Source organism: Myotis myotis, unplaced genomic scaffold (assembly GCF_014108235.1).
Source record: "Myotis myotis isolate mMyoMyo1 unplaced genomic scaffold, mMyoMyo1.p scaffold_m19_p_2, whole genome shotgun sequence".
Lineage (NCBI taxonomy): Eukaryota > Metazoa > Chordata > Mammalia > Chiroptera > Vespertilionidae > Myotis > Myotis myotis.
This window is the reverse complement of record NW_023416324.1, coordinates 159,835,420-159,952,011: the sequence shown is the minus strand read 5'-3', so window position 1 is coordinate 159,952,011 and position 116,592 is coordinate 159,835,420. Positions and strand designations below refer to the sequence as shown.

Sequence of the window (116,592 nt, the reverse complement as noted above, 5' to 3'; positions counted from 1 at the left end):
AACTCTATGTTTAACTTTTTTAGGAATTTCCAAACTGTTTTCCAAAGCAGATTCACCATGTTACATTTCCACCACAATGAATGAGGGTCTGGGTGCTCCACATCCTCACCAACACTAGCTGTTGTCTGTCTTTGATGATAGCCAACCTGTAATCAAAGGTGGTATTGCACTGTGGTTTTGAATTGCATTTCCCTAATGACTAGTGATGTTGAGCATCTTTTCTTGTGCTTGTTTGCCATTTGCGTATCTGGTTTTGGAGAAATGTCTATCTAAATCCTTTGTCCATTTTAAAAATCAGATTGTCTTTTTACTGTTGAGTTATGTGTTGCTTATATGTTCAGGAAACAAATCACTTAGATATCTGATGTGCATTTATTTCCCCTCATTCTGTGGGTTGTTCTTTTACTTTCTTGATGGTGTCTCTTGAAGAACAAAAGATTTTCATTTTGATGAAGTCCCATTTATTTCTTTTTCTCTTGTTACTTGTGCTTTTGATGTCATATGTATGAAGGTCAAGCCTTATTTTTAATAAAAATATGTTTAAAAACAGAATTATATTAGATAAAACATGTTTTATCCTGATTTTTTTTCACATCATATTTTATCAGGAGCATTTTCACCTGTAATTTATTTAAACATTTTCCCCAACATTTTACTTTAAGGTTTGTGCTATCTGGTTATCAAACCTTCAGAGAAAAATGAGATTCCAGAAGCTGCTGGGAAAGAAAAAAATCTAAACTAGCAAATCTCCTATCCAAAAATTTAATACATGTTCATTTTTAAAGTTTTATAATCACATTACAAAAATGTAGAAAGTAGAAAAAGAATCAAAAGCACTCATACTCTCATCACCCTAATAGCCCATTACTATTATTTTAATGTATTTTCTTCTGGTACAATTTTTAGCACATTTTTAAGAGTTGCAATCATACAGAGCATATAAATTTGCATTCAGCTGTTAAAAGTTAGCCCACCATAAGATTTCTTCCATGTTTCTCCCTATTTTTCATAACTATCATTTTACCAGCTACAGAATATATCAATGGGTGTACTATAATTTACAAAACTATTTTTATTAGATATTTGGCATTTTTTTAGGGACCTCTCTCACCTTCTTTTTTTTCCTGTTGTGAGTAATGCATAAATGAATATTTTCTTGCTTGTAGCTATTTCCACGCTTGCTGTTATTTCCTTAGGACACATTCCTAGTATTGGAATTAAATTTAAAGTTATAATTTTTTGTGTGCCTCTCAATAATATATTGTCAGATTTGAATGCTATTTCAAATTAAATTAAAATTCCGCTTTAAAATGCTGATTGATGATGATGCTTTGAGTACCATCATTTTTAAAAAAATACTTTGTTAATTTAAGTGAAAAAAATAAAAGGCTTCTTGTTTTAGTCTGCATTTCAAATTTATTACCCTGAAGTTAAACATCTCTTCATAGGTGGGACTTCCTAGTTTTATTTCCTTTTAAATTAATTATTAATATGAGAAATATAGTCATACCTGTCATATATTAAGTATGTAGCTATCTCTATTTATAGACATATGAATATAAATTTATATTTCAGGAGATTCGTGACCTTCAAATTTTATTTCAATGATACATTTATGTTTATAACTTGGTCATAGAGAAACAACTCCAGTAAATTTCTTCTGTACCTGCTAAACCAGGGTCTGTATATTCATAAGGTTCCCCCCACCCTGGGCAGAAGGGCAAGTGGGGTGAAAAGATAGTTTTAAAATATTCATTTAAATAAGGTATTATTATGTCTTGCTATCGCTCATGTTAAAATTTTATAGTTAAGTTCCCTTCATTTTGTATAATTTAAAATAATTAGAATGTAATTTATTTTAAATATAGTAGCCTATTATGTTAATTATCTCTAATTAAAAGAATTTTTACATATCGATGTGTGTTGAAGCACAATGGAACTTTGAATACCTTCCATTATATAATGCAGTGTCTCTTTCTCTCTTCAAAGTAATTTTATATGTAGGCAGTAAGTCCCAGGGAGCTCCTTTAGATAAGCTATGAATTTTAAACTAGCCCACATTTTTATTTTATTGTGCCACAAAAGTAAGTGTTAAAGGACTTGTCACTGTTTTTGTGTCTTTACTAAGTACTTTTCTTTTACCTGATTTCTCACATGCTGCTTCGATGAATTCTAACTACTTCTGTTCGGCATTCCCTTTCACAGCGAGAAGGTGGTTTCATGCGTCCTAATTATCATTATTATTCCATTATCCAGGTAGTCCTCAGGGTACGCAAGAATGTGTCCTGCTATTTGCAGTTATGGTCAATCATCACCACCTGGAATTAATGCACAATTAAGACAAGTCATGAATATCCCGATTCAGATGCCTCTCTTAAAAAACTGGAGATATAAGGGCATTTGGGGCATTTCAGAATATATTTTTCCTTTACTGATTTTAAAAAGAGCTCACCAGAGGTTTATAAAATGATATCCATTAACTTACTACTGAACTTTGGATGTCCCCCCCGCCCTCCCCCCCCAGTCACAGTCTTGTTAATGCATTATTATTATAGGACTGATTTAGGAAGCTCTGAAGGTGGGCACTTATTTGAATCAAAATGAGGGAAAAGTTCAACTTATTGAATTTGCAGGCCTTTCTCTTTCCACTTCTCTGTTACTATCTTCATCTCTCCCTGTGGTTGGTTTTCTTCTTTCTTATCTTATTAACAGTTTTATCTTAATCTCATCAAGGTCCCCATTCCCACCATATTCCCTCCTTCTGGACGCCCTGTGTTTTGCCTTCTCTTGCCCTTTTTCTGAGCACCACCAAATATCTAGCCACATCTCTAGTGAAGGGGATCTCATTTTTTATAATTTCTGTTCTTTTTTATAATGATACTTATTGTCTTGTTTTTCATGTACTGTGAAAGCAATTCATGCCCATTTAAAAACTGCAATAATGTAATAAAGTAGGAAGAAATGAAAACCACCTGTTATTCCAACATCCAGAGGAAACCACTATTAATTTATTGTTGTATTTCTTTCGTCTTTTTTTAAAATATAAAACTAATTGATACATTTTGTATGTAGCTTTTCTCACTTCACATTTTATCATGAGCATTGTGCCTCTAACTTATCTAAAATTTTAAATACATCATTAAAAGAAATTGGAATATCTAGAAAAGCAAGATGAAGAAAATTAAAATCACCCATAATTTTATCATCCGGAGATAATCACTTATAATATTTTGATCTATTTGTTTCTGTTGTTTTTTTTCCTATGCATATTATTATAATGCATATTATTATAAAAACTGGATCGGACTCTACAAAACTGTTGGTAAATATTGAAGTCTGTGTGAAAAGTTTCAACACTACACACAAACGTTCATTGAGCACTCACCATGATGTGGGTGTTAGGCATTACGGAGAAGTAAACAGAAAATGTCTTTGCCCTTGTAGCTTACATTCCACTGAAGAGGAGAGACAATAAGCAAACAAATAAGAACAGATGTGACACCCTCAAAGATTAAGAGCTATGAAATAAAAGAAAGCAGAGCAAGCCCTGGCCAACTGCTCAGTGGTTAGAGCATTGGCCCTCAGACCAGGTCCTGGATTCCATTCTGGTCAAGGGCACATACCTCAGTTGCAGGCTCCATCCCCAGTAGGGGGCATGCAGGAGGCATGTGCAGGAGGCAACCAATCGATGTGCTTCTCTCTCTGTCTCTCTCTGGCCCTTCCACTTTCTCTAAAAATCAATGGAAAAAATATCCTCAGGTGAGGATTAACAACAATGACAACAAAAGAAAGCAGAGCAAAGGGATGAAGATAGAGGAAAAGGGCACTGACTCGCAGTGTATGGTGCTCATCTCCTTGAGGAGATGCCATTTGTACAGACTCCTAAAGAAAAATAAACATAGCCCAGCCGGCCTGGCTCAGTGATTGAGCATCAAACTGAACCAGGAGGCCACGGTTCGATTCCAGGTCAGGGCACATGCCTAGGTTGCAGGCTTGATTCCCAGTGTGGGGGGTAGGGAGTGGGGGGGGAGGTGCAGGAGGCAGCCCACCAATGATGTTTCTCTCTCATTGATATTTCTATTTCTCTCCCCCTCTCCCTTCTTTTTTGAAAGCAATAAAAAATATATTTAAAAAAGAAAAAGAAATATTAAAAAACCTATTGTTTTTCTGGATTTTGTGTTATTTGTGGTAATTTCAGCTTTTAAAAAATATATATTTTTATTTATTTCAGATAGCAAGGGAGAGGGAGAGAGAAATAGAAACATCAATGATGAGAGGGAATCATTGATCTGCTGCCTCTTGCACGCCCACTACTGGGGACTGAGCCCGGAACCTGAACAGGTGCCCTTGACCGGAATTGAACCTGGGACCCTTCAGTCTGCAGGCTGACACTCTATCCACTGAGCCAAACCAGCTAGGGCAATTTCAGCTTTTTAAGTGTTTAAATAAATATTTGCCTCTGTCCCTAATTTCATATTATTTTTCTAAAAGGGGGCCCTAAATTGCATGAGCTTCAGTCCTCACAGGTTGCAGCTTATGGCTAGCAGCAGTCTCTGTGAGGGAGGCTAGGAGGTATCACCCTTAAGGGAAGAATGGTTGGGAGGCAGTCCTCAGACTCTGTCATGCTGGTGGGTGGTCGGTGGCTCAGCAGATCAGAAGCCCCACGTGGCCGTGGAAAAGCCCAGAAGCAGATTCACATTACAGAACTCTGTGTAGGTGAGGATTTGGAGGCCTCGTGTACATCTGAAAGTGAGGCTGAAAACAAGAGGACAGATTGAATACATGCATGACAACAAGTCATATCCCCGGATTTCATTGCCAGCCCCCACATTCATCACTCAGCTGAAGACCTCCCTCCCACCCTGGCTGATGGAGCCTGGATCACTCCAATCTGTTCTCTGAGTTATCGCTATCAGCCATTTACTTTCTTCAGACATCTCTTTTATTTTTCAACTTCTGAAAACCCAGTTGTCTGCCTGCATTCAGATAAGCCCCTCTATGCTGTCACATGTTAGTTTATTTCATGATAGGAGAATTTTGAAACCCAGACCAACTTTTTTTCCCATGCTGCAGAAAGCAGAAGGCTTGAAAGCAGCCGGATGATGACAGGAATGAATGTCTGAGAGCGCTGAGGCCTCACCATCCTGCTAGAGGAGACTTCTGCTTGGCAGCCTCCCAGCCTAGATGCCGGGCTGGCACCCAGTGATGTGGCAGCATTTGAACGTCATGCTTTGTGAGTACTGCTCACTCTGCGGTCTGGACAAATATAGGGGTTTGTTACTGTGACTTACTTTGCTGTCTTTGAGTCTTAGAGCCAAAATATTTTTACTGCGTGGATCCTGGATGGCAATGATAACGTGGCAGATTTACATATATAACTTCCTATCGAATGTTTTTTAGAAACAATTTTCAGGAGAGTAAAAGGTAGTAAGAGATCACATGCAATTTATTTACTTAATCCTAACAAAATAGCTCAAGGTTTTGAAGAATAATGTTGTTGGAAAAACTTCTTTCCCTTGATTTTTCCCAAGGTTTTCTAGCCTTGCTTCCATATATACAAGTAAGCTCAGCATGGCACGCCAGTGAATCTGCAGTGCTCGGCCCGCTGTCCTCAGTCCACTGCCCATTAGAATAACCTGGAGATCGGTTATTCTGGGATGGGGCTCTGGCCCTGGTTGTTTTTAAAGCTCCTCGGGCGATTAATCATGCAACCAGGACTGAGAACCATCAGACCCGGGAAAAGATGGGCAAGGATGTTGATCTATCCTTTTCCCAGAGAGTGAAATAGCAGACAATCCCGGTGGTGGTAGGGAATTCAGCCTTTGGGTTTTCCAATGATGAGAGCCCGAGGGCAGCCTTCCTTCCCCTTCCTCATCGCGTGGGACTTGGAGCTTGAGACAGGAGGGCAGCTGGGATCTGTGGGCCATAGCTCTCAGCTCAGGCTGTGAAGGTGACTGTCATAGAAAGAATGCCCTCCCTCTAAGCTAAAATGCTCAGTGCAGGAGATGTGGCCCAAGAGGATGAGGCAGTCCTCGAGAATGAGTTTTTTGACTTTGCGATCGGAAGTGGTCCCGGTGAAAAGGAAAGGAGGACATACATAAAAGAATCTGTGGGGGCTGCCCTGGGGGGAGGAGGGGAGCTCAGACCATAAAGCACAGGAACAAGGAGGGGATGTGTAAATGACCTAGAAGGAGAGCAGCTCGGCTGGCTGAGCCTTGCAGCAAAAAAGCCACAGACAACAAAAAGGGCTGCTTTAATTAAGTCCAGAATGAGCGGTTCCAGGAGGGAGATTTGGGCTCACTGCTCGGAGCCAAGTACATAATGCTGATGGATGAGAAAAGAAAGTGAAAACTCCACAACTTTCATTTCTGTTTACTCTGTCAAAGGGAACGACCGCTGTACTGAAACGAGTAGGATGACCTTTGGTTGGGAGGACCTGAAATCTAAGACAAAAAGTTTAACTGGGGAGGAAAAATGCAAAAAACCCCTAAAAAACTAGTAAAATTATAAAAATTTTAAAAAGTAATTAAAATCGGAATGAAAAAATAAAGTGAGAATACATAGATTAGTAGAACCAGGCAGAAAGTATGACACCCAAACACATTTTGAAATTCACTCTCCGGTAAAGTGACATGCAGTGGAGAAAAGACGAATAGTGCTGGCTAGCCATTTTGATAGACAAAAAGCTGGACTTCTTTGTCATTCCTTACATCAAATAAGTTTAAGGTGCATTTTAAAACACCAGGAAAAAAATAAATTTATATGTGATCTTGGAGTGGAAAAGAGTTTTCTGAATCTGTCTATCTACATATAGATGTATACACATACACACACACATAAATGGCCCCGCTATATATTTGTTTATGAACAACAACAACAAAAAACCAAAGTGCTTGGAAGGATACACACCAAACTTGACAGGAGTTATCTGTGGGGTGTGAAAATGAAGGGCAGAAAGTGAGATAGTTGCTTTCTCTCTCTACTCACCTGTGTGTGTCTGTGTATGTACACATTTATATATATATATATATATATATATATATATATATATATATATATTAACTAACACTAAGTTAATAACTAAGATTATAAATATATAATCTATTTTACGTATATTTAGACATTGGTATGTATTTGTTGGTATTTTTTTTACAGAGAAGGTACATATAGCCTGGCTGGCATGGCTCAGTGGTTGAGCAATGACCTATGAACCAGGAGGTCATGGTTTGATTCCTGGTCTGGGCACATGCCCAGGTTGTGGTCTCGGTCCCCAGTGGGGGGCATGCAGGAAGTAGCTGATAAATGATTCTCTCTCATCATTGATGTTTCTCTCTCTCTCTTCCTCTCCTTTCCTCTCTGAAACCATTTTTTTTAAAAAAAGGTACGTATAACAAAAATAAATTTTAAAAAATCAATATTGGTTAAGAATTTGAAGAACAAACTTGCTTTAAAATAATTTCAGATTTTTTTTTTGTCCAGACAAATCTCTCCCCAGGGTCCTGAAAGAATGTGAGAACTGGCTAAGTCATAGTCCAGGAAAGGGAAGACTCATTAAGCAGGCATTGTGCTGTTTAGTACAATAATGATTAGCGGAGGCTTGGAAAGGAAGCAACAATCACTAGAGGGAAGCAGAGCCAACTCCGAGTTCTGTCACTTGGACAACCTCTGTGACCTTGGACAAGGCACCTAATCTCCCAGAGCCTCAGCCTCTTCATTACAACACCATGGGGTTGTGTGAGCATCGAATGAAATGAGGCTAAAAATGCTTTCGAAGTGTAAAGGGCCATGCACAAATAAAGGTTTGCTATTCTTTTACAGGGTTATTACATTGATTCATCAGAGGATTGTGGCAGACCCAGTATATCTGTATGCAAACAAAATATTTGACACATTTCATTGCATATTTTAAGAAAGGTTGGAAAATGTGAGTCAGATGCTGGGATAATTGAGTGGGCTAGGAATTGCTGAATGATCATTCATTGGGATGCTGAATGAATGGCTTGATGGGAAATTTCTATTGGCCTAATATAGGATTCACTACACTCTGTATTTTACAAAGCTTTAATTTTTATCAAATTTGCAAGTGACATGAAGTTTAAGACAGAAAACTTATGAGAGACAGAAACATAATCTAAAATATCCCAGCAGGCCAAAACAAAGATTATTTTTCAAGATAAAATGTAAATAGGATAATTGTATCTAAATGATATAAAAATTTTGCAAACATTTAAATATTATAATTCCTAGAGTTAGCAGGAGTTTAGAAAACCAGGTAATTTCATATTGTCTTGATAAGAGTATAAATAGGCACACCACCAAAGGAAAATAGACAATGTATAAAATGGGCCTTAAAAATAAGCATATTCTTTGACACAAAAAACATTCTGGAAATGCACAAATTGTGTAAAATAACCTAACCAGAGATATCTATACAAAAGTATTATTAATGACTGGGAATAATTATCAGTAACATATACATCTAATAGTACAGATTTTATAAGTAAACTAGAGGCCTGGTGCATGAAAATTCATGCACTGGAGTGGGGTCCCTCAGCCCGGCCTGCACCCTCTCCAATCTGGGACCCCTCAGGGGATGTCCAACTGCTGGTTTAGGCCCGATCCCTGTGCCTAAACCGGCAGTCGGACATCCCTCTCGCAATCCAGGACCGCTGGCTCCTAACCGCTCACTTGCCTGCCTACCTGCCTGATCACCCCTAACCACTCTGCCTGATGGCCTGCTCACCCCCAACTGCGCCCCCTTGCTGGCCTGATTGCCCCCAACTTCCTCCCGCTGGCCTGATCACCCCCAACTGCCCCCCACTGCCAGCCTGCTTCCCCCAACTTCCCCTCTGCTAGTCTGATCACCCCCAACTGCCCTCTCTCCTGGCCTGATCGCCCCTAACCACCTCTGCATTGGCCCCACCACCATAGCTTAGTCTGGAAGGACGTTCAGAAGGTCTCCCAGTCTAATTAGCATATCACCCTTTTATTAGTATAGATCCGTGGTCGGTAAACCATGGCTTGCGAGCCACATGTGGCTCTTTGGCCCCTTGAGTGTGGCTCTTCCACAAAATACCATGTAGGGGTGTGCACGTACAGTGCGATTGAAACTTTGAGGCCCATGCTCAGAAGTTGGTATCTTGTGGAAGAGCCACACTCAAGGGGCCAAAGAGCTGCATGTGGCTCGCGAGCCACAGTTTGCCGAGCCGCAGTTTGCCAACCACTGGTATAGATGATGGTACTTACATAGCATGAAATACTATTTTGCAATGGTTCTCAGTGGGGGGTGATTTTGCCACCCCTCCCTCCCAAGGGACAATTGGCAAAGTCTGGAGACATTTTTGGTTATCATAACCTGCAGGGGGAGGGAGGTACTCCTGGCATCTTAAGGGGGAAGTCCAGAGGTACTGCCAAAAACCCTACAATATACAGGAAAGCCCCTCCACCACCGCCAAAAAAGAATCATCTGCCCTCAAATGTCAATAGTGCCAAGAAAGTCTTGAGAGAAACTCTACTATATAGTCTTTAAAAGTTACGTTGAGGCAGAATAGTTAACGATATAGGGAAATGTTAAAATATTTTGTAAAAAAGTTTAAAGTTATGAAATGCTGAGCAATTTCATGTGTGTGTGTGATAAGAATGGACTGCATTCAATGGTAATTGATGATAGCAGTGTTACGAGTGATTTTTCTTCTGCATTCTTTTCTGCATTTTTCAAAGTGTCTTATAACATGTATTACCTTGAACTTCAGTGAAGGAAAATATTTGATGAAGATTAATTTTCAAGGGTTGGTCTTTTCCATGAGCTGTGTGAAAAAGTTTTGATGGGTTTTGTTCATAATGAGTCTGCGGTCTTGGGCTAGATTAACCAAGATGCGTCTTATAAAATGTGGAATGAGGGACCCGTGGTCCTCTCCAGCCTGTGCTGGCCAGATCTCGCCTGGACTCTTGTGTTAAAGACTGGGCACCACATTTTATCAGTGTGTAGGAGTTGTATGTTTACACTGCACCTATTTATGCAGAGAAAAATGTGTTTTCTCTTGATTTAATAGAAGTGGTGATCTCAGTCTGACCCAATAAACTGAAAGTTCTCTTTGGGTAACTCTAGGATGACTCCCCAGGTAAATGTCCAGTCTTTCAGAGCTCCCCTCCTCCCTTCCACACAAGGTGTGGACAATGGTTCACTTGGGACAGTAAGGGAGAGAGGACCTAGTCCTAGACCTAGACCCACACCAGCTCCTGCAGATCCTCGCTCCCCCTGCTGGTCAATGCTGCACCCGGAGTGGTGGCAGCTGAGGGGCAGTCTGTCACTGTCTGCTGCTGAAGCCGGGAGCTCAGCCACCTTACTTCCTTCTCTAGTCCTGGTTGGGCACTACCTCATTCCTGCTGCTGGTGGATCTCTGGGGTCGGCCGGTGATCTCACAGGTCTGTTAAGCTCATCAGCCAGACTCTCAGCCAACTTTGGATTCGCTCTGTGGGGACACAGGAAAGTAGTCCTGGCCACGCAGGAAGCAGCTCTGCCTAGAGTTGAACTCAGCCCTCCCTGCTAAACTGGGTCACTCAGTTATTTACTTAGGACATGCTCTTTTTCATGTGCAATATTTTTTTTGGGAGGCACTGCTAAGGAAATGGGTGTTAGGGGGGAAAAGAAAGGCTGAACAGATGTGGGGATTGGAGATTAGGAAGTTGGGACATCGCACAAGAGCTCTCAAAACCTTCCATTTCACTGAACAGAGCCCCAAGCAGTGACACCCCCAGGAACTCCGTGGCTCCAATCCTCCCTCTCCATGAACCTGTCAGTGGGAAGGATGGAGACTATGAGGGAGGGGCCAGTGCAGGAAACAGGGCTGCACATTCCTGCAGGCAACTCCTCCACAGGCCACAGGACTGCACTGGCTGCTCAATACCAGGACCACTGCTGACAACCAAAGTCAGGGTAGCGGCGAAACACTGAGTGGACACATGTGGTGCTCAGGCTCTGGTGCATCGCTGGGCACAGGGCTGGTGTTAGCCACACAGGGATGCAGAAAGCAGGACTGGGGATGGTTAGGGAGATGTCACAGAAGCAGGAGGCAGTGAGGCACTGGAACAGAGTGCGGGCCTGGGGTGGAACTGTCCGCGGAGAATGGTGTGAAGGTGGGATGTGATTGTGGTTTGGGGCGAGCCGGTTAACAGATCCAACATCTGCACCCTGAGAATACCACCATGTCCCCCACTCCACCCCTTCCAGGCAGGGTGCAGAGCAAACAGCTTCCAAGTCCCCTCCTCCACTCCACTGAGGGGCTGGAAAAAGGGAGAGAAGACAGAAATAGCTGGAGAAAGAGAAATATGTAAACATTTCCAGGAAAACACACCAAGATTGAAACCACACTGACCCAGAAAAAGCTAATGCTTGCCCATCGTTGGCTTCAGCACCCCATTTTCCCTGCTCATGCTAAGGTATTTCCTTTCAATACTAGTTATTGTCCAACAGGACATTTTGTGGTCCGACTTCCTTATTCTGCTCTTCAATGATTGAATGGGGCCAGCACCCATGCCACCCACTTACCCTGGGTTGTGGCTCTCACCTCCTGGAGGACGTGGAACGGGGGAACACGAGCATCCATTCTTTGTTAGCACAAGCTCCGAGGAAATAACCCACAGCACCAAACAACTGGTTTAATTTTATTTCAAAATTGTACAAAATGGCCATACGTGGCTCTAAAAAACTTTGTCTTCAGACACATGGAAATTCAGAAAGAACAATAAAACAGATATCATTCACAGTGCAATGGAAAGGCTTTCTCTGAGGCAGAAATTACAACTCTTCTTTCTTCTTCCCTAGTCTCTCGTGATCTCCCTCCCGGAGGGTTCGAATAAAATTGGTAAATCCCAATTCCTGTGGGGAAGGGGAGCAGAGGAGGAAAAGAGGAATTTTAACCCCTGATGCAGATGTCATTCTCCCTCTCACTGCCCTTCTCTGACGCTCTGTGTACTCACTCTTCTGGGCAGAGAGACTGGCAGAACCCGAAGGGGCAGCTGGTGATGCAGGGTGGGTCTGCTTGTCTACGGAGAAGCCCTGAGAAGCGGGCAAGGAAACTCTCCCACCCCTTGGCAGCCCCCCAGGCTCTGGAGACAGGATTTCTATGACAACCCCCTGAGACCCTCTTCCAGCCAGGCCCAGACCCTTGCCTCTCAGCTCTGATGGGCCAGCTGAGCCTTGAGGCCTCCCTTTGCTGCCCCGCAGTGGCTGTTTCCCTGCCCATCAGCACAAAGAGCTCTGGGCAGGTTTCTCTCCCCAACTCACCGTCCGATCGCTGTCATATTTTTCTACAAACTTCCCATAGTGGTAGTAGTGGAAAGTGGGGTAGCCCTTGATGGCCTCCTGCTGACACAGGTCCTGGTTCTTCTCTTTGATGCAGTCAACAGCAGCGCAGCAGATCTACAGGGGAGAGAGGGAGGGTCAGCCCAGGGTCTCCAGTCCTGGAGCTGAGGCCTGGGCCTCCGCACACTGTGGCCCTTCCCCAACCGCAGGGAGGAGCTGCACCAGAGCACCCCCAGCCCGGAGCTCCCCGGAGCCTGGCGGTGCCTGTTTCCTATTTCCCACAGCCGGGTAAAGTTTGAGGGCCCGGCTTGGAGTGCCCTCAGACTGCCTTTTAAAATCAAGAGTACCGCAGCCCATTTGTACCCGCAGGTTTTGCATCTGTGGGGTCAACCAACTACAAATCAAAAATATTTGAACAAAGAAAAATCCCAGGAAGTTTCAAAAAGTGCAACTTGAATTTGCCACGTGCTAAGCTCTACGCTGAACCCACTGGAATGAAGTGATGTGTGGTGATCCCAAGGATACCGAGGGAGACGTCTGTATAATGACCACAAAGGAAACCTTGACGTGAAAGCAGTTGTAAACACAACAGGTTTTATGATACTTTCTAGGAGGCACTGTGGGATTCATTCATTTACCAACTAATATTCCTGAACATCTGCTTGGGAGGCAGTGTAGTTCCAAGGTTAAGAACAAGAGCTTTTTTTGTTTATTTTTAAAAAAGATTTTATTGATTTTTTACAGAGAGGAAGGGAGAGGGGTAGAGAGTTAGAAACATCGATGAGAGAGAAACATTAATCAGCTGCTTCCTGCACACCCCCCACTGGGGATGTACCTGCAACCAAGGTACATGCCCTTGATCGGAATCGAACCTGGGACCCCTTAGTCTGCAGGCAGACACTCGCTCTATCCACTGAGCCAAACCAGTTAGGGCAAGAACAAGAGCTTTGCAGTCCAGTTTCTCAAGTGTAAACCCTGGGTTGGCTGTATATTAATACTTTAGGAAAATGACCTCACCTCCTGTGTCTCAATTCCCATCAGCACAGGGCCCTGGCACATAGTTAGTGGTCAGTGAATGCCGGCTGTTGTTATATTCACTCCTATCGGCCCCATACACAAGCCCTGTTCCCGCTAGAAGCTCAGTGTCTGTTCAGATAAAGGGAGTCAGAGAGAGACACTCCCAAAGCTAGTTAGGGGGTAGGGTGGAGGTGGTCCCGGGCGCCAAGAGAGCGCCAGCGTGTGGAGCAAAGGCACTGTGCATGGTTGCCATCCGAGCCAGGCCTGAAGGAGGAGGAAAGAAGGTTGGTTCCAGCCAGGAGGGCACAGTCCAGAAACTAGAAAAAAGTTCAGCAGGACCAAAGCAAGCAGAGTTCTGGGTCAGAAAGAGGTTCCCAAATTCCACAAGCTGGGTAGTGTTTCCTTATTATTTATTGTTCTTTCAAAACAAGAGAGTCTAAGGCAGACACACAGAACGTTTTCCCTGTTCAGGGTCACAAAGCAGGGCAGGAGGGGAGAGGGCCCAGTGACGGCAACACGAGATACAAAAGCATCGCAGGGGAGCGGGGACGGATTCTGAGGCCAGGCGGCCTTGATCGAAGTCCCGCCATGTGTTCTAGATGCCAGGTCCAGGCTGACCTTGACAAAGTTCAGTCACTGAGCGACTGCTGCTCTCACTGCCAAGAGACACATAATAAGTGAGATCATTTTAGAGCCCAGTGCCTGCTCTGGAGGAATTAAAAGAGGGCGATTCGATAGGACAATAGCCAGAAGGGCTGCTTTTGCCAGATGGCCAAGGAGGCCTTCGTGAGGAGAGAGCATCTGACCTGAGCCCTGAGTGACGAGTGGGCAACCAGCTGCGTGATGAGCACCCAGATAGAGGCCAGCCCACACCAGAACCTGAGAAAGGAATGACCACGGGGTCTCTGAGAACCGAGCCCATTAAGGAATCCAGACTGAACTATCACCACAGCTTGAAGTGTTGAAGAACCACCACTCACACAGTTCTTCGGCTGCTGGCCACTGACATTTGAACGGAGGCTCCCTTTCCAGGTTGGAGAGCCCAGCAGGCCACCGACAGTCACATTTACTGGGTGAAGAGGGAGGTATGGCCTGCACTCTGGTCACCAGTGCGCCACACCTGTCCTCCCTCACCTGCCCTCACCCTGCTCTGCTTGCTACCTCTGTGGCTACACAACCTTCTCTACAGTACAACTTAATGGAGCAGAGTTTGCAAACTCACTGCACACAACCCCTATCTGGCTCTCATTCCTGTTCTATTTGGCCCACAGAGAATTAAAAAAAAAAATCTGAATTAGCTGCCAACCTAGAAAAAGAGCCAAAAGATTTTTATATCAAAGTTTGGCTCGCCAACTTCTCCTTAAAAGCCAGATTTGATGGCACTTGCCCTGCATTCTCACAGGCAACGCCTGGCTGGAGCAGAGGGCGGCTGTCTCCTTCAGGCGGGTCCAACCTGCCATTCCTGGCATCCACATGGAGCCCGATCCACCGGACCTGCAGGCCGGCCCCGGCAGGCTCCCGAACCCAGCTCACCCTCTCGAGTGCTTTCTGGGTTATTTAGAAACATGAAACAGATGCTCCTCTGGCCGGCTCTGGGTTCTGTTTCTCAGGGCAGGCAGGGAAGGGCCCCGCCCAAGGGAGACCCTACACCAGGGCTGGGCAGCTGTCCAGCCCCCCAGCCAGGGACCAGTGCTCCTCGCTATGCTGTGAAAGTGTTTGATGAGCGTTGCTCTGGGCTGCTGCTCTCCCTGCATCCACTTTAAATTATAAATTTAATTTGTATACATGCCCTGGAGCTGTGGGAAATGTAGTGTCTGATTTTATAAATCTGCTAAATTAAAAATGTGTTCTCATTCGAAATCACCTAAACTCACTGCCAGCCGCACACACAGAGGGCGGCATCCAGCTGCAAAGGCTCCTCCACACTCAGTTTCCACGGGAGATGAGGGCGGCCCCCTCGGAAGGAAGTGGCATGGACTCTTGGAGGAAGGCAGCAAGCAAGCCTTTCTCATCCCTCCCAACCTCACCTGCCTAACGCCTGCCCCTTCACGCCCACTCAGGATGTGCACCGAACTCACCCGCAGCACTGAACGTACACCTCTAACTTCCAGATCTGCTCCCTGGTAGTTAGTTGGCTGTCAGTGCCCGGCCGTGTTCCCTTGGCCCAGCCCTTGCCACTGTCAGAGAGCAGGAAGTATGGGCAGGGCTGAAGGACATATCCTCCTGGCAAGGTCTCTCCAGGAACAGCCTAGTTACCCATGAGGTAATCTGTTCATTAATGGCCCTGCTCTGGTTCCTTCCGTCTGCTCTCCCTTCCTCTATCCCCTCCCTCAGCAGCTTCCTGAGACCACCTCCCAAATACAAGCCCTGCAGTCAAGTCCAGGCCCCCACTGGCTTCTGGGAGAACTCTGACAATTCCTGTTTATTGGATTCTGACTCTGCTTCTATCCAGCTGGGTAACTCTGGGCTAATCACTTAAACTCTCTAAGAGTTGATCTTTGAATGGGAGGGTAATAATACCTAGTTGATTAAGCTACTGTGAGGATTACATGACATACGCTTTTAAAGTATTAATGGGAGGCCCAGCTGGCATGACTCAGTGGTTGAGTGTCAACCTATGAACCAGGAGGTCACGGTTCAATTCCTGGTTGGGGCACATGCCCGGGTTATGGGCTCGATCCCCAGTAGAGGGCATGTAGGAAGCAGCCTATCAATGATTCTCTGCCATCATTGATGTTTCTATCTCTCTCCTTCTCCCTCTTTGAAATCAATAAAAACATATTTAAAAAAATAAAGCATTAATGGGTGAGGTACTCCCAAGAAATGTCAAATACGTTATAGTTCCTTGATTCAATCAACACTTACAGAGGTCTCAGGAGTAAAGACTGCAGGGAATTCAAGGACAAATGAGGTCCCTGTCCTCAAAGAGCTTTTCCTTCTGATGGGCAGACAGTTTTGCAAACATGGGGTGAGGGGAACTATATACAACAGAGTCACAGCAGCCTCTGAGCCCATCACAGAGGAAGGGATGCCTCCTGGGATGACCCTCATACCTGGCCAAGAGCTGCACTGCGAGCCCTGCTCCACCACCAGGCTGGGCACACCTTGATGCACAGTGAGACGAGGCCCACCTTGCAGCCCAGTGGTCCCCTGACCTCTGCCTGTGTCCACCAACCTTGCACCTCGGATCCCTGTCCTCCATGGCCCCTGCCATAATGCCATCCATCCCAACACTAACAGTGTGCAGCCCTTTCTCCCCTCAGCCTGCCCACTGCTAAAGTCCCCCAGTAAGCTCCTGGGAAGGGGTGGAGGCTCCCCAGCTAAAATATGAGCTGCCTCACATGGCTTTATTGATTCAGTAAAATAAATCTCTGCAGGAGCTAATATTGACTTTGGCTATGAAAATGGAAGTGAGCGACCAGCTGCATATTGATTGGGGAAGAAACAGGGTCCAGCTTCTGGGTGGAAAAAAAATACAATTCCGGCTAAGAGGTGGATGTCAGAAGACCCAGTTCTGGCTGCAATAACCCACTGGGCACTCCACGGCTCCTCTCTGGGCCTTGGCCCCTCATGAGTAGAAGGAGAGAGCTGGACAGACCCGTGGTCATCAAATGCCAGCCTGTGGTCAGCACGAGAGCCAGCGGTTATGAATCACAAGTCCTGGAACCATCCCTAAGAGTCTGATTTGATAGCTCTAGGATGGCGCCCAGCAATGGGGCACTAGTAACATCGGTCCCCCAAGCCAGAGAGACAGATGCTTCCCTGAGGTTACTGAGAGCCACCTCCAGGAGCCCCATGCCTGGAGCGGCCTGGCACAGAGAGGTTACGTGTGCTTCTGAAACGAGGGGATTTCTGGCTTGGAATAAAGGAAGTTGGAAGGAGAGACAGAGGGAATGAGCCCAGAAAAAGGCCAGCAACATCACTGGCCCGCGTGAAGACAACTAAGCAAAAGGTGTATCAGTGTCTCAGAGAAGGAGGGGTCACCATGAAAATGGGGCTCCTGTGCATCAGTAGAGGGGAAAGGGGAAGAGGAGGGCTGGCCCTTGGCTGGCTGTGGGCACAGTCAGCCTGGCCTTGTCACAGACCTGGAGCCATGGAGACCCAAGCAGCCACCCGGGGGTAGGGCAGTGGGGGAGACCTCATACCCCCACCACGCTCCGGTGTCCAGAGCACAGATTGCTCTCCGGAGAGCAAAGGCTTCCCCATACAACCCAAAGCCCAGAGTGAGGGTGCCCTGCAGGGATGGGCCCTCCAGAGCGGGAGCAGCCGTCCTGACGAATGCACAGGCCTCAGTGCAGAAACGGGATAGGTGGTGCGGGCGACGGGAGATGGGAAGCCCTTCCTGCCATGTCCCTCTCAATGCAGGCCAAGTGGCAAGAGCAGGAGAAAATGGTTCTGGTCCTATACCCCCTACGGGAGGGGTGAGGTGTACCTTCAAAGGCACAGCCAGGACTTGTGGGTGACGATGGGACTCCCTAAGTCTAGGGCAGGGTGCTGGGGTCTGAGTCCCCAGTGTGTCCCCACTCTCCACACATGTGCCTGTGCCCCAGCCTGGCTTCCTCTCACTTGCTGTCCCTCTAAGCCAGTGGTCCTCAACCTTCTGGCCCTTTAAATATAGTTCCTCAGGTTGTGACCCAACCATAAAATTATTTTTGTTGCTACTTCGTAACTGTAATGTTGCTACTGTTATGAATTGTAATGTAAATATCTGATATGCAGGATGGTCTTAGGCGACCCCTGTGAAAGGGTCGTTCGACCGCCAAAGGGGTCGTGACCCACCGGTTGAGAACCGCTGCTCTAAGCTCTCCCCATCCTGTTACTGCCCCTCTCGCAGGGCTGACTCAAGGTGATCCAGGCAGGCATCAGTGTCCAGCAGCCCCCACTTAGCCTGAGGCTTCTACAAGGAAGATGAGGCCCCACGGCAGAGATGCATGACCTTGGATTGGGTGTGTGGGGGTGCGTTTCTGGGACCCACCAGGGGACAGGTTCCTATGACGTTGTCCCACGCTGGGAATGGTCATGTTCATCTAGACCAGCATGCCAACTTTACAGAGGAGGGAACTCACAGCCTGGAGAGCTGATGGACTTCTCCCAGGTCACACAGGTTAGCAGCAGCTAAGCCGCACCATCCTGAGTTCCAGGGTCTTCTCCTGGCCACACAACCCCTCGGCCCAGGGCCACACACCACCCTCACCAGGCAGCAGGTGGTAGCTTGTCCTGCCCTGCCTGCTGGAGCTGCTGGGGGGATATGCCTGGGGGGCCCCCACTCCCCGAACACTAATCCAATCTGCAGGTCTAGCTTGTTAATTTTATGCTTCATCAGTCAGCCGCTGCAGGAGCCTTCCACTGACGAGGCTCCGTAGGCAGAGCCTGCTCTCCTCCGCCCTGGCTGCCTGTAGTCAACTTTTGTTGAATTTTTTTATTTGTATTTTTGATTATATAAGTAATGCACGACTACAGATCCTACTATAAAAAGGTTCAAGCTCTAAAAAAATAAACAGATAACCCTCTTCTATCCTCTCCTCCAAGGAAGGGCTGCAATGGCTCAGTGTATCCCTTTTGGTTGATTTTGTAGCATAAATTCAGCAGCTCTATCCTGCCTTATGAAAAGAGAATGTCCCGGTTCCCAGGATCCCCAGGTCTCAGCAGATCCTATCTGGGAAGGGGACTGAATGGAAAGGAGGAAGGTGTGGGAATTGGAGACCGGGCAAAGTTGGAGGCAGGACAAGAGATGAAGAGGAGCACCCATACCTTTCGGTCATCTTTGAAGACGTTCGCAGTGGAGGTGAAGTATGGAATGACCTTCTTACAGTGCGGGCACCCTGTTGAGAGGGAGAGAGAGTGTTACACATGGGGGGAGGCTGCAGAGCCAAAGCCCTTCCCAGGACCCCCAGAGAGGCCTTTCAGGGAGTGTCTCTCACTTAATAGACTGTGGGGCTCCTCTGACTCCCACCACCTGCACACCCGACCGTCAGGGCCCATGTATCAACCCTGCCCCTCAAACCACCATCCTGTGTGTCTGCTGTTGGCATGAGGGCTTTGTCGGTGCCCTGTGCAAGCGGCAGGCCCACGCCTGCCTAGGACCTCCCATCCCACAGTTACCTTAGAGCAGTGGTTCTCAACCTTCCTAATGCAGTTCCTCATGTTGTGTTGACCCCCAATTTCATTGTTACAAATTGAACATAATTAAAGCATAGTGATTCATCACTAAAACAATATGTAATTATATATGTGTTTTCCGATGGTCTTAGGCGACCCCTGTGAAAGGGTCGTTCGACCCCCAAAGGGGTCGCGACCCACAGGTTGAGAACCCCTGCTTTAGAAGGTGATGTGTGCTCAGGATTCTCTGAGCCTGTTACAAAGCCCCCTTCTCTTGCAAACCTCTCCAATTCATGACTGAGAAAGTAGGACTAGGAAAGGAAGGGGTGGAGGTGGAGGTGGCACAGGAGTAACCACGCTGCCTGAGCCCCTGCTATTTCCGCTTTGGGGCTCACTTCCACATTCTCAGTAACCTCTACCCTCACCCCAGACCGAGCTGCCAAACCAGCTCCTGGTCCTCATGCTGTCCTTCTACCCTTCGCTCTACAATCCATCTGAACCTGGGATCCAGGAACGGGAAAGCCAAGGTCAGGCTAAGAGGACAAGCTGCACGGGGTCCTTAGGTTCCCAATCCCAGGAAGAGGCCCACCAGTGTAGACAAGGACCTGTGACTCCAGCGGCCCTGTAGGGGACAGGGGCGTGCACACAGCCCCTCAGGCTCTGACGACAGCATCTCAGACATAGACTGCACCTGTGTAGGGCCACTTTGTCCTTCTAGCCCAGTGAATCCAGGGCAGCATCCACTGAGGGGAGAGTCCGGGAAGATGCAGGCACTCTTGCCCAGACTCACTTTCTTGGCCCTTCCCTCAGCACCAGCAGATCAAAACCCAAGCCCACCTCCTCTTTCCACCATTGTCCAGACACTGAACACATGCCGAGAGCGAAATGCTTTCAGCGGAAGATCTCCCTGATGGTGGTAATTAATTCTCATCAAAACACAGGTGGGAGAGGCAAGATGCCCTGGCTCCAGCCAACTTCCTGACAGACAGCTGGGCCAGCCCTCCAGCCCGCACTAGGCCTGGGGGGAGCCAAGGTGGCGAACAGAATGGCTCTGCTCATCTGCTTTCCCTCTTTTAAAAATAAGATAATAATGATTGGCATTTCAAAGGGTTTTGTGAAACCAAATTAAGCCTAAGCTACACTTTAGTCTGCAGTCAGCACTTGAAGGGCTCCCGAGATGGGCAGGACCACCCCTGTGGCCTGGCTGGTGGACTGGCCAGCTGGCCCCAGCACAGTGTGGTCCGTGATAGGGAGGAGGCTTAAAGGGATCTTCCATCCTCTGGCCCAGGAGTAGAGAGGAAAGCTAGGCTGGTTATGGGTTACATCAGAACTAAATGAGACGAAGTGCCTAGCACGGCCTAACTCATGGCAGATACTAATAGATGTTTTTTAAATTGCCTCAATGGCAAATACAGGAATACTTCACTAATGTGACTCAACAGAGGTAAGAATAGCTCAAATTCATGAAAATTTCAGATTATGAAGACATGACAGTATACAGTTTTTAAAACATTTATAGAGCTGAATGTATGTGCTGGTGGACAAGGCTTATCCAAGTTCACCCTAGGTCACCTAGAGGTCCCTCATGAGTGGCCTGGATGCCTGCTAATAGCATCAGGCTGGCCAGGAATAAGCTACCCTCTTCCCCCAAATCTGGTATCACTAATTGTTCCTTTCTAACTTCTCTGCTTATGGAAAGTATAAAGGTAACTGGCGGCCTAGTGCAAACTCCTATTACCATCAATTTAAAGTCTCTAAGTCTCAGATTAATGGCCTCCTGTTGCATCTAATCTTTTCATTATCCAAGAGAAAGAGCATAGCAATTGAATGGCTGTAAGGGAGGCGGGTTTAGAAAGGGCATAAAGATGGGCGAGAGAAGCACAATTTTTTTGATCTGGATTCTTTTAAAAAAGGCACCACCGCTGTACAGCAGGAAATCAGAGAAGTCTCCCAGAGAGAGGAGAGAGAAACAAAGACTGAGGACAGAACAGAATTCCAATTCTGGAGACTCAGCCACACCGGCCTAAGAAGGGCAGTCACTGTGGCCAGACCATTCAGAGCAAATGGGGCTTGGCCTAGGGGAGAACAGTGAAACAACAGGAGGAGGATCTGTGTGGAAGTTGGGGAGGTGAGGGTAGTGAGGGGGATGTGCAGGGAGGAGATGGGGGAGGGATATGGAGGTCAGATTTTTTTTTTTTTAAATATATACTTCTTTATTGGTTTCAGAGAGGAAAGGAGAAGGAGAGAGAGATAGAAACATCAATGATGAGAGAGAACCATTGATTGGCTGCCTCCTGCACACCCCCACTGGGGATTGAGCCCGCAACCCAGGCACGTGCCCCTGGCCAGAATTGAACCCGGGACCCTTCAGTCCGCAGGCCGACGCTCTATCCACTGAACCAAGACGGCTAGGGCTGGAGGTCAGATTTTGCTTTTTATTTTATATCTACCTCTATCAGGAGTTTGACCTTTTTGTAGAATTTAGTCTTTGTATATGAATGGGTATATACTATAGACCAGGGGTGGGCAAACTTTTTGACTCGAGGGCCACAATGGGTTCTTAAACTGGACCGGAGGGCCGGAACAAAAGCATGGATGGAGTGTTTGTGTGAACTAATATAAATTCAAAGTAAACATCATTACGTAAAAGGGTATGGTCTTTTTTTTTTTTTTAGTTTTATTCATATCAAACGGGCCGGATCCGGCCAGCGGGCCGTAGTTTGCCCACGGCTGCTATAGACTATATCTATTATAAATAAATATATAATATAATTATTATTGTTTATCCTCACCTGAGGATATTTTTCCATTGATTTTTAAAGAGAGTGGAAAGGGGAGAGCCACAGAGAGAAAAACATTAATGTGAGAGAGATACATCCATTGATTGCCTCCCACATGCCCCCGACCTGCAACCGAGGTACATGCCCTTGACTGGAATCGAACCCAGGATGCTTGAGTACAAGGGATGATGCTCTATCCACTGTACCAAACTGGGTATTTTTATTATTAAAAACTAGAGACCCGATGCACGAAATTCGTGCAAGGGGCTCGGCCCCCGCCCGCCGCAGCAGCTGCCTTGGCCCTCCCAGCCCTGGCTTCGTCCAGTCTAATTAGCATGTTACGCTTTTATTATTATAGATTGTTAAAGGCTTGTTTGTCTTTGGATAGTTCCCCTCCCCCCAATATTGTTTAACCCCCTGATTAACATGTCTTCAATCTGGAGCAGAGTCCAGAGATTATAGGCACCAAGCTCTTTGCCGTAAGTTGAGTCCCTCAGTGACTCACCCTATGTTTAAAGTTTGCCAGGGCGAACTGTGAGGCCCTTGAGGCCAGGCAGGGATCACGCCTCCTTCCTTTGTGTTTTGGGTCCAGGACTTCACTCAGCACACAGGTATTTGAGGGAGGTCCTTAGCACCCCAACAAGGTAGGAGTCCCTGCCCCAGAGTCACAGGGTGAGAGGGGTGCTTCCAGGGGTAAGTATTTAGCCTGGTCTTTCTAACGTCCACCCAGAGCTGGTCAAGGACTCCAACTTCTATAGCCAGGATGTCACTTGCTGCTGAGAAAGTCCCTACTCTCTGAATTGAATCTGTGACAGAAAAGGAGCATCAGGCTGCAGAACAGCTGTCACGAACAAGTCACCCATTGAATCTCCCAGGACTCCGTTCTGCGCCCTCACTCTGCCTGGAAGGAAGCCGCTAACCTCTTAATCCCCAGTCCTCCAGGCTCACTCTAAGGACAGGTGAGGACAGAGACAAGCTGTGTAAGGAACCCAGAGCACAGTCCCCCCCCAGCGAGATGCGTTAGCCGCCTAAGGGCGGGGTCTGAGGCTGGGCCCAGGAGGCAGCCCCTTCCAGACAATGAGGGCTGAGGAGAGACCCTGTGGATGATTGACACTTGACAAGTGGGGACAGGAGGGGAGCAAACAGGAGGGCTGGCTGCCACCCAGCAGGGTTATGACCAGCTCAAGCTGCTGGCTTCTGCAGAGCCCGGCTTTGTTATCCGGCCCCCCCCCCCCCCCCCCATGAAGCTGGGCATAACCTGGCGGAGAGAAGGGCGACAGGAAAGTGGGACGTTCAAGAGCCTGGCCTTTTACGGATCAATTAACTTCCAAATGGGAATACATAAAACCTGAGGTCACAAACACCCATGTTAGCAGGTGTGTCACTTCCTCAGCTCAGCTTAAGCTTTGATTTAAAGGGAAGCGCAGGGTCTCAGGAGCTGGAGCGAATGTGGCTGCTTCACCACAGCTTCAAAGCCACTGGGAAGGTAACGCCAAATTCCCAGGTTTGAAGAAGTCAGTGTCCGGAGGGATGGAGGGAGCCGAGGGGCAGCGGGAGGAAGTGGCTGGTGGGAGGCAGCCAGCCTGGAAGATCCCGGGAACATGAGGAGACGGAGTACTCACATGGCACATCCCTGCCACAGCCAGCAGCGGAGGGCTTTAGGACTGATGTGAGGGAGGCTCCCAGGAGGGAGAGAACCTGACAGCTGACTGACACAAGGGGCCCTGGATTTGAAGGGCAGCCTGGAACGAAACTGGGGGCCTTGCTTACCGCAGAGGTGAGCCCAGACTCAACCTGCGGGTGCCCTGGTCCCAGGGGCATCCTCGTGGTTCTGTCTGGTCCACCCCTCTCTCACCCCCCAGTGAGCACCCCAGCTACTTACAAGGGGCATAGAACATGACCAAGGTGTGTTTCTTCTTCTTCAGGGTCTCCCGGAAGTTGTCCCCCATCAGATGCAGCACACTGGTCTGCTGCTCTTCCCAGGTGGGCTCTGGGGGTGGGGGGGCCTCGGGGCTGCAGGGAGCCGGGGTGGAGGGGACACAGTCATCAGGAGAGGCTCATGTACAGGCAAGTGCTTCCACCCCTCTCCCTCTCCCCCCCACCACTCAGGGGAGCATGAGAGAAACCCCTTTGCTTCCTTTCTAAAGTTTAATTTAAAACCTGTTTAAACATGAAAAAATCTGTACCATCAGCAAAGATTCCCAATTCCCTCGGAAAAGCCTGAGGTGAAGCCACTCTGTGAGGGTGCGGAAGAGCTGAGCCCCTTCAGGGCAGGGCCGCCTCTCGGGTAAGGGCCCTCACTCCTGGCCATGGGCATAGCAGCTCCTCCACCCGGCTCCCCTCCCGCCCCCTGTTTCTTCTGGGACCCTGAAGGCCGCCCACTACTTCCTGTTCCTGAACCTTGTTCTGGTGGAGAGAGCATGGGCCAAAGAGTGCAGTCAGTGAGTCTGGGTTCAAATCCAGTTACTTACCAACAATGTGACCTTAGGCAAGTTACTAACCTTCTCTGAGCTTCCATTTTCTTTTCTGTTAAATGAGTACAATGATACCTACTTCCTGGGATCCTTACAGAGAGCGGAGGGTGCATGTAAAGCACCTAGCCAGCCAAGCAACTAACAGCGGCTGAGAGTCTATATGCTCTGATAAGTGACTGGCGCATAGTGGGTGTTTATAATTACTCATTCTCTGTCTGTCCACTGGTTCCCTCCCCCTGCCTCTCAAAAGTACAGATAGATCTCCAGGGTCTTTTAAAGCCTCTGTTGCCCTTGCCCTCTTCTCTACAGCCATGTCCTCTCTCCCTTCGCTGAGAAGTGTCTCTGGGGGGGAGGGGGGTTGGTCTGCTCCCAGTGCTGACACAGCCCCCTGCATTCTCTCCTTCGCCCCTGCACCCTGACACCCCATGGCCACCCTCACCTTTCAGAAGCTCTCTCTCTCTCTCTGGTTCTATGTCTCATCCCCTGCAATGCCCCAAAGCTCCCATTCTGCGTAAGCTGGTGTTTCTCAAAACACTGAGGCTGAAGGTCCCACTCACACTTCCTGAATCAAAGCTTCAAGGACAGCAGCCCAGCATCTGCGCTTTAAATCAGCACCTCAACACCAGGTGATGCTGACATATATCCAAGCCTGAGGTTCAAGGTCCTAACAAAGTAACTCCATTCAGATGCTGCTGTTTTGCAGTTCTTGTGTCACTTTGTGACTTTAACTGGTTCCCAAATGGGCATCATTATAACATGGACCAGGGACCTTGCAGAGGCTGGAAATGGTCTTCTTTATCTCGCCCTCAGCAGAAATGAGGAAATAGTCTCGGATATTTAAGGTGTGTGTGTATGTGTGTGTGCGTGCGCACGTGTGTTGGGGGAGGGGTGTAGATCGCAGAAAGGCTCCTCAGTTGTGTCCTAACAATTCCTGCCTCTCAAGCAAGGCCCGAGGCTTCCTCCATTTCCCAGGGCACCTGTGTGACAGCTCATTTAGTCCTTCACAGGACAGGGAAATGCTAAGAACTGTATGTTCTTAAGTCCTGGGGTGATTTGGAGGGTCCTTGGGCCTGTAACTGCAAGGCTACTCAGGTTCTCTGGACTTCCTGACTGTTGTGGGAGGGACTGTGTCCCCCCAAGTTCCCATAGTGAAGTCCTAACCTCTAGTACCTCAGAACGTGACTGCATTTGGAGGCAGGGTCTATAGAGGTAATTAAGTTAAAATGAAGTCACGGGGTGGGCCCTACTCCAGTCTTACTGGTATCCTTTTAAGACAGAAGAGGGCACAGACACAGACCATGTGAGGACACAGGGAGAAGACGGCCAAGGAGAGAGGCCTCAGAAGAAACTAACCCTGGAGACATCTGGTCTTGAACCTCTGGTCTCCATAGGTGTGAGAAAATAAACTACTTGCTCTCTGAAATCTTATTCTCAGCCCCAGAATGGCCCGGGCTGCACTGTGGACACTGAGGAGGTCCTGTGAGCCACCAGCGAACCTGGGTGCAAGTGAGTCCAGCTCTCCATACGAAGAGCCGTGTGTTTCCTTCATCCATTCACAGGGGATGGGACAAAGTGCAGATGATGACACCTGGGGCCGAGACCTTGGGAAAGGGGGTGGGGGGCTCTAGAAAGAGAGTAGAAGGCTTACTGGAGCTGATAAAACTGCATCCAGAAAGGCTACCAGCGGCCTCCTGGGTGAGGACCGTGGTGAACACACCAGACGTGGCTTTAGGATTGGGGAAGTCAAATTGGTCTTGGCTTGTGGCCCTGAGCCAAGGGCAGTAGCTGCTAAGGTTTAATTCTCCTCCTCAAGGCCGTCTCCGGTGGCCGACAGCCAGGAGTCGGGATGTACTACCAAGACCATCAAACTTACTTTCGAATCCACTCAATAAAGTTCTTCTTCGTTCTGAGCACGGGCACTGCATATTTCTCTCCGTTCTTAAAGTACTTCAGTGTGGGGAACTCGGAGATGTGGAATCTTTCTGCCAGGGCCTTGTTGACAGTGGCATCGACAGCTGCAAGGACACCAGAGCTCTGGGATGGGGGAGAGGCCAACCATGCACGACAGCCTCAGACACGGTGCAGGCAGAACAGAGGAGCCCAGACGACAGCCCCCTGCTCCCCTGCCCCCGGGCCTGCAGGGACTTCACTGTGGGGTGGCTGGCCCCAGGGAATGACCAAACACTGGCACGGTCATCATTTCTCCTTATGGGCTGAGATGAGGCTTTTAAATCTGCCCACCAAGCAGGCTGGGCAGACAGACTGTGGCTGTTCCCAATAGCCAGCGACCCAGAGAAAAGAGGGAGAATCCTGGGGCTTCCCCTTAAGGCCATGACCTGACAGAAGCTACCTGGACAGGCTTGGGAATGTAACCCCAGTCTCTCTGCACCCCTCCATCCCTGGTAGGGCCCCACCCATCTGACTCGGAAACGTGGAAGTACTACAGATCTCCAGGGGCCGGGAGAGCTGCTGCAGAGCTGGCAGGGAAAAGCCATTGCAATGATTCATGTCACTGATTCTTCAGACAAGAATGTGGGGGGGAGGTTAGGGGAAGGATGCTTACGTCTGCTTCTCCGTGGAGGACTTCCGCTGCACTCTCAAACTCTGGCTTCATTTTCTTACAGTGTCCACACCCTGTGGGGAACAATCGAGAGAAACCATTCCCATGGCAGGGAGGCTCTGGGGATGTCCCCTGCCGCCACCTCTGCAGGACAGCTCGGCCCTGCTCCCAGGGGCGCCCGGGAGAAAAGAAGGAGGACAAAGAAATCGTGCCAAATCCACTGGGGAAGCTTCAGCGCCAACGAACCACCTATTTCTCTTCTATTCACAAAATACTGCTCATTCACATATTTCTATGGCACTGAATTCTGTACTGCCTTATTGTCTTCTGATATTTAGGAGCAGCCAGGGCATCTTTTTAAAACAGAAATCAGATTAAAAACAAACAAACAAAAACCCTGGTTAAACCTTTCCCATGGCAGGTACATTAAAATCCAAACTCCTTACCCCAGCCACAAGCCCACACCACCTGGCCCCTCCCATCTCAACCCCCTCCTGCCCTCTGCTCTGCAGCCGTGACCCCCTTTCTGTTCTCTCACTTCACCTCAGGGCTCTTACGCTGGTGCCTGGGACACGATCTTCCCCCAGGTCTTTGCATGCCTCACCCCTTTATTGCAATCACGCTTCAGTACAAATTTCACGTCTGCAGAGAAATTCCCTGGACACATAACCCAAAAAAGCCTCACTCCATCATGATCTCTTCCAATGTCCTATTTATTTTCTCAATTGGACTCAAAACAGCTGGAGTCACTGCCTTACTTGTTCCCTGTCCATCCCCCCAACCAGACAGGCCTACCTGTCTGTCCAGCTCACCACCACACCCCTGCTATTAAGGACGGTGTTCCACACACTTTGTGAATGAATTAACCTCATAGCTATATTGTTCAGGCTTACATTTGTGGTAACAGGATTTAATTGGACTAAATTCTTTTGGGGCAAGTCCTGTCTTATGCCCAAATAGTTGCTAGTTTGATAAACCTCCTCTATTTAGTAGAACTGGCCACCAAGGCAGTTACTGTGCAGGTACTTCCCCTCCCCAGCACCATTTATACATTCCCCTGCTCTTACCAGGTCTAAAACACATCTCTGGAAATCTCTAGCACCCAGGGATGTTGTTCTAAAGTGTCCCACACATACCCTAGCATTGACTTGATATCATGTGATTTTTGCTTCTAGCATTAATTCCCTCTGCTCCCTGAACAAAATACTGAGGCGAAGCAATAAACTTCTGTAGACAGTTTATGATGAGGAGACTGGCCAGGCCCCGAGAGGAGAAAGGGCTGGCTGGCACCCGCCTGTCCTGGGGAGCTGAGCTGTGGGTCATGGGCGGTGCTGGCCTGGACCCCAGCTCCAGCTTCCTGGGCCTGGCCTTCAGGACATCCTGGTGGCGGGAGAGCCCGAGGCGGAGGGTTACACGCCGGCCCGCTGCGTTTTAGTGTCCTGATTGTGATTTGATAGGCCATTAAGTTTTATCACCAAACTCCTTGTTGGGTTTTTATCATCTGTGTAAGTGCACTTACGCTGATTTTCATGACCTGGCACAGAGGCTACGCATCAACGCCTCAATCACACTCTTCTCTGGCTGTGGGAATGTTGGCCTCCCATCAACCCCAAGCCTTCAGATGCCTCTGGCCTCCATGCTCTTCAATTACACTTATGATTTTATTATCATGGAGACTTTCCTGGACCCTGGGCCCAGAATTTTCCAGGGGACCAGATTAATTTGGGAAGCCGCCTGGGACCTGAGATTCGAGAGGAGCCTGGATGTTCCTATTCCCATTCCTGCTACCTATGGGAGCAGAAACATTGATGTCTTAACACCGTGAATGTTGTCCCTGCTCCCCCTCCCCGCCCAGCCCCCTGCAGCCAGACACCTGAGAGCTTTTTTGAGGCTTCCAGCTGTATACACACCAAAGCTGACTTGTGCACACTCACAGACACTCTGGGGCAAACCCCACACTGATGGATGCTTCCGCCCGTCACATAGCCCTCTTCTTGTGCAAGGAAAGAGTTAGGGTTTTTTTCCTCCTTTATGTTAGTGTAAAACATAGATAACAAGCACTTAAGTATTTTCTTCCAGGCTTCTATCCTAAGGAAATAATCTGACATGTGGACAAATATTGATGATAGAAATGCTCTGTGCAGCATGATTTACAATGGGGAAATACGGTAAACAACTCCAACCTTCAACATAATGATGCTGGTTAAGTGATTTATGGTGCCATTTTACAATGGAATAGTATGTGACCTCAAAAAGCACGTACAAAAAAGCATTTTTAAATAACATTAAGAGAGAACGTATAAGATAATGTTAAGAAAAATGAAAAAAGAAGATATGCACAGGAAAAGGGACTTAAAGAAGTAAAATGAAAGCCCTTCTTTCCACCTGGCCCAACAAGCAAATGAAAAATCCAGATGAATTAAAGAACAAAATATAAAAGCAAAAATATTATAACAAAATACAGGGTGCTATTTTTGTATCTTGGGGGTAGATTTCCAAAGCAGCCCATGAATCCCAGAGATCAGGATGGGAAAAGCAGGCTATGGAAGGCTCAGTGCCAAGACTGACTCTCGGGCTGCAGGGTTTTTAATCCCAGCTCCCCTTTTTTGGCTACGTGGCCTTTGGCGAGTTCCTCAACCTTCTGGTGCCTCCCCTCCCTAACCTGTAAAATGGGGATAATCTTGATATAGTCATAGGTTTTGTTATGAAGGTGAAATGAGTTAATATGTGGAAAGTGCTTAGAACAATGCCTGATTCATACAGTAAGCGCTCAAAAAAATTCTAGCTACTATTTAACGACTAAAAACATAGAGCTTTTGTACAATGAAAGGCACACCCTAAGGAACGTTAAAGCAAGCAACAGACTAGCAGAGAACACCTGCAACATGGATAACAAATAAAGATTAATCGCCCTAACCACAGAGCTCTAGGTCAAGAAGAAAAACAAACAAACTACCCACTAGAAAAATGGGCAAAGGGTATGAACAGGTGGCTCGCAGGAGAAGTGAGGGAAGCTGATAATCACAAGAAAAGAGGCCCGACTTCCCTGGAGTCCAGGGAGCTTCGGGCAAGTGGCCCTTTTGCCCAGGTTGGCAGGGCTAGAAAAGGCCAACAGCATGCACGCTGGCAAAGGTGCAGGCTCTGTCACACACGGTCAGGGGTGTGACACCTTCCTGGAGGGCGAGGTGGCAGGATCTACTGGTATCAAAGCTCAGGCACACGTACCCCATGGCCCAGCAACGTCACAAATTTCAAGAATCAGTCATAAATATTTAGTCATATTTCCAAATACATATGTTTACACTTGTTCATTGCAATGCTTGAACAGCGAAAGGCTGGAGACAACCGTCTGTCATCAGGGGAATAGTTTGCAATTTACAGCATCTCTAAATGATAAAACGCTATTCAGTGGTTAAACGGATTGAGATAGATTTATATGCCCACACCTACGGTTACATGGGAAAATCTCTGAGACCTGCTGGTGAGTGAAAAAAAAGCAAGTCACAGAAAAATGGACGGGGAATGACCCTATTTACATAAAAAAAATAAGATCCACTATTTAGGGAAAAGCACAGAAGGAGAAAGATATAGCAACGGTTCACAGCACTCAGCCCGGGAAGGAAGATGGGGTGGGGAGCACTATGTTCTAATGTATCCCCTGAACCTTGCACTGCCAGTAATGAAAACATCATTAATATTATGCTTAAACTATTTGTGCAATTAAAAAAATAAAAGTGATTGCATGAAGGATTTTATGGCATGATAGTTATACAAAGCTCTACAGGTGCCAGAAAAGTCAATTTAACTGTATGTAAATATAATAAATAAAAGTTAAAGACAAGGGAAAAATAAAAGAAACTAGCAAGAATGATGCCAAAAAGAGAAATGCAGTTTCCTCTGAATCATGGGATCACAGGTTTGTTCTTCTTTTTTACCTTAGTCATTTATATTTCTCTATGCCTTCTAGATTTTCTACAAAGATCCCATATTACTTTGAGAATAAGATTGAAACAAAGAAACAAAGTCTGGATTCGGACAGGGACCAATGGACTGCCAGCTCCTGGAGGGCAGGCCGGGCGGGCACAGCACACACCTGCTGGTGGTGGGGTGGGGACCAGGGCAAAGCTGCTGGCTGGCCCCCAGGGTCCTGGGGAGGGGGCGGCAAGGGGGGGCTCTTGTTCCCCATTGGCTTCTTTTTTGGGGTCCCTGCTTGCCTCTCAGCACCCACAAGGGAGACAAGCCGCTCCCCAATGACACCCTTCCTGGGAAGTCTCACTTTGTTCCTTTTACCATCCCTACACATGGGCCGCTCATTAGGGCAGTGTTATCACAGCATCGAACCCTTCCCCGGCCTAAGACAGGGCTGGACTTACAGGGAGAGGGAGGAGCAGGTGGAGGTTATTGCAGTAAAACAGAAGGGACAAGAACAGAAGAGTGACAGCATATAATCTGATTTCTCCTCAGGAAGCTGCAAAAAGGAATGAAAGGCGCTCAGGAGGGGCAATGTCCTGCTGCCACGCCCCTTCCAGACTCCATCTTTGTCCTCTGTGGGACGGGAGAGCTGGGCCAGGGGCTGCAGCCCCCCCACCTCCCCCCGAGATGGATGACAAAGGAGGAAGCGCTGAGCAGGGGAGAGGCCCCCCCAAGGCTGGGGCCCAGGCTCAGGCCTCACTCTTCCTGGTGCACAGGCCCCTCTCAGAACCCACTGCCCACTCAGACTATTCTCCCCGAGGCCTGGCCGCTCCTGGAGGGCAGGGTCCACGGGGCAAACCCGCTTTAAAATTCAGTTTCCCTGCTGCCCCCTGTGACCTGGGCAGGACTGGAGCTAACTGTGGAGGGCCCGGCACTGTGGCCCAGCCTATGCTCATTTGCTCAGTGACAACTCAGACGTCAAATGCGAGGCTGCAGAAGAATCTGTGGGGTTTCCACCACTGCAGCTGGGGGAGAGCAGAAGGCAGGCGAGGGGGTGAGGGAGAGGCGGAGGGGGAGTAAGGGGCAGGAGATCTAGGAGAGAGATTGAAGAAGCAGGGCCAGTGGAATGTTTGATCATTACAACAGCCACGGCCGTGCCTGTCCTGCCAAGAACCTCGGAGTGCAGCTCAGCGGCACACACAGGCTCCAGGCAGAGAGCCCAGTGACTTGCCCTGGCACCCACAGGTGCGGGGAGCTTCCGCCTGGGGAAGGCACAGGTCAGGAGGAAGATGAAGACCCCGTCTCTCCTGGCCTTTCGAAGCTGGACCAGGAAAGGACACGTGGGGCACTTACTCTCCATGGAAACAGCCCAGCAGAGAGAGACCACGGCTCTGCCTGGCGTCGCTGTCAGGAGCAACGTTCATTTTCTTTCTGTACTTTCCTAGGCTAACCCTTGCTGACACATACATGCATTCCTTTGTAAATAGCAAAAAAACGCCATAAAAATTAATACAGCGTTTTGGTGTCAGCCCCATTATTGCAGTCTGTTGGGATCCTTTAAAATCTTGGTGCTAACTCACCCACCTAGAAACAAACCAAGGACATCTGGCAATCCCTCGTAGAATCTACGGTCTTCTATGTCGGCAGAGCCTACCTTGTTTTTCCAAGTCTCCAAATGGTCTGTCTCTAAACCAATCCCTCTTTGGCCTGGGACTGACACCTGCAATATTGTGATTTCCAGAATTCACCTTTTCTGTACTTGGGACACCTGGGACAGCACTGCCCATCTCTGGCCTCCTGGCATTTGTCCTTTCTCTGGGTTCCTCAAACACCCCCAAAACGGACCCCTGATCACTGCAGCAGCTGGTATGATACACAGCTGGGCCCCCAGGAGCGCTCTGCTCTCAGCTCACCCCTGGGCTCCGTGTTCTCTAAACCACATGTGCTCCATCTCAACCCAGGCTGCAGGCCGTGCTCCTAGACAGGGAAGGAGGACTGTGTAGAGAGATTATTATTTTTTTTAATATATTTTATTGATTTTTTACAGAGAGGAAGGGAGAGAGATAGAGAGTTAGAAACATCGATGAGAGAGGAACATCGATCAGCTGCCTCCTGCACATCTCCTACTGGGGATGTGCCCACAACCAAGGTACATGCCCTTGACCGGAATCGAACCTGGGACCTTTCAGTCCGCAAGCCGACGCTCTATCTACCGAGCCAAACCGGTTTCGGCAGAGAGATTATTTGATGCAGAGCCACTCCCATCTGATGTGAACTTAGACAAGCGGTTCATTAAGAAGCTTTACCTCCTGTTTTAGCCCTGAGCCCTCTCACTCTGCCAGCCCCCTGCCCCCCCTGCCCCCCCCCACACACGTGCAGAGACAGGCACTGACAGACACCTCATGGGGGAATGCAGGGTCCCCAGCTGGCAGACACCCACCAAGAGGAGCCTCTGACAGCTCCATTTGCTAAGTCTGAAATCAGAGCCCCTCAGCGGGGCTCTGCACAGAGCAGCGCATTCGTGGTAATATTCATTAGTAATGACGAATGGGAAAACAAAAGCTGCCATCTGGTTTCTAGTTCTCACTCTGATTTCTAATTTAGCTCCAGAACAACTTCGTTTGTTCGTTTTCTCATTCCTTAAGCCCTGACTCTATTCTGTGCCTATGGGTGACTTGGGTCGGAGGCAGGGGCAATGAGTGATGTCCTTCTGGTTCAGGAAGGGAACAGAACACATAAGGGGGAGGGAAGGGAAGGGACCCTACAGTCAGGCTCCTGGCCCCAAGACCCTATAAGCATCAGCTACTACAATGGATCCCTCACAACCTATAACTACAAAAAAACAACAGACAAAACAGATCTAGTTTGCAACCAGGGTTGTTAAAAAGAAAGTGCTTCTAACGTATCTGGTACATATTTTTGGATAATTTGCAGGACTCATAGAAGGGGACACCTACTCTTCACGCTGTGATCATAAACCACAAACCACTGCCCAAACCTGACGCAGGTCAGAAATTCCCAGGGGGACTGAACACAGCCAGCTTGCTTCTGCCTTTACTGCAGGGACAGGGATGCAGGCAGGATGATTTCAGCTCTAGCCCCCAGCTACAGGGACACATTCACGGAGGCCCCCAGCAGGGCTGGGGGTGACCTGCTCCTAAGGCCGCTAATCAGGAGACTTTTTGAAACAAAGTTTTTTTTGGTTTTTTGCATGTGTCAATTTTTTAGAAATCAAGAAGGAAAAGGGCCAAAGGGAATACTTTTCCTTTGGATTCTCTGAAGAATTTGACACATAAGAAAAAAGGAGTTGGGGAAATCCCCAGTAGTAATCCATGTATGAAAAATTCCCACATAACCACACCCATCAGGGGTCAGCAGTACAGGACTCACAGAACAGGAAACAATGTGTCACTTCTTTGTGTGTCAGTCTCCACATCTGTAAAATGGGGTTAATCATATTCACACTGTGGATAAGATAAAAGGAGCTGACCCTGCAGGAAGCCACTTTATCACCATAGAATGAAGCCCACTGTTATCATGAGGATTCCTATAACTAAGACGATAATAATATAGTCACTGAATATGGACTGGACAATTACGACACTGATTGGCAGTTATTTTTTGTTTTATTTTTCTCCTCCACAATCTCTTCTTCTCTATCATTGGGCCAAAGAACTGGTGAGAAGCTACAAAAGAAGAGCACCCACCACATATACACCCTGTGTCCTAGGGTGCCAATGACCTACCTTCTTCACCCATCAGGATGGGCCCGCCCTGAATGGGCCCACCCTCTCCCAGTACTACTCCCAGGAGCTCTGTGCCCCAGGCTGTCATCCCTTGCTCTCACACCATCCTTGCTCACTTTACAAGAGCAGCCTTCTCCCTCTTGGAAATGAATCACAACCAATCTCCATTCTTCATGGGCATGGGGAGGACACTGGCCTAGGAAAATCCTGAGCTATAGGCCTTCCATCCATATTGCAAACACATATTGCAACTTCATTTGTTCATGTTCTCCTTTGTTAAGCCCTTCCTCTATTCTATGCTCATGGGTGACTTGGGTTGGGGGCAGGGGCAATTTCCTTCCTTGACCCCCTGTGGCTGCTTCAGGCTGTGACTGGCCCCAGTGAAGCAGAAGGAAGGCATTCTAGATGCTGGGGGGTCTGAGGCTCTAGCCCTGGCCTCACTGTGCCCTCCCAGGTGCTGGGCAACATACGGCCCTCTTGAGGCCTCAGTTTCCCCACCTGTAAGATGAGGGGTGATTACTGTTCTAGGCAATATGTAATGGCCCTTCCGGTCCTAATTCCTCCAGTTCTGGGAAATCCATTTGCATTTCCTGATTCATGCTGACTTGGAGGAAGTGGCTCGGGTCTGCCAGGTGGAGCTGAGGGGCACGTGCAGCCCGACTGGGACTTGGGGGATGAAGGTGGGCTGCGTGCACCGTGAAGGCAGGGACCTCGCCTGGCACCAGAGCACCCCCGGCACCGAGGAGGCATCCGATAAGCAGGCGCTCAGTGGACTCTCATCCAAGAGCAGCGCCTCCTATGCTGAAGGGGGAAGGAGATGGTGGGGAGGAGCAAGGCTCCACTCACATGGGGCGTGGAACATGACGAGGACAGAGGAGTGCTCCTTCAGAAACTGGTCAAAGTCTTCGTCGGTCAGGTGATAAACGGAGCCGCCCTCATCTGCCCAGGGAGTCTCGGGGACCTGGGGCTGTGGCGGCTGCGGACTGGAAGACCAAAAACAGGCAGAGCTCAGAGCACGCCCTGGGGCCTGAGCAGCCCGTACAAAATCCAGCCCCTTGGCTCAGAGCCCCCCTGGCTCGGCCTGGCTGGCTGCAGGGCTCACCAGGAATGCCCCTGGTGGCGGAGCGGAGGGGTGAGTGGCCTGGCCCTGCCCACCTCCACTGTCCCCTTAAAGCCCCTCGGAAGTGCTTCGCTGATATCCCATCACGAATAGCGGGGTGCAGCGATAGCTCTCTAGGCAGCTCAGGAAATGTCGCTGCCTCCCCTGAATCTGGAGGTTTGTGAGCTTCTCAAGCTCTTTCAAACTTTCAGCAAACTGGCGAGAACAAATAGCACAGCAGAGTGGCCTTTGGAAAGCTTGCTGTCTAGCAGTGCCCCACCAGCAGGGACCCGGAGAGGGAAGACCATAGGGGAGGAGGGTGCACATGGGGCTGAGGAGGAAAGAGAGAGGCTGCCTCCTGGGTGACCAGTGTGGGAGGAGGTCATGGAAAGCAAGAGGGGGGCCAAGCGAACCGGGCTGGGGGTACCCTAAGTATGGCAGCATGTGGTACATCACAAAGCCTTCCGAGAGACCAGGCCAAGCTTATCTAGTTCTCCCTGAGGCAGAGCTGAAGCAGAAAGAGCCGCTTGGGGCGAGTCCACCATCGCTGCCTGCAAAACCTCGGAGCCCCCAGCCTCCGTGGAGCCCGCTTCCGCCCGCCCCGGGTAACTGCGTGCTGGTGTCCACATGGCCAGCTCTCTTCTCTCTGAGCGGGAGGCGCTCAGGTGCCCTCCGTGGCTGGTGACTAGAGCTCCCTGGTGCTTCACTGCCACAAGCACCTTAATTGCCGCTTTGAAAAAACCCATTAGGATGACAAATGTGAAAAGACAATCATTGTTTCCTGCATCTCAGAGCAGATAGTAGAAAAGTGTTAAGTTCCAGGGGCCGGGGCTGAGGATTTATGAGAGCAATGTGGTGGACACAACGGAATCCGCCACCTTACCCCACAGCAGGGCCTGGGTGTGACGCTACCTGCCCCCCTCTCGGAAGCCCTCCTGGTGCTTCTGACCAGGCCCCGCTGGCAGCCTCAGTCATCCTGTCCCAAGTAATGGGGAGCAGCAGGGAGATGGCAACCCACTCTCAGCTCTTGTGCATCCAACATCAAATGGGGCTGGTGGCAAAACCAAGCTTCAGAACGTCACCAGCCAGACAAAGGTCTCAGACCAACACAAAGAAACCTAAATTCCTATGCTTGGGATCAAAATACCAACCCCTCCAAACACACCACCAATTCCACTGCAGAGAATTTATCTTTACAATACACTGGCACGCAGTAAAATTATGTGCATTCAAAGGTATTCGTCATAGGCGACTTGTCATAGCAAAGACTGAAAATAGCCCAGTGTCATTGGTGGGAGATGGGTAGGTAGCCTGCAGTCGGTCCACCCGACAGAGGGCTGAGCAGGGCAAAAGACCAGGAAGCTGCTCCACTATTGTGGGCAGACTGCCAGGACACACCGAATAGGCCGTCCTATGCTAACAAAGCTGGGAGAGATTTAATAAATACTTATTCACATTTGCCTGTGTCTGCATAAAGAAACGAATCAAAGTTGCTACCTCTAGGGCAGTGATGGTGAACCTTTTGAGCTCGGCGTGTCAGCATTTTGAAAAACCCTAACTTAACTCTGGTGCCGTGTCACATATAGAAATTTTTGATACTTGCAACCATAGTAAAACTAAGATTTATATTTTTGATATTTATTTTATATATTTAAATGCCATTTAACAAAGAAAAATCAACCAAAAAAATGAGCTCGCGTGTCACCTCTGACACGCGTGTCATAGGTTCGCCATCACTGCTCTAGGAGGTAAGAGGGAGAAAACAAGTGAAAGCAAGACTTTTCAGTGTATAATTTTTAAGTATCTTTTAAAAATTAATTATATGAAAGGAATTAATATTAAAATAATGAAAATCCAGCAAAGCCTACACATTGAATGGAGAAGCCATGGCTTAGCAGCAGAAGCATATGCAAACGCCTGAGAAACTTCTAGTTAAACATGGCAGAGAACACACTCCCAAACCACTAAAATAACAGTACAGTTTGTTATTGTTGCTGTTGTTGTATGAACCCACAGGAGCACAAAGAAGGCAGCCGTGAAGAGAGAAAAAAAGGACAGTGCCATTTTAGAAGTTAGAAAAATGACTTAGCCAAACTGAGGGCAGAATCCTGTTGTGGGTGCAGAGGGTACAGGACGGGGAGGGGGGCAAGAGGATGCAGGAACCACACTGATGTGCAAAACTCCAGTGGACTCAGAGGCACCACCCCCTTGAAGGGGGGCTGAAAACAGGAGGCAGCTGAAAGCTTGAGCAGCCAGGCCCTATCCTGCCCCTGCTCTAGCAGCCAGGTGCACCCCCCGCCCCGCTCCCACCCAGCACACAGCAGGAAGCTTATTCTCTGGAGAGGAGGGCAGAGTTGGGCACAGTGGTGAGACTTACTGGGAAGAGGGGGATTGAGTATAGGTCTGAGGTCAAACACTATTCCTGAATTACGCTTTTTACTGTCTGTCTCCTTGGAGACTGGGGCTCCTGCTCCCTCTTATCTCTGTACCCCTGCACCTAACACACAGCAGATTTGCTTTTTGAGTAAATGATGGAACGGGAGAAGATTGGTTAAAGGACCCGGAGAAGACCTGGGGAACACAACAACTACCTTTGAATATTTCCAACTGCATCAGAAAAAGAAATTAAGGTTTATTCTCCATGGCCCCGAAAAGGAGAACCAACACCAACAAATGGAAGCCCCAGCGAAAGAACTGCAGCTCAACAGAAGACAGAACCTTCTATCCGGGAAAGAGAGCTGATCGGGGGTCAGAGGACCTGGGCTGGAGTCCTATTTCCTCCACTCTAACTCTAGGGGCTCAAGCAACCAACTTGACTTAAAACATCAAAAGACAGCCCAGCCGGTGTGGCTCAATGGTTGAGTGTCGACTCATGAACCAGGAAGTCACCGTTTGACTCCTGGTCAGGGCACATGCAGGGGTTTCTGGGCTTGATTCCCAGTAAGGGGCGTGGAGGAAGCAGCTGATCAATGATTCTCTCTCGTCATTGATCCTTCTCTCTCTCTCTCCCTCTTCCTTCCTCTCTGAAATCAATAAAAATATATGTATTTTAAAAAACTTCTACAAGACAGTATATATGTGGGTTATCTACTCCTCAGGTACATCTAGACAGATAATGGATGTGAGACAGCACTTTGTAAATTTACAAAGTATGACCCAAATGTTCCTAGATGCTCATAACCTCAATCATAAGAATCCTTCAAACAGGAATGGACAGCTTCAAAATGAGCCACAGCCCTGCTCTCCGGGGTGTTTGTGGGGCTGAGGTGACTACATTGATCCTAGAGGTGATGCGGACATTTAAGGGAACTGCTGGGGCAGACTCACTGACACTGACACTCCCTTCCGATCCTGAGACTGGGTTCCCTGGGTGGTTCGCACAGATCCTTGCCTGAGGCAAGTGCCTGAGCCTTGGAAGAGGAGATATAAGTCTAAGCCTCGTAAGAAACTCTGCGCTTGTTTTCAGCTCTCTCTGGTGAGTACAAAAAATAAACAGGCAGAAATGGATGGCTAGGCCAAAGGGATTGCCACTTCCGCATACGCCACCTACCGAGCCCTGCGCTTTGGCATGAAATCTGCAGAGGGGCCTGAGAAACAAGCTGTCAGGAGCCCAGAGGGCCCAGCGGCCATCGCCAATGCATCTACCCCACAGCCCTGGCACGCTGGACACCGGGACTCCCTGCCCAGCCTCACACTGTGCCCACCCACCAGCGACACTGGTTAGAGGGCAGGATCTGGGCTCTTCTCCCTGAGCTTCTGAAAGTCATCCAGAGAATTAGCCAGGCTGGACCCACCCTCATCCTCTCCACACTGGGCTGCCATCGCGGTGAGCCATGGAGAGGCCCAGGGAAGCAGAAGAGGTGGGTCACTGCTACCCACCAGGATTTGAGGGGAAATCTGGTAAAGACTTAAAATACCGGTCCTCAGAGCTGGGTATATGTGTGTGTGTGTGTTGGAGGGGGGAATCTAGAAGGAAACTCACCAAAATATCAGAACACATCTCATTATCTTCGGGAAGTGTGTGTGGGGGGAGGGGGGCTTTTTTTGTTGTCGTTTAACTATATTTTTAAGTTTTTCTAGAACAATATATCTCATTTCAATAGCCTTAAAATCTAATTTTAAAAGAGTTTTAAACAATTAAGCCAATTGGCAGCACAGTGGCATTGCTAGTTCTTGCTGGGGGGTGAGGTGAGGCAGCTCACTGGGGTCTTTCCGGAGGTTGCCTCCTTGCCCACTGTGCCGGGGGAGTGGGCTGCGTGTGTCCCCGGACACAGTGAACAAGTGGCTGGACATCTCTGGAGGGGTTGCCAGGGAGACCCAGATGCTACCTGCCTGGAGTTATCCCACCAACCTGGAGACCCAGGGTGAACCGGAAGCTGCTAACAAGGTGGGTGAGGAGAGGGAGGCATCCACCCAGGACACAGACCTGGAGGCAGCCCTGGGGTTCGGGCTCGAGCCGCGATCGGTGAGAAGCTGGGTGGGCAGCGTGCAGGCAGCAGGGGTGGGGACAGAGTGGCAGGCCCCAGGAGGAGATAATAACCTGCCTCAGAAACGCCACGGATATGCTGCCCTTGTCTATGGTTAGCAATTCTCAGTATGTTTTTTTAAAAAAACCAAACCTATCCTTTCAAAAAGACATGAGTCTATTTTGAAACCAGAAAAGGTTAGAGAAAGGGAGGGAAGCAGACAGATTTTTATGCTCTGGTGACAAATGAGACTGTTATTTGCCGAAACCTCCCAAAGCAGAGCGATACGCCTGGCTGCAGGAGCGGGCATGGCTGTTATCGAGTGAAAAAGGAAGATGGGGGCAGCGAAGGCCCAGGTTGAGACAATGAACATGTGTAATGGGCAGCTGCCTTCCTGGGCAGGGGCTGGAAATGAGGTGACAGATGGGGAGAGAGATAGGAAATGCTCCAAGAAATCAAAGACCCTGCATAAACACGATGCTATCGCTGTGTTTCATCTCCCCGGTCCCTGGGCACCGACAGAGGACTCAGAGTTTCGACTTTTAGAATCTAATCGTTTGTTTCTTGTGGGGTTTTTCTTTGGTACAACATTCATCCTCTTCTTCCTTTCTGAAAGTACTCGTTTTCCACCTCCACATTTTGGTAACTATTCTTTAAGCCTGGGCCCCTCGGGTAATGATGTCAACACATAATCCAACAGGCTGGCAACGGGGGAGGGGCCAACCAGAACTCCCGAAGTGGGAGCTGCTACAAAATGGTGGTGATGGTGGGAGCTGCAGCTGGGTGGGCCCTGGCCCTGCAGCTTATCAGCTGCAGAAGCTAGGACAAGCTTCTTGACCACTGTGCTCAGTTACCTCATTCATACAAGGGTAACAGCCATAGTTTCCTTTCAGGGCTGTTCTGAGAAGAGAATCCACCTAAAGTGCTTAGAACAGTGTCAGCCACAAAGTGGAGCCCCCAAAATGTTAGCTGTGATTATGCAAAAATGACCACACAGCGGTTGTGACTGGTAAGTGCAAACGGATGCCCGGCCAAGCACGAAGCAAGCAGGTGAGTGCTCAGCTGGGCCGGCCTGGAGGCTTCTAGGAGAGGTGGCCCCACCCCAGCTCCCCATCCACACACAGTCAGGGTTCACCCATCACGCCAAAGTCAACGCTGAGCACGAGGGGCCTTCGGGTGAGGGGGTGCTTTGGGGTATTCAGGGCCTAATCACATTACTCAACGGGGCCCACACGGCTGCGAAGAAGCAGTGTCTGTGGGGAGTGCGGGGTGAACAGCCAAGCGCTCTGCACACCTACGTCATCAGAACATTTCCAGGAGCTGCACAGCTCCTAATATGGTGCTATGTTTGAAATAAGCACGCAAACGACAATTCTATTTTCAGAGAGACCTCCAGTGACAGGTCTCAAACCTGGCATCTGGCGAGAAACACGTCTATCCACGAGACCGATAGTACAAGGGAAAAAACTATCTGAAATGCGATCATCACAGCCAAAGTCACACCAAATCCTCCCAACTCCTGCATCCTAAACTCAGAGCCGCCCACCCTCCCACGGAGATGCAACTCAGAAACAGCTGTGTGGGCAGCCTAACAGGTCCTTCCCTTTCCTCACCCTCGTCCTCAAACCGCAGCCAGAGCCCTAGGACCAGGGACCACCCTGGGGCCTGGCAGAGGCCCCTCTCTCTGGGCACCAGCTCCCCCGCTGCTGCGCCCCGACCCCCGCCTGCAGGTAAATGCCCAACTTACTTCTTCAGCCACTCCACAATATCCTCGGCGCTAGACCCGTAGTTTTCATACTGGAACAGAAACCGTCCTTTCCTGTAAAACGTGGAAAGACAATGTGGGCTCAAACCGGGGATGCAAATGCCATCGTGGAGGCGGCGGGCATCCGCAGGGAGGGAGGGGACTTACTCGAAGTAGCAGATGGTGGGGTAGCCCCGCACGTTGTACTCCTCCTTGATGTTTTCAAATTCCGAGGGGTAGATGTTCATCCCGGCCAGCACCTCGGATGGAAGGGAGAGCAACCTGTCCACCCTCTGCCCAGCAGACACCTCCCCTTGTCCAGGTGCCTCCTGTCCAGCTGTCCCTCCAAAAACGATGGGGACATAATGAACAGGACAAAGCCCCTGAAACTGAGGTGCAGCCCAGGGCAGCAGGGAGCAGGGCAAGCAGAGCCAGCTGGGAATGGCGGCCGATGCCTCTGGGAGAAGCACCTGGGCCCCAGTGCTGCCCTTCGCACAGGTGTCTTTCACCTGCCCTGTAGGAAGAACATCCCAGAGCAGAAACGAGGCTCTGGGGTTTGAGGAAGACACCTGGCCTTGCTACTAAGTTCAAACAGGTCCTGGGGCGGGGGGGGGGGGGGGGTGCCACCAAGGACAGATTAGTACTCTTCCTTGCCCGTGTCAACTAAGGTTGAACTCTACTCCCAAATGATGGGATCACCACGCAGCCATGTCCTCGGACACCTTCCTGGATACCTATGGCCTGTCCACCGTGGCTCCCTGTGCAACATGATCGGACCTTGCAGCTCCGTGTGGTTCTCATGATGACCCGCCTGCCTAACTCTCCTCTCTCCAGACCCTGCTAGGGCTCCCCAACTCTCTCCCCCTGTCTAGGACCATCACCTACCGCCTGACCTGACCACCATCTCCGAAGTCTGAACATGCCCTGGGTGCAGGGGTCCACCCACCCAGCACCCCTGCATGGGAAAGAATTTTAGTGGCTGATATTGACGACAGGGCGGCTCTAAGAACAACCAGGAGCAGGGTCCCCTAAAACATCTTTCCTGGAGCAGAACCCTCCTTCTCCAGGGCAGGATCAGGTGCCCAGAAAGAGGACTCTGGATCTGTTCTCATGAGAGAATGTAGATGGAGGGGCCAGACACAGGAAGCAGGTGGTGGAGAGGAGAGGGGAAAGGAAGTCCGAAAAAGCCAGCGGCAGTTACAGAAGAGCAAGAAGAAACCCAGGAAGCTGGGTTTTGGTGAACAATACATAAGGACGCATGGAAAGAGAAAAAGGTAAGCAGCTGTTTCATTGGACAATGAACTTCATTCAGGAGATGGCCTCAACGTTGGAGTCATCTGACTTTGGGCCAGTCACTCGCCGTTGCTGAGCGAAGTTCCTTGTCTGGAAGATGCGGGTGATCAGACTATCACAGGGCCCTTAAGAGAACTGAATGAGATGATCCATATTCGAGATTTTAACACAAATTTGTGCTCAATAATCAAATTCTTTATTTCCTGCCAAATCCTCCCAGTGTGGCAGCCACCTGTGCCTCTGACAACTCCATCCCTAGAGGCATCGCAACTCGTCTTTCTGACTGTTTTCAGTACCTCGCACAATGCCTGGCAAACAGCGGGCACACAATAAATGCTTGCTAAATCACTGGGGTTTTCCCGCCCAGCCCATTTTGGGATGCTGCAAAAATCATAGGAAAAACAAGCCTGAAACAGAACTTACTCGAAGCCCTGGGACCCTCAAGAAGCCATGCTGCTCATTTCGCCAGACTGATTCAGCAGCCTTTTCCAGCAATAATCGTCTACTTTAAAGTTCTTTCCTTTTTATGTCTAATTGATCTCCCTAGTGTCAGTGCACATTCACCATAAGATTAATCTTCCACATCCTCCTCTTTCATTACATCACTCCCGTGCACAAAACCTTTCAATTCCATTGAGTACAGGCTAAAGTCTAACTTCACACTCAAAGACATACACTCCCCACCTCATTTCTGAGTTCTTCTCTCTTACAAAACCCTTCACTGCACACCTGCTGGGGTCTAGACTTGTTCTTCTCCCAGGAATGAGACAGGTTGAGATTTCTGCACAGGGAAGAGTTGGGCCGAGTGCTGTCTAAGGCACCTCGCAGACAAGCAGCGAACCACAGTGGCGAGGAGGAGGCTCAGGGTCAGGAGGCTGGGTTTGAATCCCAACTCCCCACTTAGCAGATGCATTTCCTTGAATAAGTCACAGTTGTCTCTGTGCCTCAATTTCCTCACCTGCGGCCACCTCCTGTGGTTGCTGTGAAGATTAAATGAAATAGTACAAGGATCTACAATACTCAAAACACACTGTATGTTCGGTCTTTACATTAGGACTGCTAAGAGGCTCTGCAATTCTGGTCTCATTTCCAGAACACACACAGTGCCCCTATTTTGCATCTTCCAATCCCTTGGCTTTTAAGGTGCCCACTTGCCATCTCGGCTCTCACCGGAGACTCATTCAGCCTTAAGGCAAATCAAATCCCACCTTTCCTGGCAGCTTTTTCAAACTACCTTAGCTTATAATGAACTCTAAATTCTCTGAATTTCTGTAGCACTTCTATACCACTTTGGGGACATTTCTTAGTAAAAAAGATACATATTTTTTTAAACAACTACGTACAAACCCTTTAGGAGTTTGTGAAGTTGAGTGAGGCAAAACTGGTCTCAACCTAAGGAGAAGCTGGGGCCACAGCGCCTGGCACTGAGCCACGCGTGCCTGGGGCTGTTCTGTTGGCACCACACGCTCTTCCTCATGTTTAGCCCACGTTGTGACAGGACCGATCACGGAAGCTCCACAAGGCAAGTGACATGTGAGCTAGAGCCCACAGGAAGGTCAGATTTCCGCAGACATCCCAGAAGATAAAAAGGAGGCAAAACAAGATTCGGCCCCAGAAACAGGGAACACATCAGTTTATGAACTGCAGGACACAGAAGGGCGTGAAGAAGGCTAGATGAGTTTGCTGAGGTCACTGGGAGACTTGTATGCCTAAGAAACCAGGCTTTATTCAGGAGGTGCTGGAGAGCTACAGAGGGCTTCCCGGCTGCATTTTTTAAGTAGAGAGGTTGAGCTGCCCGGGAAAGTCATAGATCAGGGAGACAAGTCAATGGTCTTTGTTTTGGCAACTACCCTGTGTGAGTGAACCAGGGCCTGACCCAGAATGGGGGTAGGGAGAGGACGGAGGCCGTGAGCGGGAGATGTGTGATGACACCCTGGCACGTTGGCAGAGAAACTGGGGGTACTCAGGAGAGTTGTGAAGAGAAGCGGCCAGTCTGCCAGGCGGGAAGATTCAGATTTTTATTTTAGACATCCTGCATCTGAAACACAGGGAGAAAAATCCAGACCAAGATGTCAAGCAGGCAGTCTGGCACGTGGTACTAGAGGTTAGGGACTCAGGCTGCTTGGAGCTACATTATGTTGAAGCTGTGGAGGTAGATAAGCTCCCTGAGGGAGAGGCCATACCGATACAAGGAAAGTGCAGTGCCAGGCCTTGCTCCAGTGCGCTACTAAAAAGAGAGGGCGGAAAGCAGCACCATGGGAGCGCCCCCATCTAGTGCGTGAGAGGAACAGCAAGTACCGAGCAGTGGGGTGTCAATCATCTGTATCTGTGAAGTGTCTGTAGGTTACAGACCTGTCTCCACACTCCAGCCCGTTTGCTCTTCACCACACTCCAGTGAGGTGAGCAGGCTTACCGTTATCTCCCCATTTTACAGATGGGGAAATGGAGGCTCCAAGGCTCTTTGCCAAGATCTCCCCGATGGTTAGTGGGAGTCTGATTTGCACAAATCTGTCACCACGACTGACCCGTTTCATGGTGTTTGCACCTAGAGGGTCCATCATGGCCAAGGTTAACAAGAGACAGTGTAGATGTTGATCTGGCAAGGCTGGGAAGAGAAGGCAGACGGGGACAGGCTCATTCTGACGGTGACTCTGATCAGGGAGCAGCATCCCCTGCTAACGAGGATGTCAATTAGCAGTAGCTGGGACAGACACCGATGATTCACCAGACGTCAGTGACAGCACAAAAGAGGCAGATCTCAGTCTGGAAAATGGCAAAGGCTGCGCATTCCTGACCTGGCCTGGCTTCCGTCTTAGTGATATCATCAGGTTGGATACCTCCCAAGACATCTGAAGAAGAGGCAGATTTATGGCCCTCGACATAGACATGGCCACAAAGGGCTCAAAGATGACAAAGATGAAAAGGAGACAGAGGGCGTTAACCCAGCTGGAGTTCAGCAATAGCGAGGGAGCGAGCTTTTGATTCCTGGGGACTGCCAGCCCATCTCCGCCCTGTGTGTGAGGACAGAAAGAAATCCACACCTCTAGTCACCCCGTGTCTGGGGAGCTGTGGCCTCCAGATCCCTCCTACAGTGGGTGGTGTCCATAGTGACCAGCACCCTCCCCCTCTATGGAGCTGGGAAAGGGTGAGAACTTTTCAAAGGAAAGCAAAGATGCTTCCCTAAGAAACTAAGGGGAAAACAAAACAAAATAAACCTCAAAGAAGAAAATAGAGAAGCAAGGAAATGGATGAGTTCACATGACACAGATGACTTAGGCCGAGGTAACTGACACCTGGCCAAACCTGGTACCCGGACAACCCCACTGGCTTTCCTGTAACGCTGTCTAAGGAAGTGGAAGGCTCGCATTTTCTATTTTTCAACCTGGGTCCAGGCAACCTAACAGAAGTAACCTCAGGGCTACCCTTGCAAAAGAGCCCAGTGTGAACCCAGGGCCACGGGGGAAGGCCTTCGTCCCAGAAACGCCCTTCCCACTTTGTTTTTGTCCTTAATAACTGATGCTTTGAATTCCTTTAGAAAGGGGAACATTACTTTAATGTACATAAAGAGCTTAAAATAAAATGGACCCAGGAGTAGCAAACCACACCCTCATTTGTTCATTTATCAGCATTGGGTACCTACTATGAACCTGGCTTATTTCAGTGAGAAACTCATTAGTGTCAACTGGTGAGCAAAGTGATTTAGAACAAAAGCAAAGATGGGCAGACCTGGCTGTGGGTGGCAGGGACAAGCTCTGCGGGCGTGCGGGAGGGGCCGCTGGGTTTGACAGGTAGATGCAGCAATGGCTGAGAACCTCCCAGGAGGTGCCCGAGACTGGCACCAAGACCTGGCCTGCTTTGAAGGGGCTGGCCAGGTAGTTCGTGACCTGGTTGGGGCTGGAGCTGTTGACCTCCCACTGCACCGGAGTTTGGAAGTTGAGCAGAGCAGTTTTCTGTGTATATGCGGGGGCAGATAAGGAGAACACTGTGGGTAATTAAAGTCTTTTCTCCAGGTGAAATAATCTTAAACTACGGTGTCTGTGGAGGCCCCAAAATGTGAAGGGAAACATCCCCAGAGTGATGTATGTGTGCCCCACGGCCAAATGTCTCCAGGCAAGTTGCTAAAAATTCACTAGTGAGAAACACGCAGGACCTTGGTATCCCCAGAATGAGGTCAAAAGAGAAAGCGCTGGCTCTTTGCAGCCCGACCTTGCAGCCGCCAGCAGAGCTGTCCCATACCCAGGTGCTGCCACGGAAACTTTTCAAATTGACTTGGAACTAATCAACTTAATTTGACCCATAAAGATCACGATGCAGTTTTAAGACCCAGAACGCCCTTAGTGGGACTTTGGCTGGCCCCACGGAGCTAGCTGTTGTTTTTTGGTGCCCCCAAGAAACCTCTCCACCCGCCCCCCACTCCCCCCCAAACCCCAAACCTCTGTGGCTAAGGGTAAATGGAGAAATGGACACAGGCACAGAAGAGACAAGCCCGGCAGGGTGGGGAACACAGAGTCGGCCAGGACCACCAGTGACTGACCCTCAGCCCTGGGCGAGGCCTGACCGCCCAGCACCCCTCCTCTCTCACTGACCACCCTGGCTGTTCCCACCGCTCCACAGGCCCGTTTCCTCAGGGCTCCTCTTCCCCCTCAGGTCCCCTCTGAAACACCTTGTGTTCTGTCTGCTCTGCCCTGCACACCCTGCACACGTTCCTTCAAGACCTAGGGCTCCGGCTCCCACCTGGGCTGCCTCCTTTCCACCATTCTCCCGCCTCACAGGGCCCCAGGAGCCCTGGCGGCCTGGGTAGGAGACGGCCTCGGGCACCTGCTTCTGCTTCCGCTGCCACTGGTGTCACTGTGCCTCTTTCTTTGCCACTGGGCTCCCCGTCATCAGGAGCCTTGGCCGCTTTGGAGCCCAGCCCCAGGAATGCCGGACCCCGATGGTCTGCTGTTGGCCACCGGCCACCCAGCAACACCCCTTGCTGTTTTCTTAGCTATTTTGTTACGGGCCTTTGACAGGTGCTAAACTCTCCTGGTCCCAGCAACTCCATGGCATCAGTTCTCAAGATTCTCCGAAGACAGGTGTCTGCACCACACGCCGGGGCAGCAGGGGCAGCAGCATAGGATAAGTCCCCCTCACGATTTCAAAACCTGCCCTCCCCCCGCCCCTGCTCCACGGCATCTCCCCAGGGGGGAAGCAGCCAGCCCCGCCTGGCCCATGCGCCTCACTTACAACGTGGCCTCGCAGCTGGGTGGCAGCCTTCTGGAAATGCGGCATTATCCTCTTGCACATGCTGCACCCTGGTCACCAGGGGGAGAAAAACCAGACTTGGTTACTATGGGCGCTGGGCCCTGTGCTCCGCCCTCCCTCCCCTCAGGACCACCTCTATCCACAAACATGTACCCAGCCTCCAGGAACACATAGGAACTGGAGGCAGAGGCGCTGGCCCCCAAAGAGCTTACATTCATGAAACAGGACAGAGCCCGGCAGTGACAATACACATGGGAGGGACGAAGCAAATGTGACACAGCTGGAGGAGGGCAAGGCACTGAATCACTGAGAGCCGACAGGGAGCTCAAGAGGAATGCAGGGAACCAGAACCGGTGCCAGGAGAACACCCGCTTCATGCACAGCGGAGAGCCTCCCCTCCCCACCCAGCCAGGGGCTGCAGAGGAACCTGGATCAGATATCATTAGAACAATAAGCAACCACGGACACAAGGACGTTTGGGACTTCTGTGCCTCTTCTCCTGCATTAACAAGGGTAATTGCTCAGTGACTGGAGGCAGGCCTGCCATGAGAAAGCTGGCTGTTGGCCCCATGGGGAGAGCGCCAGGCCAGGATGACACGCCTCGAATCCCCGTCTTCCCTCCACTTGCTGGATGGCCCTGGACAGGTCACTCGGGGCTGCTGTCCTTCTGGCAAATGAGAAGGTTGGACCGGACAGTTCTGACATTGGAGGATTCTGTGATGTTCTTGGCTCAGCCCTCTCTGGGGTTCTGTGGTCGGCCAGTCACAATCCTCTCCTGGGGTGGTACAGCCCCTGAGACTTGGGGAGCTCAGGGCCAAGACAGCCAGGCCCCAAACATCCACTACTACTTCAGAGTGAACTTGATTAAAGCCCCCTCCTCCCTCCAACCAGAGCGGGCCACATCTCAGTGCGGGTCCTGCAGAACACCAGCACTGTTTCCTCGGATGTGGACGTGCTGACACGCAAGGCTGTCTGACAGCCACTTGGCTGCAAAGCAGGCTTTGAGATGTATCTGAAGGCTGCAGACACCAAAGCTGCCCGGAACCCCATGTCAGGCTAGATCTCATCTCAGCATGGCATGGAGCAGACAGGGCCACACGGCAGCAGGTTGACAAATCTAATCCGTGTTGAGTGAACGACTTGGTAGGTGTGGACAGAGAGATAGAGACACTGGGGAGCTGTCGGCAGGTCAAACTCCCCAGGACCACCGGAAACTCCCAATACCAAGTCTACTGGACAAGGTGCGATGCATGATACTTTGACACAAAACTCGCAAAATGCCCACGACCCCCTCCCTGACATTCCTGCCTGGCAGACAGATGAACCACCTCACCCCCAGCATATCAGGCCTGGGCTTCAGTTCATGCCATCAGTTCAGGCTCAGACTCAGGAGACTAGGAGAGCAGAAGCTGTGGCGAGGTCAGGCCGCAGGGTGACCCCAGGCATCTGCCCTCAGAAGACAAGATGTGCTCTCCCCTACCCGGCCGGCGTGGCTCAGTGGTTGAGCATTGACCTGTGAACCAGGAGGTCACGGTTTGATTCCTGGTCAGGGCACTTGCCCGGGTTGCAGCTGATCAATGATTCTCTCTCATTGGTGTTTCTCTCTCTCTCTCTCTCTCTCTCTCTCTCTCTCTCTCTCTCTCTCTCTCTCCCTCCCTCCCTTTCCTTTCTCCTCTGAGATTAATAAAAATAAACAAACAAAAAAGATGTGCCCTCCCCAGGATCTGCCACCATAGACAATCCCCACAGCGTCATGAAGGAAGCGATATGACACTTGTCAGGGGGCGTAGCAGCTCCCACTGTGGGATTCTGAGGGCAGGAAGAAGGCCCACTTCACTGGACACGGTCCTCCACCAGGTGGATGCCACCCAGTGGGTACGATGTGAGGCTGCACGGCAGAGGAAGGAGCACGGCTCTGGGGAGCACCTCCCCTTGACTGTTCCTGCCTATATGGCCCTGGGCTACTGACGTAAGAGGCCTGAGCCTCCGCTTCCCTGCAGTAGGAACAGCACCTGCCCTGCAGGCTGAGGGACAGAGCCAGGCATCCAGCAGAGGAGGCTCAGTCAGCACCAGGCCTGCGGGCTTGCTTTCTGGCCCACGAGGAAAACACTTCCACAGGGGACGGAGGAATTCATTTCACAACCCAGGGGAGAAAATAAGGGGCACACTTGCAGCCCTTTGTCCACTTTTACTCAGTGACTTGATGAGATGGGAGGACTCTGACACCCACTGTACTACACTCATCAGTCAGAAGCCTAATTTATTACCTGTCCCCACAGGTGTGGCCTCTCTCTCCCAGCTCTTCCTGCTGCAGCCTGCAGCAACATTACTACCCAAACCCTCACTGAGTGGTGAGTCAGCCAACTGTCCCCGTGGGTGGAGGCCAGCAGGGGGAAGAAGTTTTGGGGGAAGAGGTCATGCCAGTTCCCAAAAAGAGAGCCGGTACCTATCTGAGTTTATCTTCCCACTGATTCAATGGGAGGAGGGGAAGAGATAAGACTCAGTAGCCCTCTCAAACCCTAAAGGTTAGAGCAGTCAGCCTATTATTTTCTCATTAATGCAGCCAACAAACATTCACTAAATAAACCGTAGGTCCTGGGGATCCAGATTCCTTGTCACAACTAAAGGCTCACACAGCCTCTGAGTTCCTTCACCCCAAACACGATCAAAGGGTCGGAGCCCCAAATGGCTCCCCAGTTAGAGAATTGGTCTGTGTACCAGGCATAAGCTCAATTATGAGGCCATGGAAGACCTGAGTGCTAGCGCAGAATAAAAGCACAACTGTGTTTCATTAAAACCAACAGCTAAAGAATCCTGAAGTTCCTCGCCTAGGACCCAAGAGGCCATCTAACCCGACTCCCCCACCACAAATCTGAACTTCACAGCTATGCGTTTCCTCCCTCCCTCCCCCACTAACTGCCATGACACCTACAGGAACCTAACTTTTTCCACCCAGCTTCCCATTTTGTGACGATAATGCCCACGCTGGCATCGCTGCCCACCGTGATGAGGAGGATGGGCACGCTGCCAGACAGCCTGGGAGTGGGTGAGATGGATGGCACATTCAAGTGCAAACTGAGAGGAACCTACTCTTTGTTAGGGATGAACAGGTGTCATTATACTGATCCTGTGGTTATACCAGGATCCTGCTTGTGACGTGTGCTATCTACTGACATACACTGTTTTAGTCTCGCTTAACCAATGTGTTGAGTCCTGAGGGTTCGGACATGAGCCAAAGGAGGGGGTTCATGTCCTCAAGGGTCTGTGTAGGCAGGACAATCCTTAAGCAATTCACAGGTAGGCAGTTAAAAAGACCCCTCCAAGGAGAAACAAAAGGGGGTGAAACCAACCAGTGAGTGTTATAAAGAGAATGACCTGGGGTTAAAGTACGGAGCACTCTAGGCAGAGCCAGGTCTCCTAGGAAAAGAGGCACAGGCAGGCACACCCCTGGGGCCAGCGAGGTGTCTGTGGGGAGGGCAGGTGGGGCGACACAGTGATCAACATGAGCTGAGAGAGGCTGTTGTCATGGTGAACAGCCCCACGTCAGGCAGGACCACCAGAACCCCACAGAAGAGCATCAGCTGGGGAGGCATGGTCACCAGGGTGGGACTGGGAGGGGCCTTTGCTCAAAGAACTTCTCAGGAAGAGGGACTTTCAAGAGTCAACAGAACCCCAGTGCCACAGCCCATGATACCCAGCCAAGCCACAGAACCGCCCAGGCACACCCACCTCCCACTACCCACAGCCCCTCTTTCTCCAGCTGTCAAGCATCTGGCTGTCATGAGGGGCATGTGATGGTCACTGAGTCCCAGCTGTACGGGCCTCACACAGGCTCTGGTCCATCGTTTCCTAATCAGTGGGTCAGGACCCACTAGACTACAGGGGTGGCTCAGACGGGAGATATCTGAGGCTTTGGGGGACATACTGTCACTACTCAACTCTGCTTGGAAGCAGCCACAGACAATGTGTAAACAAACGGATGTGGCTGTGTTCCAACAAAAATTAATTTACAAAAAAAGGCAGCCAGCCTAGGGGCCAGAGTTTGTCGACCCTTTATTAGAGGGTTATGAAGTAGTTGGAAGAACCAATGACTTCTTTTAAATAAAACAGAATAAAAAAGAAAATATCAGTGGGTACTACATCTGGTAGAGTACGTAGCAAAGGTTAGTATGATTCTGTGAAACTTTTGTTTCAGCTTGTTTACATGTAATTTATGTATACTTATAGTACTGAATTTTAATGAAAAAATTTTAATGCTGTGAAATACGTCAAAAGTTTGAAGGCCATTGCTCTGATCCAACCCCTTCTTTTCCAAAACTAGAAGCCGAGGAACAGGGAGGTGAAGGACTTGACCAAGTCCCCCAGCTCACTGGCAGTACACCTGGGGTTAGGACCCAGGTGTTCTGGTTGTCATCTTAGTGGTCCTTTGCTATTCCCAATGGCCTCTTGCTGAATCCAGAGACTGAACCATTTTCTCCCTGGTCCTGACTCCCGTCTCCTCCCAGGTGGCACCAGCAGAGGTGTGCAGGAGCTCGGAGCTGGAGGAGTAGCTGCCCAGCAGCTGCCAGGAGCCAGCAGGGCTCCAGGTGGTGAGCCGCGGCAGCACCTTGGAGAGCGCACCGAGACTTTGGCGAGGCTTCACCGGGCACAGAGCTGGCAGGGAAGGGGCTTCAGGCCCCCGGGAGGCAGAGGGGCAAGGGAAGGTATCTGAGAGGAGACCTGAGTTGTGGCTGGGTGGACCTCGGGGTGAAGAGGGCAGAAGAATGCCGATTTCAGCAAGGGAAAAACTGATGTAGAAGCAGGAGGGAGAAAAGCCAGATGAAATGGCCAAAATGAAGGACAAGAGGCACAGATGGTGAGATGGGATGAGCAGCGTGACTTGGGTTCTAAGTGAGAAACCGGGGGCCTGTTCCCAGTCTCCCCGCCCCACAACCCCCAGCTGCCCCGCCAAGAATCTGAGTAACAAGCTCTGGCCCAAAGGAGAACAGTCACTCACACGGGGCATAAAACATCATCAGCAGCGGCTTCTCTTCCTTCTTCAGGAGCCGTCTGAAGTCCTGAGGCACAAGCAGAGAACACCACAGGTCACACACTCCACCGTAACAGAGGCCCATCCCCCAGGGACCACAGTGCTGGGAGGGGCAGGCGAGCACTGCAGAAATCCCACTGTCAGATTTGGGGGCTGGGGGTAAGAGTCATGGCGTGTCAGGAGCCAAAAGAACCCCAGAGACCATCTCTTCTGAACCACCCTTGCATATTACAGATGGGGAAACTGAGGCCCCGAGCAGACAAATGGCTTTCCCACGGCCACCTCCTGGGATGAAGGAGTCGGGACCAGGCTACCAGCTTTACTTTCAGGTGGACTGAACAATTAAACGTCTACAGGGAGCTTTTCATGCTGCATGAGGCTGTCGACCAAGCTGCCCCTTCTCACGTGGGCTATAGCGGTTGTGCTGTGATGGGTGGTTGTTTTCACGTAGGCCTGACATGTCAGACAGGGATCTGGAACATGGGGTTAACTCACACCTGCTAATCTATTCCACCAGCCCCAGCCTGGCCCCCACTACCCATGTCCCCAGAGCCCGCTGTGAGCATAGGACAAGACATGCCCTCCACCCCCAGGAGGTTACAAGCTACACTGACCATGGGTATTTGTAAAACCCGTAGAGAACAGTGCCCGGCCCACTGTTAGGCAATACAAAATTCTTGGTTGAATAAATACAATCAATGTAAAAAGACGAAGGCCACAACAGTGCTAATGGAGAGCCTTCTGCGAGAGCAGGGCAGGAGACCTTTCTTCCCGCGAGAGCCAACGGTGTTCAGGAAAAGGCAAATCTATTAAGGACGGCAAAGAAGCGCCATGACAGAGCATATTTTGATTAAGATAAGCTCCTCTAACCAGTTTCCACAGGAGAAAATTAGAGGTTTTTCTGTTCTGAACAATAAGGAAAATAAGAGGAAATTTCAAAATGCTGCTTTCTGGCAGCAACAAGACGTTAGGTAAATAGATGGTGGTACTACAACCGCACAATAGAATATTGCTGCATCACTGCAAACTATGAAGAGGGGTATTAAATGTCACAATAAGATGTGCAGGTTACATTAAGTGGGGTGGGGGAGCAAGTTACAAAACAGCATATAACAGCTAATGAAACTTTTGTTAATATTTATGTACCGCATTATGTTGAAAGCCTAAAAGACTACAGGAAATACCAGCAGTGGTATCTCTAAGGGAAGGGATGGAGTGATATTTTTCTTTCTTTTACCCTTAAGCTATATTTTCTAAAAATTCAACCATGAATACACATTACTTACAATTTTTCAGCTAGATAGAGAAGATTACAAATATTTTATGGGAATTTAAAACATTTTATAATAAATTCTGAAAATGTTTACTCTTGTTTATATAACTAGAGAGCGAAGGCACTCATTTTTTAAATTTTTATTAAATTTATTCAGATGACATTTGTTAATAAGATAAGTTTCGCTGTAACCGGTTTGGCTCAGTGGATAGAGTGTCGGCCTGTGAACTGAAGGGTCCCGGGTTCGATTCCGGTCAAGGGCATGTACTTTGGTTGCGGGCACATCCACAGTAGGAGGTGTGCAGGAGGCAGCTGATCAATGTTACTCTCTTATCGACGTTTCTAACTCTCTATCTCTCTCCCTTCCTCTCTGTAAAAAATCAATAAAATATATTTTTTTAAAAAAAGAAAAGGCAGAGCTATTTCTTAAAAGAAAAAAGAAAAGATACGTTTCAAGTGTACAATTCTATAATATGTCATCTGTATGTTGCATAGTGTGTTCACCACCCAAAGTCAAGTCTCCTTCCATGACCATACATTGGGCCCCCTTTACTTTTTTAAAAAAATATATTTTTATTAATTTCAGAGAGGAAGGGAGGAGAAAGAGATAGAACATCAATGATGAGAGAGAATCATTGACCAACTGCCTCCTGCATGCCCCCTACTGGAGATCGAGCCCATAACCCGGGCATGTGCCCTTGACTGGAATCGAACCCGGGACCCTGCAGTCAGTAGGCCGACACTCTATCCACTGAGCCAAACTGGCTAGGGCTACTTTTTATTTTTTAATTGATTTTTAGAGAGAGAGGAATGGAGAAGGAGAAAGAGAGAAACATCAATGTGAGAGTGAAGCATCCATTGACTGCCTCTTACACCCCCCCGACTGGGGACGGAGCCCACAACCTGGGCATGAGCCCTAACAGGGAATCAAACCAGCAACCTTTTGTTGCACAAGAAGACATGCAACTAACTGAGCCATACTGGCCAGGGCTGGCCCCCTTTACTCTTTGCTACCTCTCCCCACTCCTCTTTTCCCTGATAAGCACCATACTGTTGTCTGTATCTATGAGCTTTTCCTTTGTTTGTTGCTTTCTGTTTTATATGCATGAGTGAAATCATATGGTTCTTGTTTTTCCATCTGACTTATTTCACTGAGCATGATATTCTCAACATTCATCAATGTTGTCAAAAATGGCAGTATTTCATCTTTCCTATGGCCGAGTAGTATTCCATTGTATATACATATACACCACATATTCTTTATTCACTCATCTATCAAAGGACACTTAGTTTGTTTCCATGTCTGGCCAAAAGGCACTCATTTTAAGACAGAATTTGTAACCCAATCTTTGACCCTGACTTGGGATGGAGGCTGCAAACACTTTGAAAATGATCTGGAATCCGTACAGATAAAACCTGGTAAAAGGTCTGAGAAGAAACGTTTTTCTGAGCCTGTCACAATTTGGTTTCATTTCCTGAGTAATAACAAATATTACTTTACATTCAAAGATGCTTAGTTACCTTCAGTAAGGATGGATTACAAGTATGAATCGGCAATTCAACTTGCATTTGGAACTTTTAGTTATTTCATGTGGGGATGTGATTAGCGAAAAAGCAGCTGTATCTATATTTCTACATGAGAGAAGATGGCAGAAAGTATAACAAGAGGACTGTCTACAGACGTGAAAAAATATTTGCTTAATATTTCTAGTCACAGAAGAGCAATCTTAGGAGCCTGAGGACGTGCACATCTTGGGGAGGGAGGCACCAGGGTATCACTGGCCAGGGGCTAAAACTGCATATTATCACAAGGTCTACCCAGGAGCAACATCTTTTTGAGCTGTTTGTTGTTGCATAGCTATAGGCACAGGTGCCACCAACTCCTGGCACTTGACATGCTTCTTAAAAAGGAAAGAGAGTCAAGGCTGTATGGAGACGATAAATCAGTACCTCCAACCCCCCCCCCCCCCCCAATCCTGGCCAAACCCAGAAATTGAAGCTTAAAGAGGGTAAACAATTTGTTCAAAGTTACACCATGCCTCAGAATATTAGAGACCTGACCCAAGCCTCTGGAAATATAACCCAAACCTCGCAGATGATTCATTAAGAACAACAACAAACTCAAACCCACTTTTTTAAAAAGCAAAAAACACAAAGTCGATTCCAGCAGCAACCAGATTACATAACAAGGAGAGGACATTTAAATAGATATTCCTATAAGGAAACTCTAAACATGTTAAAATACATTAAGAAAGAGTTCATGGAGGAAGCTCCCAGGCAGCCTGTGAGGCTGGGGAGGAGCATTGGAGAGGAGGGTCCTGGCTCAGCTCCCCTGGGGAAAGCACAGCTGGTCAAGAACACTCCGCTTCTCAGCTGCTTGGGCACCTGTCCCTGGGGGGCCATGGTTCAGGGGACACTTCCAGCGACAATCAGAACGGATGGGGAATATGTTACCTTTTCACTGTCAATGTGAACCACATCTTTGGCTCCAGGATCTTCCTCCCACAGCGGGGGCCCTTTCGGATCCTTCAGAAAGGCCACTATGGACTGAGGAAAAGAAGACAGAAGGCAAAACTCAATTTAGCCAGGAAGAGGGAGGTGGGGGAGACGGGAATCTGCCCGTTTCCCTGCCTGGAGACCCAGGTGCCTGGAAGGGAACTGCATGCGGCCTATGGGCATACACTTGGGAGTGTGCCATTCTGTCGCCCACTGACGTCACTGTGAAGGCCCTAAAAATGCACCCCCTCCACCGGGCCATTTTTCAGCCACATGACACTTTACTCTGGATCCATACCTACTGTGCTTCTCCATGGAACCAAACAAGGAAATTTGAGACAATCAGTTGGCTTATTCAAACCAGAGATACATTCTGCTAAATCCCACCTCCTCCAGGAAATCTCCCTGATGGGTTTGAATAAAGGTCTCCAGCCCTGCCCAGAGCAGGTACTTTCACTTTCATGCAGCCACTAAAAGCGTTCACCACGTTCACCACGTAAGTAGGTAACCACACCTACTTGTAACCTGCCTGGTATTTCATGATCTCAACTGGGTGAGAGAGTGTTAACCCTGACCCTCCTCTGTGGAGCTTGGGATGGGAAGCCCCAGAACAGGGGGCCCATCTCTGTGGCCTGGTTGCTGTACTTCTCTCCTTGGACTCCTGTCTAGACGGTCCAGGACTGAAGGCCGGACAAAGAGCTTCAGGTACAGGGCTGAAGTAGCCTCTGTCACGTGGACAACCAACTCCGGTCTCTGCTTCCTTTGGGAAGGACACCGTGGGGCGGGGGCCAGGGGGCAGGTCCCTCCACCCGCCTCCGACCTGCCACACGTCACTGGTCCAGGACACCCACAGCATACCCTTTCCCCTGTCACTCTGAGAAATGGTGCTCAAAGTCTGAGAAGCAGGAATGGGTACCAGAAACTAGCCAGGCCTCCATCCTTCCACCCTGGAGGGAGCTGCCGGCCTCTGTGGCAACAGACAGAGACCTCAGTATCCCCCAATTTGATGCAAGATTCTGCTGCTCCTGTCCACTCTGCTCAAACTCCAATGAGCACGGGATGAATCAGGTGTGTCCCTGTGTATGTTGGGGGAGGGAGGGAGGTCTGGGGTGAGACAGGGAAAGACCCTCTCAGGGAGGCTACGTGTGAGGCTCATTTCTGGAAACTGCTATTTCGAAGGAGCTATTATAGGAGAATGGGGCACAGCCAAGACTCGGAAGGATTTCATTCAGGTAATGCTCCCTGTCCATCCAAACGGAGCTCCGAAACACCTCCTGGCAAGAGGAGGGCGTTTCCACCAAAGGCAGATGGCATTTCCCCAGTCCCTTGTCTAAGCTACACTGCGACAGTACAGGCCAAAATGGAACCGCAGGGCCTTCCCGAGACCCACGCTCACCCGCAGCTGCAGGGGCACCTGTTCACTGGGACACAGAGAGATGCTGCAGGTTTCCACCTGCGCACTGGTGCAGGGTTCTCAATCTAGGGTGCACGGTGGGCTTCAAGAGCCTGTGAAACCCCAGACTCATGTGAACACACTTACTTTAATGTATGCTCACACTCTGATTGTGAGGAGGTCTGGGACTTTCAGGTGGACTATCAGTGGGCGAGGAACCCAAACTAGGCAGGACTCTGGGGGGCTCCTGTCCCCTACCAGCATGAGCTGAGTTAAAGGGTTAGCGCAGTATCCCATTCCCCTACCCCCTCCTCAGCAGCAAGGAAAAAGCATGAAATAGCCTCTTTTAATGTATTAATTGAAACATTCACACTTGCAATCTTTTGCTTTCAGGTAGAGATTATTCTCCTTTAACTAAAGTTGAATAATCCCATTCATAGGTTCTCTTCAAACTGTTCTAACCAACAAGAACTTGGGTGGGAAAGTGTGTAGGGAGCAGCCCCTGACCCCACCCTCAGCCGTCTTATTCTGGGTGCTCTACATCCCAGGGAAACGGCCCAACACCGGCACCTTGGTCTTCAGGATGAGTTCATGGCTACAGGACCTTGAAGAAGGTCATCAGAGAGCCATCTGCATCTCGGTTTCGAGGCACCTTTGGTCCTCACCACTTAAACATAGGAAGGATTTTGCTGGACAGACTTCTGACAAGCAGAAGGCCCCTTAAACAAGAAGTTTCCTCTTGGAGTTTCCTGCTCTTTACCCTCATTTATCTGGCCTCTGGCCTCTTCAGGGGCCAGGGTACAGTCGGGATAGTTGCTGTGACCAGGCCTTGTGCAGGAGGACAGCAACAGCAGTCAGAGCATGAGCCGAGCTGTGCCCACCCTACCTCTCTGGGGACAGGGGCCCAGGAGAAGCCCCGAAAGCCTCCCGTGACCAGGGAGGGCCTTTGTCTCGCCACTCCTGCTTAGAAGCAGAAGCTGTCAGGCAGTCCCTGGAACACTACCCCTGCCCTGGAGAATGTCAGGGGCTCTACCCCAATCCATATGGTCCTGTGGGCTTTGGGGACCCTGGGACCAAGGATTTCCTCTCTCCATTAAAAACTGACCCTGTACAAGGCGCAGCCCACCTCTCTGGCTTATTGACATAAAAAATCACAGAAGGACAAGATCGCACACTCCTAGTCTTTGTAAAGAGGTGGACAAAGGCCAGGACTTGGCCACCCCACCCAGGCCAGCTCAGACCTCCGGGGCTCCTTGCTCCATTCCTGTTATGACAATTCTGAGCAGCGGCCATCCCCTAGCACACACTCACAGCGCAGACTTCTCTGAGGCTGGCTAAACATGCACTGAACACAACCTCCAGAACAAAACAAAGCCTCCCCTTTCCATCACTGCAGAGGCACCTCCCCACCCCACCGAGCTAAACCTTGCTCCTGGGGAGCACGTGTTCTCTCCAAAGACTTCAGTGGAAGTCTTCACACAGAGTAAGAGGGGTTAAGCAACTCCAGTTGGTAGCATTGTCTCTAAGTGTCTAAGTGGGTGTTAAAATGAGTAATCAGGCTGAGTCTGTGTCAGGGAAGAGCTGCAGCAACTGAAAAGGAAGCAGCGTTAGTGGATAAACAAGAGATGGCAGGGAAGTGGGGGGAAGGGGCAGTGACAGCTGCTCAGACTGGATAGGAAGGGATGGAAGGAGACACCGGTGGAGACAGGCAGAGAGAGAGGAGTACAGGGTCGAATCCAGTCTGGGAAGCAGGAAAGTCAGAATGCATGGAATTGGCAGATTTGGGAATGGGAGAAATGTGCGGCCCCAGCCAGGGCAGGGGATGTGGCCTGGACCACAGGTAGAAGAAGCTGGTTTGAGGAAGGGAATGCATATGGCGAAGGAGCAGAATCCAAGGGCAGGAGAAGGGCGCGGGGCGGGGCAGGGCAGCGGCTTGATGGTCACAGGACAGCACCTGCAGGTCACGGGCTCTCCACACTTATGTTCACTGATGTTTTTCCATCCGCTTCTAAATTGGATTTGGAGCAAGGAAAATCTCGGTGACATCGGCATCTCATCTGGAACAAGCTGCATCAACCCACATGTGCCACCCTGCCGGTGTCCTGCAGAGCGTGCTAACCTGGGCACAGCCAGCCCCCTCCAGCCCATGGGCAGCCACTGTCGACACTGCGGCAGAGGTGGGGGAGGGGGCCTTGAGGCCACAGGGAGGGGAGACCAGGCCTCTGGAGGGGAGAGGCTTGACGTCACTGCTGATGGAAGCACAGACTAGCTGTGAGGCTGGTCATCCTTATTGTGCTAAGAGCTACAAACTTCCACAGATATTTTGCTGACATGCGCTCGAGAGATAAGACTCCCTCAGGTCCTCCAGAAGAGCTATTTGTGCTCTCTGCCCTTCCTTCTCTCAGAGAGAAGCTGCCAGACTTTTGGCATCCATTCAGATACAGCTCTGCTGAGAACGAGGGAGGTAAATTTACCTTAAATGTCACAGCTCGGTTATATTCAGTGTGAAATGCACCGTCCCTGTCAAAAGAGAGAACAAGGTGTTAACTACAGGAGTGGTTGTGAAGAGACCTACCTTTGGTTTCCTGCAGCATCTTAATAAGATTCAGCTATTGAACAGAGTTCAAGATGTTTTTAAATGAAATAACTGTAAACAGGAAAAAAAAAATCATTCCGGAATAAAATTGATCTACCTAAAATCGCTGTGCACTGAGAATACCAATGAAAGCTTTCAGCACTTACTTGGAAATTGGAAATGACCACGTGTACTTACTGGTAATGGAATAATTCGACCTTTTTGTCCTTTGGGCTCAGGTCAACTTTCATCTTCTTGCACAATTTTCTACTCTCTGTGTCACTGAAAGACACAAACGCCGGGAACCATCGGTAACCTGTGGTCCCCACAGAGGTGTTGACAGAGTAAAATCTGCTGGTAGCCTCAGAATAAGGCAGGTAACTTGGACTTCTCCATAGCGAGAGAGGACCTCACTGGAGACGGATTCTCAGAGAACCGGAGGGAGGAGAGGACCCGATGCGAGGTGGCTGATCAGGAAAGATGGGCCGGCAGGCGGGGAGGCTGTACCACTGGGTGTCAGGGACAACCCAGGGAGGTCCAGGTAAAGGAAGTGCCCCAGAAGCTTACGGGGTGGACAGCCCATTCTAAGAAGAAAAATACACGCAGTATAGATCAGTGGTTCCCAATCCTGGCTGCGCATTACAAGCTCCTGGGGAAGTTTAAAAAATACTGATTTCCTGGGCCTGCCCAGATCATTCCTTCAGAGTCTCTGCCTGGGGCCCAAGTACGTTTGTTTTTCAGCTCTAATGTGTGCCATATGCCACCTGCTATAGACCATCTGACCAGGAAAAGAGGAAAGCGTTCTACGATGCTGAAAGCATTATGACATCTGACCAGGTACGGACAAAAGCCAAAAGGAGAAAGAGGAAGCTTCGATGAAGGGCTGGAGTCTGTAATCTCGCCCTCTCGCAATTCTAATAAAAAATGTCTGTTGGGTGCTGTTCACTGTGTACAAAGGCACCATCTCATCTAGTCCTTCCTGCCAGACTCATGGGCCTCCAAATGTGGCCCCTGACCAGCAGCCCAGCCTCACTCAGGAACCCGTTAGAAATACAAACTGTCATCCCCCTCTCAGACCTTCTGAATCAAAACTCTGAGAATACTGGTGTTTCTGGTGTTGTTTTTGTAAAATATTTTTATTGATTTTTAGAGAGGAAGGGAAAGGGAGAGAGAGACATTGATGTGAGAGCAAAACATTGATTGGCTGCCTCCTGCATGCCCCTACCAGGAATTGAGCCCCCATATAAGCATGTGTCCTGACTGGGAATCAAACCAGCAACCTTTCGGTGCACGGGAGGATGCCCAACCAAGCCACACCAGCCTGGGCTGCGTATACTGTTTTAAGGAACCTTCCAGGTGATCTGATGATGCCACCATCCTGCACTGGCTCTTCCTCTCCCCAATCTCCAGGTGTGGCTTCCTGGTGCCCTCCACTAGCCCCCTCAGAGACCTTATCTGCCCTCATACACAACCTCACCACACTCAGCCAAGTGTGCCCAACAGCCAGCCAAAGGCAGCCAGCCACCCCATCCCCGCCCCTGCTCCTTGCTGCAGGGCCCTCTCCTCATTCTGCGTGGAATCAGTGAGGGTATGTTGGTCACCCAACCTCCACTGGTCTCTGCTGACTGTCTATGTGGCATGAGAAACTTTGTTCTGCCAGGTATGACAGCCACCTGAGGGAAGTCCCTTCACCTCCCACCTGTTTACATACCTCACCACCTTCTACAGCCATCAGCTTCCCACAGCTGTGCACCAGCCCCAGAACAGATGGACTAATGACACCATTCAGCTCAATTCTAAAAGCAACGCTCTTCAATGCACAAGCAGAATTGTGGGGCCTCATTTTAAATGTAAATATACGATCTGCAATTCAGGAAGCATGGCCTTTCCCTCCCCACTCAGTCCTGCCTGTGGCGGCCATCACAGTGGCCACTGCAGCTTGCAGCCACAGGCCTCAGAAATGCATGATGAATCCAAAAAGGAGAGGCTAATGGCATTGCGATGGCTGCTCCTCCAAGGTGGTGAGGGCATTTTAAAACAGGGAGTCCAGAAAGAAGGGATAAACTGGGGTGGGAAGGAGACCCAGAGAGCCGAGGGCATAGCTCAGAAGGCCACTGGAGGGGCAGCCCGCGGCATCCTTGCTGGAAACTCTACCCTAAAGCCCCGTGGGGATGCCATACCCGCCTCCACCCACTACGGCTACCACAGCCTGGTCTGCCCATCCCGCAGGCTGAGGTGAAGCCACGCTGACAGGCAGCAGGTTCGATTGGGAAGAACTGTGTCTGAGGTGCCCTTTCCCTGCCTGAGTTAATTCCCCAGAAGAGAGGGCTCGACTCAGGATGCTGACAACTGCTCACTCAGCACTTTCCGAGGCCAGCTTCGTTCTGCTGCGCTCAACTGTGCCTGTGACCACCTACCGTCCACTCAACTGCAACGACAAACAGCGTCAGGAGCCAAAACCAAGTCCCAGTGGGCCCACCCTGCCACGCCCGTGGTGGGCACTCCGACTGCAAGGCAGCCTCTGCAGGGGAGAAATGCCACCCCATGCTGGCTCTCTCTTCTGCCAAGTTGGCAAGCCTCTTCCTGTGACTTTCATGAAGCAGAGAGAGAAGTGGCAGGGCTCAGAGTCATTGCAACCCAATCCCTGCCTGCGGGCTGACCCCCTCCCTGGGAAAGTCTGCCGCAGCCTGAGACCCCCGTGAGCCCAGCAGGCTTAGGAGCAATGCTGCCAACCCACCAAACAACGTGGCTGGTGGATGTGGGAGGCCAGCGGTCCTCCAGCCTGTTTCTCAGTGTGGATCCTGCAGCCTGTGGCCCCCACTCCAGTCAAGCCAATCACAGCTCTGTCTGTGCCACAGGACTCCCTGCTGCAGACTCCACACAACCCTCTTCCCTCCTTAGGTTCTAGAGCAGCCGTGGGCAAAGTACGGCCCGCGGGCCGGATCCGGCCCGTTTGAAATGAATAAAACTAAAAAAAAAAAAGACCGTATCCTTTTATGTAATGATGTTTACTTTGAATTTATATTAGTTCACACAAACACTCCATCCATGCTTTTGTTCCGGCCCTCCGGTCCAGTTTAAGAACCCATTGTGGCCCTCGAGTCAAAAAGTTTGCCCACTCCTGTTCTAGAGACACTGATCAAGGATTCTCTCCTCTCCCCTGCCCCTACACACACACACACACACACACACGAATGCAAATGCACACATTCTTAGAGGGGTGACACATTCTTCCTGTCCCCTCTGAGCACCTCCGCCACCCCCTCCAGCACTCCCTTCCCTGCTGTCTCTCTCGGCCATGCATCTCCACATCTGGCAAATGCATCTCCACATCTGGCCAATGTGTGCACTGACTGTCGCCCCATCAAAAATGTTTGCTCCATGAGGGCGAGGGCTTTGTGTATTCAGACTGCTTCCCCAGGGTTACAACAGCAGCTGGCACGGAGTGGGCCCTCTGTAATCACCCGAGTGAACGAGGCCCTGATTGACGCTGTCCTGCCACTGCTGGGAGGAGCCCTGCACTGCTGGCTTCCTGGGCTCTGGGCTCTGTCCGCTGAGCTCCAGGAATCCCGCCAGGTGACACTTCCTGATGGTGCTCTCTCAGGTCGGCTCGCCTCCCTCCAGCAGTTGTTTGTGTGTGTGTGTGTGTGTGTGTGTGCGCACACACACACTAATCGTGCAGTACAGACAATATAAGTCATAAGAGTTCAAGAAGGAGAGAGAAATTACCAACCTCAGGGACTTAGAAGGATCTTGGTTGAGGGATTAGACACAATTAATTGATCTTCTGGCTACCTCCTGCTGTCCCTCTCTTCCCCTGCCAGGGACTGAGCCTCTGGAGGGGGGAGGAGACATGAGCAGGGAGCAAGGGAACAAGATGCTTTGCTGGAATGGAGAGGGAGGCAGAAAACCACCATGCATCATGGAGAGTGGACTGGCCGTGCAAAGGGCCTCCCCTGCCACTCTGTCTGCTGGAGATGCAGGAGCCCAGCCTCCCTCTGCCCAGGTACTCACCCACCTCCCCTGGCTCTCCTCTACAGAGAATGTGGACAGATTTCAGAGGCCTGTGCACACTTTGCACACTTCCCCCCTAACCCTGGCCCTGACAGATGCGTGCACATAGACATTTCCTTTGGATTTGCTGGGGAGTGGCTGGCTGGGAGTGCGGAGTGGCTGCAGTGGGTGTGTGGAGCCATGCTGATCATCCAGGAGGTTGGCCACGCCCTCTCCTGGGGGTCAGACCCAGAGATGATGGAGGGGTGAGGGAGGCAGGAAGAAATGGGTACTGGAGGCTCAGGAAGGGGGGATGTGGCTTCCACAAGTCGCAGTCTGAGTCCCAGACCCTCCCTGGAGGCAGGCCCACCTGCCAGCTGGAGTGACTGATGGCTTCCAGATCTGGCTCTGCCATTCGCCAGCCTGTGACCTCTGGCGGGGCCTTGGTTTCCCGAGCTGCAAAATGTAGGAGTTGGGCAGATGAGCTAATGGAGCCTCCAACTCCTCTATGGGGTCAAGTATTACTGCCTATATTCTAACGGATGAACCAGGAGCCAGGACCCAGGACAGAGGTGGAGACTCAGAAAGATCTGAGCCTCCGTCATCTCTCTCCCAGCCCCCTGACCAGATCCTCACTCCTGCTCATGCCCACACAAAGCCGGGCAGCCTCAGCAGCGGGAAGAAAGCACACCACACTAAGAACCTGGCCTTGGCCCCTGCCTGTCTTGGCCACCGGGTACCCTTGGCTAACGCAGCTTTCCTGGGTTCCATCTCCCCATCAAAGAAAGGGTACATCTCTTTCTCCCATCTACCTCATCTGACATGGCGGGATCCCGAGCAGATGGGCCTGTCACCCCTGAGGTTGGTGGGAGAGGAGAGGTAGAAAGTGCCCTCACTTCAGAGACATAAAAAAATGGAAGCTAAGGAGCAAATGAGCAAGAAATACTGTCAGAGTGACTTCTAGATGCCAAATACCAAGGGCAATATGAACAGATGTAACTGGAGGACACGGGTGGCAGACAGAACAGTCCTGGAACAGCTGGCCTTAACCTTGGGCACACACTGGTGGCCAGGTAGTGCTCTCTGATGAAGGGGCCTGCTGCATATAGCAGGGATCCTCCCAGGTCTGGCTGTCCCTACCTCAAGAAGGCACAGGGTAAAGTATGAATTACACAGCACAGCTAGTAAAAGTGATGGGAACAGAGGGAGATAAGTGTGCCTTCTCCTCCTCCACCTGCCTCCCTAGCTCCTCAGCGGGGGCTGTGCCACCCCAAGGAGTGCCCGCTAACGGGCTGGGAAGTGTCTGAAGACACATCAACACAGCTCTCGCCTGGGAGTCTTCTCTAACGCACAGTAAGTCTCGTTAGACATGCTTACATAGAAAGGAGCAAATGCTAAACTCAAATATTCTTTAGAAGAAAAGCTAAGACTTCAAAATATGTTATGTCCACGGTGGCAGGCCCTAAATCCTGGATCTGGGAAGACAGCGCTGCTCCAGGGGAAATAAGGCAGATGGGAGACAGAGCAGGGGAGAAGGAAACTGTGGTTAGGTAATGACCTTGACCCTCAGAAAAGAAAGCAGTGAGCAGGGAGAGGGCAGCCTCAGCCCGATGAGAATCCGCCCCAGGAATTAGCATCCCAGGCCCAGCTCCCGCCTGCTGGCCCCGGCTCAGCTGCCCAGACAGCAGCACTCCACGCCAAGGCCGAGCCTGATGCCAGGCTGCGGGGCACGGAGAGAATACCATCTCTCTCTCTCTCTCTCTCTCTCTCTCTCTCTCTCTCTCTCTCTCACACACACACACACACACACACACACACACACACACACACACACACTTAGCCAGACAACCACCAGCAGCCAACCCGAGCGTGGCTGCTGAGGCCTGAGCCAGGAGGTGGAGTGAGGGGCAGGGAGAGCTGACAGATTCCTGGACAGAAGCCACACACCCTACAGACACCTCACAGCAACAAGTTGCTGGGGCTGGGAGAGGACCCACCGGGAGGGCTATGTGTGCCTGCAGGCACGTAGGCACCGGTTGAGAGGAAAGCGCCAGAAAAGCGAGAAAAAGAGGGAAAGAAACATCCACACGGAGAAGAGAGGAGGAAAAAGGTCAAAAGAATGGGCAGCAGGGACCAGAGCAGGGAAGAGGTGGCAGAAACTAGTAAGGGACAGAGAACAAAGCAGGAGATGGGAGAGACGCTCAGAAGGAAGGATTGGAAAGGTTTAAGGGGCAGATACCCAGAATGAGGAGAGACGCAAAGGAAAAAAAGGCCCCCAAAGACTGGAAGACAAAAGACTTACACACACACACACACACACACACACCCTGCACACCAAATCTGGCAGCTTCTGGGAGATTCTGAACTCAGCTATTTAGGGATGAGCCCGAACTCCAAGGCAGGCCTCCTGACCTGCAGGTGCACAAATTCCACTGCACCCGGCACTTCTTCAGGGTCGGAGCCAAGCACCCACGAGCCAGGGCTGACTCTCAAGCCCAAAACTTCCCTCAGAGGCACCCTCACAACCACCAAAGGCTCCTCACCCAAGAAAAGGCTGCTGAGGAACAAACACACCGCTTCCCCCTCCAGCTCCTTGCAAGTCCTGAACAGTCCTGCCCAGATGAAAAGTAACTACAGCAGCACAGGGTCTCTCCTCTCAATTCTATTCCGGAAAGAGCTTCCATGGAACCAGGAAAAAGAAAGAATTATTGTCCCATTTCATAGACGAGGAAATGGACCCAGGGTAACTGTCCTACTCAAAGTCATGGAGCTAAGAAGCAGCAAAGCCGACCCTTCCACCAGCCTCTGCCATTGTGCCACGCACGTCCTGACACCTCTCACCAGAGTTCTGTCTTCCCTCACCCTCGAATGCCCCTATTCCCTTCACCTGCTGTTTAAGGGGGAAAAGCAGAGGGGGCTGTTCCCTCCTGACCTTCCTTTCACCCCACTCCAGGCCCTGGTGTCCCCATCCCAGCCTCTGAGACCTCGCTGGCAGGGCAGGAGGCAGAGCCGGAGAGGACGGGAGCGGGGAACCTCGGAGGGCCTGCGGGAGGGAGGGGCGCTCTGGCTGCCCACCTGCTAGTTAACAGCTGCCGAGATAAAAAGCGAGCAGACGTTGGCTTGGCTCCGTTCCACCTACTTACTCCACTGCAGACGGCAACAGAAAGCGTTCCTGAGCCGCGTCTGCCCAGCCCCAGAGCGTCTCTTTCAGATTCATAAACACAGACTGAACGCATTTAGGACAACAGCGAGAGCTGTCATCGCAGGGCCCAGGAGTTATATGGTCGGATCCTCTAATGATTTACGGGGCACGTTCGGAAGTCTAGGAGCGGGGGTGGCTGAGCAGGAGGGCAGAGCCAGCTGGTGCCCTGGGAGTCTCATGTGACACCGGTCCATGAGAAGTGACGCCCAGGGTGGCCTGCGAGGACCAGAGCCAAGTTCTGTCCGTGGGCTGTTCTGGGGAGATGTAGCCGTACTCTGCCTCTGATTTCAAACAGGTACTCCTGCTTCCAACATAATCCATTATAGCTCCTCAATCCACCTACTTCTCTAAACCATTTTAAAAGCTATTTAACATTTCAGTTTACACTCCCTCCTACAGGGATACGTGGAGTGGCAACTACGTGCATGAAACAATCTATCCCTTTGTCTTAAGGTTACCTTTTAAGCTCTAAGGCGCCCTCTCCTCCTGTTTTCATTTAGCACATCAGTCACAGGATTCTTTCTCCCATTGGCACTTATACACGTCTCCGCGTGAGGCCTGCGTTCTAATCGCCTCAGTCTCTCTCCACACACTAGTCCGGCCCCATTTAGTCTTGCCCGTCCAGGGAGCAGAGCAGGACTGTGCCTGCCCGGCCACCAGCCAGATGACCCCAGGCAGTGCTGGGCCCACACCACACCTGCGGGGAAAGCCAGGGCACTTTAAAGACCTGACACTCTGAGGTATTTGCCCCAAACTTGAACTCTACCTCCTCTGTGAAGCTTTCTCGTCCTTTCCAGACAAAATTAAGTGACAACACAGATAGCCTCCATTTACAGCACCTTTAACCTGGACTGTAGTCTGCCTCCTCCTGGCACAGAGGACACTGCTATTCTTGAGGGGGGGGGGGGGGGCGGGGGACACGATACTATGTGCCTCAAAGCACACAGTAAGTGCTCGGGAATGTCTGCTGAGTGGATCCAGGTGGATGGAGCAACATCAAAGCTCTTCTGCCCACTTCTGCCACCTGCAAGCCTCACAAGACCCCCGTGATAAGGCCTCATTGGGCAAAACTGGCATCATCTTCAGCTGTGGAGAGTCCGGAGCACCTGTCCTCTCTAATAGGCTTTGGTGCTTTGCCAGTCATGGAGTGCACACCTGTCGAGCTACTGGAGACAGCGACACACCTGGAAGACAGAAACACTTCCAGACCAGGGATGGACTAGAATTCACCAATGGCTACAATCTCACCAATAGAGCAGTGGTTTTCAACCTTGGCTGCACATTAGAATCACCTGGGAATCTTTTTAAAATCCTGATTTCTGGGCCTCATCCTCCGGAAATTCTGTTTCTTTGTTATGGGGTGGGGCCACAACATTAGTAACAAAGAAACAGAATTTCCGGGGGATGAGGCCCAGAAATCAGGATTTTAAAAAGATTCCCAGGTGATTCTAATGTGCAGCCAAGGTTGAGAACCACTGGTCTAGAGGGCAGTCTCGTCCATTGAGTTGGTGCTTCAGTAAACCTGGAGGTGTGAGGCCAGGCATGCGTGCATGCGCACATACACACATGGCTTCAGCAAACACTGCTGGGCTAACACGTCGGCGGGTCTTACCCGGTGCTCTGTCAAAATATGAATCTCCTTCAGTCCTCTCCAGCCATTGAGGCCATGAAGTTCATTTGCCAAACAGCCATTATGGACTCAGATTGCAGGGGAAGAAGATTGCACTGGAGGGGAGCCCATGAAAGCTCACTTAACCCACAGGGTAGTAGCAAGGCTTGTGACTCAGGCAGGGCCAGCTACATCCAAGGCTAAAGACCTTTATGGGACACCCAGGACAAGAGCTGCCTCTTTCCAGCAGAACCCCACCTCTTCCCCAAACGAACTAACTGGAGTACAACACCGTTGAGTACGATTCTCCTTTCCCCTCCTCTTCCCAACTCCATGCTCCTGACAAACCCCAAGTCCAGGTGAGCAGTGGCTGGACAAAGAGGCTCTGGAGACACCTCTTGTCCTCAGTCAGAAGGACATGGAAACGCTGCTACCTGCCAAGTGCAGCACAGTGCCTTGCATACCGCTGGCGCTCAATAAACGTGTAAAGGGAAAGCCTGCTCTTAGCTATCTGTTTTCCTATGTTCATTCACTCTCTGCGTGTCTTTCTGTGCTTCTGCCAATCTACGCCAACTTGGGAGCTAATGATATGACAAGAGGTGTGTATAAATATAGTCCCAGCAGCAAAGCAGTGAACACAGAGAGATGTGGAAATTACTCCTAATGATGGGGAGGAAAGGGAAGCTGAGCACACCCTGCACTCCAGCTTCTAAACTCAAGAGAATCAGGGGAATTCCACCAACAGGCCCTTCCCCACCCTAAGAAGTAGCCTCTTTCCATGGGCTCCCTCCCGGGGGCTGCACTCGATTCCGACAAGAAAATCCCTGAGAGGAGGGAGGTCAGGATGGAGGAGGAGGAGGGTGGGAGTAGGAGGGAGAGGAGCTCACGGCACTGGGACAGGTGGGGTAGGGGTGGAGACACAGCTAGAGGAGAGAGCTGGAAGGGCTAAGCCACTTGATTCATCTAATAGCATCACCTTGGAAGCCAAGGCAGCAAACAGGTCAGCCAGCTAATTCCACCACCTTGGGCCGCAGGGAGAGGAGACCTCTGTTACCGGCCTGGACGGGGGTAAAGCCCAGGTTCTTGCTGCCAAACACCCTCCCCCACAAGCAGGCTTGTGGGTCACCCTGAAAATCACCTTGCCTCTCTAGGTACCAAGGCCCCATCTATAAAACAAGCCCCCCTCTGCCACCAACAAAATCAAGTGACACAGTAAAACATAAAAGCTCTCTGGAAGAAGGGAAGACGGACAGACAGAGGGAGAGCCAGAACTGCCTCCTCCAGGCCACAGGTGACCCTGCCAGGCTGCCAGGGAGGTCTTTCCGCAGCATCTCTCCATCCCATCCTCTCTTCAGAGTATTAATCAGGGACAAGTCCCGGCCCCGCTGGCCACAGCCTCCGAGCCCCCTGCCCTCCAGCCACGTGCCATGTCCCCAGAACATACCCACAGTCCACCCAGCAGATGGTGCCTTGTCCTTTCACTGCCTGGGCCACAGTGGACAGTAACCTGAGATGACTTTCAGCTGCAGCCTCTGTAAAAACAACAACCAAATATTAAACATCTGTGCCCAAGGACACCAGGCCATCCTGCCATCTTCTCTTGGGGGCAGGGAAGGAAGGAAGAAAGGAGACCAGTCCAGAACCCCTGTTAAAATATCGTCCTGGTGACCAACAGTTCTGGGAGGACCGCCCAGCTCATTCATTCCAGGAACCCCTGCTCCCGCCACATTCCTGGGCCCTTCCTCATGGACAGAGAACCCCCACATAAGCCACGCCTCACCCCTCACTCCTCTGAGCAAAATAGGTAACTCCCGGGAGAGTCTCTGACTCACTACCTTTCTGGGACAAATTTTGAAAATTTTATAACCACATAATGACAATTCTGTAACTGAAGTGGGAAATGAGTTTGCCAATTCCACCCTTGTCTGTCCTGAGACCTGATGAGGGCAGGGGCCCAATCCTTCCTTCCTTTGTCCATCAAACACGCATCTAGGGGCCCTCAGTACAACCTGGCGATCAGATGAAGTTTACATGTGACACTAGTCTCCGACAGACCAATGCCAAGTGTACCCACGTCAGATGTCATAGCCCACTTCCCAGGAAATGGCAGGGGAGGAACTGGGCCTGGCTGTACCTCAGGTGTCAGCTGCAGGACCGCAAACCAGGCCTTGGGCAGGATGGAGTGGACATGAGAAAGGAAGAGTGCTTTGCTGGGCCAGGTGTCAACTCCTATGGGTCTGGGCAAAGCACCTGGACTCTATTGTAGGAGGGCAGGTTCTTGGGGACGGAGCCTCTGTGGCCAGGATTTAGCACCGCCAGCCTGCAAGGTCCCACTGCCGAGTGGCTGTGGCTAGTGTGTCACCTCCCCCTGCCGTACCTGTGAGCGCATGTGCAAGGCCTACCAGGCAGACACTGGTGGGGAGAGCAGTCTGCTGCCTTCCCCCTCCGATACGTTCCAAAGCCAAGCAGACATGGTGTCTGAATTATTTGCCTCCACAGATCTCCTTTTCTAGTGCGGAGAATGGTAGCTGTTTGTGAACACAAAGCATGCGGAGCCTTTATGGGAGTGAACAAAAAGCATCATTCTAGAACCGTGCCAGGAACCCCGCCAGGGCACCAGGAGGAGGGCGCGGCGGAGGGGGAAAGGCCATCGCTCAGCAGGCAGATGGGCTCTGGGGAGCGGGAAAGGGAAACTGGAGTAGAGGGATAGGCAGCACCCCGCCCCTAGCCCTGCGGAAAGGGAGCCCTGCCTGGAAGGACGGGAGGGGAGAAACCCAGTTACTGTGCTGTCCTGAAAGCCCACGCACAGTCACAAGTCTAGTGACAGGCCTGGGGGGGAGGCAGGAAGGTAGGAAAACCGCCCATGGCCACTGCCAACGCAGGGAGGAGCCGGCACGCGGGAAGCATGAGACCACGCTTGGGAGAGAAAATAAGACCTCTGGGCCCTGCCTCCTGCCCTGCAAGCCCCATCTGGAGACCCCATCCACCTTCCCACCCTCTAACTAACCAAAACCATTTCCTGGTGGCAGAGCCCTCCTGTCCCTGCGGAGGTAACACATCGCTTCCTCCCTCCAGCAGAAGAAACAAGCAGAGGTGGAGCAGGGACCAGCTCGACTGACCAGCTTGAACGGCATCTACCGTCTACTAGCTGCGAGGCCTCAGACAAGTCAGCCACTCTCTCCCAGCTTCAGCTCCTCCCTCATAACCTGGACCTTATCTGACAACCTGCGCTGCCTCCCTCCTGGCAGAGGAGCGAAGGGGACCGTCCTGCAGAAGGTCCTCGAGGCGTCCTTGTACGATGATGAGCTTCCGTGGCGGGACGTACCCAGAGAGGAGCCAAGCGTGCTCCCACACCGACAACCGCCAGCTCCAGGAGCACCCACGGGGTGAGCCACGCTTATCAGGGCCCTACACCCAGGCCTCAGGAGCAGCTCTGCTTCTCCCTGGCCTCAGTTTACCCCTGTTCCTGACAGCAGAGAAAGGTTAGTCACATGCTGGGCTCCCAACAACAACCTCAGAGAGCATCTGCCAGGCTGCAGAAGAGCAAGGAGCAGCGTGTGCCAGGGTGCTGGGAGAGTGCGGGCTCCAGGAGGGACACACGTCCAAACATCCATCAGCCCCAGTGTAAACGAGTGTCAAGGATGAGCTGCAGGGAGAGCTGTGCCCGGAGCTGGCCCAGCCACTGGCTACTGCTTCTCCAGGGCACGGAGAACTTGGCATCCTCAGGAGCAGAGAAAACACTTAACTGTGCTGGAATAGTATCAACAGTCTGATGTTCAAAGTCACAGCCAAGAGCCGAGCAAACCTCTCTCCATCCACTCTGCCCTCGCCAGTCCCAAGGTCAGAGGAGGCAAGCTGCTGCTCCCACCCCCCTCCCTGAAGCCGCCCTGAGTCCAGTCCAAACTCAGCCTTGTGTTCCAATCCCAGAGTAGGACAGATGGGGGCCAGGCAGGGTCAGAGCTGCCAGCCTGGGTGCATGTCCCCAAGCGTGGGGCCAACTCAGCTGGCGACGGGCCAGACCAGGCTGTTCATCAACAGCCCTGGAGAAGCATGCCTTGGCAGGGCTGGCCTGTGCCTGTCCAGGAAGTCAGAATGTCCATCCCCAGTGTCCACAGTCCTCCTCTGTCCTCCTTCACACTCATGCCCTCTCCTAAGGCAATGAGGCTTTTTCTAAGAAACACTTATAGGAAGGAAGTGAATGACCTCTCAGGGATCCCAGATCAGCAGAACTAACGCCCCTCCGGGCCTTTGCCATCTCCCGTGGAAAGCGGACAAACACGGTGTCCCTAGGACCCTCCCTGCCTGGCTGTTGGTCCTAAGGTCTCCGTCTCCCACCTCTGGCCCCTCTCATTCCCTTCCTATCGCATGCCCTCCCCAACGGGTGACCCCAGGTGGGCACTCACCGGATTTGGAGTAAAGCACCAATACATTATTCCGGGTCCTGAGAAGTTTTTTCAAGTCCTTAGGGTCAGAGATCCTCTCGATGAGCGAGGAGACCTTTGTGGAGCACAGCCATCCTGGCAGGACAACCTGCAAATGAAGCAGACAAGGACGGTGAGCCCCGGGTCCCGGCCAGGCCTGAGGAAGAACAGGTGCCCATAGACCTGCTTCCTACAGCTTATCTCACTTCAGAGGGATGAGGGCACACCAACCCTTCTCAGGAGACTAGAGATGCCCTTCACCTCATCCCCTCGCCAAGTCACCACACACCCCAAGACACTTCCCCGCCCACTCTCAGTCTCCACATCACTCTCTTCTCCATGCACTTTCATAACGCTGCACGGACTGCATACAACACAAGCATGTGCATGGACGTACCTGCCACCCCCTCAATCAAGACCTCTCTGGGAGGCCAGTGTCTACATGCTACACTGCATCACACACTGGAGCAATGCGAAGACTCCATCCCACTCAGAAGCATCGAAACACAAAATCCACAGAGAAATAAGATCACCTCTGAGGTTCAGGATGGGAATGGATGGTGAGGGTGTTTCTGCTTGCCCTACTCAGCCAATGATCGCAGGAAACAAGCCAACAAAAATGAGCGGATTGTCCCCAAGAAGCCTGCAAACCTTGGGTTACTGGAGATACCAGGCACCTCCACAGGCACGTGTAAGATGAAAGCAGTGTGTGTGTGTGTGTGTGTGTGTGTGTGTGTGTGTGTGTGTTAAATACATGAATAAGGAGAAGTCACATAGCAGATCCCCTCACCCAGCCCACAAAGCTGGCCAACAGCCCCTTGCCTGGTTGGCAGAAGGCATAGGGGTTACTACATGCCCACTAAAATAAGGAAAGCTCTGCGGGGAGACACCAGGCAGAGGGTGGGAGTGTGGCCCTGAGAGAAAAGAGGAGATTAGAGAAGTCTATGAACTAAACCTTGAGATCAACCATCCGCATGAGCCCCATCCCCTAGCACCCCCTTTTCCAGAATGCTGCCAGTCTTGTTCCCCCAGGCAGGAGATTAGAGAATTTTTCTCTGGGTAAACTGAGAAGCCCAAGAAAAACAATCTAAAGACAGTGACTTGGAGATCCTGCCATGGAACAGCTGAATTCCCACTCCAATTCCTACTGTGAGGTGCTCTCAGTAAACAAGTGCCCTCCACCCCTCCCCACACTCAGTCTCTGATCATGTGATAGTTAGTGCCTTGCTCTTCAATACACACAGATAACGAGGTTCACCAGATATCTGAGGAAAGCCCTTAACATGAAAGGGACGAAAACAAACCAATGGAAAGATGAAACTAAAACTAAAAACAGCCAAATTAAAGCACAAACAGCCACATTAAAGGAACTCCAGAAACAGAAGAAAATAGACAAGAAATTATCAAAGAAATAATTTGAGAAAATACCCCAGAATTGAAGGATGCAAGCTTTTCAGTTGAGAGGGCTCAGCATCAAGAATAAAATTAACTCTCACCAAAATACATCTGTGCAAACATGCAGAACACTCCTGACAAAGAGCAGATGTGTGTTTCAAAGAAAAAAACACACACCACATATAAAAGACCAGGAGTCAGAACTGGCATAAGGCTGGTCATCAGCACACTGGAAGGCAACGAAGCATCGCCTTTGCGATTATCAGGCAATGTGGTTTCCAACTGGAATTCTATCACCAGCCAAACTGTCAATGGTGAATACAAATTTACTCAGACTTTAGATCTCAGATGTGCACGATTTACCACCAATGCACTCTTTCTCAGGAAGCTACTAGAACTCATGCTCTACCAAAACAAGATGTAAATAAAAAATGACAAAGACATGGAATCTGGGAAACAAAGGATCCAAGAGAGGAAAGAGGCAAGAAGAACTACCATACTGAGGGTAAAGAGAAGTCCGGGACAACTGTCCAACAGCCGACAGAGCAACCAGCCCAGAATGGAGCAAGGACAGAGAAATATGGAGGAATGTGGTCAATAAAAAGAGGCAACTGTAGATTACCTGATACGCTTAATCATATTGATCAGGGAAACTGTCTGACCAAAGTTACACAGCTAATGAAAAGCAGGGCCAGGACCCGAACCCCAGTCTCTCTCTTTGATCCCATGCCCTCTCAGTCCACTGCCTCTTTGCAGCCAGAAGTCTTGAGTTGAGTCTGAGCTCTGCCACTTAATAGCTAAGATGGCTAAGCAGCATCCCTCAACCTTCCAGAGGCTTAATGCCTCTCACATCTGACATGGAGATAATAACACCGCCCTCATGGGACTGCTGGAAGGATAAAATGGGATAACTTATCGAACATACTTTATAAATCATAAAGCACTCCAATAGCATCGTTACCATAATACGTAATACAAATTTCTATCTCAGCAGAACAAAAGACAGAAATGTAGCCACATTCTAGTGTTTCTAAATATAATCTGCCATTAGGTTTCAAGGTTCCTTCTCCCCAGGGTGAAACCATCCAGGAGGAGGAGTTGAGGAATGATCTCTCCCTCATTCTGCCCGGCCAGAGCTGGGGACAAGGCCTACAGACCACTGCTCTTAGGCAGCCCACCTTGAGAGCTCACCAAAAGGTTAATTCCACTTTATTGTTAAGTGTTATTTAGTTTACTGCTCCCAGAGAACGAATGGACTTCAGACTAAAGAGTTCATAGCTCAATGCACATGACTAAAGAAAAAAAGAAAAAAAAAATCTGTTGGAAAAACACACTGACTCTGCTCTGGTTTTAATCCTCAGATAATCTGCAGTGAAGAAAAACAACTACCTTTGCCCAGTAGCCTGGGGATTCTGACCTGTGGACCAGCCCTCCTGAAACTGGCAGGCATCTGTGCTTCTGGAACTGGAGAGAAGGAAAGGGGGGGGGAGGGGCGCGGGACAGCCCAGTGCCCGCCTGCCCAGGCAGCACAGTGGCGTAGCTGGGTGCAGCGACAGCCGAGTCTACAACAGAAACCACAAGAGCCGACCCACAGCTTCCTTCCTATAAAACTCAGAGAGTCCCTCAGGTCATCTAAACATCAGCCACCCCCAGAGTAAACAAACCACGGCCCAGGCCCAGCCAGCCACCAAAACCTCTGACCCAGTGCTCACCCTCACACAGCAGAGAGCTTAAGCTCAATGAGAGACTCACCGAGCAAATTGCCTCTGCTCGAACACCATCACCGGGCATGACACTGGGGCTTACACGGCACTGCCCATAGCAGGTCTTCATGGAGGGTCTGCCTCCTCCCCACCTCCCCATCCCTACCCCAGCCCCTAGACTAGAGGTAATTCTGGAGGACAGGGGCCAGAACAGCACCTGGCCCCTTGCAAGCCACAGGAACTGTTCGTCCAGCATAATAAACATGACAGGCACACTGGTTATCATGCTGGCCTCTGCAGAGATCACCGCTAGGAGCACATTACACAGTGAGTCCATGGCAGCTCTCGGGAGACCTGGAAGGGACCGCTGACACCAGGCCGACCACAGCACAGCCAGTGAGGGCCTGGGTGGGAGCACGGCGGGCGGCGGGAGAGGGCGGGTGGGGCCAGGCTGTGGGTCTTGAAAGCCTGGCTCCTAGAGAACTGCATTTGGCCATGACCTCAGACTGGGCAGCCACTAGGAAGCTGGAGGTGGAGGGACCCGCTGGGTGGCTGCCCAAGTGGAAAGAAATGGGTCAATCCAAGAGTCTTGGGGAAAAACAACAGAACTCAATGACTATTCCTATGTAAGCAAGGAAGAGAGAAGAGGCTAAAATGACCCCAAGGATTCTGGGCTAGGAGCCGAACAACAGCCAAAAATGGAAGAATTGAGAAGCAGCAGGGGCTTTTGTCTGTCGGATGCTGGATGCCGAGGAAGGTGATAATGAGCTCAGGCATGGACATGTGGACAGTAAGGCACCCCATTCAGGCTGGGGAGTCAGTCTGGGGTCGAGGCTCAGCGGGAGAAGCCCAGAGGAAGGACAGGAGGACAGTCAGAAGGAAAAGGTGAGAAGTGCTCTGTCAACACAGACCAAAGAGGAGACACACAGAAAGGCGGTGATTGATCCGCAGGCACAGTCCACGGCAGAGTCCCAGGACAATCTGAGATGATCTCAGTAGCTGAGTGGGAAGCGAGTGCTTTAAAGAGACAGCACGCCCAGCGCAGGAGCTGGGTGACCCTGCAGGGTCGGGAGGATGGGCTGTCTCCGTTGCCCATGTGTGGGCACAGGAGAGGCAGTGTCTGGAGATTTGGGAGTGACAGGGGAACACAGGCCTATAGCCAGTTCCAGGGGAGACCTGCGAGGCTTCCTTAGCATCTCTGAGATTGGGGAGGATGTGTCTGCCTCAGACCCGCACCTTAGCAGGCAAACCACAGGGACAGCCAGGAGGGCTGCCCTTGCTCCCTCCCCTAAGCCCCAGGGGATGCTGCTCCAGCCACTTAACATTCTCCTTCTCCTCCCCTTCAGTCTATTTTAACCTTTGCAATGTGCACGCTCCCTTCTTTCCTTAAGATGCAGCTCCAGTGAACGCTGGATCACCTCCCAGGGCCATCCTGCAGATTTCTTAAGCCATGACCCACAAACCTTGATAACGACAGTAACTACGGCAACAATAACAGTGTTAATGATGCACAGACCCTCTGCTTGGTCAGGCCCCCAGGGGAGAGAGCAGCGCCAGCCTCCCAACTGCTCCTGGGCTCGGCGGGCTCTTTATGGTCTAAGTCATTCCCTTTAGAAGTAGAAGGGAGAAAAAATCCCCTCTGTTCACCATGCAAACTCCTAATGGGCTGCAATAATTGCTTTCTTTCTGCTCCTCGACCCACAGCTTTAACAGGATTTATATCAGGGCTGGGCTGCCCGTGGGCTGGGCTGAGACCCATAAGCCATTCTCCCGGTGCGGAGCAAAGCAAAGCTTGGGAAGGATGGCCACCTTTTGCTGCTGCTGGGGATACAGGCCCCCAAAGGTCCCACTGGCATCAGAGAGCCAGTGCCCACCCATCAGAGTGCCCCCAGTGTCTGTCACAGTAGCACCTCGCTTAGAACACCAGGCCTCCATCCTCAAGCCCCTTTCCCCCAGCAGAGTACAAGGCCCTCTTCAGAGCCAGCAGCCCCTGGGTCTCTGTTGCATGAGTACTCACCCCACCTCCACCAAGGTGGGAGGCAATAGGGTCGAGGAAACTGGGTTCCTTCCTCATCTTCTGACTCGGCAGTGTCCTCCTAACAGTGACCCTCCAGCCTACACACCCCAGGGTTGAACACCTGGACAGAGCACCGCTTCTGGAGTCAGACCGGGTTCAAACGCAGGCGCCCTCATTCATAGCAAGACGATCTCAGATGTCACTATACCTCTCAGGGTCATTTCCCACCTACAGAGCGGAGGGGGAAATGCTGACACCTGCCTTGCGGGGTTGGCTGAGGATTAAACGAGAGGAGAGGAGGGGAAGTACACAGAGAACCTAACATAATGCTTGGCAAACAGAAGTACATAATAATCGTAATTATCTGTAGTAGTACCATTAGCGAGACTAATCAGCGACAGAGCAAGGACAACAGTAAAATGGGCACCACCTCTTCCTCTCCAGGGCCTAGGCTGCAATCAGGCAAAATAGCACATCAGGCAGGAAGACGCAGGCACGTACACACACTCAGCATCATAAAACCCGGGGTAAAACCCATCTGCACAGCGACCCAGGCCAGAGGCCAGGCAGCACCTGCAGAACGTGCTCTCCAGGTCCCATGCCCATTTGCCCCTCACAAAACCCGATGAGTGGGCACTGGCCTCCTCCTGCAGAGAGGAAATTGAGGCTCAGAGAGGCTAACTTACTCATTAAGGCCGCACAGTAGGTAAGCAGTAGAGCTAGGACCAGAGCTTAGGTCGCCCAGCTCCTGCCCAGAGGAGGTGGTCTGCTTCTCTCAACCCAAGCTCCCTGGACCGGGGCAACCTCCTTCCCAGGAAGGGCCCATCAAAACTGCCAGGAGAAGCCCTCCTCTTCCAGAATCCCATGGCAAGGAGGTTCCCAGCAGAGACTTCCATGAGCCCTCTGCTTCCTGCCAGCCCATAGCACCGGGGTCTGCCCCAATTATCAGGGTCCTGGGGCCATTAGGCCAGGCCTGCTGTTAATCAGATCTCATACAGAAGTCTGTTCCTCTTCCACCACCCTCTCGCTCTAACACACAGCTCACACAAGCTCCCCTCTCTCCTCGTAAGCTCACCCACCAGAGCCACAGAACTACAGAGATAAAGAGTCATACAATTCTGGAAAATAATTGGGAGAACAGTCCTTGTCACATCACACCCTCGGCTTTAAAAAGCTCTAGATCGCTGGGGCGCATGCCAGCACCCTCATGGTCTCTATCGCCAGGCAGGCTGTCTGTCCTCATAGATTCATTATTCAATGTAGATCACGAAGCCAGAGCATTCAATTATGTAACAGCAGCTTGCTAAAGGAAAAAGATTTAAGGACAGAAGTTTAACATTTAGGGGAAAGGGTGGAGGTGGGACTTGACCTTTTTGGCTTTGTCACCTGAAAAAAAAAATACCCTTCTGATGTTGGGAAGAAACTAGTTAAATGTAGTGTAACCCCCATTTTGCTCAAAATAGTTGTGAAATGTGAGAATCTAAAAGTCTCAATTCTTAAGAAGCTGGTGGTAAAGGGATCCAGGAAAAAGGTTAAAAGCAGATGACCTGAGCCCAAGGTCAGAGAACGTGAGCTGGCTGAGAAGTTGGAGCTGGAGGTTTGGTGGAAGGAGCCGAGAAGCCCAATTGTTGTGCTGCCCTGGATGTTTACGGGCTGTGTGACCTTGGACAAGTCCTCTCTCCTTCTCTAAGTATCGGTGTCTTCCTCTGTAAATGAAGGAGCTCAAGGTGATTTCCAAAGTCCGTTCTCACTGTGGCATTTGGCAAACCTATTCCCACGACCCCTACCGGAGAAGTACCAGGACGTCGTTACACCTTCTCAAGCGGAGCTTCTCTGGACACGCGGCCGCCCACATTGAAAGCCACACCTCTCCGCTTCCCTTGCAGCAACTGTGGCTATGGGACTAAATTTCAGCCCCGGGAATGCAAGCAGGAGTGTCACAGGAACTTTTAGGAACTGTCCCTAACAGACGTCTGGTATAAGTCTTCTTGGTCCCCTCCTCCTTCCTGTCAGTCCAGCGGAGACAAGGAGGAGAACGCACTTGCCAAAGGTGTGCGGTAACAAGAGAGAAGACACCTGGGTCCCAGTGATATACGGGCCCTGGAACCCCTTTTCCAGGCTTCTCCATTAGTGAATAACTGCTCTTCTTAAGCACTGTCATTCTGTGTTTTCTAGCACACACACAAACAGATTTTGAGTACCAACTGCAACAGAAGCTTTAACTAGAAAGAAATATTAACAGCTGCTCCAGTTGGGATATTTCAAAGTATCACAGGCATTAAGCCATGCATTACACTTCTGATACATTGTAATAAGGAAAGAGACAGAGAGAATATCAAGGGTTTGATTTACTATGTGCCTGCCATGTACCCAGGTTTCACCTTGCCTGTTCTTATCGGGTATCTTGGTCATCTGGTGCCAGCTACCCACAAATAAGAGGACATTTAGCTAGTAACGCTCCTATTTCCCTACAGCCTCAGCCCTTTGCTAGTAAGGGGACCGGAAGGCTGGGACATCACTGGCAGCCCCCAGGCTGTAGTTGAGCTGGCTGGTTGGTTCCCCAATACAGGACTCTTCTCAACATTCTTCATATTCCAGCCTCCAAGTAGCCCCCCAGAGCCAAGGACTCAAACTCTCCTGAAGCTGCTCAACCTACTGGGGCCTGCTCAGGGAGGTGGGGGAACTAAACATGTTCATACACAGAAGTCCCAGGCCTCCATTTTACCTTTTCATCTTGGATAGCTCCTGTCATTAGAAAGTTCACCTCCCACCCCATTCTGTCAGCTTATCACACTCTGAAGATAGCCAACACAGTCCCTCCTAGGACTCTGTAGGTGAAATATCCCAACCCCTCAGGTGTGCGTGCCTTCAAGTCCCACACTGTCGCAAATGACCTGCCCTAGACACAGCCACCATGTTCCTGACTCTCAGAGCTAACCCAACGCTGGGAGCAGCGAGTCAGAGCCTGAAAAGATGAATGTGCTACATGACACTATAATTTATTTTGGGAAATAAATACCTATGCTTTCATAATTCAAAATAACGGGAAATTAATCTCAACGCAAATCTTGACTGGTGGGCCACAGTTTTAAAAAATAAGAAAGCTGAGCCCGGCCGGCGTGGCTCAGTGGTTGAGCGTCAACCTATGAACCAGGAGTTCACAGTTCGATTCCCGGTCAAGGGCACATGCTCAAGTTGCAGGCTCAATCCCCACTGTGGGGCGTGCAGGAGGCAGCGGATCAATGATTCTCTCTCATCATTGATGTTTCTAGCTCTCTCTCCCTCTCCCTTCCTGTCTGAAATCAATAAAAAATATATTGATAAAATTAAAATGTTGAGAAACACCATTAGTGAATCTCTTAAAATATGGCGCTCAACTGTCTGTCACACAGTGCTGGCAAAAGCCTGAACTAGTACAGTTCTTTTGGAAAGCTACTTGGCACAATTTATCAAGTATCTTAACAGTATTTATGCTCCTTGACTGGGTAATTCCACTTCTGGGAATGTGTCCTGAGGAAATGAGGTGGGGGGTCTGACACAGATATGACTCACATAGTCCTGCTCACAGGAGACAAGCATTGTAAACAGCCTAAGCATCCAACAGTGGAGGAATGGCTATTTAGAGTAAGCCACTAGACAGAATAATAGAGCCATTTAAATGATGTTTCCAAAGACTGTGCAATGAAAAAAACACTTGTTTTAATGTTAAGTTTTAAAAGACAGAATTCAAAATATGCCTGGTATGAATACAACTATATGCAAAATTATGCTCAGAAAAAGACTGGAAGGAAAAAAAAAATGCACCAAAGTAAGACTGTCCTTGGAGAGATTTTTATTCTCCCCCTTTGTCTATTTTTCTAACTCGCTATAATAGGCATGTCCAGTTTTAATATTTAAAGAAAAAAATTACCTCCATTTGGCCACCATCGTGGAAATAATTAACAATCTCAAAGTCTCTCCCCACATGAAAATGTAACTGCATAGCGGAGAAACGTTGACTAAGGAATCAACACTAACATCACCAGGAAATGGGTCAAATGGACCTCATACGCCTCCTGACAGAATGAGCTAAAGAGAAACATCGTCAAAAACCAAAGGAGGGGACATTCTTAAAAAGTGTCAAGGTCACAAAAGACAGAGACTGAGAAACTAGTCCAGCTTAAAGGAGATTAAAGAGCTCAGACAATTAAATTCAACGTGTGGTTCTGTACTGAGTCCTGAGCCAAAACGCCACGTTCCTGATTTTTGTCACTGTGCTATGGTTATGTAAGAGAATATCCTTGCCTTTTAAGAAACACTGAAGGCCCTGGCTGGTGTGGCTCAGACGGTTGGGCATCACCTTGTGCACTGAAAGGCTGCTGGTTCGATTTCCTGTCGGGGTACATGCCTGGGTTGAAGGCTCAATCTCTGGTAGGGGGTGTGCAGGAGGCAGCCAATTGATATTTTACTCTCACTTTGATGTTTCTCTCTCTCCCCCTCTCCCTTCTTCTCTCTCTAAAAATCAACAAAAAGATCTTTAAAAAAAAGAGAAATACTGAAGTATCACAGGAAGCAAAGGAACATCATCTCTGTACACTGCATATATGTAGAGGGAAAGTATCATAAAACAAATGAGATGAAATGTTAGTATTTGTGGAATATGGGTAAAGGGCAGACAGGAATCCTTTGTATTCTTGCAACTCTTCTATCAGTCAGAAATTATTTCGAAATTAGAGCGAGGAAAAAAAAGTTACCTAAAGACAAAAACAGAGATGCCAAGAACACCTTCCACAGGCCTTTGGTAAAGGTCCACCACCCCACAGTGCTCACGGCACTCTCCACGTCAGAGCAGTGCTGACCTGCCTGAACTCACTTCCGGCTGCCGTCTGCTCCTCTGCGCCCCTCACATTATGTAGTTTTTATAAGAAGCATCATATGGAATCTGCAAAGTATGTGCATACAACACAAACCTAGAATGTCTTGGGCAAGAGAGAGACATATACAAAAGAACACTGATTTTAAAATATGAGTAATTTATGCCCCTTGAAAGGGCAAAGGTTGGGCATCTGTCTCCAACCACTGTGGCTAAACACCATTCTTTACAAGGAGTGAGGCCTAACCTCAAACCAAGTTTGGGGATTTCACCAGCAATGCTTGGTTCAAATGTCTACCCAGCAGCCTTCAAAATAAAAACTATCACCATAAGTCCCTGAGTGGCAAGTGTGTGTGTGAGAGAGAGGGGGAGAGAGAGAGAGAGAAAGAGAGAGAGAGAGAGAGAAAGACAAAGAGAGAGAGAGAACCAGACTGACCCTGGGATGTGGGACCCCCTCACTAGCTGAGGGAGCTACATGTGCTTATCCTATCTAATAAAGAGGAAACATGCAAATTGAACATCACTCCAACACACAAGATGTCCACCCCCATGTGGTCAAAGATGGCCGCCACAGGATGGCCAGCAGGGGAGGTCAGGTGGGGAGGACCCAGGCCTGCAGGGGAGGGTAGTTGAGAGGGACCAGGCCTGCAGGGGAGGGCAGTTGGGAGGGACAAGGCCTGCAGGGGAGGAAAATTAGGGGCAACCAGGCTGGCAAGGGAGGGCAGTTAGGGGCAATCGGGCCGGCAGGGGAGCAGTTAGGCATCAATCAGACTGGCAGGGGAGTGGTTAGGGGGAATCAGGAAGGCAGGCAGGCAAGCGGTTGGGAGCGAGCAGTCCTGGATTGTGAGAGGGATGTCCCAGATTGGAGAGGGTGCAGGCTGGGCTGAGAGACACACACACACACCCCACCTGGAATTTTGTGCATTGGGCCTCTACTCCTATATAATAAAAAGGTTAATATGCAAATCGACTGAATGGCAGAACGACTGGTCACTATGATACGCACTGACCACCAGGGGGCAGATACTCAATGCAGGAGCTGCCCCCTGGTGGTCAGTGTGTCAGCCAGAAGCCGGGTTCATGGCTGGCGAGTGCAGCGGCGGTGGTGGGAGCCTCTCTGCCCCTGTGGCAGTGCTAAGGATGTCCACCTGATGGCTTAGGCCAGTTCCCCATCAGTCAGACCTCCCCCAAGGGCTCCTAAACTGCGAGAGGGTGCAGGCCAGGCTGAGGGACATGCCTTCTTCCCCCCCCCCGCCCCCCCGCCCCCGAGTGCGTGAATTGCCTTCTTCCCCCCCCCCCCCCACCCCCCTGGCCCCTGAGTGCGTGAATTCCAGGACACTGGGCCTCTAGTTAAGAATAAGAGAAATGGGGAAGTAGTTAGCAAGGAATAGAACCTAAGAGCAGATTCTTTTTTTTTTTTTTAAATATATTTTATTGATTTTTTACAGAGAGGAAGGGAGAGGGATAGAGAGTAAGAAACATCGATGAGAGAGAAACATCAATCAGCTGCCTTCTGCACACTCCTCACTGGGTATGTGCCCGCAACCAAGGCACATGCCCTTGACCGGAATCGAACCTGGGACCCTTGAGTCCCTAGGCCGACGCTCTATCCCAGGGGTGGGCAAACTTTTTGACTGGAGGGCCACAATGGGTTCTTAAACTGGACCGGAGGGCCGGAACAAAAGCATGGATGGAGTGTTTGTGTGAACTAATATAAATTCAAAGTAAGCATCATTACATAAAAGGGTACGTTCTTTTTTTTCAATAGTTTTATTCATTTCAAACGGGCCGGATCCGGCCCGCGGGCCGTAGTTTGCCCACGGCTGCTCTATCCACTGAGCAAAACCGGTTAGGGCAAGAGCAGATTCTTTCATTTCAAAATCCAGGGCCTAGCAATCAGCCCAGGATCATGGTAACAGCTGAAGTACAGAGTGCTTATTGTGTCACCAGGAGCAAGCTAAGCAGCTCACATGATTATCTAATATAATTACCTTGGCAGGTGAATGAAGTAGGCACCTCTGTGATCCCTATTTTATAGAGAAGGAAACGGAGACTGAGGGGTGTTTAGAAACTTGCTCGGCATCACACAGCACGTAGGACGAGAGCTGTGACTCAGACCCGAGTCTGACAGACGCCGGCACACGAGTGGAGCACAAAGGCAGCAGAGTCCTGGAGCCACGCACCTCTGGCTGCCAGCTCCTGTAAGTTCAGGGTGTCCCCCAAAATGTACTCACTCTTTGAATAATTATTAATTCCAATGGGTTACATCTGAAAAGAGAGAAACATCCATGGAGCCAGTGGTTCTCAACCTTCTGGCCCTTTAAATACAGTTCCTCACGTTGTGACCCAACCATAAAATTATTTTCGTTGCTACTTCATAACTGTAATGTTGCTACTGTTATGAATCATAATGTAAATATCTGATATGCAGGATGGTCTTAGGCGACCCCTGTGAAAGGGTCGTTCGACCGCCAAAGGGGTTGCGACCCACAGGTTGAGAAGTGCTGCTTGAGCTATGAGCTGTTAAAGTGTGTGTACATTTTGGGGGGACACCCTGTACAAAGCCAGCTATCCTTTTTATATTTTTGCTTCCTTTAAAAACCACATTGTATACACACAGTATGGTCTCCCCGACCCCATAGTCCCTGCAGCACAAATGTGGCTGTCAACAAGGGACAATGGGGCAGGGGGGCAGGACAACTGATCCGAGAGCTTATAAAAACAGGTTTTCTTATCCTGAAATTGCAACCGCAGTGCATTTAACCAGGACTTAGGCCCTAAAGCCCTGATGTTTTGGAAAAACCTCTCTGAGAGCCAAGAGGGCTTGGCTCGCTGCCAGCCTGGGCACATGTGACACAGGCTAACGAGAAAGGGCTGGTAGCAACAGTGCATCAGGCAGCAGGAAGGGAGAAAGAGCAGGTGAATTCTCACTCCGGAAATCCAGCTCTGCCTCAAAGCTCCGATCGTTGATAAGAAAACAATTCAGGTGCTCATGACCCATGTGTACATCGAGCTTTTACACACATTATCGCCTTCAATCCTTCGGCGTTGAGAGCCTCAACCAGCGTTTTCCACCCCGCAGGCCTTAACCCAAGCGCCGAGTCATAAAATCAATTCCGTGAGTTACCACCTGCATTTTTTAATGACATTAAATAGAAACATCAGTGTGTACCACAGGTGGCAAATACTAAGTATTCAGTGAAATGTACCTGTTATATTTATATACATATGCACTTGGCTATAATGATTAAATGTATAATTATTCTTGCAGGGGTTGTAGTAAACATGTTTGAAAAACAACTAGAAATAATCAGTGTGGGATGTGGTACTATCCAGGGGTGGGAAAACTTTTTGACTCAAGGGCCACAATGGGTTCTTAAACTGGACCGGAGGGCTGGAACAAAAACATGGATGGAGTGTTTGTGTGAACTAATATAAATTCAAAGTAAACATCATTGCATAAAAGGGTACAATCGTTTTTTGTTTTTTTTTGTTTTTAGTTTTATTCATTTCAAACGGGCCGGATCCGGCCCGCGGGCCATAGTTTGCCCACCGCTGTGTAACTATCCCCACTTTGGAGATGTGAAAACCGAGGCTCAAAGGAGTTAAGGGACGGGCCTCGGGTGAAGCCTAAATGGCAGCACCAGGACTCAGGGTGTTGTGAGCACAGCTCCCATGCTCTTCTCTTTGCCCATCCATGTGAATACTTCCCACTGGTGCCCTCGAGCTCCCTCCCACTCCCTACAGCTGCACCCAGAACAAGACCCAGAGGCCAGGAAGTCCGCTTTCCCTTCCCATGTAGCTACTGGATGTGAGCTCCTGAAAAGCGCTGCGATGACAACCTGATCCACCTTTCCTCTCCGCCTGCAAGCCCGCAATTCCCCACGTGCCTTCAGAGAGACGCGAAAACCGCACATGCTCAGCCAAGTGGTGCCTCACAGTATCACTTGTGTGTGTGGCCCGAGACATGGGCAGAACTTGGGCTACACCACTCGGTGGAGCGCAGCAACCGTGGCTACCCAAGTACTACCCACCCCGTAAACTGAGTGCTGTTAACTTACCAATGTGTCTGGTTGGTAGCTGCACAACAGGCTTTTCAGAAATACAGATTCCTGAGCCTTATCCTGGAAGTAAATCCATGTTTAGACACGCTCCCTTATGCTGGTTGGAAAACCTCTAACCACTGGCCTGTCTTTTAAAAAACCGCTTTCTGGTCCCCAGGCCACTCTTTCCTTCACAGCCAGAATTTCCCACCTCCCGTTCTCTCCTACCCACCCCTCATCCCTCTCAGATCGGCCCCACCACCAAAACGGTTCTCGATGGGGGTTCAACAATAACCGCCACACGGATATCCCTACAGGATCCTCCAGTTCCCGGTTTGTTCAACCTCTTGAACCTGGAGGAACACTCTTGGTTCCCCTTCTACCTCTCCAGCCACCCTTCCTGTCTTCTTTGGGAACCCTCGTCTCCCTAGCCTTTAAATGTGGAGGGTCCCTGGGGCTCACGCAGTCCACCTTCTCCTTCCTCTCTGCCCTCTCCCCCCATCTGGCCACCTCCTAGGCAGCACCCCTAAATTCATATCTCCAGCCCAGGCCTCCCTTCTGAGCACCACACCCTCACATCCTATATTGAGCATATTTCAAAGTGTTATTGAACTCTTTCATAAGGGACCCACAAAAATAAAAGTTACATCAAAAGAGGATATAAGAAAAGGTTAAAAAAAGATTTTTAAAAAAGAAGTTATAAGAAAGTAATATGCATGACTGATTTTTAAAAAAGGATCCGGATACAAGACTGCTAAATTAGACACCAAACTGGTGAGTGTCCTGCTGGGCGGTAACTGGCAGGTCTCTCTTCTCTACCAAACAGAAATCATTTGCATCTTCTCTAAGTCACGGAGGCTGGGTCCTAAAGGATAGTAAGCGAAGTTACATTCTCCAGAGCACCTGAGGGGGCTCCTGAGACAAGGCTGAAGCGTGACATTAAAAAGTCACTAAATCATCTTTTATTTCCAAAATTTGGGATAATTTTCCTTTTCCCTGGGGTCTATGAATTTGGATGGGGAAACATAACATCTTCATTTTCCTTCACGATGCATGTAGGTAACAAACAGTACCTGTGGCTTTGCCATGAACAGAAATCACATCTTCTTGTCACATTACAGTTGGTGCAGATGTCTTGAAACACTGTTTATGCTACTTAAAATTATAGAATTTAGCAAACCCAACACTAGATCTTCTCATATGATATAAACAAAGAAATAGAAATGTTCTTTTACCACGTATTTGCTATGTTTTGATAACCTTATTTCAGCATCTCTGGTTTCCTTTATAACCCTATGCGTTGTTTTACAGGTTATTCTAAGAAAGGGCCCACAAGTCCTCAGAGAAGCCTTTCCTGACTCCCTGTCACACTTTCTCTTCCCACCTCAGGCTTCCTCCTTCCAGCACTTTCTACCTGAATTAAATAACAAATCAGTGGTTCTCCCACTAAGGCTTAGTGACTAAGCAATGGGACAAAGGGATGGTGTCCATCTTATTTATCATCGTGTCCCCAATGCCTTAGCATGGTAGGTCTGACTCCTAAGAGACTCCCAAGAAATACCTGTTTTTTTTAAAAAAAAAAAAAAAAAGACCTATAGAATGAATGAGGATCTGTGACACGCGGAGCATGCAGACCGTGGCACACATTCCTTTCAAATAAGGACCCAAGGTGAGACCCTCATAGAGCAAACCGGCTTGTTCCCCAGAGCCTGCCCTACTTGGCCCAACAGCAGAGCTTCCAGCCAAGCCCATGTCTCGGCTCAGGCACTAAATCATCTTTATGTGTAAGCCCCAGCTTAGAGCCCTCGACCTGGATCTCCGTTAATACCTTCCAAGGCAAGGATTAAAGGATCTGCTCATGAATTAAAGACATCTGCTCAGGCCAGGGGGTTGGAGGAGCCGTAGGATTCTTGTGGGGGATGGATTCCTACTCCCATCCCAGCCAGCTATAATGAGTTGGAAACACCGAAGCCAGGCCCAGGCTCACCATCAGGCCATCTGGGAAGAGTGCACATCAAACTGGGGACCCAGAATGACCCTGGGGAACCCAAAGGCTCTTCTAACTCCGCACTCAGTGTGAGTGTGTAGCCAGTACCACATGACTACAAAGCGAATTACTTAGAAGTGGTCGCACACTGGTGTGTGGGAAGAGGCCCTGTGGACCTAAGGTGGTCAGAGGGAACCGCAAACTGGAGCTGAGAAGGGAGTGATGAGAAAGGTGGGACGATTGTCCAGCTGGCGGCCCGTCCAGCTGGCAGCCTCTGCACCCCTACTTAGGCTATCAGGGAGCTAAAGAGCAGGTTTCAGGGACACCCCAGGAAAATGGCTGGTGTTGCTATTTCAGAAAACAGCACCTAGCAACCTGGCTGCTTAATCACTCAGGTGAGCCCCTGAGAACTATTGCTGTGTCTCAACCCTCTGTCTACCCCTCCACCTTCCAGGCCACACCCCCACTCTTGTCTGATGCTCTATCTCCTCCCACCTCTCTGTCCACCCACCCATCCCTCTCCTCTACGGGGAATAGCATTTAATCCCCTTATCTCCCCCAGTTAACATGGGAATCAAGACTACACAGACGTGAAATATGTGGAAATGCTTGCACACTCGAAAGCCTTCCTCAAATGTACCAGGTTTTGAGGAACCTCCATACCAGGGTGCCTACGGAAAATGGAAAATCCTCAAATGTACGGCTCCAGTCAGTGCTGCAGGATGGGCCAGGTGATGGGCCAGGCAATGGGGAGCATTGCACTCCTCCCCTTCCCCACTGGGACCTAGGATGCCAGGTGTGGGGAAAAAAAAAAAAAAAAAGGGAAGAAGTAGGAGTAGGGCGCGCGGGGGAGTGGGGGGCAAATAAACCATCAAAGTCTGGGTAATGTAAGAGAACTTAGGCTGTCCTTATAGCCCATGCATCACTCTCAGGCCCACTGTGATTCAGACAGCCTACAAAACCTACCACAATGGCCAAGCAAGACACAAGAGCCCTACAGAACAAAACCACAATGCTGGGCGAACCCTCCAGGGAGGCAGTGTGGTTGGTCTATCCATTCTCAAGAGAGGCTCCACTTTCAGAAGAAAGAAGAGAGGAAAAAAAGAGCACTTAAATCCTTAACCCCTCTGCAATTTCCCCCCCCCCCCCCGCCGCCCCCGCTCCCCCCACCAGGGGCAAGGAGCGAGGCAAGAGCCAGCTCCAAGGAACTGTGATAGAGAGAATGCCAGCAGCACAGGGCGTCCCCACTCACATCTCTCTGCTCCCACCCGTTCTGGCCATTCACAGTCCACCACCACCTCCTAACTGGCTTTTCCAGCACCTTCTCTGGCAACTTGAGGTGAAAGCTATGGCTCCCACTTATTGGGCTCCCAGGGCCCAGCGCTGTGCTGGGTGCTTCCTGTGTTATTTCTGACCCTTTCAACCCTGCGAGATGGGTATTATGACCACCATTTACAAACAGAAAAACTGAGGCAGGGCCCAAGGTCACACAGCTCCTGAGTGTCCAGCTGGCTAAAAGCCCACGGTCTTTCCACTCCATCACACTAGACAACAGAGAAGTAAGAGGAATAAAGTATTGCTCTGAGAAAATTAATCCGATCTCTCCCATTCCAACCCTTGCTATTCAAAGGGCAGCTTTCATCATGTCTCTCCATTATCTGCAGAATGGAGTCCCCAAAGTCGGCATTTAAGCTTCTTTACGATCCACTCTCGCAGTCTTATTCCCCAATTCCCAGACTCAAATCCTTCCTACCAGCCAGCCAGGCCCACCTCGCCTCTGCCCACATTACTGTCTGGAATGGTTTCCTTCCTCTGTGGGCAACACGGATTCCTTCAACCAAGCATGGACTGGGGAGGACTGCATGCCAGGGCCTGGGCTAGGTGCTGGGGACACAACAGCCGGGACAGGGAGGATCCACTGCCACGGAGCTCAGAGTCTGCCCTCCTTGTGAGGCGTGAGCTGGGGGCAGTCAGCGCCCCACAGCCTGGCCTTTGCCCGAATCCACAGCACTCAGTATTTGCCACTCATACGGCAGTCGGCCATTCCTCCAACTTACACGCCAGTTCTGCTTCAAATCTCCCTCTGTAATGTGTTTATTTCCGTGGGAAAAGTGCACTCCAGGTTCCAAACAGCATTATAAATGGCAATTAGGTGCCAGGCCAGCCCACAGAAGCCTATTAAATATATAATGTCGACTCTAAATACGTGCACATGAAAAGCTCTGCAGGAGAGACGGGGCAAAACATCTCCTGCTTCCTGCACCTCCGCCCACCAGGTTCTGAGCTTCAAGCCACCATCAGGGAAGAGGTCTCAGCAGTGGCTTTGGAGGAGGGAAGCAGGTGGGGGGCCTGGGATGACAGAGATGGAGTGGGCAGAACCCTGATTTATAAACAGGAGCCTGGCTCTAATCCCAGCTCTGCCTTTAGAAATGGGGTGGCCTTGAGTGAGTCCCTTCCCTCTAGAAGCCTCACTTTTCTTTTACAAAATGAGAGAGCTGGGTGAGATCAGCAGTTTTCAGACTTTCAAATCTCACAGCCTGGCAGGATATGTTTTAATGTATATGTATATATGTATATGTTTAAACATAATGTGTAATTTCTTGTTTCTATAAACAAGAAAAGACTTTTAAAAAAATCCCAATATACCAGCACAACTTTCATTTTTCAAAAGGATACTGTAAACCACTCCCTATCCCCAAATATGGACATCACCTCAGGAGAATGAACAAGTTTTTAAACTGAAAATATTTGGATTCATGAAAAAAACCACTCACCATTGTCATTTTTCCAACTTGTCTGTGGACCAGTGAAAACGTCATCACAGCCCAGCTCCAGGGCTTGGCCAGCTGCAGCAGGGAGCTGAGCTGGACAGCAGGAGGGGTCAGTCCGCCGCAGGCATGAGGACAGAACAGCTCAGCCGCCTCAGCTGCAGGCCCTGAGGGCAGAGACACCCAGCCAGGAAGGGCTGGAAGCCACTTGTCCCACGTGCTGACTGTGACTCCTTCTACCCCGATATTCTTCTGGAAGGCTGAGGCTCCCAAAAGAACCTTTTCAAAATGTTCCCTTTTCTGAGCAAAAACTAATCTATATTCATGTGCAACACTTGGAAAACGCAGAGAAGCATAAGCAAAGAAGTAAGCAAAAGCCACCCACAACTCCACCTTCCAGACCAGCCACTGTTCACTTTGCTGCACTGCTAATTCCTCCAACACTTATGTAGCCATCTTCAGCCACCTGGGATTTGGTTCTTCATCTGCTTTCCCCTTCCTATCACACTAGGAAACTTTCCCATACCCTTAGACATCCTTTATTAGCATCACAGTATTTTCATAATAAACATAGCACTCTAGTAAATATAAATATTCTTCATAAACATGACTTCCCATGAGATGGACAGGGCCAAAAGTCATTTAACCATGCCACTACTGTTGAGCATGTACGCCATTTCCATATTTTTGCTATTAAAACATGTGGTGGGTGTACATCCTGCCCATGAAACTCTACAGACTCCTTTATACTTCTTTATATGGCTCAGATCACAGTCCAGTGCTATGCACATATCAGCCCTCAGTAAATATTGAGTGAACAAAGAAACTCGATCCACTCCCCGGATCTGGAAGCCCTTGCCAGAGGGACACAGAGTTTAGATTGACAGAAGCTCACCCTCGTGTCCACCAGCCACTCCCCACTGACGGTGCACCTGTGTCTCACACCTGCTAAGCCAAGGGCTTCGGGAAAGGAGAAAACGGCAATTCCTTGCTGAGGATCCCCAGGTTCTCGTGTTCTCAGCAAACCTAACCGCTCTTCTGAACCCCTGGGTGGAAGGCACCTGCAGACCTCAACGCTGACTCCCACACGCCCTCCAGGCTGTTCACCCACTGCCTCAGGAAAGCCATGGCCGACCCTCCCTCTGAATGAATGGATGGCTCCCCTTCAGGGGAAGCTTCCAGCCCTTCGGATATTAGCATTCGCTGTCCTGTCTTTATTTGCTCACAGGACTGACTCCTCTGACGACCCACGGAAACACAGGATGGCAGGGACAATGTGTATTTTGCTCTCCACCCAAAATCCAATCCAGCGCCCAACGATGTGGTTGATAAATATTTGTTGAATGAAACTTCTTTCCAGTCACATTCCCAAGCCCTTTATTTTCACAGGAGGGAGGGGGAAAGGGAGAAGGGAGGAAAGCAGGACCTCCTGAAACAGCCCAAGTGCAAAGACCTCACAGGAAATCCCACCAGAGATGGTCCCCTCTGCCCCCTCCTGGGGTCCTGCCTGTCCCAGAGGCCGGCCAGGGCCAGCAGGCTCCAGGGAACAGAATGCAAGCGATGGTCAAGCACAAGGAGACATGGGTGAAGTGACTCTGCCCCACGCCAGCCTGGTTCTCTCCCAGAGGGAGAATGGTCCGACTAGGGGTAGGGAGCTTCCAGAAGAAGGGCCACGCCCCACTGGGGATCCCAAAAGGGCAGGGCATTGGGAGATGGAAGTACTGAAACCAATTCAAGCCACACGATTTTTTTCTCCTCCTGTTTGCCCAGCATCCTTGCCACACCCAAAAGGGGAGAGAAAAAAAAAAAAAACAAAACTTGAAAACTCTGGGTTGGAGAGGGTGCCGGCCACAGGAAGTTCCTTGAAACTTCAGGAAAAAAGAAGCCAAGATGGTCTTAAAATAAGGGAGACCAGGAGTCATGGGAAAAGGTGGAAGGAGGCCCGCACATGATCCCACCGCACAGCCACAGGAACACCAGGCAACACCAAGGCCAACCCTGGCAGCTCTGGACCCTGCGGGCACACCCGTTCAGACCTCTCCCAGGGATGTCTTGGAGGCGGCACCCACACGGAGCAAACTCCTCTCGGAGAGCCCGCCACTCCCAGCACCGGGACCACCCCACCCCCCTCCACTCTTGTGTGATGTTGCAGTTTACAGAGCTTCCTCCTCGGATTTCTCATCCGACCCCCGGGGCAACCTTGCGAGGTGGGTATCTTTAACGTTCCCATTTCAAGGGTGAGGAGACTAAATCAGATACATGAAATGATACATGAAACGATACACGCGTCACACGGCCAGAAAGTGGCCGGGGTTGGTCCAGCCTCAGTCGGGTGTAGGGGCAGAACTCCCCGCGGGCGGGGGCCAGGTGCGGGCCGGCGGTTTCCCAGCCGCCCAGGGCTGACACCAAGAAGCAGGTGACCCTAACACCAGGTTTCCGCCAGTGCGGGGGAAAGCACCCCGATCCCACACGGCACTCACACAGGTGCAGGGCCCGGAGTCTGGGGCGCGGCGCACCCTCCCCCAACCCGCGGGCGTCCCGCCCCAGCCGGCGGCCGCCCCCTGACCTGCACCCCCGCAAAGTTGTGTCCCCCGCGCTAACACCCTGCGAGGGATCGCCCCGCGCCTTGGGGATCCCTCCAGCCCCCGTGGCCCGGAGCAATCTGAGGGGAGGACACGGGGCCAGCCTCGCTGCCTCTCCTGTAGCCTCCGGTCCCTGCCGGCCTGGGACACACGCCCCGACCCCAGTGGCAGGAGGCAGCTCCCCGCGCGTCCAGGATGGGCCGGCAGGAGGGCGCGCGGACCCGCACGCTGGGCGCACGTGCTGGCCCCGGCCCGGACCCCTGTGCCAAAGCCTCACCCAGATCGCCAGCAGCAACAGCAGCCACGCCGCCCCGGCCCGCGCCATCCCAGCCGCCGCTGCCCACGGCCGGCTCCGGTCTCCACTGGGGCTCCCGCGCCCGCAGCTCCGCCGGGTCCAAATGCCACCGCCACTTCCCAAATGCACCCCGCCTCCGAGTTCCCGGTGCCACGTCTGCCAAAGCATGCGCACCGGGCGGGGAGAGGCGTCCAGGAAGAAGTGCTTGCTGGGAGCTGTAGTTTGCAGCAAGGCTGGGCTGTAAGACCTGTAGGTGTGAAATTGGCCCCGAGGCCAAGTAGGAGCTTGAGTGGATTATGAAATGGCAAGGTCCGGGAAGGCAATTGATTTGGGACATCACTCTGTGCCTAGAACTTTAGAAACGGCCTCATTCAGCTCACAGAGGTAACTCCACCCCCCCCCTCGTCCCCCCTTCCCCCCCCCCCTCCCAACACACACACTCTTTGAGATGAGATGAAGAGTCAGCCCAGAGTCATTCAGCAGAACACACAGTCTGCAAACGGCCCGGTCCAGTGCTGATTGCAGAGGATTCCCAAAGCCCTCTTCCCTGCCCCCCAGGCTTCCACCTAACTTTTCTTTTCTTTTCTTTTTTCATTTGGAAAATACTTTATTGAGTTGTTGGAAAAAAGTTTGGCAGCTCCTCAAAAAGTTAAACATATGACCCAGCAATTCCACTCCTGCTTATATACCCAAATGAGCTGAAAACAGGTATTCAAACAAATACTTATACATCGATGTTCATAGCAGCATTATTCACAATAGCCAAGACGTGGAAACAACCATTGAGGGATAAATGTCTAAACAACAATAGAATATTTTCCAGCCATGCTACACTGTGGCTAAAAACCAAGAATATTATGCTATTAAAATGTTATGCTAAAAAGGAGCCAGACACAAGATCACATATTGTATGATTGTATGTTTGTAAACCATCTACAAATGGGTAAATCCATAGGTACAGAAGGCAGATTAGTGGTTTCCTGAGGTTGGGGGGAGGGGAGAATGGGAACACTGCTCAGTGGGTAGAAGATCTCCTTCGTGGGTGATGAAAATATTTTGGAAGTAGACAGAAGTGATGGTTGCACAACATGGTAAATGTACTAAATGCCACTGAATTATACATTTTTAAATGGTTAATTCTGTTATGTGAAGTTTACTTCCATTGAAACATTCCAAAAAAACTCGTACTGAGCTTATTCCATATGCTAAAACATTCATACATGCAATCAGTTATTCATTCTAGAACATTTATTGAACACCTACTACACCCTGAGGCACAAGATGTACAGTAATAAGATGGACAGGGAGTGCCCAGTCTATGGTTGGTAGGTAATACCTGAAAAATCCAAAGCTCAAAACCTAGAAGTCATTCTTGACTCACCCTCACTTCTCAGCAGGCCCACCCAACCCATCACCATGTTCTGTCAGTTCCACCTCCAAAATCTCTTCTGCCCACTCCTGAATCCAAGTCATTTCATGTCTCCCCGAGGCAAGGGTAAAATCTCAGAAAGCATTTGCCCGCTTCTTCTTCCTTGCACCCCAAATGATACATTTGTTAATGTCACTTGGATGTTGGTTATCACTCCCCTAAAACCCTACAATGGCTTCTCATTGCTCTCTCCAACTCCTCCCTGTGACCTGTGAGCCCAACATGGTATGGACCTGGCCCTCTAGACCTCATCTCCTGCCTCTCCTCTGCCCTTGTCCACTCAGATCCAGTCACAGAGACAGTTATTCCCTGTCTTCACCCCTCCACCCGTCTCTCCCATCCCCCTCCCCCCCCCCCCCCCACCACCACCAAGCTGCCTGTGCTTCAGGGCTCGTATTCTTCCTGTTCTTCCTGCCTCAACACTTTCCTTGGCCCATGGTCTGACTGGCACCTTCTAACCCTCCAGGACTTTCTGTATGTCGCCTTTCAGAGAGGTCCTTCAGAGCAACCCATCAAAAGGAAATTTTACTCTCCCCACCCCCAAACCAATTATTCTGTTGTTGAAGTTCCATTCATTCCTTACCCAGCACTTAACCACAATCTGTAATTACTTGCTTAGTTGTGTGTGTTCATTGCCTGTTGCTACAGCTGGACTTTAGGTTTTACATTGTTCTTGTTTGTCACCTAACTTTAGAGCCTAGCACCTGACCTGAACCTCGGTGGTTCTCTGTGTTCTTTTTGATGAACAATTGAAAGATTGGATGAGGCGATGTGTTGAGGAGTTTCAGCAATTCCCGAAGCAGGTTTGGGACGGGCTTCCTTTGCATGCTCTGCCCTGTAACCTCCAGCTCATGATCTGCATATGGGAAAGTGGGACTTTCAGCTCCTCTGTGCTTCTCATTCTGGGTCTCTGTTTCTCATCTGTAAAATGAAATGGCCAGTGAGGCTGTAGAGCAACTGTACTTCCCTACATTGCTGATGAGAGTGTATATTGGTTCAACCACTTTGGACAATGGTACCTGTGCAAAATATATACACACATGTTTATAGCAGCTTTATTCATAGTAGCTGTTATGGACTGAATGTGTCTCCTCCAAAGCTCTTATGGTGAAGCCCTAGTCCCTCAGAATGTGGCTGTAGTTGGAGATGAGGCTTTTAAAGAAGGTTAAATGAGGTAATTGGGGTGAACCCTAATCTAATGTGACAGAGAGAAGATACAAGCCAAGGAGAGAGGTCTTCAGAAGAAACCAACCCTGCCGACATCTTGATCTTGGACTTCTAGCTTCTAGAATCATGAGAAAAATAAATTTCTGTTGTTGAAGTCCCCCCATCTGTGGTATTTTATTATGGCAGCCCTAACAAACTAAATCAGCAGCCAAAACTGGAAACAATCCAAATGTTCTCAAAAAGAAAGATAGATAAATAGCATTTTCTGCAACAACAAAAAAAATCCACTACAGATACACACAATATGGATGAATCTCAAAACCATGATGTTGAGCCAAAGTAGTCAAACACAAAAAAGTATGTATGATGTATTATTCCATTTATCTTAAATTCAAGATCAGGCAAGCATGATCAATGGTGACAGATGAGAAACAGGGGTTGTCATGGTGGCAGAGGTAAAGGGAGGAAGAGAGATTAAAAGGGGAAAAGTATGAATAAACTTTCTGGGTGTTCAATGTAGAAATATTCTATATCTTGATTCAATGATGATTACATAACATTCTATATATGTCGAAATTAACACAACTATTGAGCTGAATTATTTGAGCTATGTGCTAAGATTTATATACTTTACTGTATGTACATCATATCTCAATGTTTTAAAAGTCCCAAAACTGAGGGGTAGGGTGAATCAACTAATCTACGGGATCCTTTGTAACTCTTGTCTCTTCTCAGTCCAACACTGGCTAAATCCGGAGGAGGGCTGAACTCTGCAGAAATGTAACAGCCAAAAGGGGAAAGCGCCGGGAAGCGGAAGGAAGGAAGGAAGCCATGCGCCTGTGAGCCAGAGAACTAGAGGAAAAGGGACTGCGAGGGAAATAAAAATTGCCAAGAAAACAGGCCATTTCGTTCTGCAATTGAAAGTAGCTAAAATAGGATTTATGGCCCTCCTGGGAATGTTTAACAATTCTAAGCGTCACTCTCCTTGAAATATGAGGGGAACAGCACAGGGCAAGTGCTGTCCCTCCACATTACAGCCCTCAATGGGCACCATCCATTTCCCAGCAGCAGCCTGCAGGGCCAGGCCAGAGAAACTTCTTGCTCTGTGGTTTACTATGAATTGTGCCCCCACCTAATATTTCTGTAGCCAGCTTCTCTCCGTCATCTGGGCTGGGATGAGGACTGGCACCATGATCATTCTCTGACATTCAGAGGTGGATGAGAATTGGCCAAACAAAAGAGGAGCCAGGAGTGTAGTCTGTATGATCCCAAGGTACAAAATGGCAAAAGTTATCTATTTTGTTAGAAGTCGGGCAGTGGCTACCTTGAGTGAAAGGGGTCTCTGGAGGTGCTGGGGTTCTATGACTCCATCGGTGTCCAGGGCACCTGGGTATGCTCACTTGTGAAAATTCATCACACACATTCGTGGATTTTGCTGTGCAAGCATGTCAAATCCCGGCTGTGAGTTTGACATGCTTGCTATAGTAAGAAATTTACAATTTTAAAAGAAGAGGAAAGAAAGTCAGCTCTGAACAGGGGAAGTGAAAGGAGGAGTGAATTCCAAAGAAGAGATAGTTGGAAAACCACTCGGTGATCCCTGACCCAACCCAAGAGAGACTGAGCATGGCCACTCACAGTGCCTAGAACACTGTGCGTGGCCCACAGGCCTGTGCCTCTGCTCAGCAAGTCTGCACCTGCAGCTGCACCCACTCCACCCACACTCCCCTGCCGGGCTGACACCCATACAGCAGGGGCACACCTCCTCCAAAAGCCTCTTCTGACACTCAGCAACACCCCCAAGAGTCTGGGCTTACGTGTCCCTTCTCTGTGCCCCCACAATTTCCCAGGTGTAATGTGGTTCTTAAGAGCATGAACTGTGACAAATTCATAGACACAGAAAGTAGAGCAGTGGTTTCCAGAGGCTGGGGGGCGGGGGTGGGGCGGGTGATAAGGTGGGGGTAGAGGAGAATGAGAAGTATTTTTTAATGGGCACGGAACTTCAGCAGGATGATGAAAATGGTAAAGACAGCAAATTTTATGTTATGTATATTTTGCCATGTTTTTTTTTTAATTAAAACTATAAAAAAGGAATTGTGAAAATTTCAAAATAAATAAAGAACAAGACTTCAGTTTTCTTTAAAAAAGGTGGTTAAATGGTAAATTTTAGGCCATATATATATATATATATATATATATATATATATACACACATATATATATATATCTTACCACAATAATAATTTTAAAAAAAAGAACTGTGACCTTAGAAAGTCATGAACTTGAGTCCTGTCTCTGCCACTTACCAGCTGAGTGACTTTAGAGGAGTCACATGACCTCAGATCCCCATTCTGTAAAATGGGGATAATAACATTGCTTTCTTCACAAGGTTATATTGAGGATTAAGTGAGAATATATACCCAAAATATCCAGCTAATGATTGTACTGAATGAATATTTTCCTCTTCTTTGATAGCCCTGTTCATAGTACAGGTTGGGGCAAAAGTAGATTTACAGTTGTTTGTATGGAAAATAATACACTGGTTGATCTAATCTAATAAAAGAGAAACATGCAAGTTGACCATGCCCCTGCTATGCCCCAAGCCATGCCCACCAGCCAATCAGAGTGACTATATGCAAATTAACCCAACCAAGATGGCAGCCATGGAGCTGGAGCAAGCAGGAGGCTTGGTTGCCTGGGCGATGGAGGAAACCAAGCTTCCCACCTGCCCTGGCCGGCTGTTTCCTCCACTGAAGGCAACAAAGTTTCAATTATAGAAGATAAATAAATCCCAGATACCTGCTTCCACCCAGCCTGGGAGCTTGGGTGGCTGGAGGCCGTGGCCAGCCTGCAAACAGCCATCAGCCCTTCACCCAGACTGGCCAGGCACCCCAGCAGGACACCCACCCTGAAGGGGGTGTGGCCAGCCTGAAAACGGCCCTCAGCCCCTTACCCAGGCTGGCCAGGCACCTCAGTGGGGACCCCCACACTGAAGGGGCTATGGCCAGCCTGCAAACAGCTATCAGTCCCTCACTCAGGCTGGCCAGGCATCCCAGTGGGACCCCAACCCTGATCCGGGACACCCTTCAGGGCAAACCAGCCAGCCCCCACCCATGCACCAGGCCTCTATCCTATATAATAAAAGGGTAATATGCAATTGACCCTAACAGCAGAACGACTGGGAATGACTGGTCACTATGACACACACTGACCACCAGGGGGTAGATGCTCAATGCAGGAGCTGCCCCCTGGGAGACCCATAGGGGGAGCTCTGCTCAGCCACAAGCCAGGCTGATGGCTGCCAGTACAGCGGTGGTGGTGGGAGCCTCTCCGCCTCCTCAGCAGCACTAAGGATGTCCGACTGCAGCTTAGGCCTGCTCCCTGCTGGCAAGTGGGCATCCCCTGAGGGCTCCCGGAATGCCAGAGGGATGTCTGACTGCCAGCTTAGGCCCAACCCCCTGGGGAACGGGCCTAAGCCAGCAGGTGGTCATCCCTGAGGGGTCCCAGACTGCAAGAGGGCACAGGCCGGGCTGAGGGACCCCCCAAGTTCACAAATTTTTGTGCACTGGGCCTCTAGTAAATAATAATACAAGAATAAGCTCTGTACTTGGACAACTCACAACTGTAAACATACTTTTGTTTATTACAATTCTCTATAGTGTCCAATTTCTCAACCATCCTAACCCCTCTCTCTCAACACCCCCCTGTCACACACACACACACACACACACACACACACACACCCCGTAGATGTGTTTCCTTGCTTTTTGTTGTATCCTCCAGTGATCAGGCCAGTGCCTGGCACATAGTGGGAGCTCATTGAATGTTTGAAATGAACTTCAGCAAGAGGGTTTGACAAAAGAAAACCTTCCCAACACGAATATGGACAAACAACAGAATAGGCTGTTCAAGTAATGTTAAGACAATGAAAGAATCCTCGCAGACCTGGGTTAGAGTATGTTCCCCCAAAAACAGGGGTATAGAAGGGAGAGCTCCAGGGAGTCCCTGCCAGCCCCTGTTTCTATGGTAGGCTGGGAAAGAGTGTGGTTGCTTATTGAATAATAATTAGCTACTCATTATTGGACATTGATTCAGCTTCATCATAGACTCATTTGCAGGACTTCCTCCGACGTTTCATTAAGAAAACATCACATTAAAAAGCCCAGTTCTCAAGTTAGTAGGAGCACTTTCTGCCTCTCCTCTCTGGCATTGATCTTCATCTCTTCTGACTATCTCCCCCTCCTTCCCACCTGCATGTCCTGGCTCCAGCTAGCACAGTGGTTCTCAACCTTGGCTGCACATTAGAATCACCTGGGAATCTTTTTAAAAACCTGATTTCTGGGATTGTTATGGGGTGGGGCCACAACATTAGTAACAAAGAAACAGAATTTCCGGGGGATGAGGCCCAGAAATCAGGATTTTAAAAAGATTCCCAGGTGATTCTAATGTGCAGCCAAGGTTGAGAACCACTGAGCTAGCAGGCTGCTTAAACTGGCTAGGCCAAGCCCTTAGCCTTCAGTTAGAACAAATCGTCTTCCCCAACTTACTCCCTCCCCCCCACCCAGCTCCACCCTCCACCACCACCCCCAGCCAGGCCCCTCTAGCCTGTGCTTTTAGGCCTCTTTAGAAAGCCTGGACCATGGGTGAGACCACAGCACCCCGAAGTCATGCATTCTGACTTCTGTGTCCTGGTCAGAGGATCTTCTAGAGAATTATCTCCCTGACATCTCCACATGTTTTTTTCACTTTCTCTTTTTTCCCCTCAGAATTTAGCTTTCTAACTGGCTTCACCTACAGGGCCCAGGCTTTATTTAGCTCATTAAAAAATTTTTTTTTGGCTTGACTAAAACTAAATCCAGAGTTGACCTCAGATGATACCATTTTCTTCCTTAACTATAACATTCACATTACTACACATTTTGAGTTTATATTTAAAGCCCAGCGTCAAAATGTCTTCATATCTTCTATGATACCTGTGAGATTGCCCTTCTGGAGGTAGGTGGAGGTGGGCAAAGTGGGCGGGGGGGGGGGGGTGTAAATGGGGATGGAAAGAGACTTTGCTTTGGGCGGTGGGCGCTGATGCAATGTGCAGATGATGTTTTGTTGAGTTGTACACTTGAAACCTGTATGGTGTTGTGAATCAATGTCACCCCAATAAATCCAATAAAAAAACACACAATAATCCAAGAAAATTTCCCAGAACAAAAAGATAAATAAATAAATGTCTCAAAACCTCACCCCGAATATGAAGGGAAAGCCAGTACCACCCCCCACCAGATACCTCTGGAGGATCTTGGGGACAGTCAGGGATGGGCTTTCGGGAAGTCTCAGGGATGAGAGCCCCAATATCTGGTTTCCACGGAAGCATTTGACTCTGACTGGTACTTTGGTTTCTCTCCACCTTGTGATATGGCCCCCTTTTCCTTTGAGTCTCTAAGGCAGTGGTTCTCAACCTTCCTAATGCCGCGACCCTTTAATACAGTTCCTCATGTTGTGGTGACCCCCAATTTCATTGTTACAAATTGAACATAATTAAAGCATAGTGATTAATCACAAAAACAATCTGTAATTATATATGTGTTTTCTGATGGTCTTAGGCAATCCCTGTGAAAGGGTCATTCGACCCTCAAAGGGGTCGCGACCCACAAGTTGAGAACCGCTGCTCTAAGGCAAGCACAAGCACAAGAATACAGCAGAGTTTGATTGAAGAATTGACTGATTACAGGAGGAAGTTACATCATCACGCAACTACCTGACAACACACAAATGGCAAATGACATGGGTTAAATAATAAAAGCATGGCATTTCATCCCAACGACCTCCTCACTGGCTATGGCTTCTCCTCCGGCCCCACCTCCACCCCATCACAGTGCTGAGTCACCACCTCTCTCTGGAGCTGTCCTATAATAACAATAGTATATGTGGTCTCTGTCCCTGGATCCAGGCCCAGAGCTCCTGAGCCCCTTAGAATTTCCTGAGTGATGACAGGAGTGTCTTCTGACTCAGTTTACAGTAGTGGTTCTCAACCTTCCCAATGCCGTGACCCTTTAATACAGTTCCTCATGTGGTGGTGACCCCCAACCATAAAATTATTTTCGTTGCTACTTCATAACTGTAATTTTGCTACTGTTATGAATCGTAATGTAAATATCTGATATGCAGGATATATTTTCATTGTTACAAATTGAACATAATTAAAGCATAGTGATTAATCACAAAAACAATATGTAATTATATATTCAATATGTGTTTTCTGATGGTCTTAGGCGACCCCCCTGTGAAAGGGTCGTTTGACCCCCAAAGGGGTCACGACCCACAGGTTGAGAACCGCTGGTTTGCAGTAATGAGTGACTCAGGGTGGGGCCCCTCAATAGCTTCTTGGTGGGACCTGTCACCAGAAAGATCAAGCCCTTGATTAGAGGGTGGAATTTATAGGCCCCTCCAACTCTGGGGAGGGGTAGAGAGCTGGAGATTAAAAGATAAAAACTCTTGAATAATAAGATTCGGAGAGCTCCTGGGTATGTGAACACAGCGGTGTTCTGGGAAGGTGGTGCACCTATAGAGGGCTTGGCACCTCTGCATGCCCCGACCCCAGATACCCAGCCAATTTAGCTGTTTCTGAGTGGTATCCTTTCTAATAAGCCAGTAAGCAGAAGTAAAGTGCTTTCCTGTGTTCTGTGAATCACTCCAGCGAATTGTCAAGTGTGTGGAGGATTGTGGGAACCCCCAAACTTGTAGTCAGCTGAACAGATGTGTGAGCCGCCTGGAGACTCCATTTGTGGCTGGCATTTGAAGTGGGGGCAGACTTCTGGGACTGAGCCCTTAACTTATCGGGTCTACGCTAACTCCAGGAGTTAGTGTCAGAACTTTCCTCAGAGAACCAGACAGGAATCCTGTGTGGGCCTTGCTCTTGTGTGTTGTGTGAGTTTGGGAGACCTACAACTATCTCAATGGGAGTCTAGATCCTGTTTCATATTACAAAAGCCCAAAAAACTTTTAACAGGTAGGGTCTGGGCACCATGATCCAAGTCAGTCAACCAGCTACTTAGGCCAGTGATTCTTGACTTTGGAGCAAGTGATACAAAAAAAGTAGTAACTGTTTACCAGAGGAGCAACTCCTGCCTGGGCAGCAAGGTCTGCAGTGTCCACCCCTGTGCTTCTGTTCCCTGGGACGACCTTGGCTGGGATACTGGATATCCAGCTTCCAGCCTATTTTTCAAATCTAGTTCTCCAATTTTCTTGCAGTGGTTTTCATTAAAAAATATGTGCACAAATTCTGCCCTAGCAAGTTTGGCTCAGTGAATAGAGTGCCAGCCCAGGAATTCAAGGGTCACAGGTTCTGTCAAGGGCATTTACCTCAGTTGCAGGCTCGATCCCCGGCCCCAGTCAGGGCATGTGCAGGAGGTACCGATCTATGTGTCTCTCTCACATCGATGTTTCTCTCTCTGTATCTCTCCCCCTCCCTTCCACTCTCTCTAAAAATCAATGGGAAAAATATCCTTGGGTAAGGATTAACAAAAAATAATATGTCCAAAAATTCTTTGACAGTTCTTTCTTCAAGAGCTGGGGCTTCACTCCCCGCTGGTACCCCGTCTTTACATCTTCTCCTTCTACCCGCAGCCCACAGTCCCATCCTCCTACCCTCGGCCCCTTTCTCAGGCAGCACAGTTCAGGTGCAGATTTCTCATGACCTCGCCAGCACATCCAGGTTCTGTCCTGAAGGCTTCACGTTTCTCACTCAGACAGGCTGTGCAGAGAGTTTCCTAGTTGTAATATCACCCTCACCGCTCCCCGAGAAGGCAAAAGCAGCTGCAGACTGCTGTGGCATTCAATTACTCGCAGCCCTCCTCTCCCCAAAGCTGTGCCTTCTGTCTTCTACCCTCCTCACCCACTCACTGGTCCCTGGTGGTTTCCCCTGGTCTCTTCCTCTGGGAGTTAAATTGCCTAGTCTCACACTCCTGAGAACCAGCCGCCTGTGGCCTGTCTGCTGTTTGGAAACCATTCACCTCGATCCACGTCTGAAAACTGTCTCCTTCCTCGATTTCTTCAACGTTGCACAGGTTGGGCCTGCCTTTCCTCTCAGCTGCTCTCTCTCTCTCTCTGCTTTTCATTCCCTCACTTCCTGAGTAAGGTGCCTCCTGCCTTTTCTTCCTGAATGTTCTCTTTCAACTGCCTTGGCCTTGGCCCTGGCCGGTGCGGCTCAGTTGGTTGGGCATCGTCCTGCGCACTGAAGGGTTGATGGTTCGATTCCCAGCAGTGTTACAGGCTTGATCCCTGATAGGGGGGCATGCAGGAGGCAGCTGATCAATGTTCTGCTCTCACATGGATGTTTCTTTCTCTCTCTTTCTCAACATCAATTTGTAAAAAAAAAAACAAAAACAAAACTGCCTTGGTTTCTATGCCATCTCCAGCTCTCAGCTGAGGGTAATCCCCCAGTCTCTGCTTCTACAGCCGTCTCCTCTCCTGAATGCCAGGACACACACCTTTCCATTCAGTCACTCTAATTAGCTCTCTCCCTGATACCTCAGCTCAGCATCGGGGTGTGAGAGCTGGCTCATCTTCTCCCCTGCCTTCCCTCCTTCTATTCATGCTCTCATCCTTCCTCTGGAACTCAGGCTCAAATTTCCAGTTCTCTTTGCCAGCCTCTTCTCCTTCTCGCCCATACCTCCTCAGTTTCTCAGTCCCACCGTGTCTCTTCCGTCCGTATCCCCCACATCTCTCTGGTCACTCGGGTCCTGCTCACCCCTCATACTGGCCTCCGTGGGTACCTCTCTATTATTATCCACACTCTCCCACTAATCTCTGCTACACACAGGCTCCAGGCAACATGCCTAAGGAATAGTCCCCATTCTATTTACTGCTTGGCTTAAAAACCTTCCATTATATTCAACAGCACTGAGTTCCTACTGTGTGTGTATTATTTATGATTCTTTGCACGCAACCTACTGAAACCCCCGTGTGCCACTTTAAACTGAAAATGGGGGTTGGTTACATGGATACGGGGAGATCTCACACAGCCAAGGGCAGGAATGCAGCCAAGCCTCAGAAGGGGAGAGGTTAGGAGTCCATGGCCTTCTCTCTCCATGCCCTCTCTGCCTCTCCCAGCATCCGATTCTCCATCTCCCCTGCAGACTCCAGCTCTCTCTCTGCACCCGGACCCTTGCAGAAGATTGCTGCATCATAGAAGCCAAGGTTTGTTTTTATCCCCACCACTCAGGAGACCACACACAATGGCAATGGAGCCTTTCAGTCCCGGCTTCCAATGTGAAGGCGAGCTAGTCAGGAATCTTCTGCTTGCAGAGGATGGACACCCAACATAACAGGCTTGGACAAAAGCACAAGGAGTCCTGCTCCTGTCACATGTTAGAGAACACTGGTGACACCTGATAAATTTTACCCCCAGAGAAGGTTAGCTCTACTCCACAACTCCAATTTAAGAAAAACCTTTACAGTAGACTCCAATTGATCTAGCTTGGGCCATGTCTCCATCCTTGGGTAGGTGAGAGGGGAACTTGACAAGGGTAGAGAATAGAACGTAGACTGGTGTCAGATTGCCTGGGTTTAAATTCTGGTGCTGTTACTTATCAGCTGTGTTACACTTGGCATTTAACTTTTCTGTGTCTCAGTTTCCTTGTCTATAAAATCCAGGTAACAATAGGACCCATCTCATACATTATTATTAAAATTAAATTTGGAGTGCTTAGAATAGTGCCTTCCACCAAGTAAGGCTCTGTAAGTTTCAGTAATGATGATGATGGTGGTGGTGGTGGTGATGGTAGTGATGGTAATGATGGTGGTGACAGCTACAGCTGGTCCCTGGAGGGAGGAGAGGAGTGGAGTACACTCTTCTTGAACCATATGCTTGAGAGGGGAGGAGAGGCTCACCAAAAGGAGTGTGTATTAGTTTCCTAGGGATGCTGTAACAATATACCACAAACTGTGTAGCTTAGAACAGAAAGTCTTTTCTCAGTTCCAGAATGTAGAAGTCTAAAGTCAAGATGAGGGCAAGGTAGTTCCTTTGGAGGGCCATGGGGAAGAATCTGTTCCAGGCCTCCCTCCTAGCTTTTGGTAGCCTTACATATGACTTGGCTTATAGATTTAGATTTTCCCAGTTTCTTCACACTAGCGTTCCTTTGTACATGTCTGTCCCTGGTTTCCTCTTTCTACAAAGACACCAGTTGTATTGGATTAGGGTCTACCCTAATGACCTCATCTTAACTTGGTCATTTGCATAGATTCTATTTCCAAATAAGGTCACATTGTTTGGTTGGGGAGCGGGCACAATTCAACCCATAACAGAGGGAATGGGGCAGTGCTGGCCAGACTAACAGCAAATGTCCCCTCCCTTTCTAATTCACTGAATATTCTGCTCAGCCCAGTTTGGGTCAATTGCTCACTCCCAGTCCTATCAACAGTAGCTGGAGGGGGTAGCAGGCTCAGGGAGTCATGCTGCATCACATAATTGCTGGGGACAGTGGGCTACTCTGAGAAAGGGCTGGGATGTGGGTCACCTGCTGGACAAACATGTCAGGCATTGTCTACTCCAGTGCGCAGTATGTCAGCCACTCACCGGGAGGTTCCTGGAGATGAATAAGAAGATGTTTATACTACGGCAAGGGAGAATGTCCTGCGCAAAAGCACTAACGGCAGAGCAGGTGCCATAGAATAAGTGCTCTAGTGGAAGCACACACATAGAGCACTGAGAGAGTGCTAGGGGGCACTGAGAAGCTCCATGCTGGGAGGAGGGGGAACAGGGACCAGTAAAAGCCTCTCTGGAAGAGTGACAGTAGAGTTACCCTTAGGGAGAAGAAAAGAATTTGGATGAGTAAAGAAGTCATAGGGGTGAGAGGGGAAGACGAGGGTCAGGGAATGATGAGGAGATAAGCTATTGTGTCCGGGTAGTCAAGTGAAAAATGAGAAGTGATAGCAAACATTCATTGAATGCTAACTGGGTGCCTAACACTGCTTTATGCCTTCCACGTGCATAAACTCTGCTCTCTTCACCGCGATCTTGGAACATCACCATCACTCCTACTTTACAGGTGAGGTTCACTGACTTGGCCAAGGTCATGTAGCCAACAGATGGTAGAGCCCAGGGTCGTACGCTACATCCTCTATGAAAGGTTAGATTGGAATGTGGCCGGATTTGCCAAGGAATCTGGAGTTTATTCTAGAGGCAACAAGAAGCCAGTGAGGAAGTGTAGGCAGGGGAGGGCCTGGCTGTGCCTTTATTTCAGGATGACAGCTCAGCGGCAGCGTGGAGGAGGCTGTGGAGCAGGGAGAGAGTCCAGGGCAGCCAACACCTACCATCTCCCACTCCATGGGGAAAGAAAAGAATAAGCCATCATCCTGCTATAGAAGACAGCACCAGGAGCCCGGGAACTGTTTGCTAGCTTGTTCATTTTAATTTAATTTTTATTGAAGCATAACCTACATACAAGAAAGTGCACAAATCATAAGTATGGCTTGATAGATTTTTCCATTGGATGAATGCATCTCACAGATTGAATCTTTACATAACGACCCCAAATCCTCCCCTATCAGGCCCACCCCTGAAGTCACCAGTCTGACTACCTCGTCCATCCTTTTGTGGAAAATCTCCCACTGCCTAACTATGGCTCCACACTTTCTCTCATAACAACACACTGTCTTTGGAGAGCCCAAGCCACCCTGCCCAGCTGGGCAGGCTCCCTCTTGCACTCAACGTGGCCTCAGGCAAGTTAACTTCCCTTAGCGCTGGAGGACTCAGGGTCTCCATCTGTAAAATGGAGTCAATAAAGGTTAGCTTCTTTTTCACAAGTTTAAGAATAAATTCATTATAAATAAATTAACAATTTGTAGAAATTTGTATATATTTATATGGTCCTATATAATAAAAGAGAAACATAAAAATTGACCGTCCCTCTGCTATGCTCACCAGCCAAACAGAAGTGAGTATGCAAATTAACCCGACAAGGATGGTGGGTTAATTTGCATGCACAGGCGCGAGGCAAAGAGCAGAGCGGGAGAGCTGGTGGCTTGGGGGGGGACATGGCTCCCTCGGTCACTCCCCCCAAGTTGCCAGGTGAAGAGCAGAGCAGGAGATCCGGAGGCTTGGGGGAACGTGGCTCCCTTGGTGAGCACGAGGAGCACCAGGAATGCTGGGAGTCATAGTTCTGGTCACAGACGGATCTCTTAGTCTAGTGTCTAGGACAGCCGTGGGCAAACTACGGCCCATGGGCCGGATCCGGCCCGTTTGAAATGAATAAAACTATTGAAAAAGAAGACCGTACCCTTTTATGTAATGATGTTTACTTTGAATTTATATTAGTTCACACAAACACTCCATCCATGCTTTTGTTCCGGCCCTCCGGTCCAGTTTAAGAACCCATTGTGGCCTTCAAGTCAAAAAGTTTGCCCACCCCTGCACTAGAGCAAAGTGAGCCTGGAGCAGGTTACTGTTGCGGTGGGGGATGGAGGGAAAGCAAAGGTGAAAGACGTAAGTAAAATCAGAGTGTCTAGGAAAAATTAAAGGGAAGATTTCCTAAAACTTACAGGAAATCTCCACCAATGAAGCAAAGAAAACAAAAATGCCTCTATTATTCTGTGAGCAACAAATCATACTGAGTTGGGGTCTCAGACAATTTGCTCATATGATTACAAAGACAGACAGAAACTCCCGGACTGGAGAAGGCTCCCCTGAGAGCTCCCAGATTGGAGAGGGTGCAGGTTGGGCTGAGGGACCTCCACAACCCCAGTGCACGAATGTCATGCACCGGGCCTCTAGTATTTATATATTTACTAGAGGCCTGGTGCACAGATTCATGCACCAGTGGGGTCCCTCGGCCCAGCCTGTACCCTCTTGCAATCCAGGACCCCATGGGGGATGTCGGACTGCAGGTTTCGGCCCAATCCCTGCAGGCCAGGCTGAGGGACCCCACCGTGCATGAATCCGTGCACCAGGCCTCTAGTATGCATATAAGATCTTTGGTTAATCTCTGTCTGCCCTCCCCACTTCCCCTCCCCTCTGAGATTCATCAGTCTGTTCCATATATCCATGCCTGTGCATTGAGCATCTGCCCCCTGGTGGTCAGTGCTCACCATAACTACCAGTTGAATGGTCGCTTAGGTTTTTATATATACTGTATAGATATAATTATAAAATATATAATTTTATATTATATAATATGTAATTTATAATGTGTATAAAATTCATAAATAAATTAGGGAAATGAACAGATGTCTGCCATCACCATCTCTGATGGTGTGTGCTTCACTTACTTGGGTATGTTTACAGAGGAGTTTTATGCCGCCAGCAGGCAAGGTGCTGCAGAGGACACAGAGGTGGAGAAGATGCATCTGTCCCATGTTCCCGAGCACTGCAGATGTTGGGGGAGAGGTGAAGAGGATGCAGTGTGGAAGCCAGGTACACAAATGACCTTTAGAAGATTCTCTCTGCAGGTGTGGTGTTTTATGGGACTCTGGGGGAGTTTGAGCTATTTTCTTCTCTCTCTTTCCTGCTTTGAATGGCTCTGCCCCAGGCCTGGGGAATTCAGGCCCAGACTCAGGCAGTGATTGGTGGTTAACCCTTTACTACTAGAATTTGATGGGGTTGGGCTACCTGAAGTGCTACTGGAAAGCTTCATGCTACATGTTGCATGTTTAGTTACCAATGATTGTATTTCCTCCTCTTTTCACACACACTTCCATCCAGTTCACCTTCTCTCCTCTGTTCAACTCACACCCTGGTAGGCAGAGGAGCCATAATCATAGAACTTCAAGGAGGGCCCTGCTTGCCTCTTAGGCCTCATCTCTGCCACCGACTTCCCAGAGGGTGAGCTACCCAGCTCTTCACCACCACCCCTCTGCTCTGAGACCCAGGTCCTGGACACCCTTCTCTGCCTACCCAGGGTTCCAGTGTGTGTGTGTGTGTGTGTGTGTGTGTGTGGGAGGGGGGGTGGTGGTGTAAGCAAACTGTTATATATCTATTTGACATGAAAATATGTTTTTATTGATTATTAGAGAGAAAGGAAGGGAGAGGGAGGGAGAGGGAAAAACATTAATGTGAGAGAGAAACAGATTGGTTGTCTCTCATACGTGTCCCACCAGGGATGAAACCTGCTGGCCATGGGGGTGGGGGAATGGGGAAGGGCAGGAAAAGCCATGGCAAATGGAAACCAGTGTTTCTGGGACATCAGAATCCTGTTCCTTCGGGATTTGGGATTTATTTCTGAAGTATGAAATTATAGAAAAGGGGTCAGAGGCTGGAAATCAGAGTCTTGGACTCAGCTTCTCACTAGTCCTAATGTCGCCCTTGCTATTTCTTTATTTCTTTGAGCTTCAGTTTCTTTGTCTAGAAAATGGGAAAAATACTGACCCAACTCACCTCAAAAGAAATAGCGGAATCGCTTTTAGAAGCTGAAATGTTCTTTAAGAAATGTACAAGATTATTATTCTTACTATTGTTGTCTCTTTTCCCTGCCCCTCTGCTTTTGGCAGACCTTATAATATTCTTTTAAAAATAAAATGGAAAATAATAAATGCTTGAAACACACAATACAAGTCATAGAGAAGGGCCTGAGGTGAACAGTTCAACTTCCCTTCATTCTCCCCACTCCTACGTCTTCAACATTCTTCAGGCCACACTCCTATTCATTTCTTTCTTTCTTTCTTTCTTTCTTTCTTTCTTTCTTTCTTTCTTTCTTTCTTTCTTTCTTTCTTTTTAATACTGTTTTATTGATTAGAAAGAAAGAGGAAGAGAGAGGGAGAGAGAGAGGGAAACATCGATGTGAGAAACATCGATTGGTTGCCTCCCATGCTTGCCCCCACCAGGGATCAAACCTGCAATCTAGGTATGTGTCCTGACGGGGAATCAAACCACAGAGTTTGGTGTATAGGACAATATTCCAACCCTGAGTCAGCTGGCCAGGGCCTACTCATTTCTTATGTATCTTTTCAGACACCTTTTGGGCACATGCAGGTAAATCTCCATGCAATGGGTTGTTTTACCTCCACATTACCTCTCTTCTGCACGTCTTTCATTCAGTATTTGAAGAGCTTTTCATTTTAGCACAATCTCTTTAATGGCTGCATAACAATCCATGATATGAACATACTATGAACGTCCCTCACAGTTGGGCATTTGGGATTCCCATCTTTTTAAGGCCCCTCAGGCTGCCAATTTGGAGTCTCCAAGGTTGTCCCTGGCACTGTGCTCCTCAGCATTTCCTCCTCACAGGAAATCCTGGGCCTCTGAAGCCAGGGCCGTGGGAGCTGGATGCAGCCAGTCACATCCGGCCTCAGGATGGGAGGAGCAGTGGGAGACATGCAGGCACCCATGGCTTGAGGGATCCCTGGGGCACAGGAAGCAGAGAAGGAAGTTGGCCTGGGGACATCACTTAGCCTCTGTTGACCTCCTCAGCCTCTCTGCCTGCCTGGGTCCATGCAGGAGAGCTTGCTGGCCCGTTAGAATCACCTAGAAAACTACAATCTCAGAGCTGAACCACGCCCCAGGCCAATTAAACCAGATTCTCTGGGGGACCAGCCCAAGACATTAGCAGTTTGCTAAGTATTTCAGGTGATTCTATTGTGCAGCCCCAGGAATTAAAGCCAAGAAGCCTGGAGGCCTTTACTGTCTTCCTCTCATGTCAACCCTATGAGAAAGATAGGGCTATCTCCCAGCAGTCAACCCCGAATGCATTTACCAGCATGCATACCTGATGCATATGGGAAGGGTTCTTATTTAATTCCTTGCTAACTTTTTATTTGGTAACCTTTTGGGTTCCTATTCAAAATTGTTTATGTAAATTGGTAAGAAGTTTTTAGCAGGCAATTTGGCAATACTTATCAAGAGCCATAAAGCTGTTCAGAATCATTGGCCTGCTTATCCCACTGTTGGAAGCTCTCCTAGAGAAACAACATAAGTAGGTGGGGAAGCTCTGTGCGTGAGATGTTCATTGCAGCATTATTTATATTAATGGGAAACTGCAGAGGCCTAAATGTCCAATGATACAGGAATGAGTAAGCAAACCGCGATATGTCTACTTGGTAGAAAATTAAGTAATCATTAAAATCATGGCTATGAAGACAGAGCAATATCATGGAAAATGCTTGTGCCATTAAGTTAAATGAAAACACAGGATACAAGATTGTGGGAATACACTAGAATCGCAATTGCCTGCAGAGTAAAATAAATGAAAGGGAAAAAATAGAAAGGGAAAGAACAAAATGCTAACATAGATTGCATTGGGATGGTGGGGCTAATTTCTTCTTTTCCGTACTTCCAGGGTTTTATAATATGATTAGATTACTACTGAGAGGAAAATAAATAGTAAGAAAATTCTGCCTTGTATTTTTTCACATGTCTGTCTGAGACTGGGGGTACCCTTGTGTTAAGGTGGCTTCATACTATGCTGAGGTCACTGGCTTTGCCCAGCACCTCAGCCAGCACCAAAGACCTGATTAGAATGAATCTGAGGTCAGAGGATCTGGTTTTTAGCCCCAGCCCCAATTCTACAGTATGACCTTGAGCAAATTCCTCCTTTCTGAGCCTCTATTTCCTCATCTGTGCAACAATGGGTTCAACTAAAAGGGTGCTCAAGAGCCTTCTGGTTCTGAAATGTGATGAGCATGATATTGATGACAAGGAAGATGATGCTCATGAAGCCCAAGTGCATTCAGACTCATTAAATGGGAAACGAGGAGGCAGCAAAGCACCCCCTGGGAAATGTTTGCCGCAGACCCCCTCTGCTCCTGCCGTCTACATGCGGCACTGCTCCCCTCCCCGCCCTGCAGTGAAATCCTGGAAAGCATAACTGAATAAATGTAAGGCACATCACACCTCTGTTCAATATTTGGTCATTTCTCTCCACATCACTCACGTGCGGTCCTGACGACTTGTAAATATAACAGCCTTCGGAATATGCAACAGAGCGCGTGGAGCCCAACAGGAGGCCCTGCTCCACCCCCACCACTGACTTCTCATCTTGATAAAGTGATTTTCCTCAACAGGCAGAGGACCGGGAGTCATAAATCAGTGACAGCACAGCTCCTTGGGGTGGGTGCTGCCCTCCACTTGGGAGAGATGGCTCTCTTACGCGATGTGGCTGCAGCAGCCTGGGGCTACAGAATAACAGGGAGCAAGGTCTGGGGCTGTTATGAGCAGAATCATTCTGATGGGAAGGGAAATTGAAACCCCAGGATTTAAAGAGAGCAATAAAGGTGATGATGGGAAACTTAAGGCCCACGGATACACAGCTATGCCTCACTCAGCTGGCAGGAGGGATTAGGCTGTTGGGATTAGTGCATTTTTCCACATGACTAAAGTTTAACTGTGGAAGTGACCTTTAACCCCATTAAGATGTGTCTACTTTCCGAGTGTCTAAGTAGGACATAATTTAGCCTTTTTCTAATAACGCAAGGGAAAGAGACTGAAAGTTATATAGTTATTTGGGTGATTATTGTTTTTTTAAAATATGTTTTTATTGATTTCAGAGAGGAAGGGAAAGGGAGAGAGAGATGGAAATATCAATGATGAGAGAGAATCATTGATTGGCTGCCTCCTGCATGCCCTCTACTGGGATGGAGCCTGCAACCTGGGCATGTGCCCTTGACCAGAATCGAACCCGGGACCCTTCAGTCCGCAGGCCG

The 116,592-nt window shown here is 49.6% G+C and overlaps 1 protein-coding gene across 3 annotated transcripts; it reads right to left on the bottom strand.

Annotated features, from left to right (window-relative positions):
* Positions 1–11,644: 11,644 nt before the first annotated feature.
* On the bottom strand, positions 11,645–96,513 carry PDIA5 (protein disulfide isomerase family A member 5). Of its 3 annotated transcripts, none has more exons than XM_036350192.1 (17): positions 96,354–96,513; positions 74,712–74,838; positions 71,753–71,840; positions 61,703–61,786; positions 61,404–61,449; positions 57,495–57,587; positions 53,735–53,795; positions 48,721–48,788; positions 42,370–42,461; positions 42,205–42,276; positions 35,739–35,875; positions 27,238–27,308; positions 26,548–26,708; positions 24,083–24,213; positions 19,073–19,143; positions 12,287–12,421; positions 11,645–11,878 (listed from the first exon to the last, which is right to left on the bottom strand). In XM_036350192.1, exons 1-17 carry the CDS (start codon positions 96,399–96,401, stop codon positions 11,798–11,800), a joined length of 1,566 nt encoding a protein of 521 aa, XP_036206085.1. In that variant the 5' UTR covers positions 96,402–96,513; the 3' UTR covers positions 11,645–11,797. The 3 variants fall into 3 exon arrangements, with proteins under 3 accessions (XP_036206085.1, XP_036206086.1, XP_036206087.1); XM_036350193.1 differs by lacking the exon at positions 96,354–96,513 and adding an exon at positions 93,501–94,119; XM_036350194.1 differs by lacking the exons at positions 71,753–71,840; positions 74,712–74,838; positions 96,354–96,513 and adding an exon at positions 68,573–68,748.
* Between the last annotated feature and the right edge of the window lie 20,079 nt (positions 96,514–116,592).

Coding starts and splice junctions, on each gene's coding strand:
- PDIA5 (XM_036350192.1), bottom strand. CDS start 96,401: ATGGCGCGGGCCGGGGCGGCGTGGCTGCTGTTGCTGCTGGCGATCTGG. Junction 53,796..57,494: donor TTCACATTGACAGTGAAAAG/GTAACATATTCC, acceptor CTTGTGCCTCAG/GACTTCAGACGGCTCCTGAA. Junction 11,879..12,286: donor AATATGACAGCGATCGGACG/GTGAGTTGGGGA, acceptor CCTTCCCCACAG/GAATTGGGATTTACCAATTT.